General features: G+C 44.2%; 4 protein-coding genes and 1 pseudogene across 8 annotated transcripts; all 5 read right to left on the bottom strand.

The window, feature by feature from the left end:
• Window positions 1–75109: 75109 nt before the first annotated feature.
• On the bottom strand, window positions 75110–76044 carry LOC127304161 (uncharacterized). The gene has a single exon (XM_051334860.2). The coding sequence runs from the start codon at window positions 75779–75781 to the stop codon at window positions 75110–75112; it is 672 nt and encodes a 223-aa protein (XP_051190820.1). The 5' UTR covers window positions 75782–76044.
• A 12142-nt stretch (window positions 76045–88186) lies between these two features.
• On the bottom strand, window positions 88187–95230 carry LOC127302146 (uncharacterized). 5 transcript variants are annotated; one of them, XM_071820339.1, is made up of 5 exons: window positions 93467–95230; window positions 93291–93362; window positions 93078–93126; window positions 91743–92477; window positions 88187–91197 (listed from the first exon to the last, which is right to left on the bottom strand). In XM_071820339.1, exon 1 carries the CDS (start codon window positions 95031–95033, stop codon window positions 94377–94379), a length of 657 nt encoding a protein of 218 aa, XP_071676440.1. In that variant the 5' UTR covers window positions 95034–95230; the 3' UTR covers window positions 88187–91197; window positions 91743–92477; window positions 93078–93126; window positions 93291–93362; window positions 93467–94376. The 5 variants fall into 5 exon arrangements, with proteins under 5 accessions (XP_071676440.1, XP_071676441.1, XP_071676439.1 ...); XM_071820340.1 differs by having other exon boundaries at window positions 88187–91825; window positions 91943–92477; XM_071820338.1 differs by having other exon boundaries at window positions 88187–92060; window positions 92221–92477.
• Window positions 95231–127705: 32475 nt separating this feature from the next.
• On the bottom strand, window positions 127706–128553 carry LOC127304160 (uncharacterized; annotated as a pseudogene).
• Window positions 128491–129521, bottom strand: LOC127302147 (uncharacterized). The gene has a single exon (XM_051332545.2). The coding sequence runs from the start codon at window positions 129361–129363 to the stop codon at window positions 128710–128712; it is 654 nt and encodes a 217-aa protein (XP_051188505.1). The 5' UTR covers window positions 129364–129521; the 3' UTR covers window positions 128491–128709.
• A 2271-nt stretch (window positions 129522–131792) lies between these two features.
• On the bottom strand, window positions 131793–132796 carry LOC127302148 (uncharacterized). The gene has a single exon (XM_051332546.2). It carries the CDS (start codon window positions 132699–132701, stop codon window positions 132051–132053), a length of 651 nt encoding a protein of 216 aa, XP_051188506.1. The 5' UTR covers window positions 132702–132796; the 3' UTR covers window positions 131793–132050.
• Between the last annotated feature and the right edge of the window lie 11383 nt (window positions 132797–144179).

Here is a 144179-nt window from a genome sequence, read left to right as displayed (position 1 = left end):
ACGGGAGCAACGAGGGGATGATCAAGACTAACCCTTGAAGATTTCCAAAGCCTATAAGAGTAGGCTCTTATTGCTGCGGTAGACGATCACTTGCCGCTTGCAAAAGCGCGTAGAAGATCTTGATCACGGTGCCACAATCGGGCAGCACCTCCGTACTCGGTCACACGTTCGGTGTTGATGAAGACGACGTCCTTCTCCCCGTTCCAGCGGGCAGCGGAAGTAGTAGCTCCTCCTTGAATCCGGCAGCACGACAGCGTGGTGGCGGTGGAGATCTCCGGCGGAGCTTCGCTAAGCATGCAGGAGAAGAGGAGGAGAGAGGGGACGGCTAGGGTTTGGGAGAGGGGGTGGCCGGCCACCTATGGGTCTGGCCAAGCTATGGGCTTGTGGTGGTCAGCCCCATCTCCTATGCCCCTCATTATATAGGTGGAAGCCCCAAGTGTTGGACTACAAGTCTTCGAATAAGACCCGAACCAAAAACCTTCCATGTGTAGGGAAACCTACCCAAGGTGGGAATCCCACTTGGGGTGGGATTCCCCCTTCCATGAGGGGGTTTGGCCGGCCACCCTTGGGGAGTCCACCTTGGACTCCTCCCCTTTAGGGTTGGCTGGCCATGCAAGGTGGAGTCCCTCCGGGACTCTTGTTGGGGGGATGACCCCCGGTATGCCAAAGGCATGCCAAACCGGATGGTTTGAGCCATCAAGATACCGGTTTAATATTCTTACCGGAGCACGAAGATAAGAGTTTGGCTAAGTAAATGTAATATCCCAGGTTTAGAGGCAATAAAATGAGAGAACACCAAAGTGTGCATTGCATTCATGTATAGAAAATCCGGGGAAATTTCGCACTTCAAATAAAACTTACCACAGTAACTGAAGTTTCACTTGACTTGCTGGAATTGAAGTAGATCATCAAGTCAAGCGCTATAAACTTCACTGTAATCTTTGCTAAAACCTTATTTTGGGTAGAGATGATTTGATCTATGTGCTAGATCAAATAGAATTAGTTTTACAACAAACAACAACTTAAGTAAGGATCAACTACAAGATCTTATATAAAAAGATATCAACATGACATTTCTTACAACAACACATGAATAATTATTCAATCCTAATTCAAGGAACACAATTAATTAAGAAACTATTCTATACTTATCTTATACATGTTTTCTACTAAATAAATGTTCCTACCATGAGTCACATGGTATATCTTTTCCACTACAATGTTTGAATCCATGTCAAGAACATTCATATTCATTCTTCATTAAACCTTGACCATTCCAACCTTGTTTCTCAACTCATATCATTAAATCTAGAGAAAGGAGAGAATCATTCATGTGCTTATTCTATCCATTGAATAAAACCTAGATTACTATTTAAACCTTATCCAATTGAAGTATTTGTTGATACTAACCAATGATACAAGAAATATAAGTCAAGTACTAAACCCTATTTGACCTAGCTAAAACTTAATAGTAAGTAAGAACTTATTCTTCTAGTAATTATAGAGAGGCAAGTGTTGTGATCATTACAAGTTGGTAATGATCATAAACCCTAGAGGAACCCTAAAGAGCTCAACTTAAGGAGGTATACTCAAGTATATGGACTTATACTTGATCTTGGAGAGAGAACCATAATTCACCAAGGAACTGTTATGAGGCCAATACCTTGATCATTACAAATTGGGTGATGATCATAAATCCTAAGAATCCAAGTGAGTGTGAAGAGAGAAGGATTAAAGAAGAGAGAGTAGTGAGAATTAAGTGGATCATGTCTACTGCATGATCTTACCTTATAAATTGAGATGGTAAGTTAAACCTCTACAAGTGATTCATAGATGTCATTCTTCACATGAAATGATAAGTAAATCATTAGTAGTTCACCAGACCAATACTCATGCCTTGTATAGAGTAGTAATGCTATTGTATTTAAACCTTGCATATTCAAACACTTAAGACAAATCTAGCATTGCCTTGATACATTAATTCTACCTAAGTGAGGAGGATAACCCTAGCCACTAAAATATGATCAAAGCTTATACCATATCCTAAACCTAGTTGTGTATCACATTGGTGATCATAACTAAAACCCTAGGCCATATTTGAATTCCAATACAAGTATTACTTTGGATTATAAGTAGAACCCTGCCATACCTCATGCCTACTTAATACCTCAAATGGTGAAGTATTTCCAAAACCCTAAACCTTTTCATGTAGTATCCACCCCACATAAAATATTGTTTCCTAACTTGTGTATCATGTATCACAAATGATAACCCAAGCCATATATACCTTTAGACTAGATTCCATTTGGTGAGTAGAGTGAAACCAATAACACATTCCACTTTGATTTCCAACCACCTTGTTTAGTTGCCCCAAATGGAATATTGTGTCATAATTAAACCAACACCTTAACAAGTGAGTTAACCATAATGAGCTTTGGATCCATTTTAAATGATTCAAGTTAGAAATTTGCTAACCAAGATTAACAAACATAAAATGTTCAACCATTTTCTTAAACCCTAAGAAATAATCCTTCACATAAAATGATGAATTCATCTCATTCTCATTATCATTTAATTTAAACTCTAGACATAAGGAGAATTATATGTGAACAATTCATATTATTAAGTACTAGCTCAACCTAATCATGGGTTCATTATGCACAGGTTATGAATTCTCAAACCACTTAAATAGATCTGGTTTCTAAATTAAAAAGGGAATTAAAATGAATAACTAAACCATTTCTACTTTTACTTAAGCCTCACAAGATATTAATTAAATCCTAAACTAAATATTTGTTTAAACAACAAGATTATACAGTAAGCATTGTTATCAAGTTATATTGACATTCAAACGTTTTAGAACCTGCAAAACAAAACAGAATTCAAATTTGAATTCAAATATCAAAACAGAAAATAAAAACAGAAAATAGAAAGTTTGAAATGAGAAAAGGAGGGAAACTTACCTGGACCGTCGCAGCCCAGCACCTCTCCGGTCGAAGCCTAACAACAAGCCCACCAGTAACCCAGCCCACGAACGAAACGACCCAAACCACTTACCGTTTCGATGCTTTAAAGATCGTGCGAGAGGGAATCGTCTTTGTTCTCTTCCCCGGCGTCGACAGCGCAGAGGTGAGCTCAGGCCACGTCCTCGACGACGATAAGGACGCCCTGGACGCCGCAGAAGCTTCTAGAACTCCACCCTATATCTCTCGCGTCCGTCTTATCCCTTCCGCATCAAGATTCACGCCCGAATGCAGCTCACCGTCGCCATCGCATCTCGGCCAGTACCGCCGGCGAGCCGACGAACCAGACCCTCTCTTGCCCTATAAATATTCCTAGAGCACCGCCAGGAAACCCTAGCACCTTGCCGCCCATCCATTTCTTCCCAGAACCTCTCTATCTCTCGCATTCTTCCACGTACTGTCGCCGGCGTCGAGGACGAACCCGACGGTACAAGCCACCCCGGAGCTTGCCGTGAGGTCTGGGAGAAGCGCCGGACACCGTAGGACACCGTAGAGCATCTGGGAGGAGGGAATCGTACTGGATCTTCCTCAAGCCGGCTAGTTTCGTCGATCCCTTCCGCAGCACATCGCCGGCAATGGTGAAATTGAGCTCGTCTCCGACCACCAACGTCGTCGCCGACCACACCTTGAGCTTCACGGTGAGATTCCGCATCTTTAGAGCCCACTTTCGTTTCCAGGCATCAACCGTAGCCGTATTTCGATGTCTCGCCGGAGTAAACCGCCGCGGAAGGAGTTCGCCGTCGCTGCTCCGGTAATCCCCTGAGTAGGGCGACCACGCCATCTTGTTCAGTGAATCAAGGCGAGTCGGAAACCTTCAGTAGCCCGTCCTGGGGAGCATTAAAACGGCGGCGCCACCCTCGCCTGGTCGCCGGCGTCAAGCCGACGACGAGAGGGGCGTGTTCACCGCCACGTCAGAACCTTTGACTGGTCCTCTGCCCGCGTGGCAGTTGACTAGTCAAAGGACCCCACCAGTCAGTGTCTCAGACTAGAAACGAACCGGTACGTTTAGTATTTCGTTTAAATTTCAAATTCCAGAAAATCACTGAAACTTTGTAAAATCACAGAAAAATCATTTCAACTCAGAAAAATATGAATAATATATCAAAATGCTCACAAAAATAAACTCTATTCAAATAAAATATAAAACAAAAATGTGTGTCAAAATAAAAATTCACTTATTTTTAATTTGGTTAATTAGGCCTTTTCAGTTATTTAAAATACAAATTGAATTCAATAATTAGTGAAATTTAAAAATTAAATTTTAACTATTCAGTGACTAAGTAAAATGTTAAGATTAATTTTATTTATCATATTTGCATTAACTTAATTATTAGTGGTAATTCATAAACTCTAATTTACAAATTACCATTTACCATTTTCTTTAAATAGTAATAACTCAAGAAAATATTAAAAGCCAATACTATTTTGGTAGCCCAACAATTGTTTACTTAAACATTTTAAGTCAACAAGTTAAATACTTTAAACCTAATAAGAATTATTAAACCCTGATTCTTAATTAAACTTAAATAAGAATTACTCTAATTATTAAATCTTGTAAAAATTAATAAAATGTTAAACCATTACTAATTGTGATTTAAAGTATTTAGTAACCACAACTCTATTACCACTCATCATTTTAGGAGTTGTACCATAATTTAGAAACCCTAGTTTTAATTTAAGTAAGACATTGATCTCATTATTTCATGTGTTCATCCATAATAGTTGCAAACCTAAAACCCTAAGGATTTAAACCATGTGATCATTACACTTTAGTAGTAACTCTAAAACCCTAGTTACTTATCACATATGATCATGTGAATTTCAACTTTATTTGTAGAACCTTGATAAGTAACCAATGAATGCATAATCAGGATCCATCAACCTAAAACCAATTCACATGAGCTTGTCATTTCATGTTCCTATTCTTAATTAAAACCTATATGATTCACTAGTATCACCTAGGTATTAACCCTAACTTATTAATTGAATTAGTAGCATTGAACACTATTCTATATACCACACCATTAGGATCAACTTCAATCATCAAACCCTAGTTGAACCATAATGATAAACCCTAATACCAATCTTGTGTAGTAATGCACATCACATATTCCTATTCCACTCAACCCTAATTAGGAAATGATAAGCCACTTAGCTTAGAAACCATTAGAGACTATGTAGTAAAGCAATTGTGAAACCATAGTAAACCCTAATAGCTAATTTATAGGACCATCTTAAATAACCATCCTTTGATATGATACCATAATCAACCATAGTAATACACCTGCCAATACTTGTTGTATATAGAACCAACTCAACTTAAGAACCCAACTAGTCCCTATTAGAAAACTAAATGAATTCAATAGTAAACTCTAGAAAGCCATAGCTCCTATGCATAGTAGTTCATATTCTTATTTTAACCTGTTCTTCAAAAGTTATTCTTTTGAAGTACAAATGTTAATCAAACCATATAAGCCATAGTTCTTATTTGAAATACTCATTAATTCTTAATTAACATGTTCTTCAAAAGTTATTCTTTTGAAGTATAATATAAATAATCATCAACCATGTTCTGTAGAAATTAAAATTGACAACTGTTCTTTGCATATTATTCCATCACTATTCTTATGTGTATGATTGTTATGATGCCTTACATCACTTGGTTATGATGCTAATATAACCAAACCCTAATAAGAACCTTGTTTGAGAACCATTCTAAAAATGCAACCAACCCTAAAGAAATCTTTACAACTCATACATCCTAAATCATTGAGGTTAGGTTACGCTCGGGACGATTGCATCTCATACTATGCATTATAGCATCTTTGCCAGTTCTTTAAACATTGTCCTTACCAGACAATGATGGTATTTCAGAATTTGGAGTTATCACGTATCGAAGCTTTTGCCTGCATAATCTTGCAGTCAAGAAAGGCAAGTTCATCGCTTGCTCATGTCATTTGATTATTTGTATCAAACTATATACAAAGTACTATACTTATCACTCATGCATTGAAAAGCAAAGTATTATTTTACAATTATGAATATGACTATGTGGTGGGCAATGGAACCATGGTATGTGTTGATATGGTGGAGGTTCCATTGCATGGGTTATATCACCCTAGGATTAATTACCAATGCCGTCCAGTGATTCTAGCGCCGTACAAATCGCGTTGACCATAAGATCTATAATGGCTCTAGGGAAGTCAGCTGTATCTTTTCCCTTCTGCACGCCAACGGATTGGTAGAGCCGGTGGGGTGTTGGAGGCACTGCCGCAATAGGTTGGGATATCCTTTTAAATCCCCATCCATTAGTGATGATAAGCTCTACCATCTATGAAGGATTGTCCGGAGTACACCGTGAGTAAAGCCGTATTATCGGGGGAAGTCTACTGGGGGTGTACGGTTGGACAAAAGGGTGGGTTTGCAGTCACGGAGAAGGCGGTGTGGACTTGGATCTTACACCTGGCCTCACACCAAAGGAAGTGTGGACGGGAAAGTATACGCCTGGTTGGCAACAAGGATAAGGTCTCTTATGGGAAAAGTAACGCACCTCTGCAGAGGATACTGAATTGTGACTGTCACTCCCTGTTCCGGAAAGGGAACTGCGAACGCGGCAGGAAAGGAACTCCACGAAGTTCTGTTCAACCTGTGAAGACTGACTGGCATAGTTTTCAGAATAAAATAAACCTTTTGAAGAAATGTTTATGAAAACTTGCATTGGCCTATGACTTTCTGGTCTATGGCTGTAGCTAGTGCATGATACATCTATTTCCTAATATGAACTTGCTGAGTACGCTCGTACTCATTCTATCCCATTTGAACCCCCTTCTTAGATCAAGGCACCGAAGGAGAAACTACCGTGGAACTCGAAGACAAGGGAGTCAACTGCAACAAGATGAAGAATCCAATCAAAGAAGTCAATGGAGTCAACTTTTGCATCAGCTATAATGGAAACCTAGGCTAGTAATAGAAGGGAACCTTTCCCTAATCCTAGCACCTAAGTAGCTAGATTTCTATAGCAAGCCAAGTAGCTCTTAAACTTGAGTTAGCAATAAGATAAACTACGAGTTGTTCTTCTGGAGCTTTATTTGAAGTTTTACCTCACTGTAAAGTAGGAGGCTGTGTTGATCTTATGTAAACAGTTCGTGTGTACTTCTATAGACATACCTTGGACTCGCATATGTTTCTGTTGTACCACTCTGAGGGATGTAATATGAGTGGAACGGTGTTTCACTTGTGTTATGTCAACGACTTGTGTACTACACCATGCAGTGGTACGCTGGGTCACCACAGCTGGTATCAGAGCAAATGCTTTGAGCCTAGGATTAAAACCCTTTAAAGGAGACCTTTAGGTTTGGTAGTGTCTATAGGAAGTGATTTAGCTAAGTCAACTATACTAAACCAACTATTCTTTTGACTTGAGATGGGTATTCACTTGAGAATAATCCTGACACACTTGAGTCAATCTTTCTTATCTATCTTTCTTAAGTTAAGTTAGTTAGTTATATGGCTTCATTCCAATTAATTAGAACACCATTGAACCTTAAGATAATGGGTGGTAGTAGACCACAGTTGGTATACAATATATGGTAGTCCAAAGAGAGGATACAACCATAAGGAAGATATCCTATTTGAAGAAGTATACCAATGCAAGTTATAGTTAAGTAAGAGTCATTTAAAATGTCAAATGATTGATGTTCAGTAAGGGAGATAAGTTATATAAGGTAGTAAATGTCTATGATGAGTCAATCATAGGAGGTAAGGAAGAGTGATATGAGTTATACAACTCTATTTTTCATGGTAAAACTAGGTACTCATATATGATTCACTTGGGAATCATGGTATGATGGAGTAGAACATCATAAGTACGATAACAAAAGGATGATAAGGAGTAGGATTTAAGGAATAGTTCGAAAGCTTAGGCCTTAAAATCCTAATAACTGTACCAAATATGTTAGAACCATAGTCCTTAATTTAAACAAGGCTTATTTAGAGCCTATCACATAGAGAAATCCTAGAGTTATAGGTGGTATATTCTAAACAATCATGTGTTTAGAGTAGACATGTTAGAACTAATTGTATTATAGGAAGTAGTCTTCAATAGCACATATATCTGGTATACTATTTTGTTAGTACTTCCAAAGAAAACTAGGTTAACTTCAACTATCCCAAGCCATATTGTTCAAGTTTGTCTCATTGCAAATGCCCAATTAAGATAAATGTTGAGACAAATAGTAGAAATTCACGTATTGTGCTAAGTATCACAACCTAAACCTATCTTATGTGGTGTTTTATACTGCACATCTGATCCTGATGTTTAGGGATGTCTTACCCAACTACTATATTCAGGCATATAAGGATGTGTATTATAAGCACAACGCTGGATCTTCTTGGATTTTATTGGATTTTCATTGGTTGACTAGATCCATACATGAAGTTTGACTTTGATATGCAAATGCATGTTGCAATATCAAGCTCTTACTTGATGTTATAGGTCTAGAGGGTAAAGGTATTCGTGTGAGGAAGTGACAAATTATGACGATTTTTGGAAGACAAGATGAAGGTTCACTAGAAGAAGTAAGTGAAGTTGTGTGAAGCAACCACAACAATCGGAAGGAAGGACCAATCAAAACTCACTTTTATCCTTAATCAAGGAGTACTTCAACATGGAAGTATCATGGAAGTGAGAAAAATAGTGAATATGGAGCAGTAGAAGTGGAGTCATATTCATTATGGAAGAAGGGAATGCAAGTGAAGTCACTTATAATACTATTTTCATAGTGTCAACAAGTGATTTTATTGCAAAACAACCATGGAAGAAGGAAAATAGACAAGTGAAGTCGCAGCTAGCATCATATGACCGCAGCTGATATAGGATAACCATGAAGAGAAAGAATGTAAAGTGAGGTATATCTTATCTAAAACTATTAAAGTAGCCACAGCTCGTAGGTAGATATTGCCTAAAACCATAACATAGCTACAGCTGGTATCCAATAAGCCACATCTAGTACTAGGTAGTCTGCAGCTGGTACCAGATAGCCCACAGCCTGAACATTTATTTACCCTAAAAGAAAGAGGGATTCCGCAGCTAGTATTTCGCAGCTGGTATCTCGTGGTTGGTAAATATTTAGTCGGAGGATTCATAATGGATACCCACAACTGTGTGGATACACCGCAAGGAATTCTTCGTGAGGCTTTAGAAAGGTACAAACTATAAACCAGACTTAAACCAACTACCTAACCTTGGAGTTTAATGATTAGAAGAAAGGAAGTCTGAAGATCATTAGTAAACTCCAAGGGGGAGAGGAAGGCTGAAGGAGAAGTATTAAGATATTATTTGTAGTATGATAGATGGAGAAAAAGGTCTGAACTGAAAGGAAGTCCGATCTTATTTTTATAAGGTTGTTGGGAACTACCCATATAAAAGTACTCCCAGGAGGTTGTCAGACCAGAAGCCGAGGGTCATATCTCGAGGAAGTAAGGGTTAGACCTTAACTTGAGTGGGTAATTGTAATTACTCAAAACCAAGAGAACTCAAGTAAGTTTAAGATGATGAAGTTGGATGAAGAAAATGTCGGAGGACAATCCAAGCTTAAGAAGATACTATACGAAGAAGTTTGACCATACTAAAACATAATCCTAGTAGAAAGATTCCTTTCATGGAACCTAAAGAAACCAAAGGGAAGATAACTAGTATAAACTAGAAGCCATGATTGGATGGACTAAATGAGTCTAATCCATTCGTAGGAATAAACCACCAGGACCATGTCTATTGTAAATACCTTACGAAGTACCATTAATTTCGTTATGGTAGTAAGGGAAAACAATACCCTGCTTTAAATGAATCTTTTAGAATTAAGGTTTGGACATCGCGGATGGTACACCACAGTGCCATATTACATCGCAGCTGGATTACCGCAGCTGGTAGAACCAAGATTTGAGTACCCAAATAGGAAGATGTCACCACAACCATTAGTAAAAGCTATTAACACAATAAGATGTCCTAATCCAAGAATCTTTGAAGAATAAGACTAGAAGTTTCGAATGTTAGAAGGAAATCCTAGAATTAAAGTAAGTATCAGTGCCAGACATCAGAAGACTACAGGAAGGATCTGGATAAGAGATATATCCAATTATATTTAGTGTGATCACCATGGAGTTGAAGGATGGTGATCTGTTCAAGACATTTCAACATTCCGAAACATGAGAGCGTTCGAACTTCGGGACGAAGTTCAGTCTAAGGGGGAGAGGCTGTAATATCCCAGGTTTAGAGGCAATAAAATGAGAGAACACCAAAGTGTGCATTGCATTCATGCATAGAAAATCCGGGGAAATTTCGCACTTCAAATAAAACTTACCACAGTAATTGAAGTTTCACTTGACTTGCTGGAATTGAAGTAGATCATCAAGTCAAGCGCTATAAACTTCACTGTAATCTTTGCTAAAACCTTATTTTGGGTAGAGATGATTTGATCTATGTGCTAGATCAAATAGAATTAGTTTTACAACAAACAACAACTTAAGTAAGGATCAACTACAAGATCTTATATAAAAAGATATCAACATGACATTTCTTACAACAACACATGAATAATTATTCAATCCTAATTCAAGGAACACAATTAATTAAGAAACTATTCTATACTTATCTTATACATGTTTTCTACTAAATAAATGTTCCTACCATGAGTCACATGGTATATCTTTTCCACTACAATGTTTGAATCCATGTCAAGAACATTCATATTCATTCTTCATTAAACCTTGACCATTCCAACCTTGTTTCTCAACTCATATCATTAAATCTAGAGAAAGGAGAGTATCATTCATGTGCTTATTCTATCCATTGAATAAAACCTAGATTACTATTTAAACCTTATCCAATTGAAGTATTTGTTGATACTAACTAATGATACAAGAAATATAAGTCAAGTACTAAACCCTATTTGACCTAGCTAAAACTTAATAGTAAGTAAGAACTTATTCTTCTAGTAATTATAGAGAGGCAAGTGTTGTGATCATTACAAGTTGGTAATGATCATAAACCCTAGAGGAACCCTAAAGAGCTCAACTTAAGGAGGTATACTCAAGTATATGGACTTATACTTGATCTTGGAGAGAGAACCATAATTCACCAAGGAACTGTTATGAGGCCAATACCTTGATCATTACAAATTGGGTGATGATCATAAATCCTAAGAATCCAAGTGAGTGTGAAGAGAGAAGGATTAAAGAAGAGAGAGTAGTGAGAATTAAGTGGATCATGTCTACTGCATGATCTTACCTTATAAATTGAGATGGTAAGTTAAACCTCTACAAGTGATTCATAGATGTCATTCTTCACATGAAATGATAAGTAAATCATTAGTAGTTCACCAGACCAATACTCATGCCTTGTATAGAGTAGTAATGCTATTGTATTTAAACCTTGCATATTCAAACACTTAAGACAAATCTAGCATTGCCTTGATACATTAATTCTACCTAAGTGAGGAGGATAACCCTAGCCACTAAAATATGATCAAAGCTTATACCATATCCTAAACCTAGTTGTGTATCACATTGGTGATCATAACTAAAACCCTAGGCCATATTTGAATTCCAATCCAAGTATTACTTTGGATTATAAGTAGAACCCTGCCATACCTCATGCCTACTTAATACCTCAAATGGTGAAGTATTTCCAAAACCCTAAACCTTTTCATGTAGTATCCACCCCACATAAAATATTGTTTCCTAACTTGTGTATCATGTATCACAAATGATAACCCAAGCCATATATACCTTTAGACTAGATTCCATTTGGTGAGTAGAGTGAAACCAATAACCAATTCCACTTTGATTTCCAACCACCTTGTTTAGTTGCCCCAAATGGAATATTGTGTCATAATTAAACCAACACCTTAACAAGTGAGTTAACCATAATGAGCTTTGGATCCATTTTAAATGATTCAAGTTAGAAATTTGCTAACCAAGATTAACAAACATAAAATGTTCAACCATTTTCTTAAACCCTAAGAAATAATCCTTCACATAAAATGATGAATTCATCTCATTCTCATTATCATTTAATTTAAACTCTAGACATAAGGAGAATTATATGTGAACAATTCATATTATTAAGTACTAGCTCAACCTAATCATGGGTTCATTATGCACAGGTTATGAATTCTCAAACCACTTAAATAGATCTGGTTTCTAAATTAAAAAGGGAATTAAAATGAATAACTAAACCATTTCTATTTTTACTTAAGCCTCACAAGATATTAATTAAATCCTAAACTAAATATTTGTTTAAACAACAAGATTATACAGTAAGCATTGTTATCAAGTTATATTGACATTCAAATGTTTTAGAACCTGCAAAACAAAACAGAATTCAAATTTGAATTCAAATATCAAAACAGAAAATAAAAACAGAAAATAGAAAGTTTGAAATGAGAAAAGGAGGGAAACTTACCTGGACCGTCGCAGCCCAGCACCTCTCCGGTCGAAGCCTAACAACAAGCCCACCAGTAACCCAGCCCACGAACGAAACGACCCAAACCACTTACCGTTTCGATGCTTTAAAGATCGTGTGAGAGGGAATCGTCTTTGTTCTCTTCCCCGGCGTCGACAGCGCAGCGGTGAGCTCAGGCCACGTCCTCGACGACGATAAGGACGCCCTGGACGCCGCAGAAGCTTCTAGAACTCCACCCTATATCTCTCGCGTCCGTCTTATCCCTTCCGCATCAAGATTCACGCCCGAATGCAGCTCACCGTCGCCATCGCATCTCGGCCAGTACCGCCGGCGAGCCGACGAACCAGACCCTCTCTTGCCCTATAAATATTCCTAGAGCACCGCCAGGAAACCCTAGCACCTTGCCGCCCATCCATTTCTTCCCAGAACCTCTCTATCTCTCGCATTCTTCCACGTACTGTCGCCGGCGTCGAGGACGAACCCGACGGTACAAGCCACCCCGGAGCTTGCCGTGAGGTCTGGGAGAAGCGCCGGACACCGTAGAGCATCTGGGAGGAGGGAATCGTACTGGATCTTCCTCAAGCCGGCTAGTTTCGTCGATCCCTTCCGTAGCACATCGCCGGCAATGGCGAAATTGAGCTCTTCTCCGACCACCAACGTCGTCGCCGACCACACCTTGAGCTTCACGGTGAGATTCCGCATCTTTAGAGCCCACTTTCGTTTCCAGGCATCAACCGTAGCCGTATTTCGATGTCTCGCCGGAGTAAACCGCCGTGGAAGGAGTTCGCCGTCGCTGCTCCGGTAATCCCCTGAGTAGGGCGACCACGCCATCTTGTTCAGTGAATCAAGGCGAGTCGGAAACCTTCATAGCCCGTCCTGGGGAGCATTAAAACGGCGGCGCCACCCTCGCCTGGTCGCCGGCGTCAAGCCGACGGCGAGAGGGGCGTGTTCACCGCCACGTCAGAACCTTTGACTGGTCCTCTGCCCGCGTGGCAGTTGACTAGTCAAAGGACCCCACCAGTCAGTGTCTCAGACTAGAAACGAACCGGTACGTTTAGTATTTCGTTTAAATTTCAAATTCCAGAAAATCTCTGAAACTTTGTAAAATCATAGAAAAATCATTTCAACTCAGAAAAATATGAATAATATATCAAAATGCTCACAAAAATAAACTCTATTCGAATAAAATATAAAACAAAAATGTGTGTCAAAATAAAAATTCACTTATTTTTAATTTGGTTAATTAGGCCTTTTCAATTATTTAAAATACAAATTGAATTCAATAATTAGTGAAATTTAAAAATTAAATTTTAACTATTCAGTAACTAAGTAAAATGTTAAGATTAATTTTATTTATCATATTTGCATTAACTTAATTATTAGTGGTAATTCATAAACTCTAATTTAGAAATTACCATTTACCATTTTCTTTAAATAGTAATAACTCAAGAAAATATTAAAATCCAATACTATTTTGGTAGCCCAACAATTGTTTACTTAAACATTTTAAGTCAACAAGTTAAATACTTTAAACCTAATAAGAATTATTAAACCCTGATTCTTAATTAAACTTAAATAAGAATTACTCTAATTATTAAATCTTGTAAAAATTAATAAAATGTTAAACCATTACTAATTGTGATTTAAAGTAATTAGTAACCACAACTCTATTACCACTCATCATTTTAGGAGTTGTACCATAATTTAGAAACCCTAGTTTTAATTTAAGTAAGACATTGATCTCATTATTTCATGTGTTCATCCATAATAGTTGCAAACCTAAAACCCTAAGGATTTAAACCATGTGATCATTACACTTTAGTAGTAACTCTAAAACCCTAGTTACTTATCACATATGATCATGTGAATTTCAACTTTATTTGTAGAACCTTGATAAGTAACCAATGAATGCATAATCAGGATCCATCAACCTAAAACCAATTCACATGAGCTTGTCATTTCATGTTCCTATTCTTAATTAAAACCTATATGATTCACTAGTATCACCTAGGTATTAACCCTAACTTATTAATTGAATTAGTAGCTGTTGCGGTCAAAACCCACCGGCGGGCAGCGACGGGCAACACAGTAGAGCCGGGAACAACTTAGGGCTGCGGCTGGCCCTGGTCCCTCCGAGCGACGGCCCGCAAAGCCTCTGGTACACACGTCCGATGCTGGTGCAAGGGCGTGCCACCTGACCTATACCTGGTCAGGAAGGTGATGGAGATGCCTCGCTTAGTTTCCTGCATGGCATACACGTAAACATTAAATACGAGCCTCGATCGGCTCTCAGGTTGTCCTGTGAATCAGCTCAAGGAGCCGATCCACCCATGATTCGTACGAGGTGCACGAATATATGGTGGTCCTGCTTGATCAAGATAAAGCTAAAGCGATCTACGACGATTTAGGGTTTTCACCGCATAATCGGATCATCCTACTCACGATTGGGCCTCGCGGCCACGCACGGTGATCGTAAGCCGATCCTAGATAGGGCCTAAAAACCAACACGAGGTCGATCCCCGGAACATCCTGTCTAGGACTAGCAAACGACACCCTACGTGCCGCTGGATCCTCCAACCCTTTGTAAGGCCTAACTATTGCAGATATTAAACTAATCCTTGTAGAACAAGGAGCAACCGTAACGGATCGGATCTACTAAATTATGATCAAGCGGGGTGCCGCCCCTACACCTAAGGTAGGTGTAAGGGCGGCTAGATGCGTAAGGGTTGCACTACGACAGCATATGATACGAAGAACCATGCTAACCCTAACACATCTAAGATAACTACGTTGCTCGCCATAAAAAAGGCTTCAGTACGAGCAACGTTTGAACAACATAAGCTTGTGCTGCCTAGATCGCCAGATGCGATCTAGGCAGCATGATACTTACCGGTAGAAACCCTCAAGACGAAGGAGTTGGCGATGCGCCAGGATTGATTTGTGGTTGAACGTTGGTTGTTGTTTATTCCATAAACCCTAGATACATATTTATAGTCCAGGGGACTTTCTAACGTGGGAATAATCCCCACCGTGCACGAGACAAACTCTACCTAAACGATACGTATCCTACTATATTACAGATACACGGGCCAACTAGCCCAAACTTTGCATAACAGGCCGATTCACGTATTTCTTCCATGTATATTCCTCAAATCCATCTTGATCGCGGCCCACCTCTGACTCGGTCAAATTCTGGTGATAACACATGCCCCCCTGGTTTTGGAATTGGTAATTCCAAAATCACTCTGGTTTTTCTTCGTCGGGTCATGTCGTGGCAGAACCGCCGCAGTATCCTTCATCATGATGCCTTGCCTTCTCAACTTCTCTGCGTGACCTGGCAGTTTTTTTTTCTTTTAGGCACCACTTCCTCGGAAACTGCTGTGGCATTGAATTTCCACTATATCCCCTTTTATTTAACCGCTCCGAACAGTTTACTTCCGCATCCCCTTCGCATTAGCACTCCAAAAGCCCTCCTGCGCCACCATGTCTTCTTCCTCCTCTGCCTCATCGGATCTTTCCACCCAGTCCTCTTCCTCTCGCGAGCCGACGCCGGAGCCGAACCCGGCGGAGGTCCACGCAGCCAATACCCGCCGCGCCATCGAGGCCGGGGAGGAGTCTAGCCATGACTTCTCCATCTGGTCGGAGGACGACAAGTCCCTGACCGACGGGGAAAGCGACCTCCACTTCCTCACCAATGGGGAAACGGAGGAGGAGAGCGATGACGACCGCTTCTCCTGCGACGACTTCACCTCTCCCGAGGAGGAGGAGGAGGAGAAGGAGGAGGATGACACCCCCTCCGACGAGCCGCCGGCCAAGCGCTTCTGCCCCTGGCCGGGGAACCTCAGCGACTTCGACAGCGACGACGACGACACCGATGAGGAGGACGAGGACAACAAAGGCCCGATCGGCGGCCGCTGGAGCAGCGACGACGAGCCCGCCGGGAGTAGCGCCGACAGCGGTGACGACGGCGACGACGAGGGCAGCGACGGCCCGTAGATAGGACCTTTAGTATAGGACCAGTAGCAGTAGATGGGGCAATGTATCCCCTAGTACTTCCTTTTGAGAGCAATCAGCTCTTTATGTAAGAAATCTTGCCTATCAATGAAGAACTTCTCCCAATCTGATTTTGCCGATTTCCTTTGAGCTTAATTTAGCCGATTTCCTCTCATACTGATCTTGCCGATTTGTCCTCTTAGCCAATACGTAATGAGCCGATAGCAACGCACCGGTCCTTTTAAAATTCACCCTTCCATTCTTCAACTGATGATTTTGAGATCTGGTGGATAATGTAGAGTCTTCAGGAAAGCCTTTGAATTCTTCCAACCAAACCTAATGGTCTTCTTCAAACACCCACCATTTTGTGAAGAAGGTTGTGACGAAAGATTAGCCGATGGTACCCCAATCGGCTCCTAAACAGAGCATTTACCAGGCCTGCTGCCCCCCGAGCCTTACTCGAGGCGAGAATGTCAGTGAGGACGCACCAAAGCCGATCACCTTTCTTCCTTCGAAAGCCGATATACCTCTTCTGTCAACACTGCTGAACTAGCACCAAGGGCTGCAAATCCTCGACAAGAAAGTTCAGGAACCCGAATCGGCTCGAAGCAGCTGAAGAAGCTCTCATTGTTCTTCTCCCTCGAAGAAGCAGAAGGTGGTGAAGATCCGGTAGACCTTGTATAATTGCACTAGAGTCGATGGCTGCGCATCGGCTTCGTTTCTTAGTTCTAAAGTCGATGCCCTTGCATCGGCTGTAAAAAAATTTTTTTACTGGCCGATTTTTCCTATCGGCCCCAATATTTTACTGCACACATGTTCTCCTGTGCATGTTCACATATTCATCGTGTTCAGGTGCCCCCCGAGCCGAATCTGCCAGGTGACTGCAGATATCGGCTTTGTGGTTAGCCAAGGCACAGTATTTGCACGTCGGCTCCGCTAGGGTTCGTGGTGACTCTCATCCGCCGACGTGACCGCTGCCGTTGAACGCAAGCAGAACCTGTGGTGAAAATAATTTTGGCCGATTGCTGAAAATTGGCCTCCAAATTGATCGAAACGCTCAATGAAGGTCTTGTAATTTTCCCTCATAGATTTTTTGGGGCCGATCACAAGGATCAGCCTCGCCACGTTTGCTCATTGGTCTGCTCCAGTCACATGGTCAGGCCAGTGGATAAAACCAGCCTAACCCTGCCCTTCGTCACGTCGATGCGCTCGCAGTCGTCCAAATTGATACCTGAGAGTGGCTCTTGGCCTGCTGCTGCCAACTCGACTGCTTCCTTTTCAGTTACACGAACCGAATAACATCGGTTCCTAAGATTCCTGAAGCGCTGGATGTATTCTGTCACAGTTTCTCCACGCTTCTGACGTATTTGTGCTAGATCGGCAAGGCCAGACTCGGAAGCCTCTGAGTGGTACTGTGTATGGAACTGTTCTTCCAACTGCTTCCAAGTCCGGATCGAGTCTGGCGGCAACGAGGTGTACCACCCGAAAGCCGATCCCGTGAGGGACTGCGAGAAGAGCCTCACGCGTAGTGGATCCGACACTGAGGCCGTTCCTAGCTGTGCCAAATATCGGCTCACATGCTCGATGGAGCTGGAACCATCTGATCCACTGAATTTGGAGAAATCAGGGAGCCGATATTTAGGTGGTAGCGGGATCAACTCGTACTCGTCGGGGTACGGCTTGGAATAGCCGATTGCCCTCCTTTTCGGCACCATGCCAAACTGGTCTCTCAGTATAGTACTGATCTGATCCGCTGTGCTGGCTGCAGGAGTTGAACTCTGAAGATTCGCCGGGGTGGCGTACTTAGCCAGCCATGCTTGCTTTTCCAGCTCTGAGCCAACTGCAGGAGCTGAGCTCTGGAGGTTCGTCGGGGTGGCATATTTAGTTAGCCACGTCTGCTTCTCAAGATCTGTTGCTGACGTTCCTCCTGCTTTCCCAGAAGTCCCTGATGTCGCGGCCTGGTTTGTGAGCGCCCAGTTACCGCAGTCTGGCACGTATGTGCACATGTACCCGTGAGGGATCTCCTTAGGCGCCTCCTGCAAGAACTGGCAGTCACTAGGGTCACCACCGATCTTGTAGACGACGAATGCCGGTGAGTTCGGCACTTCTGATGCTGCCCACGCAAATGGCAGCGGTGGACGGGACTGGAGTGGCAATTCTCCTTGATGTGTCCCGAGAGCTGGTCCTGACGGCGAGTACTGGTGCCTCATGATCTCCTGGATCACGCGAAGAGCGACACGCTCCAACGTGTTTACCAGGTTCTCAGAGTGGCGGTGTAGCGAGTGAGCCACCAAGTAGTTGATCTCCTGCCGCAGGGACCTGGTGCGTTCTTCTGACGGGGCAGAGAGGTCTATCCCATCGAGTGCACCATCAGGCATGAACCCCTTCCACCTGATGCCATGTGAACGGGTCCTGTGAAAAGAGCCGATGAGGTCGGCCTCGAGGATTGCTTTGACCTCGTCATACTTCTTCTTGAGCTCGTCGGTCAGATCCTCGTACGTGACTAGAGTGCCGTCCGCCATCTCAGATGTAGATGGCGATGTGGTTGATGAAGAAGCTTGTCCCACCGGGCGTGCCAGAATGTGTTGCGGTCAAAACCCACCGGCGGGCAGCGACGGGCAACACAGTAGAGCCGGGAACAACTTAGGGCTGCGGCTGGCCCTGGTCCCTCCGAGCGACGGCCCGCAAAGCCTCTGGTACACACGTCCGATGCTGGTGCAAGGGCGTGCCACCTGACCTATACCTGGTCAGGAAGGTGATGGAGATGCCTCGCTTAGTTTCCTGCATGGCATACACGTAAACATTAAATACGAGCCTCGATCGGCTCTCAGGTTGTCCTGTGAATCGGCTCAAGGAGCCGATCCACCCATGATTCGTACGAGGTGCACGAATATATGGTGGTCCTGCTTGATCAAGATAAAGCTAAAGCGATCTACGACGATTTAGGGTTTTCACCGCATAATCGGATCATCCTACTCACGATTGGGCCTCGCGGCCACGCACGGTGATCGTAAGCCGATCCTAGATAGGGCCTAAAAACCAACACGAGGTCGATCCCCGGAACATCCTGTCTAGGACTAGCAAACGACACCCTACGTGCCGCTGGATCCTCCAACCCTTTGTAAGGCCTAACTATTGCAGATATTAAACTAATCCTTGTAGAACAAGGAGCAACCGTAACGGATCGGATCTACTAAATTATGATCAAGCGGGGTGCCGCCCCTACACCTAAGATAGGTGTAAGGGCGGCTAGATGCGTAAGGGTTGCACTACGACAGCATATGATACGAAGAACCATGCTAACCCTAACACATCTAAGATAACTACGTTGCTCGCCATCAAAAAGGCTTCAGTACGAGCAACGTTTGAACAACATAAGCTTGTGCTGCCTAGATCGCTAGATGCGATCTAGGCAGCATGATGCTTACCGGTAGAAACCCTCAAGACGAAGGAGTTGGCGATGCGCCAGGATTGATTTGTGGTTGAACGTTGGTTGTTATTTATTCCATAAACCCTAGATACATATTTATAGTCCAGGGGACTTTCTAACGTGGAAATAATCCCCACCGTGCACGAGACAAACTCTACCTAAACGATACGTATCCTACTATATTACAGATACACGGGCCAACTAGCCCAAACTTTGCATAACAGGCCGATTCACGTATTTCTTCCATGTATATTCTTCAAATCCATCTTGATCGCGGCCCACCTCTGACTCGGTCAAATTCTGGTGATAACAATAGCATTGAACACTATTCTATATACCACACCATTAGGATCAACTTCAATCATCAAACCCTAGTTGAACCATAATAATAAACCCTAATACCAATCTTGTGTAGTAATGCACATCACATATTCCTATTCCACTCAACCCTAATTAGGAAATGATAAGCCACTTAGCTTAGAAACCATTAGAGACTATGTAGTAAAGCAATTGTGAAACCATAGTAAACCCTAATAGCTAATTTATAGGACCATCTTAAATAACCATCCTTTGATATGATACCATAATCAACCATAGTAATACACCTGCCAATACTTGTTGTATATAGAACCAACTCAACTTAAGAACCCAACTAGTCCCTATTAGAAAACTAAATGAATTCAATAGTAAACTCTAGAAAGCCATAGCTCCTATGCATAGTAGTTCATATTCTTATTTTAACCTGTTCTTCAAAAGTTATTCTTTTGAAGTACAAATGTTAATCAAACCATATAAGCCATAGTTCTTATTTGAAATACTCATTAATTCTTAATTAACATGTTCTTCAAAAGTTATTCTTTTGAAGTATAATATAAATAATCATCAACCATGTTCTGTAGAACTTAAAATTGACAACTGTTCTTTGCATATTATTCCATCACTATTCTTATGTGTATGATTGTTATGATGCCTTACATCACTTGGTTATGATGCTAATATAACCAAACCCTAATAAGAACCTTGTTTGAGAACCATTCTAAAAATGCAACCAACCCTAAAGAAATCTTTACAACTCATACATCCTAAATCATTGAGGTTAGGTTACGCTCGGGACGATTGCATCTCATACTATGCATTATAGCATCTTTGCCAGTTCTTTAAACATTGTCCTTACCGGACAATGATGGTATTTCAGAATTTGGAGTTATCACGTATCGAAGCTTTTGCCTGCATAATCTTGCAGTCAAGAAAGGCAAGTTCATCGCTTGCTCATGTCATTTGATCATTTGTATCAAACTATATGCAAAGTACTATACTTATCACTCATGCATTGAAAAGCAAAGTATTATTTTACAATTATGAATATGACTATGTGGTGGGCAATGGAACCATGGTATGTGTTGATATGGTGGAGGTTCCATTGCATGGGTTATATCACCCTAGGATTAATTACCAATGCCGTCCAGTGATTCTAGCGTCGTACAAATCGCGTTGACCATAAGATCTATAATGGCTCTGGGGAAGTCAGCTGTATCTTTTCCCTTCTGCACGCCAACGGATTGGTAGAGCCGGTGGGGTGTTGGAGGCACTGCCGCAATAGGTTGGGATATCCTTTTAAATCCCCATCCATTAGTGATGATAAGCTCTACCATCTATGAAGGATTGTCCGGAGTACACCGTGAGTAAAGCCGTATTATCGGGGGAAGTCTACTGGGGGTGTACGGTTGGACAAAAGGGTGGGTTTGCAGTCGCGGAGAAGGCGGTGTGGACTTGGATCTTACACCTGGCCTCACACCAAAGGAAGTGTGGACGGGAAAGTATACGCTTGGTTGGCAACAAGGATAAGGTCTCTTATGGGAAAAGTAACGCACCTCTGCAGAGGATACTGAATTGTGACTGTCACTCCCTGTTCCGGGAAGGGAACTGCGAACGCGGCAGGAAAGGAACTCCACGAAGTTCTGTTCAACCTGTGAAGACTGACGGGCATAGTTTTCAGAATAAAATAAACCTTTTGAAGAAATGTTTATGAAAACTTGCATTGGCCTATGACTTTCTGGTCTATGGCTGTAGCTATTGCATGATACATCTATTTCCTAATATGAACTTGCTGAGTATGCTCGTACTCATTCTATCCCATTTGAACCCCCTTCTTAGATCAAGGCACCGAAGGAGAAACTACCGTGGAACTCGAAGACAAGGGAGTCAACTGCAACAAGATGAAGAATCCAATCAAAGAAGTCAATGGAGTCAACTTCTGCATCAGCTATAATGGAAACCTAGGCTAGTAATAGAAGGGAACCTTTCCCTAATCCTAGCACCTAAGTAGCTAGATTTCTATAGCAAGCCAAGTAGCTCTTAAACTTGAGTTAGCAATAAGATAAACTACGAGTTGTTCTTCTAGAGCTTTATTTGAAGTTTTACCTCACTGTAAAGTAGGAGGCTGTGTTGATCTTATGTAAACAGTTCGTGTGTACTTCTATAGACATACCTTGGACTCGCATATGTTTCTGTTGTACCACTCTGAGGGATGTAATATGAGTGGAACGGTGTTTCACTTGTGTTATGTCAACGACTTGTGTACTACACCATGCAGTGGTACGCTGGGTCACCACAGTAAAGCTAAGCCGGTATCCCCCAGAGGGGTATACCGGAACCGGATAAAGAAGATACCGGGCTACCGGAAGGAAGGGCATGTCGGCAGGACTGGTCAAAGATTCTCTTCAGAGCAAGAAGACAAGGATGAGCAAAGCAAAGTAACTTTAATCGGAGCCCTGGCGCCAAAGTAAGGGGTGACGCTGAAAGAAGCCGGAGGACGTCAGCGTCCCTGATTAAAGAAGACCCCGGCGTCATCCATGATTAAAGTAGCTTTGTAAAGTAGTTTGTCCAGTCAAAGATGCCATTAGGGTTTCTTGCTCTGTAAGCCACCCTCTCCCCTATATAAGGAGAGGGGGCATAGCCTCTTGCGGGCAGGTTACGTTGTGAGAGATTAGACGAGGAACCTTGTATCCAAGAACCTGTAACCATGTTAAGATCAATGAAGCTAGCGATCTAGAGTTGAGTTCTTCCTCTTGTCTCTCTTCTTGCATACCGGCCTTTGGTTGTGTTCTTGAGGAAAGCATCCGGAAGTTCATCCCATCTAGTCGCAAACCCTCCCCCGAATCCTCTAGCGCCCATTCGGCCCCAACTTAAGCCATCCCATGGCATCTGCTCGTTCGCCACGACGACAGTTGGCGCCCACCGTGGGGCATGAAGTGGCGCTTGCTGGAGTTCACATTCGGGCGGGCATCCTCGACGTCGCCGGCCAGCGTACGGTCTCCGCGTTGGTGCAGCGCATCTACGCCATGGACTTCATCAACGACAACGCGGGCTGCTTCGCCAACGGCGGCATCTTCCCCAAGAACGGCCGCATCATCGAGTTCGGCAGCCACCGCATCTACTTCGGCACCGTCCCTGTGCGCCAGTGCCTCTCGTCGGTACTGGTGGCGCCGGACCCGCCAAGATGGCTACATGCAGGCCGCGCTCCTGGCAGCGTGGAGGTGATGATGGCAGGCGCGGTCGACGCTGGCAAAGAAGCTGCTGAAGAAGGTGCTGGGCGTGCGGTTTCGACCCGTGCGGCCAAGCCACCGCTGGAACGCGGCGCAGGCGCTGCGGGAGCAACATCCGCGCCACCGGAGACACCACTCCAAGCAGCGATGAACGTCCTCGCCACCCCCATCGCGCATAACATCGACCCAGTAGCGGCTCAGGCGGAGCCAGAGGCGCAGCGCCAGAAGATACTCGAGAGCGGCAAGGACATCATCAGGGCGCAACGCGAGCTGAACCTAACTGTACGTGAGTATAACGCTGCCCATGGCTTTGCTTCTGTTAGCGCGCATGCCGCTAGGATAACGGAAAACCGGCTTAAGGCTCGCAATCTAGATCAGGATCTGCGCAAATAAGTTGATGCCGGCAAAAGTATCTCTGCATCTGTGAGCATTGTGGAAAAACCTAAGTACAGTAGTCCGGATAAAACTATGAAAGCTGCTAAAGCCGCGGTAGCACTGTGTGAATCGCTTTCCGGCGACGCTCTGGTAAAGCAACACGAGCGCGTCCGGGAATTGCTTGAGACTATCGAGCAGCAGCACGCTGAGCAGCTTGTTAAGCTAAACAAGGCTGTGGCCTCAAAATCCGCGCGTTCAACAAAGAATGCCGGTAGCAAGTCCCATGGGCAGGCTTCGTCCCCCCATCCGGACAGAAGAAGAGAAAAAGAGGTGAATGCGCAGCAGATGACTGTGTACGATCCGGTTCTTACCGGAAAACAACAAGCCGGGCAACCCGATGCCGGTAGAAAAAGCCAAGGGGCAAACAGGGGTTAAGCCAAAGAAGGCTATGCCGGAAACAATCATGCCGGTAGACAAGAAACCGGGCAAAACTATCGAGCTGCAAGGGCGGCGTACGATGAGGAGGAAATAGATCCCCCAAGGTACCGGCAGGCAAGGGCCGCGGTACCGGAATGTTATGATGAGGCTGATTCCACAAGGCCAGCAGCATACCGGAACCCGTTGGGAGAACGCTTGGGAGAAAGATACCTACCGGAACGGGATGCGAGGCACCGTCTGGATAGAGTATACTTGTCAGAAACGATCAAGGAGGAAGGTCCCCCGGGCCCAAAGTGCTTTGGCCCAAGGATCATGAAAGAAAAACCACCAGTTCGCAACTTCATGTTGCCCCGTGACACAAAAACATATGATGGCACCACAAAGCCGGAAGACTGGCTCGCGGATTACGTGACCGCGGTATACGTCGCAGGCGGCGGAGGAACCGTAGCAGGAGGAGGAAACCGGCGTTGGGCCATGAGAATCATCCCATCGTTCTTGGTTGGACCGGCAAGAATCTGGCTAAACAACTTGCCGGCAGGAAGTATAAATGGTTGGCTGGACTTTGAGGAAGCTTTTGTGAACAACTTCAGCAGCACCTATCAAAGGCCAAACAGGCTGCAGCAGCTCGCTCTGTGCATACAGCGCACAAATGAAACAGACCACGATTATCTGGCCCGATGGAATACTACAAGGAACTCCTGTGAAGGGGTGATAGAGGCACAAGCTATTTCTTGGTTTAGCAGTGGATGCAGAAGAGGTTCGCCGTTGTGGCAAAAGTTGCAGCGGAACATGCCGACAACGTTGGCAGAGATGATACGTGTGGCGGATAGCTATGCGTTGGGAGACCCAACGCAGCCGGCGGTACAACCTGAGCCGGAACAGCAGCGCCAAGAGCAACACCGGGATAACCGGAACAACAAAAGAAGGGAAGATTTTCCGGATCGAAGGTACAGTCCGCAGCAAGTTGCTGTTGTGTGCAAGAAAACTCTGAGGCCAGCGGCAGTCAGAGACAGAGAACCGGATCGCAGCCATGGGCGGGTCCTAAGAAACAGTGGGTAGAAAAGAAACCCTGGGGCCAGAAAAAGAACTGGCAAGAACCCGCGAAGTACACCATGGAAGCTGCCATGGACCAACCTTGCCGGTGGCACACACCGAATCCGGCACACCCATCAAACCATCTGACAAAAGATTGTACCTGGACCAAGTACTTGATGCAAAAGGGAACGGTAAAAGATGCGCAACCACCGCAAGACATGCCGCGGCAACAACAGCTGCCACCACCACCACCGCTTACCGGGGCAAACGCCTTACCGGTACAGCCAAACCTGCAGCAATACCAGCAGGTTAACCAGGTGGGAGAAGGCAATGGCCAACCACCTCCACCGGCACCTTTGGGCCGGAATGTTTACCATGATCCAGATATGTGCTGCGTTGTGTTCGTAACTGAGCCAACCGATAAACAAAGCCTGCATCGCCGTTCTATGGAAGTGAACGCAGTGATGCCGGCAGTACCAAAATACATGCTATGGTCCGATCAAGAGATCTCGTGGTCATTCAAGGATCACCCTAAGATCATGCCTAACCCGGGTGGCTATGCTCTTGTTTTGGACCCAATCATGCAAGGGCCAAACGCTCGAGTCAAGTTCAGCAAGGTGCTGATAGACAATGGGAGCAGCATAAACATCATGTACCGACACACCATGAACATGCTGGGCATAACAGAAAACATGCTTCAGCCAACGCGCACAACGTTCCACGGAATCGTTCCGGGCCTGTCCTGCGCACCGGTTGGAAAAGTCTGGGTGGATGTATCGTTTGGAGGACGTGACAACTGCCGGGTTGAAAACCTGGAGTTTGAGGTGGTGGACTTAGATAGTCCTTACCATGCTTTGCTGGGGAGACCGTCATTGGCTGCTTTCATGGCCTCAACCCACACGGCATATGTCAAGATGAAGATGCCGGCACCTCGTGGACCCTTGACTGTGGTGGGAAACTACAAAGTCTCGCTGGAAACAGCTTCCGCCGGATCAAACCTGGCAGAGTCGCTGGTGATCGCTGAAGAAAAAAGGAGGATGCAAACTGCGGTTGCGCTGGCTCAGTCCTCACAGCTGAGCTTAGCGGCAATGAGTGCAAACCTGGGCACACCGGCATTCAAGCCGACAAAAGAAACAAAGGACATTGTGCTGGACCCGGCTTACCCAGAGCGCGCCGTTCGTATTGGTGCCGGCATGAATGAAGCATAGGAAAGCGCGCTCGTCAGCTTCCTCCGTGAGAATCGGAATATCTTTGCCTGGTCCACTGATGACTTGGTAGGTGTTCCAAGGGAGCTAGCTGAGCATTCATTAAATGTCCGGAAAGATGCAAAGCCGGTAAGGCAGCCGCTGCGCCGGTTTGCTGAAGACAGGAGAAAGATCATTGGAGAAGAGGTGACAAAGTTACTGGTTGCCGGTTTCATTGTGGAAGTACTGCACACTGAGTGGCTAGCCAATCCGGTGCTGGTCGAGAAGAAAAAGGAAGAGAACATGGAAGTGATACGTCCAATTTGCATCACTATTTTATATCATAATTTGCTGTTATTCATTGATATATTTCATATTGGGACACAATACTTATGTTATTTCATCTATTTTGCATGTTTCATCATTATTGGAGGATCAAGCACCGGAGCTAGGATTCTGCGGGAAAAAGCACCGTCAGAACGCAATATTTCGGAAGATCAACTGTGGAAGGAAATTATACCAAAAATCCTATTTTTCAAGATGACGAAGGAAGCCAGAAGGAGGAGCCAGGAGGACCCAGGGTGGGCCCACACCCTAGGGCAGCGCGGCCCATGGCCTGGCCGCGCCGCCATGTGGTGTGGGGGGCCCACAGCCCCTTTCGCCTCCTTTTCTTCGCGAAACCCTTCGTCCCGAAGACCTAAGCCACAGAGGGTTCCTCACGGAGAGTTACAGCCGCCTCTGCGGGGCGGAGAACACCAGAGAGAAAAGAGCTCTCCGGTGGGCAGGAATCCGCCGGGGAAATTCCCTCCGGGAGGGGGAAATCGACGCCATCGTCACCGTCATCGAGCTGGACATCATCTCCATCACCATCATCATCATCTCCACCGTCATCACCGCCGTCTCCTCCGCAGCACCTCGTCACCGCCGTAGCAATTTGGGTTTGATCTTGATTGTTTGATAGGGGAAACTCTCCTGGTATCGATCTCTATTTGTTGTTGATGCTATTGAGTGAAACCATTGAACCAAGTTTATGTTCAGATTGTTATTCATCATCATATCACCTCTGATCATGTTCCATATGATGTCTCGTGAGTAGTTCGTTTAGTTCTTGAGGACATGGGTGAAGTCTAAATGTTAGTAGTGAACTATGGTTGAGTAATATTCAATGGTATGATATTTAAGTTGTGGTGTTATTCTTCTAGTGGTGTCATGTGAACGTCGACTACATGACACTTCACCATTTATGGGCCTAGGGGAATGCATCTTGTACTCGTTTGCCAATTGCGGGGTTGCCGGAGTGACAGAAACCTAAACCCCCGTTGGTATATCGATGCAGGAGGGATCGCAGGATCTCAGAGTTTAAGGCTGTGGTTAGATTTATTCTTAATTATTTTCTTGTAGTTGCGGATGCTTGCAAGGGGTATAATCACAAGTATGTATTAGTCCTAGGAAGGGCGGTACATTAGCATAGGTTCACCCACACAACACTTATCATAACAATGAAGATTATTTAGCCGTATGTAGCGAAAGCACTAGAATAAAATCCCGTGTGTCCTCGAGAACGCTTGGTCATTATAAGTAAACAAACCGGCTTGTCCTTTGTGCTAAAAAGGATTGGGCCACTCGCTGCAATTGTTACTCTCGCACTTTACTTACTCGTACTTTATTCAACTGTTACATCAAAACCCCCTGAATACTTGTCTGTGAGCATTTACAGTGAATCCTTCATCGAAACTGCTTGTCAACACCTTCTGCTCCTCGTTGGGTTCGACACTCTTACTTATCGAAGATACTACGATACACCCCCTATACTTGTGGGTCATCAAGACTATTTTCTGGCGCCGTTGCCGGGGAGTGAAGCGCTATTGGTAAGTGGAATTGGTAAGGAAAACCTTTACTGTTTGTGCTGATTTTATTTCTGCCTGCTGCTATAAGTCATTATGGACAGATCTTCTCTTCAATTTCTATTTGGGAAATCTACTACTACTGCAACGGTAGTGGATGAGGCGCCAGGTGAGGAAGTGATACCATATAAAATACCTATGAAAATTATTGAATGTGTTATGGATAACCGCTATGAAGGGGATGGAACTGTCCACCCTGGAGATCATTTATTGTTCTTGCATGAATTATGCGGTTTATTCAAGTGTGCAGGTATTGCTATGGATGAAGTAAGGAAGAAACTATTCTCTTTATCGCTGCAGTAAAGCGGCGCATTGGTATAAATTACTGGATAATGGGGATTCTCTTGAATGGAATGATATTGTGCCCCGGTTTTATTCTAAGTTCTATCCTCCAAGTGAAATTCATAAGGATCGGAATCGCATATATAATTTTTGGCCTCATGATGGAGAGAGTATTGCCCAAGCTTGGGGGAGATTGAAGTCTTTAATGCTCAAATGCCCCATTCATGAGCTTCCTGGTAATGTTATTATTGATAATTTCTATGCAAGACTTTCTTTTCAAGACAAGACCTTGCTGGATACTTCTTGTTCTGGATCATTTACACGCAACAAAGAAGAGTTTAAGAGGGACCTTCTTGATCGGATCCAAGAAAATACTGAAGGTTGGGAGAACGACAAGGATAGAGAATCAGGTATAATTTATGATTATAAATGCATTGAAGCTTTTATGGATACTGATAAATTTCGTAATATGAGTGCTACATATGGTCTTGATTCTCAAGTTGCTGCAAATCTTTATAAAGCTTTTGCCTCTCATTATGAATTGCCAAAGAAGAATTTTGATAAGTATCATGAACCTTATAAAGATAAAATTGATTCATCTATTAATAAATGCGTTGTAGTTGAAACTGCTGATCATGTTATTCCTGAAGCTTATATTGAAAAAACTCCTTTCCCTGCTAAAATGAAGGAGTACTCTGTTATAAATAGTGCGGTTCATAAAAGTGAAAAGAAACCTGTAGAACCTGAAGAACAAATAAAAGTTGAACCTGCTGTTGCAATAGTTAAAGATCTTGTGACTGAAAATGTGGAGGATGGTCATATTATTTTCTGTGAAGATGCTTCTAATATTGTTTCACATCCTAATAAATCCAAACAAGCTAGTGTTCCTATGCTATCTGTTAGAATTGGTGATCATTGCTATTATGGATTATGTGATATTGGTGCAAGTGTTAGTGCTATTCCTTATGAGCTTTACACGGAGATTATGCACGAAATTGATTCTTGTGAACTTGAAGATATTGATGTGGCTATTCAGCTGGCTAATAGAGAAACTATTTCTCCAATTGGTATTGTTCGAGATGTGGAAGTTTTATGCGGTAAGATTAAATATCCTGCTGACTTTTTGGTACTTGGTTCTGCTGCTAGTGATTATTGTCCTATTATTTTCGGTAGACCTTTTCTAAATACTTGTGGAGCTATTATAGATTGCAAGAAAGAGAAAATTTTGACTAAATTTGCTGGTGAATCTTATGAGTTTAATTTCTCTAAATTTACCAAAACTCCTTATAAAGCTGATTTGCCTAGTGATGATTTTAAAATGGAGCAATGTGCATCTATTGTTCTTGTTCCTAACAATCCTTTGCAGCAACATTTGGAGGATAGCGAGAGTGAAGTTTTTAGGAAAGAAAGAGATGAGCTTGAGGAAATTTTTCTTCGCCAACCTATTCTCAAGCATGATTTACCGGTGGAAGATTTGGGTACAACACCGCCACCAAAGGAAGATCCTGTTTTTGATTTAAAGCCTTTGCCTGATAATCTTAAATATGCTCATATTGATGATAAGAAAATATATCCTGTTATTATTAGTTCTAAGCTTTCAGAGATTGAGGAAGAAAGGTTATTGGAAATATTGAAGAAGCACCGAGGCGCTATTGGCTACACTCTTGATGAGTTGAAGGGGATTTCTCCGTCTATTTGCCAACATGCTATTAATATGGAAGATGATGCAAAGCCTGTTGTTGAACATCAGCGTCGTCTAATTCCGAAGATGAAGGAAGTGGTAAGGAATGAGGTATTAAGACTTCTTGAAGCTGGTATTATATATCCTATTGCTGATAGTAGATGGGTTAGTCCTGTGCATTGCGTTCCCAAGAAAGGAGGAATGACTGTTGTGCCTAATGATAATGATGAGCTCATCCCTCAAAGAGTAGTTGTAGGGTATAGAATGTGCATTGATTTTCGAAAAGTTAATAAAGTTACTAAGAAAGATCATTACCCTTTACCATTTATTGATGAAATGCTAGAAAGATTGTCTAAAAATACTCATTTTTGCTTTCTTGATGGTTATTCTGGATTTTCACAAATTGCTGTTAAAACTAAAGATCAAGAGAAAACCACTTTTACTTGTCCCTATGGAACTTATGCTTATAGGCGTATGCCTTTTGGTTTATGTAATGCTCCTGCTACTTTTCAAAGATGCATGTCTGCTATTTTTCATGGTTTTTGTGAGAGTATTGTAGAGGTATTCATGGATGATTTTTCCATCTATGGGAATTCTTTTGATAGTTGCTTGCGAAACCTTGATAAAGTTTTGCAGAGGTGTGAAGAAACTAACCTTGTTCTTAATTGGGAGAAATGCCACTTTATGGTTAATGAAGGAATTGTATTGGGACATAAAATTTCTGAGAGAGGTATAGAAGTTGATAGAGCTAAAGTTGAAGCAATTGAGAAGATGCCCTATCCTAGGGATGTTAAAGGTATTCGTAGTGTTCTTGGTCATGTTGGGTTTTATAGGAGATTTATTAAAGATTTCTCCAAGATTTCAAAGCCTCTTACTAATCTTCTTCAAAAAGATGTACCTTTTGTTTTTGATGATGATTGTAAGGAAGCTTTTGAAACTCTTAAGAAAGCCTTAACAACTGCTCCTATAGTTGAACCTCCTGATTGGAATTTACCATTTGAAATTATGTGTGATGCTAGTGATTTTGCTGTAGGCGCTGTTCTTGGACAGCGAGTAGATAAAAAACTGAATGTTATTCATTATGCTAGTAAAACTCTTGATGCTGCTCAAAGAAATTATGCTACAACTGAAAAAGAATTATTAGCTGTAGTCTTTGCTTGTGATAAATTTAGATCTTATATTGTTGATTCAAAAGTTACTATTCATACTGATCATGCTGCAATTAGATACCTTATGACTAAGAAAGATGCTAAGCCGAGGCTTATTAGATGTGTACTTCTTTTGCAAGAATTTGATTTACATATTGTAGATAGGAAAGGTGCTGATAATCCTATTGCTGATAATTTGTCTAGATTGGAAAATATTGCTTATGATCCTGTTCCTGTTAATGATAGTTTTCCAAATGAACAATTGGCTGTAATAAAGGTGAGCTCGCGAGACAGTCCTTGGTATGCTGATTATGCTAACTTTATTGTTTCCAAGTACTTGCCTCCAACCTTTTCAGCTCAGCAAAGGAGGAAATTCTTTTATGACTTGAGGCATTATTTCTGGGATGACCCACACTTATATAAAGAAGGAGTGGATGGTATTATGCGAAGATGTGTTCCCGAATATGAACAACAAGAGATATTGAGTAAATGTCATGGTAGTACTTATGGAGGACATCACGCCGGAGAAAGAACCGCGCAAAAGGTTCTACAATCAGGTTTTTATTGGCCAACTCTCTTCAAGGATGCGAGAAAGTTTATTTTATCTTGTGATGAATGCCAAAGGGTTGGTAATATCTCCAGACGTAATGAAATGCCTATGAATTATACTCTTGTTATTGAACCATTTGATTGTTGGGGATTTGACTTCATGGGACCTTTTCCCTCTTCAGAAGGTAACACTCATATACTTGTTGCTGTTGATTATGTTACTAAATGGGTGGAAGCCATACCTACAAAAAGTGCTGATGGTGAGACCTCTTTAAGAATGCTTTTAGATATTATTTTTCCTAGATTTGGAGTGCCTAGATATATTATGACTGATGGAGGTTCTCATTTTATTCATGGAGGTTTTAGAAAAACTCTTGCTAGGTATGGTATTAATCATAGAATTGCTTCCGCTTATCATCCTCAAACTAGTGGTCAAGTAGAATTATCAAATAGAGAGATTAAATCTATTTTGGGAAAGACCGTTAATAAAACTAGAAAAAATTGGGCTAGTAAATTGAAGGATGCACTATGGGCTTATAGAACTGCTTATAAAAATCCCATGGGAATGTCACCTTATAAAATGGTTTATGGGAAAGCTTGTCATCTACCTTTAGAACTAGAGCACAAAGCTTATTGGGCAGTTAGAGAATTAAATAAAGATCCTAAACTTGCCGGTGATAAGAGGTTGTTGCAATTAAGTTCTCTAGATGAATGGAGAAGTGAAGCTTATGAAAATGCTAAACTCTTTAAAGAGAAAGTTAAAAAATGGCATGATAAAAGGATTATCAAAAGAGAATTTAATATTGGGGATAAAGTCCTATTGTATCGGTCCCGTCTCAGACTCTTTGCAGGGAAATTACTCTCGAAATGGGAAGGACCATATGTTGTCGAGGAGGTGTATCGTTCAGGAGCAATTAAAATTAGCTCTCTCCAAGGCAATGCTACGCAAGTGGTGAATGGACAAAGACTCAAGCATTATATCTCAGGTGATTCCTATAATGTTGATGTTGATATTATTCAAGTAGAAACACCAGAGGCTTTCATCAAAAGGCAAATTGACAGTCCGCCAGAACCCGACTTTGAATAGGTAACAGTACTGGTAATAAAAAGTACGCAATTTACCTTCCGAACAATATTTTTGCTGTTTTTAGAAAATATGAAAAATTACGAGTTCGAAACGGAGTGGAAAGGACGCACGAGGGGGTGCCACCATAGGGCGGCGCGGCCTGACCTGGGCCCGCGCCGACCTATGGTTTGGCCGCCTCGTCGCCCCTTTCCGACTCTGGTTCGATCTGGTACTTTCCTTATGTCGCGAAATTTTTTGCTATATAATCCCCCGGACCCCTGGAGGTCCGTATATCGTTTTCTCGACGTGTTTTGTTTCGAGCTGTTTCTGCCAGGATCTGTTTTCGGTCTAGAAGCACCATGGTCTCCAAGAACAAGGGCAAGGAGTTTCCGGATGAAGATGATCGAGATCTTGGGTGGAAAGAGGAAGACAAGGACGTCAAGGAAGAGGATGAAGAAGAGGTGGAGGAAGATTCGCGCGCACACCCGCGTGCTACCATCGCAAGCATCAAGGTGGTGGACAACCCTTTTAGTGCAAACAAGAGCGCAAGAATTCGCACTGGAGGAGCGGTTCCACGTCATTACCTAGCTCCGAAAACATCTCTATCAGGCATTCACCATCCCTTCCACAATCTAATTTTCAATAATCAAATTGAAGGGACTCCAAAGGCAGCATTGCCTAGCCAGTGGGATATAGATCGTTCTAACACTGCAGGAGGGAAGGAGCCTGAGGCTGAAGAGTGGGGAAATAACTCCAAGAGCTGGGACTCGCCGTTGGACAGACTCCTTAACCGCGTCGAGCACAATTCAGAGATGATTCGCAATCTCATATACAGGATTGACGAGCTTCAGGAGCTTATTGAGAAGCTTGTCAGGAATTCATCACCACCATCGCCAAAGGAGTAATTCATCATCGGTATTGGCATCCCCTTGGTTTGTTCCAAGCTTGGGGGAGTGCCGCGGTATCACATTATCACTACCTTTTACTTTTATTGTCAAGTAGTGTCATATCATGAGTAGGGAAGTTATCATATAAGATGGGTTGCAGTTTGGAAGTATCTCTCCTTTAGTTGGTTATCTATGTATCCCTTGGTGTGAGTTATCGTTATGGAATATTAATGAGAAGTCTTATCATTTACATATTGCACATCTTATTTTAGTTTGCAATCTCTATTATATGATTTACCTTGTTGTTAGTATTGGTATCACTTTGGGAGCATTGAATAAATCTATTTGGTTTTGGCAAACTTAGCATTGGTCAATAGCAACAACACTTTGAGGTTTAAATAGAAAAGAGAAATACATGTAGTTGTTTCATTGTCTTTCTTTCTTGTTAGCTCATAGCTTATTATTCTGAAGTCAAGATTGTTTGTGCTTACAAGGAAGATGCATGATTGTTTCTATCACATGTATATTTGTTTGTTTCCCTCGACTCTTATGCTTGCTAATTAACCTTGCTAGCCAAAAACCTGTACTGAGAGGGAATACTTCTCGTGCATCCAAACCTTAACCCAAACCTATGCCATTTGTGTCCACCATACCTACCTACTATATGGTATTTTCTGCCATTCCAAGTAAATACTTCATGTGCTACCTTTAAACAATTCAAAACTTAGTATCTCTTATTTGTGTTAATGTTTTATAGCTCATGAGGAAGTATGTGGTGTTTTATCTTTCAATCTTGTTGGGCAACTTTCACCAATGGACTAGTGGCTTCATCCGCTTATCCAATAATTTTGCAAAAGAGCTGGCAATGGGATTCCCAGTCCCAAATTAATTAAACTAAATAGACACTCCTCCATGGTATGTGATTGATGGACGGCACCCGAAGGATTCGGTTAGCCATGGCTTGTGTAAGCAAAGGTTGGGGGGAGTGTCATCATCATAATAAAGCTAAAATAAAAAGGCACTCCTTCATGGTATGAGATTGTTGGCAGGCACCCGAGGATTCGGTTAGCCATGGTTTGTGAAAGAAAGGTTGGAAGGAGTGCCACACAAAATGAAAATAATATGGGAGCCGCTCTTTGAAGGTTTGTCTGGCAAGGGGGTTAGAGTACCCGCTACCAGTCGTTGACAACAACAAACACCTCTCAAAATGTTACTTTTATTATCTTTATATGATTGCAAAACTGAAAAAGCTCTAGCACATGATTTAATCCCTGCTTCCCTCTGCGAAGGGCCTATCTTTTACTTTATGTTGAGTCAGTAAACCTATTTCCCTCCATCTCAAGCAAGCATTTGAGTAGTTGTGATCAAACCATTATATTGTGATTTGCTTCATCATGTCTTTTATTCTTCCTTGTTTAGTACAAGTTTTATCTGAATGAATATAGCTTTGCAAGTTATCAATGATCATGAAGAGACCATTATGATTGAGTATGCAAGTTGTGCCATATAAACTTTAACATAAGAGCGCTGCTCAATGAGATAAATATAATCTGTTAATTGTTCTCTGACCAAGAACGAAGTTTGCCATCACCAACTATGATTTCTTATGCACCTTTATTTGTGATTACCTTATACTTGTTTCAAGTTGAGTTATATGAGGAAGTTGTTTACTATAATGTCTTGTGTGAATGAATATGATGCTTCTTGTCCGTATTTTATTTATCGACTTTTCACTCCATAAACATGTGGTCCTGTTTACTGAGTTCAGTCTCGCTTGGGGACAAGCGAAGTCTAAGCTTGGGGGGAGTTGATACGTCCAATTTGCATCACTATTTTATATCATAATTTGCTGTTATTCATTGATATATTTCATATTGGGACACAATACTTATGTTATTTCATCTATTTTGCATGTTTCATCATTATTGGAGGATCAAGCACCGGAGCCAGGATTCTGCGGGAAAAAGCACCGTCAGAACGCAATATTTCGGAAGATCAACTGTGGAAGGAAATTATACCAAAAATCCTATTTTTCAAGATGACGAAGGAAGCCAGAAGGAGGAGCCAGGAGGACCCAGGGTGGGCCCACACCCTAGGGCGGCGCGGCCCATGGCCTGGCCGCGCCGCCATGTGGTGTGGGGGGCCCACAGCCCCTTTCGCCTCCTTTTCTTCGCGAAACCCTTCGTCCCGAAGACCTAAGCCACAGAGGGTTCCTCACGGAGAGTTACAGCCGCCTCTGCGGGGCGGAGAACACCAGAGAGAACAGAGCTCTCCGGCGGGCAGGAATCCGCCGGGGAAATTCCCTCCGGGAGGGGGAAATCGACGCCATCGTCACCATCATCGAGCTGGACATCATCTCCATCACCATCATCATCATCTCCACCGTCATCACCGCCGTCTCCTCCGCAGCACCTCGTCACCGCCGTAGCAATTTGGGTTTGATCTTGATTGTTTGATAGGGGAGACTCTCCCGGTATCGATCTCTATTTGTTGTTGATGCTATTGAGTGAAACCATTGAACCAAGTTTATGTTCAGATTGTTATTCATCATCATATCACCTCTGATCATGTTCCATATGATGTCTCGTGAGTAGTTCGTTTAGTTCTTGAGGACATGGGTGAAGTCTAAATGTTAGTAGTGAACTATGGTTGAGTAATATTCAATGGTATGATATTTAAGTTGTGGTGTTATTCTTCTAGTGGTGTCATGTGAACGTCGACTACATGACACTTCACCATTTATGGGCCTAGGGGAATGCATCTTGTACTCGTTTGCCAATTGCGGGGTTGCCGGAGTGATAGAAACCTAAACCCCCGTTGGTATATCGATGCAGGAGGGATCGCAGGATCTCAGAGTTTAAGGCTGTGGTTAGATTTATTCTTAATTACTTTCTTGTAGTTGCGGATGCTTGCAAGGGGTATAATCACAAGTATGTATTAGTCCTAGGAAGGGCGGTACATTAGCATAGGTTCACCCACACAACACTTATCATAACAATGAAGATTATTTAGCCGTATGTAGCGAAAGCACTAGACTAAAATCCCGTGTGTCCTCGAGAACGCTTGGTCATTATAAGTAAACAAACCGGCTTGTCCTTTGTGCTAAAAAGGATTGGGCCACTCGCTGCAATTGTTACTCTCGCACTTTACTTACTCGTACTTTATTCAACTGTTACATCAAAACCCCCTGAATACTTGTCTGTGAGCATTTACAGTGAATCCTTCATCGAAACTGCTTGTCAACATCTTCTGCTCCTCGTTGGGTTCGACACTCTTACTTATCGAAGATACTACGATACACCCCCTATACTTGTGGGTCATCAGGAAGCAAAAGCTCCAAAGGTGTGGCGCATGTGCATCGACTACACCAACTTGAACAAAGCTTGCCCGAAAGACCCTTTCCCTTTACCTAGGATCGATCAAGTGATTGATTCCACTGCAGGATGTGAGCTGTTGTCTTTTTTGGATGCTTATTCCGGTTTCCACCAAATCCCCTTGAAAAAGGAAGATCAAATAAAAACTGCGTTCATTACCCCGCACGGGGCTTATTGCTATGTCACTATGCCTTTTGGTTTGCGCAACGTTGGTGCAACGTACCAGCGCTGTATGCAAAAATGCTTGTTTGACCAAATCGGAAAAAACATGCAAGTCTATGTGGACGATGTCGTGGTAAAAACCAAAGTGAAAGAAACCTTAATCGATGACCTCCGGCAAACGTTTGATAACTTGAGAAGATTCCGGATGAAGCTCAATCCGGCAAAATGTACCTTCGGTGTCCCTGCCGGCAATTTGCTTGGCTTTCTCATATCAAGCCGGGGCATTGAGGTAAATCTGGTAAAAATCCGGGCAATTGAAAGAATGACTATACCGCGTGATCTCAAGGACGTGCAAAAGTTCACCGGTAGCTTGGCATCGCTAAGCCGGTTCATAAGCAGGTTGGGAGAAAAAGCTCTGCCACTCTATGCTCTCATGAAAAAATCTGACACGTTCGTCTGGACCCCTCAGGCAGACGTGGCGTTTAAAGAGCTAAAAACGATGTTGGCTACAGCGCCTATACTGGCTTCACCTCTAGAAAGGGAGCCTATGCTATTATACATAGCAGCAACAAACCGGGTTGTGAGCGTAGTAGTTGTAGTTGAAAGAAAAGAGGAAGGAAAAACCGTCCAGAGGCCGGTATACTACCTGAGCGAGGTACTCTCCCTCTCAAAATAGAACTACCCTCATTTCCAAAAGATGACTTATGGCGTGTACATGGCCGCCACCAAGCTCAGACTACTTTGAAGAGCACCCCATGAAAGTGGTGAGTGAAGCACCCATTTCCGATATCATGTGTAACAAGGATGCTAGCGGAAGGATTGCAAAATGGGCAATCCAGATATCACCATATGTACCGATGCACGAAAGGAGAGATGCCATAAAATCACAGGCTTTGGCTGATTTCTTGGTGGATTGGGCGGAAATGCAATACAAGCCGCCGGATCAAAAGATAGAATACTGGAAAATGCACTTTGATGGATCCAAACTCAAAGAGGGTCTAGGTGCTGGTGTGGTGCTTACCTCGCCAAAGGGAGATCATCTCCGGTATGTTCTGCAAGTGCATTTCAGGGCATCAAACAATGTCGCTGAATATGAGGCCTTGATCCATGGGTTAAAGGTCGCAAAAGAAATCGGTGCACAACGGATCATTTGCTATGGAGATTCAGATCTGGTGGTGCAACAGTGTTCCGGAGATTGGGACGCAGAGGATGCTAACATGGCTTTGTACCGGTTTCACGTGCAAAAGATTGCCGGCTTCTGTGAGGGCTGTGAGTTTCATCATGTGCCACGGGCAGAAAATGAAGCCGCGGATGCTTTGTCCAAGCTGGGCTCATCTAGGCAGGAAATTCCTCCCGGAATAGCCTTGGCACACTTAAGAGAACCATCGATCAAACCAAGCCCGGAGTCGGAATCAATTTTCGTACCGGAATCACATGTGGTACCTATGGATATCGATGAAGGGAACCCGGGGACTGCACCGGTAAACTCGGGGACTGCGCCGACAAGCTCGGGGACTGCTGCAGCCATACCGGAAGAAACAATGCTGGTGGATAGCATGGAGATAGACGCACCGGTGTTTCTGGTTCGAGAGACACCGTCGTGGGTTAAACCTATTAAGGAATTCCTGATCAACGGCACCCTGCCGGATGACGAAAATGAATCAAGAAGGATCCAAAGAAGGTCCAAAGCATACACATTCATCAATGGCGAGGTGTACAAGAGAAGCGTTACCGGTGCCCTTCAAAGATGTGTGGAGCCGGAAGAAGGAAAAGAAATGCTTGAGGAAATTCACCAAGGAGAATGTGGGCACCACGCTTCATCAAGGGCGCTGGTAGCAAAAGTATTCCGGCACGGGTTCTACTGGCCCACTGCTTTGGAAAACGCTGAGGATTTGGTAAGAAAATGCAATGGGTGCCAGAGGTACGGCAAGCAAAATCATACCCCAGCGTCCGGTTTAAAGACAATACCGCTAACATGGCCATTTGCTGTCTGGTGCCTTGATATGGTTGGCCCATTCAAAACTGCAAGGAGCAGCATGACTCACATCTTAGTTATGGTGGATAAATTCACCAAGTGGCTAGAAGTGAAACCTATCGCAAAGTGTGATGGGCACACAGCGGTGAAGTTCTTAAAAGATGTCATTTTGCGGTATGGATACCCGCATAGCATTATCACTGACAATGGAACCAACTTTGCTCTAGGTGAGTTCAAAAGATTTTGCGAGGATAACAACATCCGGTTGGATTTGTGCTCGGTGGCACACCCGCAAGGTAATGGCCAAGTGGAAAGAATGAATGCTTTGGTACTTTCCGGTATCAAACCAAGGCTCATCGAAGCGGTAGAAAAGTCACCAGGGTGTTGGCTTGATGAGCTACCATCAGTGTTGTGGAGCATAAGAACGACTCCAAACCGGTCAACCGGATATACTCCATTTTTCATGGTATATGGAGCAGAAGCGGTCATACCAACCGACATCATCCATGACTCACCAAGGGTACAGCTCTATACTGAGCAAGAGGTCAAAGAGGCCAGAGAAAATGATGTCGACTTGCTAGAAGAAGCAAGACAGTTGGCATTGCAAGAACAACCATTTACCAGCAAAACCTCAGACGCTATCATAGCCGGAAGGTTAACCCGAGAGTATTCCGGGAAGGAGATCTGGTGCTACGCCTAGTGCAGCGCACTGAAGGCCGGCATAAGCTTTCACCACCATGGGAAGGTCCCTTCATTGTGAGCAAAGCTCTTCATAATGATGCCTATTACTTGATAGATGCACAGGAGTGGAAAAAAGGAAAGGCGGACAGGTCCGGAGAGGAGAGCAAGCGTCCATGGAACGTAGCTCTGTTGCGTCCTTTCTACTCTTGAAGTTGTGGAGTAAGAAGTTCCTTTTTGTACCTTATATGCTATGAATAAAAAGATGTCGGAACCTCGAATGAATCTCGGGGACTACCCCAACTTAAGTTGCGTGCAACATGTTTATTTTTTCAGTTCACCGGTTGCTTAGTGAACATTTTTTCTTTCCGGTTTAGTAGCGTGCTAAACCTACCGGAGTCTTCGACTCTGCTGCTGTCCGCAAACCGGCTTCATGGCAAGCAAGATAAACCGGTAGCAACTAAGCACGCGAACTGCGAAAAGAGAGAGTGGGAACAAGCAATCCGGAAAAGCTTAACTAACCCCGGTTAAACCGGTTTTTTGCAAAAATTTCGAAGTTATTTCTAAGTTCAAAAAAAATGCGTGTTTGGTAAAAGAACCTTGTGCTCATACGCCAAAAGAACGCCCAGAGAAGGCAAGCAGAGCCAAGGCAAAAGAACCAAGTGTGCATCGAATTGAATGCGGAAACAATTTTGAAATCTTTGCAGTGCAAGATAAAAGCAAAACGATAAGCAAATATGCTAAGGCAAACATAAGATAATTAACTACCGGTATAACATACCGGCATAAGCTGTCGTGCCACAACCAAAAGGAAACTTAAAGTTTTACATCATAAACCCCGGCATACCGGGGTAGAATTTAACGGGCATTGTTTTGAGTCGAACAGGACAAACGAACATATCACAGGCAAACACTTAACAGAAGATAATCAGGCAGCAGGGGCTTCCGGAGGAGCATCACCAGCATCAGGACCGTCCAGAGCCTCCTCATCAGCTTCATCCTCCTCCTCGTCGAGATAGTCCTTGACGTCAGGAGGGGGAGGGATGAAGGTGCGCACGTCGGCGTACTCCGCGATGTGCTACGCACGATCCTGCCGCTTAGCGGTGAGGACCGGGTCCAGATCGGTTTCGGCACCTTCGCGCACTCCGGTGAGGGCGTCCAGGTTAAGCTCCGGATACCAAGAGCAGGCTTCGCGGAGCGCACAGTCTGCCCCAGCGCGGGCGGAGGAGCACTGCCATTCCCGGATCCTCCTGCCGGCACCCTTGAGGCGGTCGCTGATCAGTGAGAAGGTGTCTGGCACCACTTCCCCAGGCCAGAGAGTCCTGAAGAGCTGGGTAGCTACATCAGGGATATCGGAAAGATTCTGATCGATGGCACGCATATGGGAGACCCGCGCGTTCAGCGCAACCAGATGGTCGTAGGGGTCCCATGGCGCACCAAGGTTCTCATAGGCCTGGGCGACACGGCGCTCTTCCACCCTCTTCATGGCGAAAGCCTGGGAATCCGGGAAGAGACCTACCCAAAGAAAGAAAAAGGCTAAGAAAATGCAACCGGAAGAAAAAAGCTTATAAGCAGAAATCGGAAAAGGGAAAAGGAAGAAACTTACGGAAGGCATGTGCATCAGTTTGGACGACCAGCCGATCATACTCCTTCTGCTCCGCCTCAAGCCGTGCGGCCTTCTCCTCGGCAGCTTTCCGCGCCTTGGCAAGCTCCTCCAGCTCAGCCTGCAACACCGCATTGGAGTTGCCGGCATCCTCCAGCGCTTCATGCAGCTTAGTCGCCGCATCGGCTTCAGCAGCCTTCAGCGCCTTGGCATGGTCAAGGCCAAGCTGGATGAGCTGACCCTTGAGCTCCTGGTAGCTGTTCTTCTGGGCGCTCAGCTCCTCCTGGTGCTACCGGATGAGCTGGTCCTTCTCCTCTGGAACCCGAAAAAGAGGATGTTAACAAAGTTATACTATTAAGGTGAAGAAGGAGCAAGCCAACCGGAAAACAGGAAGTCATACGTTGGGCGGTGGCGAGCTGCTCCTTGAGGGCTTCGATAGAAGCTTCCGGGATGACTGTTAAACAAAAATCATAAGCGTTAAGTGAAAGAAAGATTTCCGGTAAAAAGATGCCGGTGGTACAAAAACTTACCTTGGCACTTATCATGTGCCTCAGCAAGATCCCGGTGCTCCCATAGAAGCTCCTCAAAGAGGACCTTCCGAGCGTCAGCCGTGAGCTGTTCAAGAAAAAGAGATCAGGTAAAGTTTCACGCACTGGCAATGCTAGTTTCGCGCGTTTCTAGCTAAGTTTTGCGCTAAGAACAAAGTTCTTAACCCGAAACTCGGGGACTGGCAATACCGGTTTCGCGTGTTTTTAAGTTAAGTTTCGTGCTAAGAGCTACGCTCTCAACACAAAACTCGGGGACTGGCAATGCCGGTTTCGCGCGTTTTTAAGTTAAGTTTCGTGCTAAGAGCTAGGCTCTCAACACAAAACTCGGGGACTGGGAATGCTAGTTTCGCGCGTTTCTAGCTAAGTTTTGCGCTAAGAACAAAGTTCTTAACCCGAAACTCGGGGACTGGCAATGCCGGTTTCGCGCATTTTTAAGTTAAGTTTCGTGCTAAGAGCTACGCTCTCAACACAAAACTCGGGGACTGGGAAGATAGACAAGATTCAATAGAAAAAAGAGAAACCGGCATGAAATTAAAGAAGAAATAGAAAAAAATCCGGAAGCAAGGAAAACCGGTAAAAGTTGAAAAGAGTTGCTGGAAACGTACCATCAAGTTGTTCGTGGCGTCGTACCACGCTCTATCCAGCTCCTTTACGGCCCGCCGAAGCCGCATGAAATGCTCCTCGGAGGACCGGTCCCCAACAGGATCTGGCGTCGGCAGCCTGTCCTTGCCCATATCGCGGGTCGCCGGGGTCATGTCCGCGGCGTTCCACTTTTGGGCGTAGGGAAGCAGATGCCCCAGCTCCCGCCCCCCGCGCTGGAACTCGGTGATCCGGCCCAGCAGGCCGGTGGCCTTTTCGCTGGCAGCGCTGGCGGCGCGGGAGACGTGCAGCACCAAGGGCTGCTGACCGCCAGAGGGGGCGCTGGAGGCCGTCACCTTCCCCTTGATGAGCTTGGAGGCCTTGGGTGGCGGCGGAGTTGGAGTAGCACCGGCGGGCTCGGTGCGAGGAGCATCCGGCGGTGGAGTTGGAGTGGTTCTGGGAGAAGGGGGAGCGCTAGGCGCGTCACCCAGCTTGGAGCTTTCCGGCACGGAGGTTTCCGGCACGGAAGCGGTCTTCTTCTTCTTTTTCTTTTCAAGGACGGGAGGAACCAGAGGTTCCGCCCGCCCGACAGCTTCTTCCTCGGCGCCGATGTTGCTGGCGCCGGTATCTTGGTTTTCTGGAGGGGAGACAAAGTCCTCCTCCGTGCGGTGTTCTGGCGGTGTAGGGGCCGCACGCCCCGAACTTGTAGTGTCCCCCCAGAGGGGAGGCAGAGATGTTGCCGGCACCAGAGGGTGCCGGGCTTGAGTGAGGAGGAGGGGTTGAGGTCCTCGCGGAACCCTCAGAGCCCGCAGGCCTTGGGCCAAGCTTGAGCGCAGGGCTGAGAAAAAGAAAAAGAGACAGTTGGGAAAAAGAAACCGGAAAAAGAACTTGGTAAAGAGAAACAAGCAAGAAAACGAGAAGCTTACCCAGAGGCGGTCGGCATCTGCTTGCGCTTGTAGCGCCGCATGCCCACTTCCTTCTCCCCCAAAGGCTCCGTTCGGAAGCGCTTCGGGGGAGGGGCCTGGCTGGAACCGGCATCGGAGGCCGGAACCTTGTTCTTTTGGCCCTGGGCCATCAGCTTCTCCACGAATTCAGAGCCGGCCTCGGCTCGTAGGGGAGGCGCGTGCTCGTGGATCTGCAGGTTCGCGACAGTTAAGAGAACATCAACAAAGAAGCAATAGCAAAAAAGTATGAGAATTTTAAAATAAATCTACCTCGAGCAAGGTCAGGTCGTCCGAAGAACCGGTTGGTTCCGGCACGGACCTGCCGAGGCGCGAAGCTTCGGTCTTGCCCATCTTCAGATCCTGCCAACGGATGTAAGGATCCGGGTCGACAGAATCAAGCGCACGCTTCACGCAAGGGCCTCATCGCTCTGTGTGAATGGTTGGGAAGCGATCCTTGGCCTGGAACAAGAAAAAAGAAGGTTAATAACAGCAAAAAGTTACCGGTAAGCCGACCCGAGTGGCGTAATCTCTTACTTCTTGGGTCGGAGGGTTAGTAGTGCTGAGAGGAAGGAGGCCCCATTCCCAGTCAACCGGCATGGCAGTCTGGCAGATCTGCCTAGCCTTGCGGACGACGTCCTTCTTGGAGAGGGGGAGGCCGGTGATTTTGGTAGGATCACCGGGACCATACATCTCGCTCATCCTATGCTGCCGGCGCTTGAGAGGAAGCACCCGGCGCGAGATGAACGTGCGAATAATATCATCGGAGCAAATGTTGGTCTCCTTCATCAAGTTCGCCATGAAGCGTACCGCCCGGTTGGTTTCGATATGATCCGTCTTCGGGTTGTAGCTCCAGTTGGCTCTGCTGGGCGGCGCCGGATTAAAAGGCGGCAGATCGATGAGGTTCGCGGGGCCGTTGTTCTTCACGTAGAAGAATGTTCCTTGCCATAAGCGGCAGGACTCGAGGCCGGAGAATTTGAAGAAAGGGCTCCCTTGGCGGGAGCCGATGATGCAAGACCCGCACTGCACGGGGGGTTTGGGCTTAGGAATTTCCTTGCCCTGAACGAAATTGATCCGTAGAGCAAAGAAGCGGGCAAACGTCTCACGAGTGGGACGAATGCCAATGTAAGCCTCCATGAAGGTGGCAAAGCAGGAAAGATAAAAAATGGCGTTGCCAGGGAGGTGATGAGGTTGAAGTTCATAGAAATCTAAGAACTTTCGGAAAAATTCGGAGACAGGAAGGCCGAAGCCGCGCTCAAAGTGAGCAAGGAAAACAACACGTTCACCGGGCTGAAGCACCGGTTCAATCTCGTCGCCAGGAAGCCGGCAGGTTACCCCTTCCGGAATCCTTCGCGACCGGTAAAGCCAGTCGATCTCGTATTCAGTGACGTTGGAGCCCATCCAGGCTCCACGAGTGACAGCGGAAGGATTTACACCGGAATCTTGGCTAGAGCTACCGGATTCTTGGTGGCTACCGGAATCGGTATCCATCGGAACGGAATCGGCGGATCTATTGGAAGATTGGCTACGCCGGCTACCAGAAGAGGAAGCAGAGGAGGAGGCAGAGGAAGATTCCTCGCTAGACATCGGTTTAGAAGCAGAAAAACAGAAATCCCACAATTTGCCCCCGCGCGAAGATCTACGAGTAAGAGGAAAATCAAAAGGGAAATAAAAACACTATCGACCCAAGATCTAGAAAACGAACAAAGGGGAAGCAAACAGGGATTGGACCTAACCTGAGGCGGCGCAGTCGTTGCGGAAGAAGTTCGCCGGCGAAGCAGTGGGCCTGCGGTCGCCGAGGAATTCCGTCGACGGCGGAGCGGAGAAGGGCGCAAGGAAGCTTGAATGCAGCAGTCGCAACGGGAGCACTGCGACGAATCTCTGCACAGTGAGGTCCGGCGGAGAAGTGGCACGAGTTCGCCGGGCGGCAGAGCTCGAGCGAACAGCGGCGGACGGAGAACGGCGGAGGCGCAGAGAGCAAGAGGCACTGTGCGTGAAGAGTGGGGAATGCGAGAAGAGGAAGAAGAGGCGATGGTTCTACCTTATAAAGGAAGGGAGAAGGTGGGCCAAAAACCGCCGGGCCGCGGCGGTTCGCACCGCGGGCCGCGACGGTTCGCCCCACGGGCCGCCACGTGGCGCGGTGGTACACGTAAAGAAATAAAAAGACACATGGAGGCGCACACAGATCCGTAGTGGCGACTGGGATCCGCTGTGGGGCATTTAATACACGCGCGGGAGTCGAAGCGAAGTGACCCCTGACACTGGCGCAACAGTTAACAGTGCGCATGTCACTGACAGGCGCGGGGCCCGAGAAATTCTCGACTTCGCCGAGGAAAGAGTAAATGCTAAAGATACCGGACAAAAAGATGCCGGAGGATACCTTGCAAAGAGAGAAAAAATAAGTCCGGGCAAAGATGCCGGATCCAAGCCAAGCGCCGGAGAGATTAAACCGGTATCCTAAAAACATGAGAACCTGGCATGGTCTGTAGGATAGAATCCGTCAGACTATACCAGCTTCGGGGACTAATGTTGGGGGGATGACCCCCGGTATGCCAAAGGCATGCCAAACCGGATGGTTTGAGCCATCAAGATACCGGTTTAATATTCTTACCGGAGCACGAAGATAAGAGTTTGGCTAAGTAAAGCTAAGCCGGTATCCCCCAGAGGGGTATACCGGAACCGGATAAAGAAGATACCGGGCTACCGGAAGGAAGGGCATGTCGGCAGGACTGGTCAAAGATTCTCTTCAGAGCAAGAAGACAAGGATGAGCAAAGCAAAGTAACTTTAATTGGAGCCCTGGCGCCAAAGTAAGGGGTGACGCTGAAAGAAGCAGGAGGACGTCAGCGTCCTGATTAAAGAAGACCCCGGCGTCATCCATGATTAAAGTAGCTTTGTAAAGTAGTTTGTCCAGTCAAAGATGCCATTAGGGTTTCTTGCTCTGTAAGCCACCCTCTCCCCTATATAAGGAGAGGGGGCATAGCCTCTTGCGGGCAGGTTACGTTGTGAGAGATTAGACGAGGAACCTTGTATCCAAGAACCTGTAACCATGTTAAGATCAATGAAGCTAGCGATCTAGAGCAGAGTTCTTCCTCTTGTCTCTCTTCTTGCATACCGGCCTTTGGTTGTGTTCTTGAGGAAAGCATCCGGAAGTTCATCCCATCTAGTCGCAAACCCTCCCCCGAATCCTCTAGCGCCCATTCGGCCCCAACTTAAGCCATCCCATGGCATCTGCTCGTTCGCCACGACGACAACTCTTCTTTCCATGGTGATTTCTTCCGGACTTCTCTAGAACCTTCTAGAACCTGCCATAAATGCACCAGATCATTTCCAAACTTGGAATATGACTTCCTATATATGAATCTTATTCTCCGGACCATTCCGGAACTCCTCGTGATGTCCGGGATCTCATCCAGGACTCCGAACAAATATTCGAACTCCATTCCATATTCAAGTTCTACCATTTCAACATCAAACCTTAAGTGTGTCACCCTACGGTTCACGAACTATGCGGACATGGTTGAGTACTCACTCCGACCAATAACCAATAGCAGGATCTGGAGATCCATAATGGCTCCCACATATTCAACGATGACTTCAGTGATCGAATGAACCATTCACATACGATACCAATTCTCTTTGTCACGCGATATTTTACTTGTCCGAGGTTTGATCATCGGTATCACTCTATACCTTGTTCAACCTCGTCTCATGACAAGTACTCTTTACTCGTACCGTGGCATGTGGTCTCTTATGAACTTATTCATATGCTTGCAAGACATTAGACGACATTCCACCGAGAGGGCCCAGAGTATATCTATCCGTCATCGGGATGGACAAATCCCACTGTTGATCCATATGCTTCAACTCATACTTTCCAGATACTTAATCCCACCTTTATAACCACCCATTTACGCAGTGGCGTTTGGTGTAATCAAAGTACCTTTCCGGCATAAGTGATTTACATGATCTCATGGTCATAAGGACTAGGTAACTATGTATCGAAAGCTTATAGCAAATAACTTAATGACGTGATCTTATGCTACGCTTAATTGGGTGTGTCCATTACATCATTCATACAATGACATAACCTTGTTATTAATAACATCCAATGTTCATGATTATGAAACTAATCATCCATTAATCAACAAGCTAGTTAAGAGGCATACTAGGGACTCTTTGTTGTCTACATATCACACATGTACTAATGTTTCGGTTAATACAATTATAGCATGATATATAAACATTTATCATAAACATAAAGATATAAATAATAACCACTTTATTATTGCCTCTAGGGCATATCTCCTTCAGAAAATTGCTCTCTCATAACAAGATTCAGTAAAGCAGGTTTAATTTCAAAAAATTCTGCTGTAGTGGCAGGTGGAGCAATAGGTGTGCATAGGAAATCATTATTATTTGTGCTAGTGAAGTCACACAACTTAGTATTTTCAGGAGTACCCATTTTAGCAGTAGTAAATAAAGCAAACTAGATAAAATAAATGCAAGTAACTAATTTTTTTTGTGTTTTTAATATGGAGAACGCAAACAAGATAGTAAATAAAGTAAAACAAGTAACTAATTTTTTTGTATTTTTGATGTAAAGCAAACAAAGCAGTAAATAAAAATAAAGTAAAGCAAGACAAAAACAAAGTAAAGAGATTGGAAGTGGAAGACTCCCCTTGCAGCGTGTCTTGATCTCTCCGGCAACGGCGCCAGAAATTTAGCTTGATACGCATACAACACGCGTCCGTTGGGAACCCCAAGTGGAAGGTGTGATGCGTACAACAGTAAGTTTCCCTCAGTAAGAAACCAAGGTTTATCGAACCAGTAGGAGCCAAGAAGCACGTTGAAGGTTGATGGTGGCGGAGTGTAGTGCGGCGCAACACCAGGGATTCCGGCGCCAACGTGGAACCTGCACAACACAATCAAAGTACTTTGCCCCAACGTAACAGTGATGTTGTCAATCTCACCGGCTTACTGTAACAAAGGATTAGATGTATAGTGTGGATGATGATGTTTGCAAAGAACAGTAAAAACAAGTATTGCAGTAGATTGTATTCGATGTAAAGAATGGATCGGGGTCCACAGTTCACTAGTGGTGTCTCTCCAATAAGAAATAGCATGTTGGGTGAACAAATTACAGTTGGGAAATTGACAAATAAAGAGGGCATAACAATGCACATACATATCATGATGAGTAGTGTGAAATTCAATTGGGCATTACGACAAAGTACATAGACCGCTATCCAGCATGCATCTATGCCTAAAAAGTCCACCTTCGGGTTAGCATCCGCACCCCTTCCAGTATTAAGTTGCAAACAACAGACAATTGCATTAAGTATGGTTCGTAATGTAATCAACAAAAATATCCTTAGACAAAGCATTGATGTTTTATCTCTAGTGGCAACAGCACATCCACAACCTTAGGGGTTTCTGTCACTCCCCCCGATTTAATGGAGGCATGAATCCACTATCGAGCATAAATACTCCCTCTTGGAGTTACAAGTATCAACTTGGCCAGAGCCTCTACTAGCAACGGAGAGCATGCAACATCATAAACAACACATAGATGATAGATTGATAATCAACATAACATAGTATTCCATATTCATCGGATCCCAACAAACGCAACATGTAGCATTACAAATAGATGATCTTGATCATGTTAGGCAGCTCACAAGATCTAACAATGATAGCACAATGAGGAGAAGACAACCATCTAGCTACTGCTATGGACCCATAGTCCAGGGGTGAACTACTCACACATCACTCCGGAGGCGATCATGGCGATGAAGAGTCCTCCGGGAGATGATTCCCCTCTCCGGGAGGGTGCCGGAGGCGATCTCCTGAATCCCCCGAGATGGGATTGGCGGCGGCGGCGTCTCTGGAAGGTTTTCCGTATCGTGGCTCTCGGTACTGGGGTATTCTCGATGAAGGCTTTAAGTAGGCGGAAGGGCAGAGTCAGGGGGCTGACGTGGGCCCCACACGCTAGGGCGGCGCGGGCCCTAGCCTGGCCGCGCGGCCCTAGTGTGGCGGCGCCTCGTCGCCCAACTTCGTATCCCCCTCGGTCTTCTGGAAGCTTCGTGGAAAAATAAGACCCTGGGCGTTGATTTCGTCCAATTCCGAGAATATTTCCTTTGTAGGATTTCTGAAACCAAAAACAGCAGAAAACAGCAACTGCCTCTTCGGCATCTCGTCAATAGGTTAGTGCCGGAAAATGCATAAATATGTCATAAAGTATGTATAAAACATGTGAGTATCATCAATAAAGTAGCATGGAACATAAGAAATTATAGATACGTTTGAGACGTATCAGATGGTATGATGAGTACAGCAGCGAGTTTTCCCTTAGTAAGAAACCAAGGTTATCGAACCAGTAGGAGATGAAGATCACGTGAAGGTTGTTGGTGAAGGAGTGTAGTGCGGCGCAACACCAGGGATTCCGGTGCCAACGTGGAACCTGCACAACACGATCAAACTACTTTGCCCCAACTTAACAGTGAGGTTGTCAATCTCACCGGCTTGCTGAAAACAAAGGATTAAACGTATGGTGTGGAAAATGATGTTTGCTTGCAGAAAACAAAAGAGAACAATGATTGCAGTAGATTGTATTTCAAATGTAAAATAATGGACCGGGGTCCACAGTTCACTAGTGGTGTCTCTTCAATAAGATAAATAACATGTTGGGTAAACAAATTACAGTTGGGCAATTGACAAATAGAGAGGGCATAACAATGCACTTACATATCATGATAACTACTATGTGATTTACTTAGGGCATTACGAAAAAGAACATAGACCTCCATCCAGCATGCATCTATGCCTAAAAAGTCCACCTTCGGGTTAGCATCCGCACCCCTTCCAGTATTAAGTTGCAAACAACAGACAATTGCATTAAGTATGGTTCGTAATGTAATCAACAAAAATATCCTTAGACAAAGCATTGATGTTTTATCTCTAGTGGCAACAGCACATCCACAACCTTAGGGGTTTCTGTCACTCCCCCCGATTTAATGGAGGCATGAATCCACTATCGAGCATAAATACTCCCTCTTGGAGTTACAAGTATCAACTTGGCCAGAGCCTCTACTAGCAACGGAGAGCATGCAACATCATAAACAACACATAGATGATAGATTGATAATCAACATAACATAGTATTCCATATTCATCGGATCCCAACAAACGCAACATGTAGCATTACAAATAGATGATCTTGATCATGTTAGGCAGCTCACAAGATCTAACAATGATAGCACAATGAGGAGAAGACAACCATCTAGCTACTGCTATGGACCCATAGTCCAGGGGTGAACTACTCACACATCACTCCGGAGGCGATCATGGCGATGAAGAGTCCTCCGGGAGATGATTCCCCTCTCCGGGAGGGTGCCGGAGGCGATCTCCTGAATCCCCCGAGATGGGATTGGCGGCGGCGGCGTCTCTGGAAGGTTTTCCGTATCGTGGCTCTCGGTACTGGGGTATTCTCGATGAAGGCTTTAAGTAGGCGGAAGGGCAGAGTCAGGGGGCTGACGTGGGCCCCACACGCTAGGGCGGCGCGGGCCCTAGCCTGGCCGCGCGGCCCTAGTGTGGCGGCGCCTCGTCGCCCAACTTCGTATCCCCCTCGGTCTTCTGGAAGCTTCGTGGAAAAATAAGACCCTGGGCGTTGATTTCGTCCAATTCCGAGAATATTTCCTTTGTAGGATTTCTGAAACCAAAAACAGCAGAAAACAGCAACTGCCTCTTCGGCATCTCGTCAATAGGTTAGTGCCGGAAAATGCATAAATATGTCATAAAGTATGTATAAAACATGTGAGTATCATCAATAAAGTAGCATGGAACATAAGAAATTATAGATACGTTTGAGACGTATCAGATGGTATGATGAGTACAGCAGCGAGTTTTCCCTTAGTAAGAAACCAAGGTTATCGAACCAGTAGGAGATGAAGATCACGTGAAGGTTGTTGGTGAAGGAGTGTAGTGCGGCGCAACACCAGGGATTCCGGTGCCAACGTGGAACCTGCACAACACGATCAAACTACTTTGCCCCAACTTAACAGTGAGGTTGTCAATCTCACCGGCTTGCTGAAAACAAAGGATTAAACGTATGGTGTGGAAAATGATGTTTGCTTGTAGAAAACAAAAGAGAACAATGATTGCAGTAGATTGTATTTCAAATGTAAAATAATGGACCGGGGTCCACAGTTCACTAGTGGTGTCTCTTCAATAAGATAAATAACATGTTGGGTAAACAAATTACAGTTGGGCAATTGACAAATAGAGAGGGCATAACAATGCACTTACATATCATGATAACTACTATGTGATTTACTTAGGGCATTACGAAAAAGAACATAGACCTCCATCCAGCATGCATCTATGCCTAAAAAGTCCACCTTCGGGTAAGCATCCGCACCCCTTTCAATATTAAGTTGCAAGCAACAGACAATTGCATTAATTACTGTGCGTAATGTAAACAATACAAATATCCTTAGACAAAGCATTGATGTTTTATCCCTAGTGGCAACAACACATCCACAACCTTAGGGGTTGCTGTCACTCCCCCAGATTCAGTGGAGACATGAACCCACTATCTAGCATAAATACTCCTTCTTGGAGTCAAGAGTATCAACTTGGCCAGAGCCTCTACAAGCAACGGAGAGCATGCAAGATCATAAACAACACATATATGATAGATCTATAATCAACTTGACATAGTATTCCATATTCATCGGATCCCAACAAACACAACATGTAGCATTACAAATAGATGATCTTGATCATGATAGGCAGCTCACAAGATCTAAACATGATGGCACAATAGGAGAAGACAACCATCTAGCTACTGCTATGGACCCGTAGTCCAAGGATGAACTACTCACACATCAGTCCGGAGGCGGGCATGGTGATGTAGATCCCTCCGGTGATGATTCCCCTCTCCAGCAGGGTGCCGGAGGAGATCTTCTGAACCCCCCCCCCCCCCGAGTTAGGGTTGACGGCGGCGGCGTCTCTGGAACTGTTCTGGTATTTTGGCTCTCGGTACTAGGGTTTTTGTGGACGAAGGAATAAATAGGCGAAGGGGCAGCGTCGGGGGAGCCAGGGGGCTCCCTCCCCACGTCTCGGCGCGGCTGTGGGCCTCCCGTGCCGCCATATGGGGAGGGCCCCCTGCTGGCCTTCCTCAACTCTTATTCGGTCTTCTGGAACACTCCGTGGAAAATAGGGCCGTGGGCTTTTGTTTCGTCCAATTCCCAGAATATTTGTAAAACAACTTTTCTGAAATCAAAAACAGCAGAAAACAGGAACAGGCACTGTGGCATCTTGTTAATAGGTTAGTCCCAGAAAATGCATAAAAACATTATAAAGTGTGAATAAAACATGTAAGTATTGTCATAAAACTAGCATGGAACATAAGAAATTATAGATACGTTGGAGACGTATCAAGCATCCCCAAGCTTAGTTCCTACTCGCCCTCGAGTAGGTAAACGATAAAAAGAATAATTTCTGAAGTGACATGCTACCAACATAATCTTGATCAATACTATTGTAAATCATATGAGATGAATGAATTGACTCAAAGCAATGGTCTATAGTTGCTAACAAAAAGATAATGACTAAACAACTGAATCATATAGCAAAAACTTTTCATGAATAGTACTTTCAAGACAAGCATCAAAAAGTCTTGCATAAGAGTTAAATCATAAAGCAATAGATTCTTAATACAAGGTTTTGAAGCAACACAAAGGAAAATTTAAGTTTCAGCAATTGCTTTCAACTTTCAACATGCATATCTCATGGATAATTGTCAACACAAAGTAATATAATAAGTGCAATAAGCAAGCATGTAAGAATCAATGCACACATTTGACACAAGTGTTTGCTTCTAAGATAGAAAGAAGTAGGTAAACTGACTCAACATAAAGTAAAAGAAAGGCCCTTCGCAGAGGGAAGCAGGGATTAAATCATGTGCTAGAGCTTTTTAAGTTTTGAAATCATAAAGAGAGCATAAAAATAAAGTTTTGAGAGGTGTTTGTTGTTGTCAACGAATGGTAGTGGGTGATGACCCACAAGTATAGGGGATCGCAACAGTCTTCGAGGGAAGTAAAACCCAATTTATTGATTCGACACAAGGGGAGCCAAAGAATATTTGTAAGCCTTAACAACGGAGTTGTCAATTCAGCTGCACCTGGAAACAGACTTGCTCGCAAGAGTTTATCAGTAGTAACAGTTTTATAGCAGTAGCAGTAGTGAAATATCAGCAACAGTGTAACAAAAACATCAGTAGTGATTATAGTAAACAGCAGGATTAAAATACTGTAGGCACAGGGATGGATGAACGGGCGTTGCATGGATGAGATAAACTCATGTAACAATCAAAGCAGGGCATTTGCAGATAGTAATAAAATGGTATCCAAGTACTAATCAATCCATAGGCATGTGTTCCATATTTAGTCGTACGTGCTCGCAATGAGAAACTTGCACAACATCTTTTTTCCTACCAGCCGGTGGCAGCCGGGCCTCTAGGGAATCTACTGGAAATTAAGGTACTCCTTTTAATAGAGCACGGGAGCAAAGCATTAACACTCCGTGAACACATGTGATCCTCATATCACCGCTTCCCCTTCGGTTGTCCCAATTTCTGTCACTTTGGGGCCTCGGGTTCCGGACAACAATACGTGTATACAACTTGCAGGTAAGATCATAAAGCAATGAATATCATCATGAATTGATAACATGTTCAGATCTGAGATCATGGCACTCGGGCCCTAGTGACAAGCATTAAGCATAACAAGTTGCAACAATATCATAAAAGTACCAATTACGGACACTAGGCACTATGCCCTAACAATCTTATGCTATTACATGACCAATCTCATCCAATCCCTACCATCCCCTTCAGCCTACAGCGGGGGAATTAGTCACACATGGATGGGGGAAACATGGCTGGTCGATGGAGAGGCGTCGGTGGTGATGATGGCGATGATCTCCTCCAATTCCCCGTGCCGACGGAGTGCCAGAACGGAGTTTCTGGTCCCGAGAAGGAGTTTCGCGATGGTGGCGGTGTTCTCGATGTCTTCTGGCGATTTCATCTAACCCCCGTGCGTTTTTAGGTCGAAGCCTTTAAGTAGTCGAAGGGGAGGCACCTGGGGCTGCCCGAGGCGCCGCCACCATAGGGCGGCGCGGCCTAGGGGCCCACCGCGCCGCCTGGTGGGGTGGCCGCCTTGTGGCCCCCCTCCTTCTGGTCTTCTGGCTCCGTCCCTCTTCTATGAAAATAGGCCCATTGGAATTAATCCCGGGGATTTTCTTGAAAGTTGAGTTTCTGCACAAAAACGAGACACCAGAGCAATTCTGGTGAAAACAGCGTTAGTCCGTGTTAGTTGTATCCAAAATACACAAATTAGAGGCAAAACAATAGCAAAAGTGTTCGGGAAAGTAGATACGTTTTGGACGTATCAACTCCCCCCAAGCTTAGCTTATTGCTTGTCCTCAAGCAATTCAGTTAACAACTGACTGCGATTAAAGAACTTTCACGAACACATTTGTTCATATGATGTAAATATTCTCATGATATGAGCAAGTACTTAAGCAATTCATAATAAGATACATGCAAATAAAGTAATCTAATAGCTATGTCGATCATGGAAAAAGGTACCAACAAATTAATAATAAGCATCATGAATCATGTCTATCAGCACGATTGCAATGTTCATAAAAGGATATGATAAAGTGGTATCTCGCTTGCCCGTATTTGTACAACAAAACATAAATGCTCGGGCACCTTCGAAGTTCATGGAAAGATTGGAAGTAGATATTATCAAAGATAAAAGCATCAAAGTTATACCACAGTTAATCACATTTTTGGACAAGCATATTATACTAAGAATGACAGTTGTGCTCTCAAGAAAGTGCTCAAAGAAAAGATGGTGACTCAATGTAAAAGTAAAAGATTGACCCTTCACAGAGGGAAGCAGGGATTAACATGCGCTAGAGCTTTTTATTTTTAAAACAGGAGTACAATTATTTTGAGAGGTGTTTGTTGTTGTCAACGAATGGTAGTGGGAACTCCAACTACCTCGTCAACCAGACTTTCAAGAGCGGCTCCCATGAAGGACGTTATCTCTACCAGCAAGGTAGATCATCCCCCTTCTCTTTTGTTTACACACGTACTTTAGTTTTATTATGGATGACACTCCCCCAACCTTTGCTTACACAAGCCATGGCTAACCGAATCCTCGGGTGCCTTCCAACATTCACATACCATGGAGGAGTGTCTATTTGCAAATTAAGTTGCTTACTGATAAATCAGGGCAAAACATGTGAAGAGAATTATTGATGAAAGTTAATTAATTGGGGCTGGGAACCCCGTTGCCAGCTCTTTTTGCAAAATTATTGGATAAGCGGATGTGCCACAAGTCCATTATGAAAGTCTGTCAGGAGTAAATGACAAGGTCGAAAGATAAACACCACATACTTCCTCATGAGCTATAAAACTTCAACACAAATTGAGAAGTATTTTGAAGGTTTAAAGGTAGCACATGAAAATTTACTTGGAATGGTTTGAAATGCCATGCATAGGTATTTATGGTGGACACTCTGGAATAACTTGGTTTTCAGGGGTTTGGAAGAACGAGCAGCATTTCCGCTCTGTACAAGTGAAGGCTAGCAATAGACTGGAAAGCGACAATCAAGAGAGCAATAACTGTCGTAATCATGCTTGCGACAAAATAAATTAAAGGAGGCATAAAAGTGATACAAGAACTCTGAGGCAAAGTAAATCATCGAGGCTTAATTGACTTTTGTTCAGTCATATGCATGCGTGAGCATGTGCCAAGTCGATTCAAGTGAATTATTCAGAGGAGGATACCACAATGTCATACCTATTTATGAATAAAACAATGCAAGCAAATATTTATGACATGCTACTCATATTAATAAATTGGAGCTAAACATGAGAGATCATGAACTACTAGACTTTCTTAAATGACATATACCTCACATGAACCAACTAAGCATGCTCACATGTATGAGTATATGTACAAAAATGAAAACAACTAGAGTTCATACCAGCCTCTCACCACAGTCGAATTGTCGTAGATCGTCCTTATTGCCTTTCACTTGTGTAGCTTGAATAATATGGAATGAAAACCAAGCTCCAGCCACCGAAGAACGCTGAACTCCATAATGAACTTTACAAAACCAAAGAAGAACAACAAATATTTTCGGTGTTTTCGAATTGGAAACAAGAACAAAAGGAAACAAGCAAACAAAGCAAAATCTTTTTGGATTTTCTCATAGCAAACCAACGATAGCAAATAAAGCGAAATGAGATCAAGAAACCAAAATAAACAAATGGTGTAAAGAGAAACAACAGAAATATTTTTGGTCTTTTTGTGTTTTAGGAAATAAACAAAGCAAAAACAAGAAAATAAAAACTAAAAGAGTCACATAAACACAAAGCAGCAGAAATTCGTCAAACTTGACAGCAGTACAGTAATCGATTTTTAAGAAATTCTTCCGCTGCCCAGATCGAAAAGTGTTAAACTAATGAAAGTTAGATAACAACCTGGGGAATATGCACAAAAATTGGCTTCGCAAAATATCGTTCTGGCGGTTTTTGAGATTTTTTTTGGTATCAGTCCAGAATCTGTTTTCAATCAGCACTTCCCCAAATATCATCTCCCTCTTATTAGAAAACCACTTTAAGAAGCTAAACAAGTATGTACAAGTATCCATCAATTGTAATATGCAATGAATGAGTGATGCCGGTATACCTCCCCCCAAGCTTAGGCTTTTGGCCTAAGTGGAGATCAACCCCAGCGAGGGTCAGGGTTCCACGCCGGTGGATCATACATGGCGTGGTCATAATAAGGTCCCGGTGCAGAAGAAAAGGGTGAAGGCTCCTCATGCCCAAAATGTTGATGCGAAGAACTCGCTGCATCGGATGACAAGTCGAGGCGTTCCTCGGCCTCCTCCGTGCCGTCCCCTGCATGATGGCCATCCCCCTCTATGTATGCATTCAGTTCACCTTCCGTGACTGACCAATATTTCCTGGAATCAAGGTTAAACAAAACATGTGCAGGCAATCCTACTAGCCTTTCAGTTTTCTTAGTTGTTCTCCAAGTTTTCTTGTAAAATGTTATCTTGTAAGACAGGTTACTCAAATTAGACAAATCAGAAATAAAGTCATGTTTAATCATGGAGACAATGTCAAGTTTCTCCATGGAGAGCTGAATATCGCGATGGTGAGGTTCTACGCCATGCATAGCTAATAAACGAGAGGCGACGAGACCTCCACAAATTCCTCCCTTCTCACGGTTAGTAGCAAGTCTATAGGCTATCAAAGCATCCAAATTATAAGTCCTATCACCTTGCAATGCAGCAGCTAGAAAAGCCAAATCCTGGATAGATAACTTACTTGCATTTTTCTAGCAAGAACGCACTTGGTGATGAAATAAGCAAAGTAGCAAATAGCTGGGAGTTGAATGCTACTGATTTTACCACTATCATCTGAGAAGCTTCTCTCTTGACAAGTCATCTTGTATAGACTCAAGAGCTCCTGCGGCAGTCCCCTAATCTTCTCGCATGATCCCCATTGTGGCACTTTAATTGTTGCACAAAAATCATCAAAAGGCAAGTTGACAGTTTTATTATAAATTTTGTATCGAACCATGGGGTTTGTCTGGGACCAATTGAATTCAAAATCCTGCACCACTGACATGGTTAGTTTTGCATATTGGCAAGGTTCACCAACAACAAAACTTTCCAACCCTGCATTGGAAACAGATTTTGAACATCCCACAGGATTCTTGCACTCCTCATAAAATCAACGCATGGGTAGTAAGAGGGGTATACTCCCTCTTCGCGGTGAACTCTCATAACTTCTTGCACCTCCAATTCTTGTTGGTTTAGTTGGTGCCTATTCCACTCCATTTTCTGAAATTTTTCAACAAACATTATAAAAATTGATTTGGAGACATATAATTGAGGGAAACTACTATAGGAACTTGGTAGAGTACTAAACATGCATCAAAACTAATTTTTACAACTTAGAACAAGCATGCAAGCTCACTAAACATGTTACCTACAACAGCAAAATATTCAAGATAAACTCAACCAAACAAAATTCTATTTGGATAATCGGAGGAGTCACATACCGGAGAGCAAATGTGCCAAATTTCAGACAGAAATCTGGGCTGAGCAAAGAGATCAAGAAATCCTGAGCTCTTGAGCAAAAACGAGAGTGAGAGAAAGGTTGTACGAGTTTTTTCGGGAGAGAGAGTGAGATGGGAGGAAGAGATGAGTAAGTGGGGCAAGGAGGGGCCCACACCACAGGGTGGCGCGCCCCCCTCCTTGGCCGCGCCGGCACATGGGGGGCAGCCCTGGGGTGCCCCACTGGTTAGCCCCAGGTGCTCCCAGGTAGCTCTTCGAAAAATAAGACCAACGGTATAATTTTTGTAAATTTTTGAAAACTTTGAAAAATGCACATTTCTGGGTGTCAAAATTATTATTACTGGGCAGAAAAAGATTTTGAAATCTCTAAACAATTAAAGAACCTTGCAAAACATGAAGTGCTATAGCAAGTAGAACAAGTGGAGGAAGAAAAAAATGTTGTTTAGCTCCTCTATGCATATAAAATGTATTTGTTAATAAGGTTGATCAAGTCTTGCCACCAAATAAATTTTACATAACATAAGAAGAAATAAACCTCAAATCAATCATGTTACCTTGAATTGTATTGATATGGATCCAATCATAATATTTTGATATCCTTCTTTAGGCTCATATATAGGACAATCAATAACTCCCACTTTGATAGTTCTCACATTAGAAATTGTATTAACTCCACATACTTTATCAATCCTCTTGGGAAAATAAACAGTATGCTCCTTGTCATCAACATTGAAAGTAACTTTTCCTTTATTGCAATCAATAACAGCCCCTGCGGTGTTAAGAAAAGGTCTCCCAAGAATAATAGACATATTATCATCTTCAGGCATTTCCAACACAACAAAATCAGTTAATATTAAGCAATTATTAGTAACTTGAACATGAACATCCTCACATATACCAACAGGAATAGCAGTAGATTTATCAGCCATTTGCAAAGATATATCAGTTGGTATCAACTTATCTAAATAAAGTCTCTTATAAAGAGAAAAAGGCATAACACTAACACCTGCGCCCAAATCACATAGAGCAGTTCTAACATAATTATTCTTGATGGAACAAGGAATAGTCGGTATACCTGGGTCGCCCAGCTTCTTTGGAACTTTGCCATTGAAAGAGTAATTAGCAAGCATAGTGGAAATCTCCTCATTAGGAATTTTCCTTTTGTTAGAGACAATATCTTTCATATACTTTGAATAAGGAGGCAATTTAATAGAATCAGTCAAAGGGATTTGCAAGAACAAAGGTTTCATCCAATCACAAAATTTATTATAGTGTTCTTCTTCCTTTGATTTTAGTTTCTTAGCAGGAAAAGGCATTTGCTTTTGAACCCAAGGTTCTCTTTCATTACCATGTTTCTTAGCAATAAAATCTTCTTTAGTATACTTTTTATTTTTAGCATGCTTTTCAGGTTCATCTTCAACCTCTTCTTTATCAGAAGCATCATTCTTATCATTATCTTTATCATGTTCATTACGACTTTCAGTTTCAGCATCAGAAATAGAAATACTATTAGGATCATTAACAGGTTCAGAGGATTCTACAACAGTTTTATGTTTCTTCTTCTTTTTCTTAGAAGGAGCACTAGGTTCAATTCGTTGAGAATCTTGTTCAACTCTTTTGGGATGCCCCTCAGGATATAGAGGATCCTGAGTAGAAACACCGCCTCTAGTTGTTACTTCATAAGAATGTTTTTCTTTAGAATTATTTTTTAACAAGTCATTTTGCACTTTAGTGAGTTGATCAATTTGAGTTTGAACCATATGAAAATGTTTAACAAGCATCTTTACATCATTGGAGGTTCTCTCCACAATATCATGCAATTTACTAATAGCTTGAGAATTTTCCATTAAATGATTCTCTACTCTCATATTAAAATTTTCTTGCTTAACAATATAATTATCAAACTCATCTAAGCATTGTGCAGGAGGTTTTGAATACGGAATATCTTCCCTAGTAAAGCGTTGAAGAGAGTGTACCTCAATCATGGATGAAGGGGGAGTTATCTTACATAAATCTTCTATGGGAGGTAAATTCTTCACATCTTCAGATTTAATACCTTTCTCCTTAAGAGATTTCTTGGCTTCCCTCATATCTTCATCATTTAATTTAATCAAACCCCTCTTCTTCAATATTGGCGTCGGGGTTGGTTCAGGTGTAGTCCAATCATCGTGGTTCCGGCCTATTCTAGCCAATAACTCTTGAGCTTCGTCCGGAGTTCTTTTCCTGAAAACACAACCAGCACAACTATCTAAGTATGCCCTAGACTCAATGGTTAGTCCACTATAAAATATATCAAGTAAATCATGATTTTCCAAATCATGTCCAGGTCGAGCTCTGATAAGAGAGCAAAATCTCGCCCAAGCTTCAGGCAATTTCTCTCAATCTCCCTGGTCAAAATTATAAATTTTCTACAAAGCAGCATGTTGAGCACTAGCAGGAAAGTATTTCCGAAAGAAAACATCAAGCAAACCACTTGGGCTATCAATAGAATCAGGAGGCAAACTATTATACCAAGTTTTAGCATCATCCTTTAATGAGAAAGGAAAATGTTTAGCAACAAAATAAGCACGCTTCTTGATATCATCAGAAAACAAGCTACTCAAAGTTGAAAGTTCATTCATGTGTTCTACAGCAGTTTCTTTTTCAGTACCACAAAAAGGTGTTTTCTCAACAATAGATATATGAGATAGATCAAGAGAAAAATCATAGTCCTTATCCTTAATGTTTATAGGAGATGTGGCAAATTTAGGATCAGGAGACAGTTTATATCTAACAGTATGTTGTGCAAGAAGCTTTTTAATATTACTTGTACCAGTAGTAGCATTGCATTTATCAATGAAATCATCATCAAGTTCCACATAATCTTCATCAAGATCATCTGTAGAGTATTCAACGGACTCAGGTGAATTAACAGGTGTAACAATATTTTCATTAGGAGTTTCAATATTTTCAATTTGTCTAGACCTAGAAATTGTAGCATCTAGAAAAGATCCTAATGAATCACTATCATCAAGCACAGCAGAAGCATCATCAATATTATAAGAATTTTCAGATTCAGCAGAAGTACCAGCATGTGAAGCTTGTGGTGGTGAAACAAGTTGACTTATCACAGATGGTGAATCAAGAGCAGCAGAGGTACTCAGAGTTGTACCTTTTCTTGTAGTGGATGGTAATATGGCGACTTTAGTATCGCGAGGTTTACCCATGATGGAGAATTTGCGGCGAACAATATCAATCCAAGTGAACTTGCAAATAAAGCTATGCTCCCCGGCAACGGCGCCAGAAAATAGTTTTGATGACCCACAAGTATAGGGGATCGCAACAGTCTTTGAGGGAAGTAAAACCCAATTTATTGATTCGACAAAAGGGGAGACAAAGAATATTTGTAAGCCTTAACAGCGGAGTTGTCAATTCAGCTGCACCTGGAAACAGACTTGCTCGCAAGAGTTTATCAGTAGTAACAGTTTTATAACGATAGCGATAGTGAAATATCACGCGATGTAACAAAAACAGCAGTAGTAATTATAGTAAACAACAGGATTAAAATATTGTAGGCACAGGGATGGATGAACGGGTGTTGCATGGATGAGAGAAACTCATGTAACAATCAAAGCAGGGCATTTGCAGATAGTAATAAAACGGTATCCAAGTACTAATCAATCCATATGCATGTGTTCCATATTTAGTCGTACGTGCTCACAATGAGAAACTTGCACAACATCTTTTGTCCTACCAGCCGGTGGCAGCCGGGCCTCTAGGGAATCTACTGGAAATTAAGGTACTCCTTTTAATAGAGCACCAGAGCAAAGCATTAACACTCCATGAACACATGTGATCCTCATATCACCGCCTTCCCCTTCGGTTGTCCCAATTTCTGTCACTTTGGGGACTCGGGTTCCGGACAACAATACGTGTATACAACTTGCAGGTAAGATCATAAAGCAATGAATATCATCATGAATTGATAACATGTTCAGATCTGAGATCATGGCACTCGGGCCCTAGTGACAAGCATTAAGCATAACAAGTTGCAACAATATCATAAAAGTACCAATTACGGACACTAGGCACTAAGCCCTAACAATCTTATGCTATTACATGACCAATCTCATCCAATCCCTACCATCCCCTTCAGCCTACAGTGGGGGAATTACTCACACATGGATGGGGGAAACATGGCTGGTCGATGGAGAGGCGTCGGTGGTGATGATGGCGATAATCTCCTCCAATTCCCCGTCCCGGCGGAGTGCCAGAACGGAGTTTCTGGTCCCGAGACGGAGTTTCGTGATGGCGGCGGTGGTCTCGATGTCTTCTGGCGATTTCGTCTAACCCCCGTGCGTTTTTAGGTCGAAGCCTTTAAGTAGTCGAAGGGGAGGCACCTGGGGCTGCCCGAGGCGCTGCCACCATAGGGCGGCGCGGCCCAGGGTCCCACCGCGCCGCCTGGTGGGGTGGCCGCCTCGTGGCCCCCTCCTTCTGGTCTTCTGGCTCCGTCCCTCTTCTATGAAAATAGGCCCATTGGAATTAATCCCGGGGATTTTCCTGAAAGTTGAGTTTCTGCACAAAAACGAGACACCTGAGCAATTCTGCTGAAAACAGCGTTAGTCCGTGTTAGTTGTATCCATAATACACAAATTAGAGGCAAAACAATAGCAAAAGTGTGCGGGAAAGTAGATACGTTTTGGACGTATCAGTGGGCACTCTAACCCCCTTGTCAAACATACTTTCAAAGAGCGGCTCCCATGAAGGACGTTATATCTACCAGCAAGGTAGATCATCCATCTTCTCTTTTATTTACACATGTATTTTAGTTTTATTTATAGATGACACTCCTTCCAACCTTTTGCTTTCACAAGCCATGGCTAACCGAATCCTCGGGTGCCTTCCAACATTTCACATACCATGGAGGAGTGTCTATTGCAAAATTAAGTTGCTTACTGATAAATCAGGACAAAACATGTGAAGAGAATTATTAATGAAAGTTAATTAATTGGGGATGGGCACCCCGTTGCCAGCTCTTTTTGCAAAATTATTGGATAAGCGTATGTATATGCCACTAGTCCATTGGTGAAAGTCTGCCCAACAAGATTGAAAGATAAAATACCACATACTTCCTCATGAGCTATAAAACATTGACACAAATAAGGAGTAATAAATTTTTTAATTGTTTAAAGGTAGCACATGAAGTATTTACTTGGAATGGCAGAAAAATACCACATAGTAGGTAGTTATGGTGGACACAAATGGCATAGGTTTTGGCTCAAGGTTTTGGATGCACGAGAAGCATTCCCTCTCAGTACAAGACTTTGGCTAGCTTGTGGCCGCGAGGACGACTTGCACGAGAAGCGGAGCTACCGCAAGGCTGCCTACCATCAAGGTCAATGACCGTGGGATCTTTGGCGGTCTTGTTGCCAGTCAAGGTCGCCATGTACCCCTCGTACCCCTCCTGGAACTTGGGGCTGCCTTGGAGTTGCTTCCAACAATGAGGGAAGGCAAAGGTCTTTTCTCCATTGTTGCCTTTGTACCATTCCAAAGCTTGCCACACCTAGAGCAAAGCAAGACAACAATGATAAACATATGTGCAAACATTGGATGACTAAGTTGAGGTTAAGATTCATACCAAGTCCTTCACACCCATGCCACTAACGGGGATCCGCTTCACGTGGTCATACGCCGCCTGGAACTTGTTGCATTCCGTTTGAATTGCTCCCCACCTCTTTTGGAGCGATGTCTCGCTGCGGTCGCTCTCAAATGGCTCTTGTCCGTATTTGCGATGTTCATGGAAGTAATCATAGATCCGGCGCCAGAATGCGGTCCCCTTCTGCTCGGCACCCGTCAATGCATCTTGCCCGATGGCCAACCATCCATCGACGAGCACCTTGTCCTCCTTCTCCGTGTAGTTGCTTGTGCAGCTGCGGCTTGTGTGAGCTCCTGACCGAACAACGGCTCCTCCTCGATGTTAATGCTGCCGGGACAGGCAGTGCTGTCCTGCTGTGTGTCAATGGAGGTGGCTGGGGAGCCTGCTCGGTTGAAGCATTGGGCATGGTGGTCGGCATTGTCTGCGTGTAGGACCGAGGGGCCTGCACGATGAACGGTGCCTGCATCGGAGGCGACGCGCACTCGGCCGACAAATCGTCGAGCAGGTTGCGTGCTCCCGCAATCGCTGCTGATCCCATGTGCTTGGGGCCTTTGGAGTTCGCCGGCGCACGGTTCAGGTCAATGGAAGAAGGAGACGGCCCCGTGAAGGACTCGCCCACCTCCGGTGACCCATCCCGTGACGGGTACGCGTACCGCGCCGACTGTGCCCCCAATTCGTGCGCGCCGGGCGTGTACCCAAACGGGGCAGTCGGCTGGGATGTCGACCTTGGAGGAAGGGGTCGGGTCACGGACAAGGCCGAGCACCCCCCGAGGCCGTGCCGGCGCCCGGGAGGATCAAGTGCTGAGCGAGCGCTGCGTGACCGTAAAAGAGTATGGCATGCTCTTGCATGACGTGCTTCTTGCTCTCAATCTTCCTCTGCTCCGCGGTGAGGTCGGGCTTCGCCTTCTTCGTCGCCTGCCCGGGCTTCACGACCACCGGAGCGTCCAGTTCAGGAGCCTCCGACACGGGAGGAGCGGCAACGTCCGCGAGCTCTGCCTCGTCTCCAATGATGGCAGTGCTCGCGGTGGCGGCGGCAGTCGCTTCGTCGGCCATCTCTAGGTTTTGGGAGTGGAGTGGAGTGTTTCTGTTTTGGGAGACAGACAGGCGGGCCAGGGGCGGACAAGGGGAGGACGCGAGCGACCAGCATTCGGCGTCCGCGGCCACGCAAACTCGTCCCAGATTTGGACCGGGTTTGGGTCGTCCCGGCCGCCGCGGCCATCCGTTTTAGGGATGGGTCCGCGCGCTGGGCCTCGTTTTTGTCCGGTTCGATCCATCCGGACGCGCGGGCGCGGTTTGGGTCGCCCGATTGGAGATGCCCTAACGACTAGGATAATTTCCACGCCGAAACCAGCCCCGAGTCCGTTTTAAGGCGTCCATATCCGATTTTAAACAATACAGATGATAAAGGATATCTGATTTCAAAGTGGTGATCCGGATACGGTATAGGATATGGTATAGCAAATAGCATGCACATATGAATTATCCGAAATTTAATTCGGATAATCTGAAGCTTTTAAACTGGATAATCCGATTTTGAGCTAAAAGCCAACTCCAAACCCACAATGTTAGTAGTTATTGAGTTATTGAATTCACTTGGCAAACTGTTTAGCTCATAAATCTATCAATGTTTATGTTTTAGGGTAAATTATATCTATCCTTTTTGAACTACATGAAATTAAAACTTTAAATCCCTCTCAAGATTTGCAAGAATAATATCTATTTACCAATGAGAGCATATATCCGACTATTTGTGTTTCCGGCTCGATTCTGCCCTGTTACCGATTCGAATCCGCAATCCGGTATATCCGCGTTCGAATCTGAAACCGGTCAATATCCGTTCCGATCTGAATCTGAGAAAAATATATGGTAAATGATATGTAAAGCTATCCAAGTTATCATCAATTGTGATATTTCTACGTGGCTCGTCAACTTTTGTTGAGTTATGAGTATGACACTATGATTTCCAAATTTTGAGAATTGTTCTATACTCAACTGCTTATGTGATATCGATAAATGTAACACACTGTAAATAACGTGTGCACCATTTGTTTCACCGGTTAGGTACCCAATGGGTACTGGTACCATCGGGCCTGGGTATAGCTGAAGTTTACACAGCAGATATGGATATGGATCAAATTTGAACCACTATGGATGTGAGTATTGTTAAAGTTTACACCCGTTGGTATGGATATGGATCGAAATTTTTACCCACCAGCTATACAGGTATGGGTAGTATTACTCTACTTTATCTATACCTTACACGTTGCTCTTCTTTAAGTTTGAAACAAAATAATGCGAACTTAACGACGCATTAACCCATTCCACTTTCAGATTCCATGATTAAACATTCGATGTACACACATCAAAGAATAAGAAATTGCTGTACATGGATCCAACGATCAACTGAATAAACTATCTAAACTAACTAACTAATCGCACTGATCGAGTCGTTGAAATTGATTTCGATCTGGGCTTGCTCAAAAGTCATCGTCTTCTAGAATCTGAAGGTATAATAGCTGCCCCCCCATGGGGGCTTCACAGCGATCCTCACACGTGAGCCATTAGATCTTCCTTGCGACGAATCTCAACCGTTGATTCCTGGCTCAGTTCTGCTAGCTAACCCCATGCAACGGCCAATTGTTACCCGCCTCCGGCTGCCATGTGGGCCCCACCTTTGCCGGCCCCGCACGTCAGCGACCGTGGCTGGGATCTCCATCGGTGCGCATTGCCGGCGGGCAGAGATCTCCACCCCGCAGGGGTATTTTCGGAATTTCATCCTGACATGGTATAAAAGCGAGCCCCCAGGCAAAAAAAACCCTAGCCTCCTCCCGCACCTGCCCCGCGCCCGCCCCTGTCGCCCGCCGCCGCCTCCAGCCGCTGCCTCGCGGCCCCGGCCCGCCCTCGACCCTGCCCCTGCCCCGTTGTCGTCGCCGGCCGCCGCCTCGAGGCGCCTCCGACGGTGCGGCTAAGGGGCGGCGCGACCGGTTCCCGTAGGGATGGCGGCGCGGGCGACCTCCACAGGCCATTGAGTGCCGGGGAGCAGGGCCGCCGGCGAGGCACGTCGCGAGCGCGCGGGAAGCCGCGCCGCCGGTAGAGGTCTACAGGCTCCGCTCCCCAATCCACGCGCAGCCAGCCGCTCTCCAATCCCCGCAGCCGCCGCCCCCGTCCCTTCTCCTCCCCTTCCCTCGGCCTCACCTCCTCCACCTGCAACCCCCGTCGCCGGGGCGCCGCTGCCATGCACACACGCGTAGAGGATGCCGCCAGGCCCTCCACAAGCGCCGTGCGGCGGATCTAAGCGAGGAGGAGCGCCCACCTCCGATTTGTGGTCATAGGAGGCGTCCTCCATGGTGGTCGTGCGGGTGAGGCCGGAGCGTGGTCGTGGACGTCGTCCTCCTCTGCAGCAGCGATCCAGGCACAGGGACTTCCACCGAGGAGGCCGGGCCTCCGTGCTGACTCGTCGTCGTTCTCATCGTATGGTCATCCCGCCCTCCCCACTGCCCCATCCTCCTCCAGCTCTCTACCTTATTTTTTTCCTTGCATTTCCCTCTCTAATTGTTTCCTATTGTTTGTAGGAGGTAGATTTTTCACACGCTAATGTTTGGTTTAACCAAATGGATCTATATTGGTGCTCCACCATTCATTTGGCTCCATTGATTGTTGGCTTGCTGCTCACTGGAATATAATCAATCCATCATTTAACGAAAAATATGCAGAGTTCACTTTATGGATGATTCACCAACATTAGTATTTTTCCTCTGAATGCGGAGTGTTTTTAAAGCTGCTTCATAGATCCACGGTGATGATTGGTTTCCTTGCCAAGTGTTCTTAACCTCCATGTTCTGATTGAGTTGTTCATACAAATTTTGTTAACAATATTGCCTTTGGATGTGTAATTATCTTTGTTTGATTGGTCACTCTCTATTTTTAGTTTTACTGCTCGCTTTCCCATAAGAAAACTATGCAAGTTCCTTTTAAGTATAATGCCAGCATCGAGTCATGGTCATACTGATAATAATTATCAGTGATACATTTGCATCGGGTTACCTCTGTGAAAGAGGATTGTCTGTTGTATCACACTACTAAGCTTTTGCTCCATGCTTTTGGCTCATCGTGATAATTAGTAGATTTAATTAACTAAAAGACTGTATCTGCAACATTACCAATAATTGCTTTTATTGCAGATTTGGGGAAGCAGATTGCATGTTTGTTACTTTTCCATGCTCAGTTCATATGTTCGCACCATCTTGCAAAAGTTAGTCTGGTAGATTCTTGAATTAGTTTTTGATTCAGAAAATAGGAATTTATTGAAGCACCATATTTTTTTTCACTTGTGCTTCTCAGTTAACCTCCTTCTTCCCACCATTATTGCTTTGTTCTGCAGTGCACATCTCCTGCAAGCATAATGGAATAACTGAGGTGAAGCCTAAATTAAGTATGCTTAGGTCAGTGCATGCTTTTCATTCCATTCTGTAGCCGCAACTAGCGAAAGAGAATTTCTTTTAGCACCTGCAATTTTAATCTTGATAGGTTTCATCAACGATAGATTTGTTTATGATTACAGAGAGACAAGGTTTAAATGTCACTTGCACTAAGTTATATGGTTTATTGACTTGCAGATCTCCTTCTACATTGATTTGCGGAGGGGTTTTCACAAATAAACAAATGAGGGATAAAGGTGCCATGCTTCGTGTTTGGTGACAGCTCTCTCAACACAAAGTATTCCTTTATTAGAGTTGGGTTTCCTTGCCGGCGACCTCGTCGTCTCTAACCTGTCTAAGGTATACCATATCATCCCTGTCTCTTCTTTGATTTCTGTTGTACAATTCATAATTTATGCTTGGCTGCTGCAATTCAGCTTGCTTGGGTAGTGACTATTTTGTAGCTCTTCTATGAGTTTTGGGGTGTTTTTGCTGCAATTCAGCTTGCTTTGGTAACGGCAGGCTGCTCACTTAATAATGCACAGTTTTGATAAATTAAAACTGGTATATAGCATATTAACTGTTTCTAATATTGATGTATGGTGATATGATAGAAAAGATCAGAAATAGTTTTTGTTCACGTGAAGTTTTGCATCACGGATATTCCTATATAATTGACATGATGTTTAAATGAATAAAATGTAAATAGCTAGATTTTGAAGCAGAGCAGTTAAAATACTAGATACTGCCTTGGAGCAGCGCAACGGCACAAGAAGCAGATGGTGAGGTAGAAATTTATGCTCGCGCACCGCTGTGTCGTCATGCCACAACACTCTACCTCCTGCTTACTCCCTTGAAAAACCCACTCTATTTTGTGTCGTACTCCAATTTAGGTTTACAAGTAGGGTTTAGATATGCACGGTTTACCTATTCAGATTCAGACTCTTAGTTACCGCATTACTTGACTGGAGTTGATTCATACAGTATGTCCGGACTAGCACAACGATATAGCATAATTATCTCATTTTTCCATAGCACATGTGTTTGATAAGTCCCAAGGAATATAAAATTTAATTTTCGCTTGCAGCTATTTTCAGTCACAAGTTTTTAGAGGGAACAAGTTTACTCCCTCCCATCAAGTTTACATGATAGTACACTGTAGAACTATCTGTCAAAGGGAAATACAAAATTCCCTATTTGGCTCTTGCATGTGATGGTACTATGAAGACTTAGAAAATGACATTGCTCTATCGCATCCTTAAACAGGATAAGGCTTGCTATTGACATCTATAGGGAAGTGGTCCTTGGAAAAATGAATGATTTTGTAGACCCATTTCCATTTTTAGTTGGTTTTACATATACGCATGAAACCATGTTTTTGGCACAAATTACTACGCTATGATCCAGAGGTAAAGAAAGTGACTGAACTGGCTGCAGAAGTGTGTGCTGGACCTCAACTTGCTTGATTTACTTCGATTAATTTGATATTTTTTTATTCAGCTCTAATTGTGTGAAGTGGGATGAGGACAATCTGTATGAGTTTGAATCAAGCAAGCCAGTGAGACAGAAGATACCTGAGCCCAAGACATAGTATCACCCTATTATGATAGATGGTGATGGCATATACCCTGTTACTTTTATCTCATCATATCTGACCACTGTTAGTGCAAAAACTGAATATTTTTATCAATTGCTTGTTGTCTAGGGTCAGTATCACCAAAGCACCCGTTTGACAAGTGCCTAGATGAGACTGTTAATGTTGAAGCTATTCTAACTGTTTTAAATGGCGTGGCTTCTTCAAGTAAAAATGATTCTAAGGATGATGATTGGGCAACCTCAGATGATGATGCGGATTCCATGGAACATGATGATGGTTGGTAGCTTCTTGCTCAATTGCTATTATAATGTGGTTATTCTGTTTGCAGTAATTTTCAATCATATATTGCTATATTGTGTTTGAATCTATTTAAATGAGGGAAATTAATGTGACTTGCTTTTTAGTGGAAAAACTAAGTTGGTTTTATAGTGACTGCATGGATGATTAGTCTTAAAAGGTTATGCTACATGTTGATTCAAGATTATGATGAAAAATCAAGATTATATATAGTTGTTAGCCTGTGAGGTGTTATCTGCTTGATGGTTAGTTTCTGGAGTAAACCACCAATTACCAGTGTGCACTGTTCTACAAGTTGAGCTATGCAAATTAATGTTATGCTATCAACTAATGACAACTCATATAGCTTTTCTTAATTTCCTACCTTACAAAAAGCTTTCACAGCTCTTTTCTAAGAAAATAAATTTTATCTTATAACATGATTTGTCTGTTTATATTTGAGGCCCCTTGAGGAATCTTTTGTTTGGAAGAAAATTAACACTAAGACCAGTTAATACAGTAGTCTGTACCAATAATCAAAGTAAGAGAAGTAGTTGGAGGAGACAAAGAAACCCAGCGCCACCACCACCACCACCAGATTTGGCATTTTGACATCTGGAGCTACTAGGCAATGGTTCTTAGAATAAATTATTACCTCACTTGTGTATGTGTGTGTGTGATCTAATGTGTGGGTGAGATAATAGATAAATTTCTACGGGTGTTCAATATAGCATTTTGCAAAATATTTACCGGTGCGAAAGACTGGGAGTCGCGCGCCAAGGCGCATACCAAAATCCATATTGCAGTTGTATATATTCCCAAGGAGTTTTTGGTGCAAATTAGGATAGAGCTCTACCGTATACATTATTACAACTATGTTTGCCAAGATGTGTTGTAAATATAACAACATTTGCCTGTCGACAAAATATCACAGCGAATTAGAGGGAGAGGGTTTTAGATTAAAGATATGTAGGACTATTCAGTGCAGTTCTTAGTCGGGTTCTGACTAGATCATCTGTTCAGTTAACATCTGTACTCTCTTCATATCTTGATGTAATATGTATTCCCCTTTATGTCTTTTGGCATTGATTGTAGGCCTTAAAAAATAAGTGTTCATGCTTGATGCCCCTAAGAAATATCTGAAGTAATATTGTTTGGCTTACAGCTCACACCTAGACTATTGCTCCATTCCCTTCTTGTGGTATTTTGTTGCATCTAATCATTTTGTTATATCTATGCCTTAAATTACTTGCTCCGATAAGCCAGGGATAGGCAAATGTTTTGAGCTATTCCTACTGCTTTACTGAATAACTTTAATTGTTTCAGTACATATACTAATTCTTAGTATATTTAGAATCTTCTCATATATAATTAGCATACATTATGGTTCATTTTTTCCATGAAATTGGAGAGTACATACAGTGCCCTGTTTGAGGTACTAGCTACCAATAGGTGTCTCTTGTTGTACTCAAATTATCAATAAATGAGACATGCATGGTTTGTTTTGGGTTCACCTTTTTTCTCTTGCCTTTTGGTGATGTGACCCTAGGTGAACTGTTGCAAATTTTGATTTCTGAATTCAGTCCAAGAATCATCTTGCTTTTAACCAAGGTTTGGAACTACTAGCAGTTTGTGAAATCGTGCTTATTGAATCATTAATTCGGCAAACTAAAATACTGTTGCCAAATGGGTGCTTCAATTTTCTGCATATAGTTTTAGCATTTTCCTTTCCTTTCGCAGTTCTAGATGTAATCATGAGACTAAATGTTTATTTCCTTATTTATGATTGGAAACAGGGACCGCCTGTGCAACCATCATCAATCTTCTGTTCAAGATTCAGCTAGCCAACAGATATATCTCTAGAACTTTCTATCGTTTCTGCACCCTCACCTTCTGTCAGCTCCAGTGCATTTAATACATGCATGAGGTATACCCTCACCTTGTGTCAGCTCCAATACATTCATTGGTTGATAAGAACTGACCTAAAGAAGGAAACGGTTGTTATATCTAGAAGTGTAAGTCACTTTTACTTCCTTTGTCGGATGCTAAGTAGTATGCAAAGCATAGGCATGTTGTCCTTATGAGCAGCTAGCTACCTCTGATTTTTTGGCTTCATGTGTCCTTCGTTTAATGGCACTATGTACGATTTGATTCGACATTTGAGATGCAAATATTGGTACCAGATCATGCACACTTCACACGATATGTACAAATTTCGTTAAACTTCTTTATTTTTAGTATTTCGTAATGCATGACCTCGGGCATGTAATAAAGTGGCGGGTATGGCGACACATGGCGTTGAGATTAGGGCTCAGCCCCCCATCCTTTTGTCTGGGTTGTGTCCCTGACTTCACATCTGATTAGGTACCCTGAGAGATTGGTGGTGACAACCCATGAAAGCGATAGACTGATATAAGACACATGATATGTTATGTTCTTTTCCTCCTCTTCGTCAACTGATAATTTTTGAAATGGATAGTTATTCGCTTTTAATTTATTGCTTGCTTATTATCAATGTTTACAAATGGATACAAAATAAACACGGGTACCTGAAGCCTATTTGGAAGAGTGCTATTGTTTGTGCCTATTTTGTTCTACACTTACCGCTTACTCATAATAGATTTTTGGCATGGTTAATATATATAGTTGTTTGCAAGTGGGAAAGTCACTACTTTTTGCATTACAGTTACATCTTAGTAGTTTTTCCTACCTGCTTACTTAACCTTCAATTGGTTTTCATGGCTAAAACCAATTTCTATTCAGTACTGCTCCAATTCATCTTCATATAGTACTGAAACAAGAAGCAAATGAGTGATATGTGGTATTGAGGTATTGAGGTATTCCTTCTGCTTCAGGGACAAGCTAAGATGCCTCAAAGGTCATATGAGCTCCTCCAATTGGTTAGTTTTTATATTTTAACTGAAACAAAAAAAAATCCTGTAGACTGCTGTGATTTCTCTTTGATTTCGTTGCTGTCTTATTTGATGAGCTGGAGAAACAAATTCGTTGCTGATTTAAAATTTTCTCTTTGGTTTACCGAAACTATAGTTCGATTTTCGTTGCCATCTAACTTGATGAGATGGAGAAACCACAAACAGGTGCTTATGAAATATACGCCATCTAACTTTATGTATTTTAGTTTCATTGGTTCATGGTGTGGGCTGCTGCATGCTATTATTGCGAATGTTTCTCTAATAGATAGTGTTATTTCTTGGCTTTTCACCACCTCTGATCTATCCTTCCTCTATGCATTATACACTCTGTTTTGAAACAACTGGACCTAGATACGTTTTCACGGATTCGATCTTCACATGTTAGTTCATCTATGAAGAGTTACTTTATTCAATCTAAATATCCCCTCGCATTTTGTATAGCGATGGTACTGTTATCATTTGATCTGGAGAGCCTTGCTCCAGGAATCGCTGCCTCAGATTGAGCGAGTATGAAGATGTGCTTTAGTCAGCACCTAAGTTGAGTTTGAAGAGGCGAATTTTTTTTCACACTAAAGCTTTTGTATAGTCTACAAATATCACTTTGACAGGAAATGAGAAGCTTTATCACCTGGCAGGCCAAATAAATATCACTTTGGAATTTTGGTTCCCACCAAAGCAACCAAATATGAAGTTAAGATTAAGGAGAAAGCGAGACCAACAAAAACCTTTTTTGTGTAAAAATGCCAATTCTGTATAACCAAAATGAATAGTTGGTTGTATATAAGTTCTTCTACTCAAATAATGATTTTATATTGATTTTTGCCTCTGTTTTCTCTAAGCTTAATAGAAAGTTTATATATAACATAACGTTCATCTGTATGAAAGAGGGGGGCCGTGTGAAGGTGCTCCTCTAAATCTGGTAGAGCCCACTATCATAGTAAAAAAGCATAAGACATAGATCTTGGCCTTTTTAATATATTTTGGTTGCACGCTGCCACGAAGCTCCTCGGCCTTTTGCATCTATTTGTATATTTATGTGTTTGTTTTCTGCTACAACTTCTGACGTACGAAATGGTTCTACCTATGTATCTAACTATGTAATTTCTGACATGTTTGGTACTTGGTTTGCTGTGTAACGACACCGTTTTGTGAAACATGAGTGTATTATCATGTTGGTGGTTAATTTATCGTTGTTATATAGAATGTACATTGTCATGAATTTTACGGGGTCGTGCGCCAAGGCGCACATCTAAATCTAGTGGCGCTTAACCTCGGCACGTCGTCTGCCGCACGACGACGATGGCGGGCGCCGCGACTTCTGTAGCCCGATCTCTTCCTCGTCTTCCCAGCTGTCTCAGCACTGCCGCCGCGCACTGTCTTGCGAGCGCCACCATATTTGCCGTACGCGTGCTGACTCCATTCACCGTCTGCAAGTTCGGCGTGCTGGCCAGGGCTGACAAGGGGCGCCACTCGAGCCGTTTTCCGTTGCTTGCTCTTGTTGCCAACCACGTTCTTGAGGCGGGGAGGGGACGCGACGCCGCTGACGACGGCGAGCGCCGAGCTGGCCCTGATGGCGAGGGCCGCCATCTCGTACCTGCGGAGCGCGACGTGGAGCATGGACACGGGGAGCAGGAAGTAGAGCCATCCTGGCTGCAGCTCCTCCTCGTTCGCCAGCGCGCGCGGGGCCGCGTCGAAGCGGAGCTCGTCGGAGCTGCACAGGAAGACCGACTCGTTTCCGTTGCGCTCGTCGTTCCCCAGGGCCTCGCACGCCGTGACTGGCGCCGCATACTGCGTCATGGAGCCGTCCAGGCCAACCACCTTCGCCATGGCCGGTCTCCGCCCCGATGAGCCTGCCGGCGACGAGGCCGGGGAGTGCGAGATGCACGAGCCCATTTCTTCCCTCCCGACGACTTACTTGTGGGTGCGTCGTGAGCCTGTCGGAGCAAAGTGCGAAGTGGATTGCTTGGCTGATCGGCTGATGCGTTGGAACATCGTGTAGACGGAGCATGCGACTGCATCGGTTTTTATACGGGAACTAGCGCACGTTCGTAGGTGCTGTCCGTGTCAACGGAAGGGTACGTACTCGCTTCTAGAGACTGACAAGTTCGCCATCGGTTGATTGGGCAAGCAGATTAGGCGAGCCTCTGTGGCTTCTGGATGCGGTCGTCTTGGACTCTTGGTCAAGAGACGGTTGCATGGGTTATCAAAAACTAGTGTGGCTGGTTTGCATACTAGAAGTTTAAGGACGCGTTTGGTAGCCTGGGCTTGATTCGTGACTCATTGGTACACATATGCAAACATACTTGCGCGTTCAGAACGAGCCACGGGTCGAAATTGGGATGTTGTTTGGTAAGTCGGGCTGCATCGGCTGGGCCAACAAGAACTTTATGTTTGTTTGCCGGCAGCCAACCCCAAATCTCGATGGAGATGAGATAAGCCTGTTTGGTTTTAGACCTCATATGATGAGGTCTAAGACCCCGGGAGTGGCCCGATCCCGCAGCTTGACCCCGAAATCCAAGGGAAGAGGTGGGAGAGCACGAAGAACACGACGAACACGAGGAACTCCGAGACTCACGCACGCACACCAACCCGATATACCCGATACTTACCCCCGTGGCTCGATGGACCACGCCAATAGAATCTCCGAGGAAGAGGCACGCGGCAGAATTCCCGGAGAGAGATTGGGGTTGGAGAAGAAGAGTTTGATGAGGGAGAGAGAGTAGCTTGTACTAGAATCTCACTCAACAAGATCCAAATCAACAACCAAGGTGCCTTGATTACAGAGGGATGATAACCCTAGGGAGACTAAGCTCAAATGTAGGTTTGAGTTCAAAACAAGTCTAAGGGGTAAAGGAGGGGTCCAAGCTACTTATATAGGCACACATGGCCAGCAAGGGCGAACAGGTACGCGAATGGATAACTTAAGGCAGTTTGGTGGGTCATTCCCGTCAGACCCGGTTTGGATCCGGTCTGACCGGGCCTGTGACCGGGTGGTCCGGTCCTGGGTCCGGTTGACCGGGCGCCAACCGGGAATCTGCGAGGTTTCCGGTCTTCGTCCGGTACAAGGGAGCCGCGCCGGTTGGCGCCCGGTTGACCGGGCCTGGGACCGGGGCGTCCGGTTGTGCGTCCGGTCTGACCGGGTCCTGGACCGGCCAGCGTCCTTCTCTTCCTTGGAGCGCTTCGAGCGACGTCGGGTTCGGCTTCGTGATCATCTTCATGTCCAGCTGCTCCTCTCCTTCCCTTGGCCATGGCGTGTCCTCCTCTCCGGGGTCTTGATGCGCCTTGTACCTAATGACACATAACACATCGGCATGAGGTAGCATTCCGTCCAAAGGTGTACCAAGATCAAGGGTGGTGAGGAGCGCGTTCACCTCATCATGTAGAGCTTTAACTCGGGCTCGTGTCATTGGTCCACTTGGGGGACTTGTTGGTCTTGGTGTGGAGGTGACCGAAGGCCACCCCGCATCATCTCCCCCCCCCCCCTTGAGAAAGAGTCGTCCTCGACTTTTGTGCCTCCTCATCTTCATGATATGGCGATAAGTCCGCAACGTTGAATGTGTTGCTCACCAAGTACTTGGAGGTGTGTTACTTCTCTACAACGGGTAGCCTTACCGTGCTTGATACGTCTCTGACGTATCGATAATTTCTTATGTTCCATGCCACATTATTGATGTTATCTACATGTTTTATGCACACTTTATGTTATATTCGTGCATTTTCTGGAACTAACCTATTAACAAGATGCCGAAGTGCCAGTTGCTGTTTTCTGCTGTTTTTGGTTTCAGAAATCCTAGTAAGGAAATATTCTCGGAATTGGACGAAATCAACGCCTAGGGTCCTATTTTGCCACGAAGCTTCCAGAAGACCGAAGAGGAGACGAAGTGGGGCCACGAGGTGGCCACACCCTAGGGCGGCGCGGCCCAAGCCATGGCCGCGCCGACCTGTAGTGTGGGGCCCTCGTGTGGCCCCCTGACCTGCCCTTCCGCCTACAAATAGCCTTCGTCGCGAAACCCCCAGTACCGAGAGCCACGATACGGAAAACCTTCCAGAGACGCCGCCGCCGCCAATCCCATCTCGGGGGATTCAGGAGATCGCCTCCGGCACCCTGCCGGAGAGGGGAATCATCTCCCGGAGGACTCTACGCCGCCATGGTCGCCTCCGGAGTGATGTGTGAGTAGTCTACCCCTGGACTATGGGTCCATAGCAGTAGCTAGATGGTTGTCTTCTCCCCATTGTGCTTAATTGTCGGATCTTGTGAGCTGCCTAACATGATCAAGATCATCTATCTGTAATTCTATATGTTGTGTTTGTTGGGATCCGATGAATAGAGAATACTATGTTATGTTGATTATCAATTTATATCTATGTGTTGTTTATGATCTTGCATGCTCTCCGTTACTAGTAGATGCTCTGGCCAAGTAGATGCTTGTAACTCCAAGAGGGAGTATTTATGCTCGATAGTGGGTTCATGTCTCCGTGAATCCGGGGAAGTGACAGAAATCTCTAAGATTATGGATGTGCTGTTGCCACTAGGGATAAAACATTGGTGCTATGTTCGAGGATGTAGTTACTGATTACATTACGCGCAATACTTAATGCAATTGTCTGTTGTTAGCAACTTAATACTGGAGGGGGTTCGGATGATAACCTGAAGGTGGACTTTTTAGGCATAGATGCATGCTGGATAGCGGTCTATGTACTTTGTCGTAATGCCCAATTAAATCTCACAATACTCATCATAATATGTATGTGCATGGTCATGCCCTCTTTATTTGTCAATTGCCCAACTGTAATTTGTTCACCCAACATGTTGTTTATCTTATGGGAGAGACACCTCTAGTGAACTGTGGACCCCGGTCCAATTCTCTAAACTAAAATACAATCTACTGCAATACTGTTCTACTGTTTTCTGCAAACAATCATCATCCACACTATACATCTAATCCTTTGTTACAGCAAGCCGGTGAGATTGACAACCTCGCTGTTTCGTTGGGGCAAAGTACTTGGTTTGTGTTGTGCAGGTTCCACGTTGGCGCCGGAATCCCTGGTGTTGCGCCGCACTACATCTCGCCGCCATCAACCTTCAACGTGCTTCTTGGCTCCTACTGGTTCGATTAAACCTTGGTTTCATACTGAGGGAAAACTTGCCGCTGTACGCATCACACCTTCCTCTTGGGGTTCCCAACGGACGCGTGCTGTACGCGTATCAAGCACTTTTTCTGGCGCCGTTGCCGGGGAGATCAAGACACGCTGCAAGGGGAGTCTCCACATCCCAATCTCTTTACTTTGTTTTTGTCTTGCTTAGTTTTATTTACTACTTTGTTTGCTGCACTAAATCAAAATACAAAAAAATTAGTTGCTAGTTTTACTTTATTTGCTATCTTGTTTGCTATATCAAAAACACAAAAAAATTAGTTACTTGTTTTACTTTACTTAATATCATGCATGTTTTTATTTCACTAGTTAAGCATAATGGAAAACAACAAAAATATGAGAGATCTTTATGAACTTTATCTTGAATTAGGACATGATGTGTTTGAAGAGAGAATTAAAAAACCCATGGAACTTTATATGCATGCTAATGGGAATGTTATTACTATGGATGCTTTGAACACCATTGTTGCTAATGCTATGGAAAATTCTAAGCTTGGGGAAGCTGGCTCTGATGAGCATGATCTTTTTAGTCCCCCAAGCATTGAGAAGAAAATTTTCTTTTATGATTACAATATGCCTCCTATATATGATGATAGCCACTTTGTTGAATTTGCTCCCACTACAACTAATAAAATTGATTATGCTTATGAGGAGAGTAATAATTTTATGCATCAGACTCATGATAAGAATGCTTTATGTGATAGTTATATTGTTGAGTTTGTTCATGATGCTACTGGAAATTATTATGAGAGAGGAAAATATGGTTGTAGAAATTTTCATGTTACTAAAATACCTCTCTATATGCTGAAATTTTTGAAGTTACACTTGTTTTGTCTTCCTATGCTATTCACTTTGTTCTTCATTGACTTGTTTATTTACAAGATTCCTTTTCATAGGAAGCATGTTAGGTTTAAATTTGTTTTGAATTTGCCTCTTGATGCACTCTTTTGCTTTAAATACTATTTCTTGCGAGTGCATCATTAAAACAGCTGAGCCCATCTTAATGGCTATAAAGAAAGAACTCCTTGGGAGATAACCCATGTTTTTACTACAGTAATTTTGTTTTTATTTTGTGTCTTGGAAGTTGTTTACTACTGTAGCAACCTCTCCTTATCTTAGTTTAGTGTTTTATTGTGCCAAGTAAAGTCGTTGATAGTAAAGTTCATACTAGATTTGGATTACTGCGCAGAAACAGATTTCTTTGCTGTCACGAATCTGGGCAAAATTCTCTGTAGGTAACTCAGAAAATTATGCCAATTTACGTGAGTGATCCCCAGATATGTACGCAACTTTCATTCAATTTGAGCATTTTCATTTGAGCAAGTCTGGTGCCTCGATAAAATTTGTCAATACGAACTGTTCTGTTTTGACAGATTCTGCCTTTTATTTCGCATTGCCTGTTTTGTTATGTTCGATGGATATTTCGATTCCATTGACTTTCAGTAGCTTTGTGCAATGTCCAGAAGTGTTAAGAATGATTATGTCACCTCTGAACATGTATATTTTGATTGTGCACTAACCCTCTAATGAGTTGTTCTAAGTTTGGTGTGGAGGAAGTTTTCAAGGATCAAGAGAGGGAGATGATACAACATGATCAAGGAGAGTGAAAGCTCTAAGCTTGGGGATGCCCCGGTGGTTCACCCCTGCATATATCAAGAAGACTCAAGCATCTAAGCTTGGGGATGCCCAAGGCATCCCCTTCTTCATCGACAACATTATCAGGTTCCTCCCCTGAAACTATATTTTTATTCCATCACATCTTATGTGCTTTTCTTGGAGCGTCGGTTTGTTTTTGTTTTTGTTTTGTTTGAATAAAATGGATCCTAGCATTCACTTTGTGGGAGAGAGACACGCTCCACTGTAGCATATGGACAAGTATGTCCTTAGGCTTTACTCATAATATTCATGGCGAAGTTTCTTCTTCGTTAAATTGTTGTATGGTTGGAAACGGGAAATGTTGCATGTGGTAGTGAATAATAAAATACTTGTAGAACATTGAGCTTTGATAAATTGATTCTTTGCAAATGTTTTGAGATATTTAGATGGTAAGGCTTGCTGGATAAATGAGTTAAAATTAGTAGTGGATTGTTGTCTTTAAGCTTGTGCCGTACTACAAACTCTATTTAAATAGTTGAAGGCGTAGTTGGACTTGATAGCTTTCCATGTCTGAGAGTTCATCGTAATAACTAAGTTGTGCTGAAGGTCGAGGGAGCTAGCGGGGTACTTGTGCCACCGTGAACGGCCCTCCTTGGAGTAAATTTTAATCATGCTCTTAATGATGAACCTGCTAGTTGTTTGCAATAATCTTGTGAGTTCTTTTTGACTAATGTTAAGCTACGGTTTTTGGCACTTCCACCATCCAAATTTGCTAGCCTCTTCGGTACTGTGCATTGCCTTTTGCTCACATTGAGAATTATGCATACTTCGCCGGTACATCCAAACCCGTGGGAGAACTTTCTCTTGTTCTCCTACACATAAGCCCATACATCTCCTCAAAACAGCCACCATACCTACCTACCACAGCATTTCCATAGCTGTTCCGAGATATATTGTCATGCAACATCCATTTTACATTACATGCCATGTTGTCATTTATTATTTATATATTGCTTTGCATGATCATATACAGCTGATGTGTGGTTTACCCATGTTACGCTAGATCATTGCACATCCTGCTACACTGGCAGAGGCATACATTTTCATACATCATGTTTCATTCATTATGAGTTATTTGTACCAAAAAGTGTGTTGTCATATTAGGATGTTGCCCCTAAAAATGAAAAGAGCCGTGGAGGCCATCAAAAAGAAAAGAAAAAAGAGGAAAAAAGAAAAAAATGAAAAGAAAAAAAAAGAAAAAAAAAGAAAAAAGAAAAAAGAGAATAAAGAAAAAAGGGGGCAGCATTACTATCTTTTATCCACACTTGTGCTCATGTTTTAGCACCAGCATTATTCATAGTCATCATTTGTGCTCATGTTTAGCACCTACATTCATATGAGAGAGTTTTCATGTTTTACTAGTATAACTATGTGGGGAATTTACACTATAGAACTTGGGTTGTATATTCCAATGATGAGCCTCCTCAAAAGTGCTCTAGGTCTTCGTGAGCAACCAAGTTGGATGCACCCCCACTAGTTCCATTGGAGAGCTTTCATACACATATAGCTCTATGTGCATCCGTTGCATGGCAATCACTACTCCTTGCATAGCTTCGATCATAAGGCTTCCTCTTGTCTAATGGTCATTTACAGCTTTGCAAGCCTTTCTTCTATTTGGCCTTCCAAACCCCCATTAACGTTCTTTATGCCATAACATCCTGGTGCCAATACCAAATGCTTGCGCTCACCGGTTGAGTAGACTTCGAAACAGTTGATTCATGACGTTCATGTTTATGTTTACTTGACTGAATCCTTCTTATGTTGTGAAAATTTACTTGATGCTTGGAATGAAGGATAGAACTTCTATGCTGAATGCTTAATACATCTTTAATGAACTTTGTACGGTTGCATGTCTTTAAAGCAATAGTTCATGAAAACTTCTAGCTTGTCTAACTCTTGCATTATCATCTCTTATGTCAATATAGATACTTGCTTTGAATGATTTGATCTCAGCTCATATGCTTTACAAATAGTATGATCAAGGTTATGATGGCATGTCACTCCAGAAATTATCTTTGTTTATCGTTTACCTGCTCGGGACGAGCAGGAACTAAGCTTGGGGATGCTGATACGTCTCTGACGTATCGATAATTTCTTATGTTCCATGCCACATTATTGATGTTATCTACATGTTTTATGCACACTTTATGTCATATTCGTGCATTTTCTGGAACTAACCTATTAACAAGATGCCGAAGTGCCGATTCTTTGTTCTGCTGTTTTTGGTTTCAGAAATCCTAGTAAGGAAATATTCTCGGAATTGGACGAAATCAACGCCCAGGGTCCTATTTTGCCACGAAGCTTCCAGAAGACCGAAGAGGAGACGAAGTGGGGCCACGAGGTGGCCACACCCTAGGGCGGCGCGGCCCAAGCCCTGGCCGCGCCGACCTGTAGTGTGGGGCCCTCGTGTGGCCCCCTGACCTGCCCTTCCACCTACAAATAGCCTTCGTCGCGAAACCCCCAGTACCGAGAGCCACGATACGGAAAACCTTCCAAAGACGCCGCCGCCAATCCCATATCGGGGGATTCAGGAGATCGCCTCCGGCACCCTGCCGGAGAGGGGAATCATCTCCCGGAGGACTCTACGCCGCCATGGTCGCCTCCGGAGTGATGTGTGAGTAGTCTACCCCTGGACTATGGGTCCATAGCAGTAGCTAGATGGTTGTCTTCTCCCCATTGTGCTTAATTGTCGGATCTTGTGAGCTGCCTAACATGATCAAGATCATCTATCTGTAATTCTATATGTTGCGTTTGTTGGGATCCGATGAATAGAGAATACTATGTTATGTTGATTATCAATTTATATCTATGTGTTGTTTATGATCTTGCATGCTCTCCGTTACTAGTAGATGCTCTGGCCAAGTAGATGCTTGTAACTCCAAGAGGGAGTATTTATGCTCGATAGTGGGTTCATGTCTCCGTGAATCTGGGGAAGTGACAGAAATCTCTAAGATTATGGATGTGCTGTTGCCACTAGGGATGAAACATTGGTGCTATGTTCGAGGATGTAGTTACTGATTACATTACGCGCAATACTTAATGCAATTGTCTGTTGTTAGCAACTTAATACTGGAGGGGGTTCGGATGATAACCTGAAGGTGGGCATTTTAGGCATAGATGCATGCTGGATAGCGGTCTATGTACTTTGTCGTAATGCCCAATTAAATCTCACAATACTCATCATAATATGTATGTGCATGGTCATGCCCTCTTTATTTGTCAATTGCCCAACTGTAATTTGTTCACCCAACATGCTGTTTATCTTATGGGAGAGACACCTCTAGTGAACTGTGGACCCCGGTCCAATTCTCTAAACTGAAATACAATCTCTGTAACATCGTTTCTACCTGTTTTCTGCAAACAATCATCATCCACACTATACATCTAATCCTTTGTTACAGCAAGCCGGTGAGATTGACAACCTCGCTGTTTCGTTGGGGCAAAGTACTTGGTTTGTGTTGTGCAGGTTCCACGTTGGCGCCGGAATCCCTGGTGTTGCGCCGCACTACATCTCGCCGCCATCAACCTTCAACGTGCTTCTTGGCTCCTACTGGTTCGATTAAACCTTGGTTTCATACTGAGGGAAAACTTGCCGCTGTACGCATCACACCTTCCTCTTGGGGTTCCCAACGGACGCGTGTTGTACGCGTATCAGTGCTCTCACCTCCCATCACACATAAATCATAGTTCATGATAGTTCCAAACTTACGAAGCATAGCAGTTCAAGAAATCAGCGGGCAGCCCCCACGCCACCCGCCGGTAACCTGTAAGCAGCTGCCGCACCAAACCCCACCAACAGCAAGGCCAACAACGGGAAATGAGACGGCAGATGAAGGTCGATTCTCAGCCGGAACCGGCCCAACCACGCATCGAAGAGGATCGGGGAGGCGGCACGGGAGACACCCAGATTGAGATCTAGGGAATCCACCAGCACCACCCGCCGGCCCTGCACCTTCACCTCCAGTCATGTGGCCGCCGGGAGAGGATCTCCGCCACCACCCCGATCAGAGGCGCCGCCCTGGGCGCTGCTTGACAACGAGCCGGCCAAACCCGCCCCAGCGGCCATGGTGGCCATCCTCGGGGACCTCCACCCCAAAACTACCCTTGGCAGCTGGGACCGCCGCCGTGGCAAGGGCCGACGGCAGCGGTGATGAGAGTATCAGGTGCGGCGAGGGCTCTGGTGGCTGTGTGATGGGGAGGCCCCCGGTGTCGGCCTAGGGTCATCACTAAATAGATGGCGTATGAAATTAGATAGAATGTTAATGCTTTCAAACTTTGACCAAGAATATATACTAAAATATGAAAATCTGTAATACTACCAAACTGGTATCAATATATTCATTATAAGATACAATTTTACATTATACTTACTCCCTCCGTCCATTAATAGATGTCCAGTGGTTCTTTTAAATTTAGATGTATCTATATACTAAAGTGTCTCTAGATACATTTGAATTTAGATAAACTTTTGACATCAAAAGATGGACATAGGTAGTATTTAATATTGTGCTAGTTGTTATTTTTTCAATATAATTGACTAAAGTTTTAAAACATTGATTTTTTAATTAAGTTTATACGCCACTCCTATGCCACACAGGGAGTATCTTGGAAAACAGAGTTCGAAACACAACCGAGGAATGTGCACTTAACGGTGCATTAGCACGTCGCACTGCACTTTCAATTTTTCCATGATCCCACATTCGATGTACATAGCGGCACTATACACGTATACTAGATTTAGATGTGCGCCTTGGCGCACGACCCCGTGGAAATCGTGCCGATATTTAGTTTGCATAATGATGATGAAAATTAACTTTTAATATGATAATATATTTGTTAGGCTTTACAAAGTAACTTCTATGAACTATAGTATCTTATAGTAATTTGATGCGTCCTTAAAATAAAAACATGCACCAAGTCGATGGGGCACCGAGGAGTTTGTCTTTTCAACAAAAATCCCTTATGGAGGGAAGGAATAATATCTCCAACATATAAGCAAAAGGCCAAAATTCAGTGGTCAAGTTTACTTTGTTTCAAGCTTAATAAAAAAATCACATGTCTTTGCAATATCAAATAAAGAACCATACTAAACATAGTTCTCCTGTTACACGGGAGATTATATTAGAGAATAATACATTTTTCTCTTCTAATTAATTTCAACACAATCAATGAATGGAAAATTAACCACATAGTATATCAAGCACTAACACCTATAGATAACCTAAGAAATAAACAATCAAACACTTTAAAGAACAAATATTAGCTTTACCGTTAATTGGTCACATCGAGAAGAAAACGTAGCTTAATTCTTATCTACTGACTTCAGGATTCCATGGCCGAGGAACATTGGGCATGTATATCAGCTAGAAGGAGAGGAGACGAGCAGGGTGTGGGACACCAGCAACCATATGCGACGGCAACAGGGAGCAGGCAAGCTGCTACAGCGTCTCCTCTCTAAAGTATTGAAGTTATACCTCAGTCTGCAATGTCTCTGCTAGAGAATCAAGTGCAAATGAGCAAATTATCGTAAATTCTGATGTAAAGCCGTTGTATTTTGACATGGTCGTGTGAATTGGCTGCTGTAATTTGTGAATGTCACGAGACAAAAAAAATTGAATACATCGCATGTTTGCTGAGTACATCGTCTCGCCTCTGAATTTGGCAAGCTATTTTCCTGTATTAAAAGTGAGAGCAGTAGAGCATGAGTGCTTGAGTATTTTACATATTTGCTTTCAGAAACGAGTACGATGCATGGTACAAAACAGAGTTGACATTTTGATAGACACTGTTTTGGGCTTTATGCATCTTGCAAAGACATTATTCTGGGCTTCAGGCATCTTCCAAAGACCTGGAACAAAACAAAATGCATATCTTATTTAATTGTTTAGCAAGAGAGACATGTCAGAGTAAATTATTTAATGCAATTTTAAAGAATTGTAAAAGAATGTCAATTGTTCACTGCCGACTGAGCCGCCCATAATTTGGAATGGAGGATATGGGAAGGCCTTGTGAAATAAATGTCCATGCTGGATCTGTAACAATGGCAACCAAATTGCCATCACAAAGTTCACCACAACATTCGTTGGTTGCTTGTATAGACTGGTATCGCAAAGGAACATTATACCTAGATTCAGATAAATGCTCATGCGAGAAAAAAATGGAAAAGGGAATGTACATTCATAGACCACAGATGAGAGACATGCCTAGGTCCTACCGAGGACAACCCCAATAGAAGCAAATGTTCTGAGAGGTCAAGAAGAAAAAATGAAGAAATCTTCTCCTAGCCTAAATTACGCACCAACAACAATGGCATGTATATGAGCGTATTTCATGATTTGACAGTAGCACCACCATACCTGATGCTCAAATACACAATGCTAAGCTATTTGAGTATCCAGAAGATACAAAAGAAATCATCACTCTGATTGTTAGTATGATTTAATTGTCAGACTTGAGAAATAATGACTGAACACACATTGCTTGATCACCTTTGATCTGAACCACCATCCTTTGATCCTGGTATTGGGAAATTCTCTTCAGAAGCCACTAATGCACAAACCAAAATCAGATACTACTACAGTACATATAATTATAGCTGATCTGAAATAAAACAATTTATAACTAATATAACCGGTAAGATGCTCTTTGGGTCTAAATAAAAATCATGGAGACTTTGAACATCAATGTAGTGATAAAATATATGAACATTAGGTCATACCTTCTACGAATTGCACGATATCAAACATCAGGCTAGCAAGCCTGTGTACATGCTTGATTGTGTACGACGTTTCATTAGTCTCCTAGCTTAAATGAAAGTTGGCATTTGTATAAAATTCAAGTTGCTGCTTAACATGGAGCATCCTGATGGGCGAAGTGGCAAAAGCAAGTGGTAAAAACTATTATATTTTGTATATTTTCTTATTAAGGCCAACAGATAAGAATTAACACAACTCTATTTTTTTGGTAATACAAAAGCTCCAAAATTTCTAAACAACCTAGCAAGCACATGAATCTATGCTATACATAATGTTTCTTATACAGGACGACCATAAAGATGCAAGTCTAAGTTTCTTGCCCAATGCACTTTTAAATGTTAGGTAGCTTCTACTGATACATGCACCAAAATGTAGAAACAAAGAAAAGACATTCAGTTGTAGGTTTCAGAAATCACACTTGCTAACTCAAAATACAAAAAATCAAAGAGAAATAAAGGGAAGAGAAGATTAATAGTACCAGTTGGTCAATGGCAATGACATATACATTATGTCTTGATCATTGTTCTTATAGACTCGTGAAACACACACAATATTATTCCATTGAGATCCCCAAGATGACAGATCTCTTTCACCAAGGCTTTTTGCGTTGCTGCTCTGTTATATTTGTTTTCTTTTACCAGATGCTCAGTTATATTTCTAGCAACATAGTATCTTGAATAAGCACTGGTAGACACGGACAACTGTAAAACTTTCAAAGAGTGCATGGATTAGGTGTGAATAGACAAATCGGAATGACTACCGCAAGAAGGATTAACTTAAATCAATGCGAAGAACACAGGGGCGAAAAAATAACTTGCAGAACTATGTACGAATTTCCCTAGGAAAGCACATCCTCTAGTACCAATCCTTTTCCGTCTAAATCTCCTGTCGCAACAAAGCATAAAGCCAAATGTTAAAGTCTGCAACTCAGTTAAATATCAATAAATCTGTATAACCAAAAAATCAATAAACTATGGAACTATCTCAAAACTGAAAGGAAACCAAGGAGAAAAGTCCCGACATCCTATTTTGTTATTGGTTCGAAAGATATCAAAAATTGAAGCATTCGCAAAGTTTACATTGGTAATAACAAACCCAAAGTACTTGCTGAAAGGAATAGAATATGCTGCTACTCCAGAAATAGAGAACAACAGACGTACTTCAAGACGATGCGTTCATCCCCTTTCTTGAAAAAATCTACATTTTCTTGTATAAAACATAAGATGTAGAGGTGCGCCTTGGCGCACGATTCCGTAAAATTTGCACAGAGTTACAATTTGTAAAACAAAGATGAATTAGATAGGAGAAGGCACGGCTATGGTGTAGATGGCCAAGTGTTCTTAGCGCCGGCTTTGTCCTTAAGAGCGCTCAGTCTACACGCCACCACATATGGGTATGCATACACCATGACCTGATGGGATGATAGGCCAGAGCACGTAACAGGAATTTGGCTAGCTAAACTTATGTACTTATATACTTATAATGCCGGAATCTCCCCTCCCACTAATTGGAAAGCTAACTAAACTTATATATACTTAATGCCAACATAGGATTTAGACGCACAAGAATGATGCAATCTTGTCTTTGAATCAACCCACGGTCCCTGCCAGTAATCCTAAGCTGTGTCAAAAAAGTCCTTACAATCTGTATGCAGCTGACAGGCATACATGAAACAGAAAATGCAAGTGTTCCTAAGCTGAATTACTAAGAAAGCCTTGAGGATCATTTGCTGTAATAGATTTCGTTGGAGAGACAAAATTAAATCATACATAAGCAACTTGAAAGATGCAATATTCTAGGAAGGTGATAATTTGTTTATTAGCCCCAAATTCCCCATTACCTTAGTACCTCTTCCTGCACACTAATTACGATGCATCCATGCACATAAAAATAAAAAGATAACTTGTAGAGTGGAGAATTCAAACACTGCAATATTAGGAAGACTGGTGGCCTCTTAATAACTGTAGAAATCAAACTGTGACGTTAGAGAAAAGCCGTTACAAAGTGACACCAATTTCATCCATATTTAACAAGCATATCAAACTGTATATGATACATGATCATGCTGCCAAACTATATAATCTAGGGCATAGCCAATCTAATGAACATATAATAGCTTGGAGAGAATATACAAAATGAGCTAGATTGATTGCAAACGGTTGCAGCACTCGCAAACAGAAATCATTTAGCAGAACATGATTTCCAAAACATCCCTTTTAGATGCTAAAGCTTACCTGCAATACAGTCGAATCCCAAATCTACCAGAGAAACAACTGAGCCTTTAGGCAGCAACCTTCAACAGGACCACGACCTGCAACAAAGAGGTGACTAACACACAAACCATCTGAAGTAAAATGGCAAAGAAGTGAAAATCGAAGAGATAAACAAAACAATTGCCACACATTAACCATAAGAACAAATTAAAAAAGAATAGATTTAGGAGCCTTGCTTTGACCACACACAAAGAAGAGAATTGAAGAAGGCGCCGAGAGTATCTGCTTGTCAAAGTAATGCTTGTCCAAGCAGGCGTCTATATGTTTAAGCCTAAACACCACATATCTTAAAATTTGCGAAGAAACCTATTGCAAACCGTATCAACAGGTTGTGCTAGTTTAGATACGTAAACACCCAATTTAATTGATTTACTAATTCTATATCCATGAGATCTAACAGACCACCAGTTTGCCAACACGCTATATAAATCATGCATAGAACCACTCATAAGCAAGCAGCAAATAAACATACGAATAGAATGTCAAGAAATATATTACACACATCAATGGAAATTTAAGTTTAGAGCAAAACACATTGCTTTTCCATACATTAGGTTTAGATACATTAGAAAATTCAGGATAGTTCCTTCACTACGTTATGTCCAAACCATCACAAATGTCGCTTTATGAATACTGAACTTTTCAGGAACAGGTGGAGTATATAGAACTATGCTCTACAGTCTGAAAGAGAAACCTGGAGAATTGGAGTATTATGATAAAACTTAGAAGCATATATGGATGCCAAGATGCAAATACAGTGTATGCACCATCAGCTAGACGACTTGTTCTGTCGACATTTTTGTAGATCAGAAGTCTAACCTTCAGCGATTGATGCAATAAATAGCAAATAATTTTAATTTTAATAAGCTCAAATATGAATACTTCTATCAGTTGGGTACAATGGCACAGCCTGATTTCTCTCTGGGTCCACCTAGGATTATACACGATCTCTCTCTATGACTCGTTGCATATCATTTGCTGCAAGAGAAAACTTAACTTAAAAGAGATGATATTCTGAATCTTACTCCAACTTTTTTTGGTAACTATTCCTTGGAACAAACAATTTTTTCTTGCCAACAATCACATAGTATGTTTTACACATTTACTTTCATGGTACCAAGTGAAAATCCAGCAACCTCATAGCAAATAAACTGCTTGAAAAGCACGATACACATCAGTGCATTTCTAGAAGAGAAATGAAATTATGTTTTTACAGCAATATGTTTTACTTATTAGGTTAGCAGATCAGTAACATCGTTATAAGGGCATATGCATAACGTCCTTGTTCATGCAATAAATGCATCATCAATGTAAAGAAACGCTGGAAAAAATAACAGAAATTAAAGCAACAACCACTGACCTGCAGCAAGATGAGCATTGTACTCCGAAGTGCAGATATACGAAGGATCAGCAATACTCTTGCAGTAAAAACGAAAAGGCCAATAGCAATATTATTCTGAGGCTTCAAACACTATAACAAAGACATAGAGGGAATTAGTCAATTTCATTCGGAAGTAGCACTCACTGTTGACAAACCTGAACTAAATTTGAATTGAAGATATTAATAATAGGACGAACAGATTGACAAACACACAATAGTTCTGTAAATTATTAAATTTATGAACAGTGGAATAAGGAGAGGACGGTACAAAGAAATTCTAACTTACAACCAGACTGTATAGAAACAGTACTATCGGTGACAGCTTACGAACACCATATTAGTGTCTTAGTCCAGCAGTAAAACATTGATGATACATGTGTAGGAAAATACCATAGATCAGCAGCTCTAGACTAAATAATAACATGTCAAATGTCAAATTCCTTCCCTGGACAAAATTTTCAGGCTTGAAAACCCAAGTGAACCTCCCAAACCTTACTTTTCAGCTACATACAAAATGCATAATAGTACTCTACATCTACAAATGGTAATCAACTTTGATCCCACCTAGGCTTATGCGGAGGAAACTCCTTCAAGAATAGAGACAAAAATACATAGTGAGTACCGCATAAACGAACCTTTAAATATCTGTTGGCAATGTAAACAACCATATTTGAAGGGTGGCAGCGTGAAAGTGAATCATATTACAATGTAGAATGACCTACACAGAAGTAAGAAGAGGTGACAGTGGTACCTAATCTCTGTAACTGATCCATATGTATTTCATTTTGTCACCAGACTGCATATGAGAATTACTCACACAAAAAACTGTCCTAACCTGATATGAATTGCATAGTAGAAAGACATTCAGTTTCAAAAATATTTGAGGCACTCCAATCATTCCGGGTGAAGGCTATCGTGGATGCGTAGCCAGGGCTCCGTGAGGGGCCACAACACTATCATATCAACATGGATAAGAAAATGGTGATAAGTAATCCAGTAACCTTACATGGTAGAACAATGTCAGACAACTCCAGAGAAAATGTTAATTACGGAATGCATAACCAGAAGCCTTGTATGCTTAGATATAAGCAAACAATCAATGTGAGCATGTACCTGAAAATTATTTAATCTCTGATTACACCCATGATTCCCAATTTGGAGTAATGAGAAGCACACACAGTTTATCAGTTTTGTATCAAAAGATAAACCCCCTTATTTATCTAGACGCGAAGAGAGGCAATTTAAGCATGAACGAGCTGCTTTTCAACTCCGATGAAGATCCATCAACCGGTGAGTGAGAGAAACATTCCACTCAAAAGAAGAACTCAGATCTCATCAATAAAACCGGTGCCTTCCATATAATGAAATACCTGATGCAAAACAACAGAATTATTAAAATGATATATAGCAGATTAGAAGAACATTTTATGTATATTGGTGAATAAAACCATGAACCTTTACTTGAATCGGACCTTTAAGGTTAAATAGAGTATACCCATGCCAAGTACCAAAAAATCCATCATCATGATCCTTTAATGGAAATCTCGCATTGCATTTTAAGAGTAAAATATCTAATTACTGGGAAGTGCATATACTATTGGGCAATTATGATTTTAAGAGAAGTAAATATTTGTGGACATCACGAAAAGAACATCTGAGACTATAGACAATATGAGATGCTTTGCATATCTAATAGTGTACCAACTATCTCTAGATAGTGCAAGACGTTTTTCCCGAGGCCATGGATAATAACATGAATATAGACCTCCAGAACCCATTGCATCTTCTTAAGCACAAATCTGTTCTGAAACACATATCTAGACCAGCCAAATCTTTTCAGAAACACACATTCATATTACTTAAGAACCCACAAGCAAGACCAATCAAATTAGCAATCTTTGCACTTGATCAAGGGGCATATTCCACCAACTTTGGTGATCATATGATCCAAAGAACACCAAATCACTTACCCAGAAGTATGATGCAACACTCTAACACGTTCATAAATTCTATTATAACCTGCATATCAAGAAATCCATCTCCAAACATCAAAATCTTGCAAAAAAGGTACAAAGAACATATATGACAGCAACTAAAGCAATACCATATCATGTATTCCATGCATTAGTCCACATATCTGATCCAACAGTAATTTATATGGATTTCTTTATGTTCTAGCATACCTAGAAAAATACCAAATTTGAACCAGGTTGCTCTTGGGCTTGTTCTTGCTCACCAGCCCAGTCCTCAAGTCCCTGTCGATTTCCATAGGAAAAGCAACCAATTAAACACAACAATCTAGGTAATATCTAAGAAAAATTCATCATTAGAACCTAAATAAAAGGCAACACATTATTACCAAGAAAACCACCTCAGTAGTCCTACTTCCTAAGCTGCTGCATCAAGATGGGGATCCCGTGAGAGAGAGAGAAGAGGAGGCAGGGGAAAGTGAGAGGAGGGCAAACCTGCAGGTCCCTTCAAATAAGAGGTGAAGGAGGGTATTTTCCTACGATGGTGGTCATCGTCCTTGGCAACGGTGAAAGGCGGAGGGAGCTCCTCCACCACCGCCGCCGAGGTACTCTAGGCCGTCTCTCCGCCACCGGCTGCGCAATGCCGAGCTCGGCCTCCACGTCCCCCCGCGACCTATCGCCCTCCGCCCTGGCTGCCTCCTGCGTGCCCGTCGCCGGATCCTCCCTGAGCGCCCTGTCCGCGCAACCTCCTCCCGCGCCGCACCTCATCTCCCTCCGCCCCGGCCATCCGCTCGAGCCCGGCCGCGCGCTGGTCCGCCGGGCGACGCCCCTATGCCACCCATGCCATGGAGAAGGAGAGACGCGCGGCAGCGGGGACGAGAAGAGGAGAGCGCCGGCGTGGACGAGGAGAGAAGTGTGGCGGCGGCGATTGGAGGGCACGAGGGGAGAGGAGAAGGCCAGAGGCGAGACTGGATAGGGTTTGGCTGGTCGTGGCTGCCTTTTCCTCTCTTCTCCTGATATTTCTCTCTTCCTTTTACGGATCCAATCACAACACGGCACGTGGCCCAATCAGTGAGGCGGAGCGGGACGAGTGCCCTTTCCTCGCGCGACTGGTGGCCTGTCGTGGATGGCCTGGGAAGGCTCCATGAGCTTGCGGCAATTATACCTTTAGATGCTCCTCTGAATGGGGATCCAACGGTCGACTGAAACAACTACTCTTACTATTATCTGAAGTACCCGTCTTCTAGAATGGTCGCAATGATCGAGTCGTTAAAATCGACTTGGATCGACCGGGGCTGCTCAAAAGTCGTCATCTTCTAGAATGGCACTTAACCTCGGCACGTCTGCCGCACCATGACGATGACGAGCGCCGCTACTTCTGTAACCCGCTCTCTTCCTCCTTTTCCCTGCCGTCTCATCGCCGCCGCCGCGCACCGTCTTGCGCGCGGCTCCATGTTTGCCATAGGCGTGCTGGCTCCATTCACCATCTGCTAGTTCGGCGTGCTCGTCGGAGGCGACGACGGGTGCCACTCGAGCCGTTTTCCGTTGCTTGACCTTGGTGCCAGCCATGCTCTTGCTCCTCGGAGGGGACGCGGCACCGCTGACGACGGCGAGCGCGGAGCTGGCCCTGACGGCGAGGGCGGCCATGTCGTTCCCGGTGAGCGCGAGGCGAAGCATGGACATGGGGAGCACGAGGTAGAGCCACCCAGGCTGCAGCGCCTCCTCGTCCGCTAGCGCGCGCGGGGGCGCGTCGAGGCGGAGCTCGTCGGAGCTGCATAGGAAGACCGGCGCGCCACGGCGGCGCTCGTCGTCGCCCAGGGCCTCCCGCGCCGTGATGGGCGCCGCGTACTGCGCCATGGAGCCGTCCATGTCCACAACCTTCACGGTGGGCACTCTCCGCACTGATGATCCTGCGGACGGCGCCGACGCCGGCGAGCGCGAGACGCACGAACCCATTTCTTCCCTCGAGAGGACGTGTTCGGTTGGTTGGTTGATCTGGTGATCCGTTGATGCGGCCGACAGACGGAGCTTTGTGATGCAGCTTTTTATAGGGGAGACATTGGAAGCAGAGTGGAAATAGCGAATGCTTATGCGATGACGCAGGCCAGTTCGTCACGCGCTGCTGCTGTCAGTGTCAACGAGCTAACTACTTGGAGTGCAAGGTGCAAGGTGATCGCTTGAAGGGCAAGTCGTGGGAGGCTGCGCAAGGTTTGTGCTGAGAAAGTCCACGTTGTACGTGCCCCTGGAGTGGATAGGAAGTTGTATTCGCTTCTAGAAACGGGCAGCCCGGCCGTGCGTCCGAGTGGGACAAGGAATATCAGCATGTTCGGAAGAAAATACAGGCAGTGATCGCTGCCTGTCAGTGTCATGGCCAAAGCGCACGCATCTGTCCCGTTGATCACTGCCTGTCAGTGTCATGGCCAAAGCGCACGCATCTGTCCCGTCGTCCAATCTTGCACCAGCTGATTACTACGTTTAATTTGGGCCCAACTACTTAAGTAGTTTTGCTAATTATCACTTGGCTTGTGTTTCTATAGACCCAGGTCTCAAAACAGTGCAAACTTCCCACGAGACATCGTGGGTATCGTTTAATCTCATTCATTATATCCCTAATCATGAATGGTTATTATTTAATCTCAGTCGTTCTTGTGTTTTTAATTAGGAAAAATGTTTCACCTTTGGAGGTCTATGGAAGCACAACCTTATCTGTTTATTTCAATTTGCTTAATTTTCAGTTAGACTTCTAAACTGCTTATTGCGACCTATACATGATTCGCAATATGAGTTGTAGCTTAGAATTTTCTGATAATTTCACATGGGGTTGTCATTAGGGGAATGTGCCGAATCGTCCAATTCCTTCGTGATCTGTTCAAGTTATGAGTTGCAATATGTGCAACTAAGAAAATTACCTAAGACTTATGTTACATTTTTTTTACCACATACCATTACATTACTTTATGGTGTGTGCAATTCAATAAAGTCACTTACTAAGAATTAAGTTAATTGCACGTTGTCGCACACCCTGAAGCCTAAACTTTTGGACCTAGGTGATGGAAAAACCTATTTTATTGAACCGACAATTAGATGACAACCTGAGGGTTTTAAAGATTGATACTCAAAATACGATTTCTGCTGTGCACATCTTCTGAAATTTTTGTGGATTAAAAATACACTACTCATATGCACCTCGACATTGGGGCATGCGTTGGGCCATTTGTTGGAAGTTTTTGCCAGTTGCCAATACTCAGCCGGGGGGCATAATTTTCGGGTGAGTGGGTGGCACGAAGATGAGAATGCACAGTTTCATTTGGAAGATTTGGCTTCCTTGAAATGCCATTCTCGTCTCTTATTATTCTAGACTAGATAACATAGTTTAAATAAGGATGGTAATTTTACTCATGGGTAAAGGTACCTGTGGGTACCTTACATGTATGGAAAGGATATATATAAGCACATTTTTATACACATGTGTAGTATCCACACTCTACCAGTTAAGTTAATAGATATGCCACTGTACCCATGGGTTTACTCATAGCCTACCCGTTTATGTTGACATGTGGTTGTATGTAGCATAGCAGCCCAGTAGTACAAGGGTTGATAGCGGTCAAAAGATGTTTGTTATTTGTTAATTGTCAGATGTTATTTTGTGAAGTGTGGTGTGAGAATGTTAAGCTACCTTAAATTTATATCAACTGTCAATTTTTTATGTGGCTCGTTAACTTTTGTTGAGTTATGAGTATGAAATTGTGATTTTTAAATTTTGAGAATTGTTATATAGTCAGTTGCTTGTTATTGAGTTGAGGAAGTTCATTTTTTCTGTAAAATGTGATATCGATGAATGTAAATTGCAAATAACGTGTGCACCATTTATTCTACATGTTAGGTACTCCATGGATACCGGTACCATCGCGTATATGTTTAGGTAAAATTTATATCCACTGATAGCCTGATATGGATATGGATCGAAATTTATACACACTAGCTATACATGTATGGATATAGTTAAACTACCTACTATATGGATATGGATCAAAATGTGTACCTACTATATATAAGGTATGGGTATAGTATTACTCTACTTTATCCATACCCTAGCCATGTGCTCCTTTGATCTGTAGGACTTGTATAAAAATTGTGTAGGATTTAGATCCTATAGAATTTTTTTCTTCACTAGTTGTTTGATTCATATGAATATATCTCATAGAAACTAATCCTATATGAATCTTATAGTGCAAATCCTATAGGAAAAAATATTAGGTCATACCTCATAAAAAATTCCTTTGGTACAATAAAAAGAACCCAGCTTGCCATAAGATTCACCTAGTCATGAAATTTCAATCTCACTCTGGGCGTTCGGGAAATCCCGAAATTTTGAGACAGGAAATTTGGGAAAAACATATTCCGGGTTCCATAAAATGACACCCGAAAATGCATCACAATATTCGATTCCCGATAATTCGGGTACTCGACAATTCGGGTAAGGATCAGGAATTCCTGAATAACCCAAAATTACACACTGACCAAAGAAATGAACATCAAGAACTAGTGTTGGAGCTGCAGTCCTTCAATCGACGCGGTGGAGGTGTCACTTGCCGTTGGGGCGGTGTGGATGGAAGGCAGAGGCGTTCCGTCCAGCATCAAGGACGACAAGGAGGCATCGACGAGAAGAGGACGACGGGGAGGTGTCGACGAGGAGTTGACGGCAGGCAACAGTGGCGAGCGGCCAGAGTGTCTAGCTGCAGCAAGCGTTAGTCGGCACGGGTAGTCGTGGCGAGCGGCGGCGGCGGCGGGCGCGGTGGTGGCGAGCAGCGACGGTGAGTCTCAATGGGGGTCTGGGAGACGGGGCGTGGGGAAAGTGGAGAGGTTGTGTGGTAGTCTAGCTTGCACGTATTTCCACTTGGGTTGGCTTCAAGCTGTCGCCACGTCTAGGCTTTCTGAATCCAAAATGTTGATGGGCTTCTTCGGATATTCTGGTGCCAACACTAGTAGGAAAAGGCTCATCAGTGGCACATCAAAAATCAATTCTGTGGCGCACGGGCGGTGCGCCACAAAAATAGGATTTCTGTGGCGCACCTACCATAGAATTAAGTTGTTCTGTGACGCATATGGACGTGCTGCGCCACAGAAAAAGGTGCGCCACTAAATTCTATTTTGGTGCGCCACAGAACAATGTACAGGTATACTCGATTTTGTGCTCTCTGGTGTATTATACATGTTTTATACAGGTTTTGTACACATTATACATGTATAATATAGACAGATAGACAGATATAATATTGACACATATAACATAGCAACATTATACATCATCATCACAGTACTTATAGCCCGATCGAGTTACATATATAGTGGCAAGTGTCAAATGTTTTGCATACAACTCTTAATTCATACAAATTTCACAATTTCGAGATACAAAGTAGTCTTCATCTGGTTCCTCCTTTGCTCCCTCCTCTCTACCCACCAGGCTCGCTTGCATTGGGGTCTTCATCCAGTTCCTACTATGATTAAAATGGAAGAAAGTGAGACCAACAAGTCCGATGCACAAGAGAAATGGAATAAATGCCTCATACATTGTTGGTCAACACAAATATTAACATTCAGGGATGGTGTAAGTGAGACCAAGTCCGATGCACAAGAGATTGATATTTGTGCTATCTTACCAGGCTCACTTACGCCACCCCCAAGTGTACGGTGACCAAACATTTTAATCATCGTCATTTTGAAAATACCAAAGCAAATGAAATGACAAAATGGAATAAGTGCCTCATACATTGTTGGTCAACACAAATATTAACATTCAGGGATGGCGTAAGTGAGACCAAGTCCGATGCACAAGAGATTGATATTTGTGCTATCTTACCAGGCTCACTTACGCCACCCCCAAGTGTACGGTGACCAAACATTTTAATCATCGACATTTTGAAAATACCAAAGCAAATGGAATGACAAAATGGAATAAGTGCCTCATACATTGTTGGTCAACACAAATATTAACATTCAGGGATGGCGTAAGTGAGACCAAGTCCGATGCACAAGAGATTGATATTTGTGCTATCTTACCAGGCTCACTTACGCCACCCCCAAGTGTACGGTGACCAAAAATTTTAATCATCGGCATTTTGAAAATACCAAAGCAAATGGAATGACAAAATGGAATAAGTGCCTCATACATTGTTGGTCAACACAAATACTATGGTCAGAAACCATAGTTGCAGTATACACCGCAGTATACTTTGCAGAAGGGCCCCCTTTGCCCGACGCGTTCCGTGAACGGGTCCTTGACGACACAACAGCGCCGATCTGCCTCTCCGGCGCAGAACCACGGCAGTCCCAGCCGCCTCCCTTGTGGCCACAAGGGAGGCGGCTGGGACTGCCGTGGTTCTGCGCCGGAGAGGCAGATCGGCGCTGTTGTCTCGTCAAGGACCCGTTCACGGAACGGCGGCCGGGGAAAGGGGGACCCGTCTACAAAGTATATTGCAGCGTATAGGTGACCAAACATTCTAATCATCAGCACTAAAATGGAAGAAAGAGCCAATGCAATTAAGAAGTAGCTAGTATGAACTAAATGGAATGCCTCATACTTTGTTGGTCGAAACAAATATTAACATCCAGGGATGGAGTAAGTGAGGCCAGGTAGGATGCACAAGATATTGATATTTGTGCCATCACACCAAGCCTCACTTGCTCCACCCCCGAGTGTACGAGTGATCGACCAACCATCTAATCATCGACAAGTACAAAAACACCAACAAACCAGCAACCATGGTGACATAAGTCAAGATGCTCAAACACACATAGCATGCATGGAGCAGATGCTCCAAAGGGATTATTCATCACTTGGTATATAGACCAAGTGATGCTGGCAAAAGAGAGACCAATCAAGAACCAGTAAATCCAGTAAGTGATAGATATGCCTAAACAAGCAACAACACATAGGATATCCCAGCTAACCAGATGAGACAAGTCTTGGTACCCAACTTAATCACCTAGCACCACCTAGCCTTTTAAAACCATCAGAAACAGTCCATTTTCTTCAAAGGATACCACAGTGGCATTCATTTACATGATCCCCTACTGTGGATATCTCTATTTTCATCAAAGCCAACAAGAAATAAGGGATTACCATAAGAGATTACTCATCACTTGGTAGTAATTAACCAAGTGATGCTGGCTAGAGTCCTTAAAAGAAATCCATCATAAGCATGGTCAAATACACATATATAGCATGGGGCAGATGCTCCAAAGGGATTATATATTCATCACTTGGTAATTTGGAGAGCAAACAAGCAGTAGCCATATCACTCAATCCAATAATATAGTAATTTGGATCATAAGGCATCAATTAAGGAGGCAATTAACCAGGGACAAAGGGAAACATTTGATGATCCAGTAAGTGCATGACACTTTGAGCTGCCAAGAATAAAGGCCAACAGTGGATAAACATCTGCAAGCAGGTCACACACACATGCAAACACATGTGTTGGCAGTAACTAAACAGCAGAAGAACACCACCAGATATTCATGGGTACTTAGGATCAGTAGGGAATTGATAAAGTACAGTGAGGAGCAAGCATACCATCAGAAACTGTCCATTTGAGAGAAATAACATTGGGGTAATGTTAAAATGTTTGTCTCCATATTTGGGAGACATTTTTAATATTGGAGTCTAGCTAATGGAAATCAAGAACTAGTCTTGATCTCCAAATGGTGATTAGAGGGAACTTATTCATCTTAAGCAACATTAGGGACAAATGGGATCATGCAAGGGACTTGGGTCATTTGGATCATAAGGCATCAATTAAGGAGGCAACCAGGGACAAAGGGAAACATTTGATGATCCATTATCATAGGCAACAAAGCAGCAACTTTTCCCCCTCTAATCTAGCTAGAGTCCTTAAAAGAAATCCATCATAAGCATGGTCAAATACACATATATAGCATGGGGCAGATGCTCCAAAGGGATTATATATTCATCACTTGGTAATTTGGAGAGCAAACAAGCAGTAGCCATATCACTCAATCCAATAATATAGTAATTTGGATCATAAGACATCAATTAAGGACGCAATTAACCAGGGACAAAGGGAAACATTTGATGATCCAGTAAGTGCATGACACTTTGAGCTACCAAGAATAAAGGCCAACAGTGGATAAACATCTGCAAGAAGCTCACACACACATGCAAACACATGTGTTGACAGTAACTAAACAACAGAAGAACACCACCAGATATTCATGGGTACTTAGGATCAGTAGGGAATTGATAAAGTACAGTGAGGAGCAAGCATACCATCAGAAATTGTCCATTTGAGAGAAATAACATTGGGGTAATGTTAAAATGTTTGTCTCCATATTTGGGAGACATTTTTAATATTGGAGTCTAGCTAATGGAAATCAAGAACTAGTCTTGATCTCCAAATGGTGATTAGAGGGAATTTATTCATCTTAAGCAATGATACGTCTCCGACGTATCGATAATTTCTTATGTTCCATGCCACATTATTGATGATATCTACATGTTTTATGCATACTTTATGTCATATTTATGCATTTTCCGGCACTAACCTATTAACGAGATGCCGAAGAGCCAGTTGCTGTTTTCTGCTGTTTTTGGTTTCAGAAATCCTAGTAAGGAAATATTCTCGGAATTGGACGAAATCAACGCCCAGGGGCCTATTTTGCCACGAAGCTTCCAGAAGACCGAAGAGAAGACGAAGTGGGGCCACGAGCTGGCGACACACTAGGGCGGTGCGGCCCAGCAATTGGCCGTGCCGACCTACTGTGTGGGGCCCTCGTGTGGCCCCCTGACCTGCCCTTTCGCCTACAAATAGCCTTCGTCGCGAAACCCCCAGTACCGAGAGACACGATACGGAAAACCTTCCAGAGACGCCGCCGCCGCCAATCCCATCTCGGGGGATTCAGGAGATCGCCTCCGGCACCCTGCCGGAGAGGGAATTCATCTCCCGGAGGACTCTACACCGCCATGGTCGCCTCCGGAGTGATGAGTGAGTAGTTCACCCCTGGACTATGGATCCATAGCAGTAGCTAGATGGTTGTCTTCTCCTCATTATGCTTCATTGTCGGATCTTGTGTGCTGCCTAACATGATCAAGATCATCTATCGGTAATGCTATATGTTGTGTTTGTTGGGATCCGATGGATAGAGAATACTATGTTATGTTGATTATCAATTTATATCTATGTGTTGTTTATGATCTTGCATGCTCTCCGTTATTAGTAGAGGCTCTGGCCAAGTTTTTACTCTTAACTCCAAGAGGGAGTATTTATGCTCGATAGTGGGTTCATGTCTCCGTGAATCTGGGGGAGTGACAGAAACCCCTAACACCCCGTTTGGATGTAAGGTATTGGAGCATAGAATTTGAATTGGAATTGTGCTTCCCGGATTCGCCTGTTTGGTTGTCTTTGGAATTTAAGACTAGAATTGGCAGCCTAATTCCATGGAATCAAACTACAACTGAAAGACGCTTTCTCCAATACGGAGCCTCATCCCTCTGTATTGGGTGGAATTGGCTCTCCTTCCCGTCAACAATAAAGTGACAGAGACTACCGTAGGTTCACGTGGCCATTGCCACCGGATGTTTGCCGCCGACCAGTGATGCGACGCCGGAGGTTCGCCGCTGACCAGTGACGCGACGCCGGTGGTTCGCCGCCGACCGCCGCCGCCGGAGGTTCGCCGCCGACCACCTCCACCGTAGGTTCGCCGCCAACCACCGCCACCGGAGGTTCGCCGCCGATGATAGCCGCCATCAAGGATCCTTTGATCATGGGCAGAAGCAACCAATCCATGGCTAGTGGCTCCCCCAGCGCCGGAACATCCATCAATCGATCGGGAAACTGGCCAGGCGTTGATGGGTACTAGTTGACTGTATTCATGAAGCTCGCTGTCTGGCCGATCGCTGATGGGGTGCTACACCATGGGCACCATTGGTTGGGAGGTGGGAGCCACGATGGGAGGAAGATCAGAGATGGGGGTTGTATGGTGATCACAGTGGACGGGAGCAGATTGGTCAATGACTCAATTCTAATGGCATGTACATCCAAACGTAAATTTGGTATTGCCATCTTATCAGATTCCAAGTAGTAATATTTTGCACAACCAAACGTTAGAATCTGTATTTAGACCCATTTCAATACGGAGTCTGATTTGGTATTGGACCCAATTCAATTCCAAGGCCCTGATACCTTACATCCAAACGAAGCGTAAGGTTATGGATGTGCTGTTGCCACTAGGGATAAAACATTGATGCTATGTCCGAGGATGTAGGTTGTGTTGTGCAGGTTCCATGTTGGCGCCGGAATCCCTGGTGTTGCGCCGCACTACATCTCGCCGCCATCAACCTTCAACGTGCTTCTTGGCTCCTACTGGTTCGATAAACCTTGGTTTCATACTGAGGGAAAACTTGCCGCTGTACGCATCACACCTTCCTCTTGGGGTTCCCAACGGACGCGTGCTGTACGCGTATCAAGCAGATTTTCTGGCGCCGTTGCCGGGGAGATCAAGACACGCTGCAAAGGGAGTCTCCACATCGCAATCTCTTTACTTTGTTTTTGTCTTGCTTTATTTTATTTACTACTTTGTTTGCTGCACTAAATCAAAACACAAAAAAATTAGTTGCTAGTTTTACTTTATTTACTATCTTGTTTGCTATATTAAAAACACACAAAAAATTAGTTACTTGCATTTACTTTATCTAGTTTGCTTTATTTACTATTGCCAAAATGGGTACTCCTGAAAATACTAAGTTGTGTGACTTCACAACCACAAATAATAATGATTTCTTATGCACACCTATTGCTCCAACTGCTACTACAGCAGAATTCTTTGAAATTAAACCTGCTTTACTGAATCTTGTTATGCGAGAGCAATTTTCTGGTGTTAGTTCTGATGATGCTGCTGCCCATCTCAATAATTTCGTTGAATTGTGTGAAATGCAAAAGTATAAAGATGTAGATGGTGACATTATAAAATTAAAATTGTTTCCTTTCTCATTAAGAGGAAGAGCTAAAGATTGGTTGCTATCTCTGCCTAAGAATAGTATTGATTCATGAACTAAATGCAAGGATGCTTTTATTGGTAGATATTATCCCCCTGCTAAAATTATATCTTTGAGGAGTAGCATAATGAATTTTAAACAATTGGATAATGAGCATGTTGCACAAGCTTGGGAAAGAATGAAATCTTTGGTTAAAAACTGCCCAACCCATGGACTGACTACTTGGATGATCATCCAAACCTTTTATGCAGGACTGAATTTTTCTTCACGGAACCTATTAGATTCAGCTGCTGGAGGTACCTTTATGTCCATCACTCTTGGTGAAGCAACAAAGCTTCTTGATAACATGATGATTAATTACTCTGAATGGCACACGGAAAGAGCTCCACAAGGTAAGAAGGTAAATTCAATCGAAGAAACCTCTTCCTTGAGTGATAAGATTGATGCTATTATGTCTATGCTTGTGAATGATAGGACAAATATTGATCCTAATAATGTTCCGTTAGCTTCATTGGTTGCTCAACAAGAACATGTTGATGTAAACTACATTAAAAATAATAATTTCAACAACAATGCTTACCGGAACAATTCTAGTAACAACTATAGGCCATATCCTTATAATAATGGCAACGGTTATGGTAATTCTGATGGGAATTCTTACAACAATAATAGGAACACACCCCCTGGACTTGAAGCTACGCTTAAAGAATTTATTAGTACACAAACAGCTTTTAACAAATCTGTTGAAGAAAAGCTTGGGAAAATTGATATACTTGCTTCTAAAGTCGATAGTCTTGCTGCTGATGTTGATCTTTTGAAATCGAAAGTTATGCCTCATGAAAATCATAATAATAAAATTGTTACTACAACAAATGCCATCCAAGTTAGAATTAATGAGAATATAAGATTGATGGCTGAATTGCGTGCTAGGTGGGAAAAAGAAGAAAATGATAAAGAAGATAATATAGCTGAAGTCTGGACTATTACCACCACTAGCAATGCTAATGCTCCACATGTTGCTGCACCTCCTACTAATAATGGTAAAAGAATTGGTGTTAGCAATGTTTCCACTTCAAATGCAAAGTGCGAAAAACTGCCTGAAACTGCTAAAACTGCTGAAACTGCCTGTGATAAAACTGCTGAAATTTTTTCCAACATTGGGGATGATGATCCCATTGCTTTAGATTATAATGGTTTGGATTTTGATGATTGTCACATCTCTGAAGTTATAAATTTCTTACAAAAACTTGCTAAGAGTCCTAATGCTAGTGCTATAAACTTGGCTTTCACGAAACATATTACAAATGCTCTCATAAAAGCTAGAGAAGAGAAACTAGAACGCGAAGCTTCTATTCCTAGGAAGGAAGAGGATGGTTGGGAGCCCATCATTAAGATGAAGGTCAATGACTTTGATTGTAATGCTTTATGTGATCTTGGTGCAAGTATTTCTGTTATGCCTAAGAAAATTTATAATATGCTTGACTTGCCACCATTGAAAAATTGTTATTTGGATGTTAATCTTGCTGATCATTCTACAAAGAAACCTTTGGGGAGAGTTGATAATGTTCGCATTACCATTAACAATAACCTTGTATCCGTTGATTTTGTTGTCTTGGATATTGAATGCAATGCATCTTGTCCCATTATACCGGGAAGACATTTTCTTCGAACTATTGGTGCTATCATTGATATGAAGGAAGGTAATATTAAATATCAATTTCCTCTCAAGAAAGGTATGGAACACTTCCCTAGAAAGAGAATGAAGTTACCCTTTGATTCTATTATTAGAACAAATTATGATGTTGACACTTCGTCTCTTGATAATACTTGATATACACTTTCTGCGCCTAGCTGAAAGGCGTTAAAGAAAAGCGCTTATGGGAGACAACCCATGTTTTTACTACAGTACCTTTATTTTATATTTGAGTCTTGGAAGTTGTTACTACTGTAGCAACCTCTCCTTATCTTAGTTTTGTGCATTGTTGTTCCAAGTAAAGTCGTTGATAGTAAGGTTCATACTAGATTGGATTACTGCGTAAAAACAGATTTCTTTGCTGTCACGAATCTGGGCCTAATTCTCTGTAGGTAACTCAGAAAATTATGCCACTTTACGTGAGTGATCCTCAGATATGTACGCAACTTTCATTCAATTTGAGAATTTTCATTTGAGCAAGTCTGGTGCCTCAATAAAATTCGTCTTTACGAACTGTTCTGTTTTGACAGATTCTGCCTTTTATTTTGCATTGCCTGTTTTGCTATGCTTGATGGATTTTTCGATTCCATTGACTTTCAGTAGCTTTGTGCAATGTCCAGAAGTGTTAAGAATGATTATGTCACCTCTGAACATGTAAATTTTGATTGTGCACTAACCCTCTAATAAGTTGTTTTGAGTTTGGTGTGGAGGAAGTTTTCAAGGATCAAGAGAGGGAGATGATACAATATGATCAAGGAGAGTGAACGCTCTAAGCTTGGGGATGCCCCGGTGGTTCACCCCTGCATATATCAAGAAGACTCAAGCGTCTAAGCTTGGGGATGCCCAAGACATCCCCTTCTTCATCGACAACATTATCAGGTTCCTCTAGTGAAACTATATTTTTATTCCATCACATCTTATGTACTTTGCTTGGAGCGTCGGTTTGTTTTTGTTTTTGTTTTTATTTGAATAAAATGGATCCTAGCATTCATTGTGTGGGAGAGAGACACGCTCCGCTGTTGCATATGGACAAGGATGTCCTTAGGCTTTACTCATAGTATTCATGGCGAAAGTTTCTTCTTCGTTAAATTGTTATATGGTTGGAATTGGAAAATCATACATGTAGTAATTGCTATAATGTCTTGGATAATGTGATACTTGGCAATTGTTGTGCTCATGTTTAAGCTCTTGCATCATATACTTTGCACCTATTAATGAAGAAATACATAGAGCTTGCTAAAATTTGGTTTGCATAATTGGTCTCTCTAAAGTCTAGATAATTTCTAGTATTGAGTTTGAACAACAAGGAAGACGGTGTAGAGTCTTATAATGTTTACAATATGTCTTTTATGTGAGTTTTGCTGCACCGGTTCATCCTTGTGTTTGTTTCAAATAGCCATGCTAGCCTAAACCTCGTATCGAGAGGGAATACTTCTCATGCATCCAAAATCCTTGAGCCAACCACTATGCCATTTGTGTCCACCATACCTACCTACTACATGGTATTTCTCCGCCATTCCAAAGTAAATTGCTTGAGTGCTACCTTTAAATTTCCATTCTTCATCTTTACAATATATAGCTCATGGGACAAATAGCCTAAAAACTATTGTGGTATTGAATATGTACTTATGCACTTTATCTCTTATTAAGTTGCTTGTTGTGCGATAACCATGTTCCTGGGGACGCCATCAACTACTCTTTGTTGAATATCATGTGAGTTGCTATGCATGTCCGTCTTGTCTGAAGTAAGGGCGATTTACCACTTATTTAATGGTTAGAGCATGCATATTGTTAGAGAAGAACATTGGGCCGCTAACTAAAGCCATGAATCATGGTGGAAGTTTCAGTTTTGGACATATATCCTCAATCTCATATGAGAACATTAATTGTTGCTACATGCTTATGCATTAAAGAGGAGTCCATTATCTGTTGTCTATGTTGTCCCGGTATGGATGTCTAAGTTGAGAATAATCAATAGCGAGAAATCCAATGCGAGCTTTCTCCTTAGACCTTTGTACATGCGGCATAGAGGTACCCCTTTGTGACACTTGGTTGAAACATGTGCATTGCGATGATAATCCCGGTAATCCAAGCTAATTAGGACAAGGTGCGGGCACTATTAGTATACTATATATGCATGAGGCTTGTAACTTGTAAGATATAATTTACATAACACATATGCTTTATTACTACCGTTGACAAAATTGTTTCTTGTTTTCAAAACCAAAGCTCTAGCACAAATATAGCAATCGATGCTTTTCTCTTTGAAGGACCTTTCTTTTACTTTTATGTTGAGTCAGTTCACCTATTTCTCTCCACCTCAAGAAGCAAACACTTGTGTGAACTGTGCATTGATTCCTACATACTTGCATATTGCACTTGTTATATTACTTTACATTGACAAATATCCATGAGATATACATGTTATAAGTTGAAAGCAACCGCTGAAACTTCATATTCCTTTGTGTTGCTTCAATGCCTTTACTTTGAATTATTGCTTTATGAGTTAACTCTTATGCAAGACTTATTGATGCTTGTCTTGAAGTACTATTCATGAAAAGTCTTTGCTATATGATTCATTTGTTTACTCATGTCATTTACATTGTCTTGATCGCTGCATTCATTACATATGCTTACAATAGTATGATCAAGGTTATGATGGCATGTCACTCCAGAAATTATCTTTGTTATCGTTTACCTGCTCGGGACGAGCAGGAACTAAGCTTGGGGATGCTGATACGTCTCCGACGTATCGATAATTTCTTATGTTCCATGCCACATTATTGATGATATCTACATGTTTTATGCATACTTTATGTCATATTTATGCATTTTCCGGCACTAACCTATTAACGAGATGCCGAAGAGCCAGTTGCTGTTCTCTGCTGTTTTTGGTTTCAGAAATCCTAGTAAGGAAATATTCTCGGAATTGGACGAAATCAATGCCCAGGGGCCTATTTTGCCACGAAGCTTCCAGAAGACCGAAGAGAAGACGAAGTGGGGCCACGAGCTGGCGACACACTAGGGCGGCGCGGCCCAGCCCTTGGCCGCGCCGACCTACTGTGTGGGGCCCTCGTGTGGCCCCCTGACCTGCCCTTCCGCCTACAAATAGCCTTCGTCGCGAAACCCCCAGTACCGAGAGCCACGATACGGAAAAGCTTCCAGAGACGCCGCCGCCGCCAATCCCATCTCGGGGGATTCAGGAGATCGCCTCCGGCACCCTGCCGGAGAGGGGATTCATCTCCCGGAGGACTCTACACCGCCATGGTCGCCTCCGGAGTGATGAGTGAGTAGTTCACCCCTGGACTATGGGTCCATAGCAGTAGCTAGATGGTTGTCTTCTCCTCATTATGCTTCATTGTCGGATCTTGTGAGCTGCCTAACATGATCAAGATCATCTATCTGTAATGCTATATGTTGTGTTTGTTGGGATCCGATGGATAGAGAATACTATGTTATGTTGATTATCAATTTATATCTATGTGTTGTTTATGATCTTGCATGCCCTCCGTTATTAGTAGAGGCTCTGGCCAAGTTTTTACTCTTAACTCCAAGAGGGAGTATTTATGCTCGATAGTGGGTTCATGTCTCGTGAATGCTGGGAGTGCCAGAAACCCCTAAGGTTATGGATGTGCTGTTGCCACTAGGGATAAAACATTGATGCTATGTCCGAGGATGTAGATATTGATTACATTACGCACCATACTTAATGCAATTGTCTGTTGTTTGCAACTTAATACTGGAAGGGGTTCGGATGATAACCTGAAGGTGGACTTTTTAGGCATAGATGCATGCTGGATAGCGGTCTATGTACTTTGTCGTAATGCCCAATTAAATCTCACAATACTCATCATATCATGTATGTGCATGGTCATGCCCTCTCTATTTGTCAATTGCCCAACTGTAATTTGTTCACCCAACATGCTATTTATCTTATGGGAGAGACACCACTAGTGAACTGTGGACCCCGGTCCATTCTTTACATCGAATACAATCTACTGCAATACTTGTTCTTACTGTTTTCTGCAAACAATCATCATCCACACTATACATCTAATCCTTTGTTACAGCAAGCCGGTGAGATTGACAACCTCACTGTTTCGTTGGGGCAAAGTACTTTGGTTGTGTTGTGCAGGTTCCACGTTGGCGCCGGAATCCCTGGTGTTGCGCCGCACTACATCTCGCTACCATCAACCTTCAACGTGCTTCTTGGCTCCTACTGGTTCGATAAACCTTGGTTTCATACTGAGGGAAAACTTGCCGCTGTACTGTAATGTCCCAGGTTTAGAGACGATCGAGGGGTAGATTTTAGAAAGGGATGTGCATTGCATGGCAAATTCTGGGGAAATTTCGCGCTTTTAAACAAAAACTGAATCGAAGGGGGACAAGTTTCTCTCTCGACACCTTACAGGGTTAGGGTTTCGAGAGTGCGACAAACTTGCATCTCACTTAACTAGTTTAGGGTTTTGAGAAGAGAGGGGAGAGTTTGCATCAAACTTAAGTTGCATGATTGAATTCTAAATTAAGTGACATGGTTGAATTCAAACCAAAGTTGAATTTGAATTTCAAATTCAAACAATAAATAATTACCCTAAATAATGAATTGTGAGGAAATTCATTAAGTAAATTATAAATAATAAACAATATGAGCAATTAAAATAAAGTAAAGCTCATTAGGGAAAACTTTGAGCTTTATTGATCATCACACAATTTACATTGTCATTACAATATTCATAAGAGAAATAAATGAATAATACAACACATTACAAGAATTGCTCAATTAAGAAAAAGAAGATTACAATCAGTGACCTATCCTAAATTACAAGTCTAGTTTCATAAGATGCTTGGATCTGATGATCTTCATCTTCACTTGGTTATACTTTTGATTCCCTGCACACAACAAAGCAAGACATGAATTATGCCAAGTGGCATTGCCACTTGGCAGGTTAGAAGAATAATGGAAATGAGAGGATATGGTTCAGCTCTGCCGAGCTGATCTTCTCACATCCAAGTGCAAAGCATCAGGTACACACACACACACACAGGCAGCTTACAGTGCATGTGTGCATGCTAAACAGCACACCAGCACTGGGAGGAGTCACCAAATGAAATCACCACTGCTGTCGACCAGAGAGAGCAAGGGAGAGGCATATATAACCTTTTTTGAGCCAAACCCTAGCTGTTCACCGGCAGCAACTCCACAAGGGTAAGCACACCAAGAACAGCAAGAACAGGTGAACAGCTAGAGCTGTTTCACCTATCCCATAATCACCAGAATCAAACCAAGCAGCAAGCTTGCAAGGAGGAGCAGGGCAAGCCAAGAAATCAGCACAGAAGCAAAACCTCTACACCAACACACTATTTCTAGGAGCTGGAGTGAGGTATACACATCAACATGAACAAACCAAATGGTTTTGTTCATAAATTGCACAGGCATGATCTCAAGCACACCACAAGGGTAGAAACCCTATATGTGAGTCATCATATGGCTACTGGCCAAATTGGTGCAAGTGAACAAGAGGGAAACAAATAGGAAAGCACCCTGGGAACATTGGCTATGCCAAACCAGTGACATAATCAAAGAAATCCAACAAGGGATGATCCTATCTAGCTAGTCAGCTTCACTTAGCACCTATAGCCACTACACCATCAGACAGATAGACTATCAAGTGTCTATTCATGTTTATCAACATCAAAGGAAACTGGAAAAACCACAAGGATTCTTCCAGTGAGATATTTCCCAAATCACAGCAAGCCAACACAGGTAGGAGCAACCATTTCTAAGCAGACAGAGCCTGTTAGGGTCACAACAGCTACCTATCCACATAGGAAATTCACCAAAGCATCACATCATTATCCAGTAGAATTCAGTATGAGCTAGGGTACCCAACCAGTGGTTGGCATCCCTCTAGCTACATCAAATTCATCCATATGATCATTACTGATAATCAGTTCACATCATTTATCTATCTAGTAAAGCAAGGAATTACAGATAAATGAAAAAGTTAAGTAACCAAAGCACCAACATCTTGCCAGTGAACCAATGGCTCACTGCAAGCATCAGATGATGCTTGAGTAAGCATTAACACACACCAGCACAAGTATAAGTGTCACACAGACACCAGGTGAAGCACCAGTAAGGCACAGGCAACAAGAAAGTGATGATCATTTGATCATCAGGGCCTGCTAAAGCATGCCAAGGCAGGCTAGAATCAACCACCAGTATCACACATGAATTCTATGAATTAAACAGCCAAAGATCATCAACAATTAGATCACAGATTAGCACATAAACCATTTTTATGATTGTATCCAGAAGCATATCATCAAGGAATTGATGTATATGGACAACAATTAAGCCAAGCCAAACCTACTGTGAGCCAGAACTCAATAATCATCACACAAATAACACTGACTCTTGCTAAACAGCAAGAATCAACCACAGTAATGAACCAGGGGAGCTAAGGCTTGTTACAGCATAAGCAAGCAAGCAACAGCAATGGCTAGTGATGCTCGGATGAACATCTAGCCGAATAATAACATGTATAACCAAGGGTGAGCAGAAACATGAATCAAAGGAAGCACACGCCACAGCACGATTCACACAAGCACATAGACTAGAGCAAGCATGGCAGTAGCAGTAGCGCAGCAGCATGCCTAGCCCAGCACAACGCAGCAGCTAGCACAGCACCAGGGCTGGCAAAGAACAAGTCCACAGAAGCGTAGTAGCAGCAGCACATCGTCAAGGCAAGCATCTCCACAGGGAGAAGTCGGCCAGTGGCCGAGCTAGACGAAGAAGAGGAGAAGAGAAGAAGGTAGAACAGGTAACAGAGGAGGAAAGAGGAGGAGAAACTTACAGCGAAACGAGATGAGCACGACCGCGGCGGCACGGCGGCACACGCCGGGCGACGGCGGCGCCAGGCCAAGCCAAGCCTGGTCACCACATCACCGCAACGCCGGCATCTCCACGGCATCACCACGGCGCCAGGGACGCCGATGAACGACGGACCTTCACGGATCCGTGCGGCCGAGGCGCAGGCGCGTTGGGGGAGAGTCGAGGTGGACACGAGCGTTAGATCGACGCGGACCACCATGTCCGCCGTCGAGAGGCGGTCCAGATCCGCACCAGTTCGTCGCCGATGATGGCCGAAGGCGACCGGAGCAAGGCGGCGACGGCGGAGGCGATTTTGATGTCGCGGGAGCCCGAAAGGGGATTAGGGTTACGGGGAGGAGGACGACGAAGCGACTGGGTCGGTTGGACCGAGCCCACTGGGCTGGTCCAACCTAACCAGCTCGGCCGCCTGACAGGTGGGTCCGAGGGGTATTTTGGACATTTCCAAAATACCCATTTAAATGAAAATTTCCAAGAATTTTATAAAATAAGATACAGCTCTAAAAAATAATTAAAAATATGAAAATTGATCAACATAAAATTCTCTACCTGAATAAAATATCAAAAAGAATTTTTGAAGACAACTAAGAATAAGACCTCATTTGATGATTTAAATAATCATTTAAATCACACATATAATTTTCTATAATGAAAATAAGTCCATTAATGTATTTGGACTTTAAAAACACCTTGACAACATTTCAAGGTTGTATTTTACTTTAAATCAAGTATCCTCAAATTATTCTTAGTATTAACCTCTTACATGAAATAATAACGACATCGGAAGGGGGGAACAAACCCTAAAACTGGAATCATGCATAACTGCTTCTTTAACCATTGCCCTTATCGGACAATGATGCTATTTTTCAGAGACAGAGGACAAGGGTCAGTCCACACCTTCCAACTGCAAAACTTTGCAGTGTTCAGGCAAGTTCATCACTTGCTCATGTCATTTGAGTATTTTTATCAAATTACTTGCAAAGTATTATGGTTATCACTATTGCACAAAAATCAAAACCACTACTTTCATAACTATGAATATGACTAAGTGGTGGGCAATGGAACCATGGATTGTGTTGATATGGTGGAGGTTCCATTGCACGGGTTTATATCCATCTAGGATTAAACAACAAATGTCGTCAGTGATTCTTGTGCCGTAATATCCGTGTTAACCATAAGATCTGGAGTGGGACGGAGTAGTCAAAAGTGTTTCCACCTCTCGTTCATCAACGGATGCGCTTACCGTAGCAGTTGTATCTTGCGGAGCAACTTGTGGGTGGGGAACCCATTCTAAGTCCCCACGGTTATGCAGTGCATACCGTAGCGGTTGCGGCTTGCGGAACAACTTGTGGGTGGGGAACCCATTCTAAGTCCCCACGGTATTGCGGTCTATGATGGGTTGCAGCTACCGGCGAAGGAGTTTGGTTCGATCCCAGACTGTCGTCGTGGTCGGGGTCCACCCTGAAATTACGGGAATAATGGGACCGGCGTGGACCCAGGGTCGGGGCATGCAACAAAGGGTGGGTGTTCGAGGTAGCGGAGGAACATGATTGGCTAGACCTTATACCGGGCCTCACACCAAAGGAAGTGTGGACGGGAAAGCTGCCCGGTTGGCACCAAGGTTAAGATCTCTTATGGGTAAAGCAACACACCTCTGCAGAGTGTAAAGAACTGTGACCTGTCACTCCCTGTTCCGGGATGAGGAACTGCGAACACGGCCGGAAAGGAGCTCCATGAAGTTCTAGTAAACCGGTGAAGGCTGACGGACATAGCTCTTTGAAATAAAAGCAATCTCTTGAAGAAATGTTTATCAAAACTTGCATTGGTATTAGACTTTCTGGTCTAATATCGTAGCTAGTGCATTAAACACCTCTTATCTATAATGAACTTGTTGAGTACGCTCGTACTCATCCCACTCTTAAATCCCATGCTTAGATTGTCTGAATCATCTGGAAGAGGACTGCAACAACAATGAAGAAGCCGAGATCATCGGCTATGATGAACCTGACCTCTCAGGAGGAGTTGAAGGCGTAGACTACCTTATAGTCTACGGATCCGGGGAGGCTTCCGGAGGAGAACAAGCCTAGAGATATCTGATAAGTAGTAGTAACCGAGCAGCCCGAACTCTTAGTATTTAGCTGCTCGAGGAAATAAATGTTTAGCTTAATGAGACTCTTATATTGTAAGTTAAGTTGGGTTCGCCTCGAACCCAGGGGTATTCCTCTTAGGACCCAAGAGGAGCTCCAAGATGACATGTGTATGATGGTTGTAATAATAAATGAATGAGTTATGGACCTGCTATGTTCTGCTGTACTACTCTGAGGGATGTAATATTTGCGGAATGGTACTTCGTGAATGTTATATCAACGACTGGCATACTACAACATGCAGTGGTATGCAGGGTCACCACAGTTGGTACCAGAGCAAAAGCTTTGACCTTAGGTTGGAACCTAGTAAATGGGACCAAACGTTAGGAGTCAAATAGGACTAGTAAAGAATTCTCTAAAAATATGGTGTATATTCAATTGAGAATACAACAATCATATATTTTAGTGCGATAATTCTTTATTATCTCTATTATGATGCATTAGTACTAATCTTATAATCTTTCTATTTCTACAGCCAACATGGCAAGTTCACGACTGGGAAGAAACGTGAAAGTAATGGATTCCACACTAAGTGAATACCAAGGAGGACTTGCAGACATCTTACGAGCCATGTTACTTGAATTTGGGTGCGATCCCCAGATTCCAGTAAAGAAATACATGTTCTATGATGGTCCGGTATTGGCCAAGTGCAGGGTAGGACTGCGACTTCCCGAATCTTTGGGAATGAGCGTAGTCATGCCAGCAGGGGAAGCTAGGACAACCAACACAGCCTACCATATAGCTGTTATGAGAGCCATAACCGACATACGGGAACATAAGACGAAAGAGCTTATGGATTCCGAGTTCTCCCATATTCCTCATAATCAGGAGGAAGAAGATCCCATGCTCAACCACTACAAATATGCCAAACGCAAACCCATAGCAGCGGCAAAATATATGGATAATAGCCGCAACTTCATATCATTACTCTTTCAGTTGAACCATCATCTGATAGGAGCAATTGATACGATGCTAGAGGAATTTACTGAACCCAAGGAGGAGAGTAGGGGGAAAGAACCTATGGAGAATGTGGTGCACACACCAGTTTACTCAGCTGGTGACTACATCAGTATTGATCCACTTGAGCATGAACCTACACCTGTTACACCTGGGAACTATCTGGGTAGTTCCTATGGGGGATACGAGGGCGGAGAGGAATCCGGAAACAACCATCGTTCCGAGACTCCTATCGAGAATTCCACGGGTTGGCGTTGGGGATCTGATACTGGAACCCATAGTACTTCTGTGTATTATGATGGGGATATGAATGATGATGCCACAACCCAGAACCAGAGTTATCCCAGTAATGAAGGAGTTGATGGAGGGTATCCGACACAGGTTGAGTCGGGTATGAGTTTTGGTAATACCTATGGTGGAGCTACAGGGGAGTACACCCGATGGGTGGACTATGATGCACTCAACGATCAGTTTGTGAACACTGATTTCTCCCTAGGATCATCATCGGATTCGGATTACAACCCAACGGGGAGACCTTATGTTCCGGGGTCTATCAGGAGGACGACACGTTCGACCGGATGGAAGCCTGGGATGTACCGGGAGTGAAGATCGACTAGAGTCCACCAAGGGAGGCGAGGCTATAATACACAAGTACCACGTGTATTATAGTATGTAAAATTTGTATAAATTTGTACATATACTTTAATAAGTGAGTTTGCATACTCACATCGACTTGAGTATTGTAATAAGACCACTTAAGTATGTATATACAGGATATATGTTTTGTATGATTTGGATTTGCTTCTTGATTTCCATTGCGTGACTAGTTCTGTGCACAAAGTTGAGCTCAGAAAACTTGCGCATGGAGTAATTATGAGTATCATCTTGTGTTGCAGAACTAGGGGGTTATGTCGGGAACGCTAGGAGACGAGACCGAAGCACAGCGCATGGAGCGCGAAGCAAAACAAAAGGAAGAGGCTGAGGGTGCAGCCAGAGATCAGTTTCCACCACCACCACCACCCATGACGCAGCAAAATTTTATCCAGTACATGCAGCTGGTAGAGGAGCGACAGCGTGTAACACTGGAGCAGCAGAACAAATTCTTTCAGGATTTGTTGCAGCAAAACAGGGTGGAGAGACCTGAGAACCCGGGAGTCACATTAGCAGACTTCCAGAACACTAAGCCTATATCTTTCGCATAAGCGCCCGAGCCAATGGACGCGGAAGATTGGCTGATGGATACTAAGCGAAAGCTCAACACCGTTGGATGTAACGACCAAGAGAAGGTTCGTTATGCTACCCATCTGCTGTGTGGACCTGCCGCATCATGGTGGGACAATATTGTAGCCGTTTATCCGGCTGGAAAGATATTTACCTGGGAGGAATTTGCAAGGAAGTTCAGGGAATCCAATGTCCCTGAAAGTATTGTGGAGCTGAAGCGTCGAGAATTTGAAAGTCTCGAGCAGAAGGACAAGGCAATCCTGACCTATGTCAGGGAGTTCTCTAAACTGTCCCGGTACGCTGTTGAAGAAGTCAACACCGAGGACAAGAAGAAAAAGAGATTTCTGAGGGGGTTAAGTCCCCAGTTCAATGTTCAGCTCCGTATGATGAGAGCGACGGAGTTTCAAGAGTTGGTGGATGCAGCCATCACTCTGGAAGATGATTTCAAGCAATTGCAGGAGGAGAAGCGGAAAAAGGCCAAGTTTGAGCCTAAGAGGTTTGTTAGTAACAAGCCTAATACCAGCTTGAGTTTCAAGCCCAGATTCAACAACAACAACAACAACAACAACAACAACTACTACGGTAGTAGGAAGAACCAAGCATTTCAGACTGCTAACCAAATAGTTTGTCGCATCTGCGGGTTTAAAGGACATACTTCAAAGGACTGTCGCAAACCCAGAATCATCTGCTTCGGGTGTCGACAGGAGGGGCACATGATGAAAGACTGCCCTAATAAGAAGAATGGAGGAGGTCAATCTGGAGGAGGTGGAGGTCGAGGAGGAAATACCGGAGGCAACTGGAAGAATAAGAAGCCCTTCGGCAAGCTGAACTGTACCAGTCTGGAGGAGGTGGTCAACTCTGACCAGGCGGTGATAGGTACGCTCCAGATACTCACTCATCCTGGCAAAGTACTTTTTGATACTGGTGCAACTACATCATTCATTTCTCAACAATTCATCACCAAACATGGGATTAGTTGCACTAAGTTAGATACACCCATAACCATACTTTCTGCGGGGGGAACGATAGTAGTAACCCATGCCAAACAAAAACAAGTCATTATGATCAATAAGTGCGCGTTTGACGCGGACCTGTTCATTTTACCGATAAAGGACATTGATGTCATTCTTGGTATGAACTGGTTAGAAGCTAATGGAGCATTGATCGACTGTGTAAATAAGACGGTGTCTTTGAAAAGCCCCGATGGAAGTAGAATGATCTACCAAGGCGACAAACATACACAGATTGAAGTTGAGCTACAGCTGAACAGCATGAAGGAGGTGAAGTTAGAAGATATACCTGTAGTAAATGAATTCCAGGATGTGTTTCCTGCGGAATTACCTGGTATGCCACCAGATAGGGAGATAGAATTCACTATCGACCTAATTCCAGGAACAGCTCCGATTGCTAAGGCACCATATAAGATGGGGCCCAAGGAATTGAAAGAACTTAAGGAGCAACTGGATGACTTGGAACAAAAGGGATTCATTCAAGAGAGTGTTTCACCATGGGGATCACCTGTGATCTTCGTGGATAAAAGAGATGGAGGAAGAAGGATGTGCGGAGACTACAGGAATCTGAACAACGTCACAATCAAGAACAAGTACCCACTTCCAAGAATACAAGATCTATTTGATCAAGTAAGAGGCGCAGGAGTCTTTTCCAAGATTGATCTAAGATCCGGTTATCACCAGATAAAGATCAAGAAGGAAGACGTTCCGAAAACTGCCTTTGTCTCAAGGTATGGACACCATGAATACCTGGTAGTACCTTTTGGATTGACCAATGCCCCAGCAATATTCATGAATCTCATGAATAAGATATTCATGCCATATCTAGACAAGTTTGTCATCGTATTTATCGATGATATCTTGATATATTCTAAGAACAAGGCCGAACATGCTGAACATTTGAGGTTAGTGTTGCAAACACTAAGGGAACATCAACTCTATGCCAAATTTAGCAAATGTGAATTTTGGCTAGATCAAGTGGAATTCCTTGGTCATGTTATTAGTAAAGATGGAATAGCTGTTAACCTGAGTAAGGTAGCAGCAGTTCTAGAATGGGAAGCACCCAAGACTGTCAAGGAAATCCGAGGATTCCTAGGAATGGCAGGATATTATCGGAGATTCATTGAAGGATTCTCTAAGATAGCAGGACCTATGACAAAGCTGTTAAGGAAGAACACACCATTCGTGTGGTCAGAGGAGTGTGAGAAGAGTTTTCAAACTCTGAAGGAGAAACTCACCACGGCACCGGTGTTAGCGGTTCCGGAAGTTGGCAAGGATTACACCGTGTACTGTGACGCATCCAAGCATGGATTGGGTTGCGTACTCATGCAAGATCGGAAAGTGATATCTTATGGATCGAGGCAACTCAGACCTCATGAAGTGAATTATCCAACCCATGACTTGGAATTAGCAGCAGTCGTATTTGCACTCAAAACTTGGAGACATTTTCTCTATGGAGCTAAGTGTGAGCTCTATACAGACCATAAAAGCCTCAAATATTTCTTCACTCAGAAGGAACTCAACATGAGGCAGAAAAGATGGCTAGAATTGATCAAGGATTATGATCTGACAATCAATTACACACCAGGGAAGGCTAATGTTGTAGCAGATGCCCTGAGTAGGAAGAGCACCGGAGGAGTGGAACAAGAAATATCACCGGAGTTGAGGAAGGAAATAAGTCAAGCCCAAATACAACTTTGGGAGAAGGAAGCTCATGAAGGACTATCAGCTTTACAAGTAGCCGATGAGCTAAATGTCAACCTAAAGAATGAGATAATGATGGGTCAGCTGGATGATCCATTCATCATGGAAGAAATGAGAAGAATAGATGAGGGAAGACCATCAGAATTTCACCGCGGAGAATCGGGATCATTATGGTTCCAGAAGAGAATTTGCGTTCCGGATATTGCTGAAATTAAGGAAGTAATACTCCGGGAAGCTCATCAAACACCATATTCCATACATCCGGGAAGTACAAAGATGTACATGGATCTAAAGGAACTATTCTGGTGGAATAATATGAAGAGAGAGATAGCACAATATGTGGCGGAATGCCATACCTGCCAGAGAGTGAAGGCTGAACACCAGAGTCCGGCAGGGAAGTTACAACCTTTACCTATTCCAGAGTGGAAATGGGAGGAAATAGGGATGGATTTCATCACCGGACTACCCATGACCAATAAAAAGAAGGACATGATATGGGTAATCGTGGACCGGTTGACGAAGAGCGCCCACTTCTTAGCAGTAAACCAGCAGGATAAAGGAGAGAAACTCATCGATCTTTACATCAAAGAGATCGTGAGTAAGCATGGAGTGCCTAAGAAGATCGTGTCGGATCGAGGATCCGTGTTCACATCAGCATTCTGGAAGCAACTACACGAAGCTTTAGGATCCAAGTTGGACTATAGTACCGCTTATCATCCCCAGACAGGTGGACAAACCGAGAGAACTAACCAGATCCTAGAGGATATGCTTAGGGCTTGTGCCCTAGACTTCGGAGGATCATGGGAGGAGCACTTACCACTAGCAGAGTTTTCATACAATAATAGCTATCAAAGCAGCATCAAGATGGCACCATTTGAAGCTCTGTATGGAAGAAAGTGTAGATCACCGATATGTTGGTATGAAGCCGGAGCAAGCAAAGAGTTCAACCCTGATTATGTCAAAGAAAAACAACAAATCATTGACATTATCAGAGATAGGCTCAAGATAGCCCAAAGTCGGCAAAAGAGTTATGCCGATCAGAAGAGGAGAACATGGGAGCCACGAGTTGGAGACATGGTATATCTTAAGGTAAGCCCGATGAAAGGACTCCAGAGGTTTGGAGTAAAAGGAAAGCTCAGTCCTAGATATATAGGACCTTTCAAGATACTGAGTCAGAACCGAGGTTTAGCCTTTGAATTGGATCTACCTGGAAGGCTAGCTCAAGTTCACAATGTTTTCCATGTGTCACAACTTCAGAAATGCTTAAAGACCCCAGATGAACCAGTATCACATGAAGAGCTCGAGTTACAACCAGACTTGACTTACATCGAGAAGCCAGCCAAGATTCTTGAGGAGAGCTGGAAACAACTCAGAAATAAAGCTATCAAGTACTGCAAGATACAATGGAAGCATCACCCCGAGAGGGAAGCCACCTGGGAAAAAGAAGAAGACCTGAGGAAAACATACCCCGAGCTGTTCAGGTATTACAACCACAACTTCGGGACGAAGTTTTCTTTAAGGGGGAAAGGCTGTAATGTCCCAGGTTTAGAGACGATCGAGGGGTAGATTTTAGAAAGGGATGTGCATTGCATGGCAAATTCTGGGGAAATTTCGCGCTTTTAAACAAAAACTGAATCGAAGGGGGACAAGTTTCTCTCTCGACACCTTACAGGGTTAGGGTTTCGAGAGTGCGACAAACTTGCATCTCACTTAACTAGTTTAGGGTTTTGAGAAGAGAGGGGAGAGTTTGCATCAAACTTAAGTTGCATGATTGAATTCTAAATTAAGTGACATGGTTGAATTCAAACCAAAGTTGAATTTGAATTTCAAATTCAAACAATAAATAATTACCCTAAATAATGAATTGTGAGGAAATTCATTAAGTAAATTATAAATAATAAACAATATGAGCAATTAAAATAAAGTAAAGCTCATTAGGGAAAACTTTGAGCTTTATTGATCATCACACAATTTACATTGTCATTACAATATTCATAAGAGAAATAAATGAATAATACAACACATTACAAGAATTGCTCAATTAAGAAAAAGAAGATTACAATCAGTGACCTATCCTAAATTACAAGTCTAGTTTCATAAGATGCTTGGATCTGATGATCTTCATCTTCACTTGGTTATACTTTTGATTCCCTGCACACAACAAAGCAAGACATGAATTATGCCAAGTGGCATTGCCACTTGGCAGGTTAGAAGAATAATGGAAGCTCTGCCGAGCTGATCTTCTCACATCCAAGTGCAAAGCATCAGGTACACACACACACACAGGCAGCTTACAGTGCATGTGTGCATGCTAAACAGCACACCAGCACTGGGAGGAGTCACCAAATGAAATCACCACTGCTGTCGACCAGAGAGAGCAAGGGAGAGGCATATATAACCTTTTTTGAGCCAAACCCTAGCTGTTCACCGGCAGCAACTCCACAAGGGTAAGCACACCAAGAACAGCAAGAACAGGTGAACAGCTAGAGCTGTTTCACCTATCCCATAATCACCAGAATCAAACCAAGCAGCAAGGTTGCAAGGAGGAGCAGGGCAAGCCAAGAAATCAGCACAGAAGCAAAACCTCTACACCAACACACTATTTCTAGGAGCTGGAGTGAGGTATACACATCAACATGAACAAACCAAATGGTTTTGTTCATAAATTGCACAGGCATGATCTCAAGCACACCACAAGGGTAGAAACCCTATATGTGAGTCATCATATGGCTACTGGCCAAATTGGTGCAAGTGAACAAGAGGGAAACAAATAGGAAAGCACCCTGGGAACATTGGCTATGCCAAACCAGTGACATAATCAAAGAAATCCAACAAGGGATGATCCTATCTAGCTAGTCAGCTTCACTTAGCACCTATAGCCACTACACCATCAGACAGATAGACTATCAAGTGTCTATTCATGTTTATCAACATCAAAGGAAACTGGAAAAACCACAAGGATTCTTCCAGTGAGATATTTCCCAAATCACAGCAAGCCAACATAGGTAGGAGCAACCATTTCTAAGCAGACAGAGCCTGTTAGGGTCACAACAGCTACCTATCCACATAGGAAATTCACCAAAGCATCACATCATTATCCAGTAGGATTCAGTATGAGCTAGGGTACCCAACCAGTGGTTGGCATCCCTCTAGCTACATCAAATTCATCCATATGATCATTACTGATAATCAGTTCACATCATTTATCTATCTAGTAAAGCAAGGAATTACAGATAAATGAAACAGTTAAGTAACCAAAGCACCAACATCTTGCCAGTGAACCAATGGCTCACTGCAAGCATCAGATGATGCTTGAGTAAGCATTAACACACACCAGCACAAGTATAAGTGTCACACAGACACCAGGTGAAGCACCAGTAAGGCACAGGCAACAAGCAAGTGATGATCATTTGATCATCAGGGCCTGCTAAAGCATGCCAAGGCAGGCTAGAATCAACCACCAGTATCACACATGAATTCTATGAATTAAACAGCCACAGATCATCAACAATTAGATCACAGATTAGCACATAAACCATTTTTATGATTGTATCCAGAAGCATATCATCAAGGAATTGATGTATATGGACAACAATTAAGCCAAGCCAAACCTACTGTGAGCCAGAACTCAATAATCATCACACAAATAACACTGACTCTTGCTAAACAGCAAGAATCAACCACAGTAATGAACCAGGGGAGCTAAGGCTTGTTACAGCATAAGCAAGCAAGCAACAGCAATGGCTAGTGATGCTCAGATGAACATCTAGCCGAATAATAACATGTATAACCAAGGGTGAGCAGAGACATGAATCAAAGGAAGCACACGCCACAGCACGATTCACACAAGCACATAGACTAGAGCAAGCATGGCGATGTGATGGCGCAGTAAGATGCCTAGCCCAGCACAACACAGCAGCTAGCACAGCACCAGGGCTGGCAAAGCACAAGTCCACAGAAGCGTAGTAGCAGCAGCACATCATCAAGGCAAGCATCTCCACAGGGAGAAGTTGGCCAGTGGCCGAGCTAGACGAAGAAGAGGAGAAGAGAAGAAGGTAGAACAGGTAACAGAGGAGGAAAGAGGAGGAGAAACTTACAGGCGAAGCAGATGAGCACGACCGCGGCGGCACGGCGGCACACGCCGGGCGACGGCGGCGCCAGGCCAAGCCAAGCCTGGTCACCACATCACCGCAACGCCGGCATCTCCACGACATCACCACGGCGCCAGGGACGCCGATGAACGGCGGACCTTCACGGATCCGTGCGGCCGAGGCGCAGGCGCGTTGGGGGAGAGTCGAGGTGGACACGAGCGTCAGATCGACGCGGACCACCATGTCCGCCGTCGAGAGGCGGTCCAGATCCGCACCAGTTCGTCGCCGATGATGGCCGAAGGCGGCCGGAGCAAGGCGGCGACGGCGGAGGCGATTTTGGTGTCGCGGGAGCCCGAAAGGGGATTAGGGTTACGGGGAGGAGGACGACGAAGCGACTGGGTCGGTTGGACCGAGCCCACTGGGCTGGTCCAACCTAACCGGCTCGGCCGCCTGACAGGTGGGTCCGAGGGGTATTTTGGACATTTCCAAAATACCCATTTAAATGAAAATTTCCAAGAATTTTATAAAATAAGATACAGCTCTAAAAAAATAATTAAAAATATGAAAATTGATCAACATAAAATTCTCTACCTGAATAAAATATCAAAAAGAATTTTTGAAGACAACTAAGAATAAGACCTCATTTGATGATTTAAATAATCATTTAAATCACACATATAATTTTCTATAATGAAAATAAGTCCATTAATGTATTTGGACTTTAAAAACACCTTGACAACATTTCAAGGTTGTATTTTACTTTAAATCAAGTATCCTCAAATTATTCTTAGTATTAACCTCTTACATGAAATAATAACGACATCGGAAGGGGGAACAAACCCTAAAACTGGAATCATGCATAACTGCTTCTTTAACCATTGCCCTTATCGGACAATGATGCTATTTTTCAGAGACAGAGGACAAGGGTCAGTCCACACCTTCCAACTGCAAAACTTTGCAGTGTTCAGGCAACTTCATCACTTGCTCATGTCATTTGAGTATTTTTATCAAATTACTTGCAAAGTATTATGGTTATCACTATTGCACAAAAATCAAAACCACTACTTTCATAACTATGAATATGACTAAGTGGTGGGCAATGGAACCATGGATTGTGTTGATATGGTGGAGGTTCCATTGCACGGGTTTATATCCATCTAGGATTAAACAACAAATGTCGCCAGTGATTCTTGTGCTGTAATATCCGTGTTAACCATAAGATCTGGAGTGGGACGGAGTAGTCAAAAGTGTTTCCACCTCTCGTTCATCAACGGATGCGCTTACCGTAGCAGTTGTATCTTGCGGAGCAACTTGTGGGTGGGGAACCCATTCTAAGTCCCCACGGTTATGCAGTGCATACCGTAGCGGTTGCGGCTTGCGGAACAACTTGTGGGTGGGGAACCCATTCTAAGTCCCCACGGTATTGCGGTCTATGATGGGTTGCAGCTACCGGCGAAGGAGTTTGGTTCGATCCCAGGCATCGTCGTCGTGGTCGGGGTCCACCCTGAAATTACGGGAATAATGGGACCGGCGTGGACCCAGGGTCGGGGCATGCAACAAAGGGTGGGTGTTCGAGGTAGCGGAGGAACATGATTGGCTAGACCTTATACCGGGCCTCACACCAAAGGAAGTGTGGACGGGAAAGCTGCCCGGTTGGCACCAAGGTTAAGATCTCTTATGGGTAAAGCAACACACCTCTGCAGAGTGTAAAGAACTGTGACCTGTCACTCCCTGTTCCGGGATGAGGAACTGCGAACACGGCCGGAAAGGAGCTCCATGAAGTTCTAGTAAACCGGTGAAGGCTGACGGACATAGCTCTTTGAAATAAAAGCAATCTCTTGAAGAAATGTTTATCAAAACTTGCATTGGTATTAGACTTTCTGGTCTAATATCGTAGCTAGTGCATTAAACACCTCTTATCTATAATGAACTTGTTGAGTACGCTCGTACTCATCCCACTCTTAAATCCCATGCTTAGATTGTCTGAATCGTCTGGAAGAGGACTGCAACAACAATGAAGAAGCCGAGATCATCGGCTATGATGAACCTGACCTCTCAGGAGGAGTTGAAGGCGTAGACTACCTTATAGTCTACGGATCCGGGGAGGCTTCCGGAGGAGAACAAGCCTAGAGATATCTGATAAGTAGTAGTAACCGAGCAGCCCGAACTCTTAGTATTTAGCTGCTCGAGGAAATAAATGTTTAGCTTAATGAGACTCTTATATTGTAAGTTAAGTTGGGTTCGCCTCGAACCCAGGGGTATTCCTCTTAGGACCCAAGAGGAGCTCCAAGATGACATGTGTATGATGGTTGTAATAATAAATGAATGAGTTATGGACCTGCTATGTTCTGCTGTACTACTCTGAGGGATGTAATATTTGCGGAATGGTACTTCGTGAATATTATATCAACGACTGGCATACTACAACATGCAGTGGTATGCAGGGTCACCACATGTACGCATCACACCTTCCTCTTGGGGTTCCCAACGGACGCGTGCTGTACACGTATCAAGCAACATTAGGGACAAATGGGATCATGCAAGGGACTTGGGTCATTTGGATCATAAGGCATCAATTAAGGAGGCAACCAGGGACAAAGGGAAACATTTGATGATCCATTATCATAGGCAACAAAGCAGCAACTTTCCCCCTCTAATCTAGCTAGAGTCCTTAAAAGAAATCCATCATAAGCATGGTCAAATACACATATATAGGATGGGGCAGATGCTCCAAAGGGATTATATATATTCATCACTTGGTAATTTGGAGAGCAAACAAGCAGTAGCCATATCACTCAATCCAATAATATAGTAAATTGGAGAGCAAACAAGCAGTAGCCGCACGGGAGAGGAAGAGGGAGGGGAGGGGAGGCGCTAGAGATGGAGCTCACCGACGATGCTGTTGGAGGAGGGGCCGGGTAGAGGAAGAGGGAGGGGCCGGGTAGGGGTGGAGGAGGAGGTTGACGATGATGGGAGGGGTGGAGGAGGAGGAAGACGCGGCGGATCCTCCTCCTTGACGCGCCGCCGGCCCCTCCTCCTCCATGCGGCGGCCCCTCCTCCTCCACGCCGCAGCGGCTTGTGCTGCTGGTGGCGGGGATGGGTGGAGCGTGGCAGCATGCGGCCCTCGCGGAGGAAGGAGGCGGCGGCAACGACGACGGCCACGCTCACCATGGAAGGCGGCGGCGCGCGAGGGAGAGAAAGAGGGGTGGAGGAGGAAGAAGTACGGCCGGCGGCGCGCGAGGGAGAGGAAGAGGGGTGGAGGAGGAAGAAGTACGGGCGGGGGGAGGGGGTACGGTTGGATATAGAAGGCGCTATTTCTGTGGCGCACCAGCACGAGTGCGCCACAGAATCAACTACTTCTGTGGCGCACCAGAGACAGTGCGCCACGGAAACACTTATTTCTGTGGCGCAGCAGGCCACGTGCGCCACAGAAATACCTACACTAATAGTTGGTGGTGGCAGGATGTGGGCCCCACGTACTTTCTGTGGCGCACGGCTCAGTAGTGCGCCACAAAAATAGCTTATTTTTGTGGCGCATTCTGTCTCGTGCGCCACAGAAAGATTTTCTGTGGCGCAGTTCTGCTGGTGCGCCACAGAACTAAGCTCCACCTATAAGCATTTCCCTACTAGTGCAAGACTACAATCCCGAAATTTCTGAAAAAAATTCGGGAATTCCAAACACCTTTCCGAATAGATGCTCGGGTTTTTTGGGTTCGGCATATACGGGTTTGGGATCGGAAATTCGGGTTCGGAATTCGGGATTTATGTCCGGAGTGATCTCAATCCTATGATTTTTCTTTTTGAGTGGAATCCTATGATTTTTCTATTTCTATGTTTTTTCCTATCTATGAATCAAAAGAGCCCAAGTTCCAAACAAAGTAATGTGAACTTAACGGCCCATTAACCCATCCCATTGCACTTTCATTTTCCATGGTCAAACATTCGATGTACACGCATGAAACAATCAAAATATGCTGCACATGATACTATGCACGGATCCGCTCGACCGCTCCTCTTAATGTGGATCCAATGATCGACTGAATAAACTATCTAAACTGGCTAACTATTTGCAATGATCGAATCGTTGAAATTGACTTCGATATGGGGCTGCTCAAAAGTCATCCTCTTCTAGAATGGCCGTTAACCTCGGCACGTCTGCCACACGACGACGATGACGAGCGCCGCGACTTCTGTAACCCGCTCTCTTCATCGTCTTCCCCGCCGTCTCATCGCCGCCGCCGCCGCGCACAGTCTTGCGCGCGCCACCGTATTTGCCGTACGCGCGCTGGCTCCATTCACCGTCTTCTAGTTCGGCGTGCTCATCGGTGGAGACGATGGGCGCCACTCGAGCCGTTTTCCGTTGCTTGCGCTTGGTGCCAGCCACGTTCTTGCGCCTCGGAGGGGACGTCACGCCGCTGGCGACGGAGAGCGCGGAGCTGGCCCTGAGGGCGAGGGCCGCCATCTCCTGCCCGGAGAGCGCCAGGCGGAGCATGGATACGGGGAGCACGAAGTAGAGCCATCCTGGCTGCAGTTCCTCCTCGTCCGCCAGCGCGCGCGGGGCGCGTCCAAGCGGAGCTCGTCGGATATGGATGAAAATTTATACTCACGTGTGTGGGTATAGTATTTACTTATATCCTACCCATTTGCCCTCCTTAAGTTCGAAACAAAATAATCTAAACTTAGCGGCGCATTAACTCATCCCATTGCACTTTCATTTTCCTTGATTAAACATTCGATGTACGCACATCAAAGAATCAAAATATGCTGTACATGGTACTATACACGGATCTCCTCCTCTGAAGGTGGATCCAACGATCGACTGAATAAATAAACTCTACGTATCTAAACTAGCTAAATAATCGCAATGATCGAGTCGTTGAAATTGACTTTGCTAGGGGGCTGCTCAAAAGTCATCTTCTTCTAGAATGGCGCTTAACCTCGGCACGTCGTCTGCCGCACGACGACGATGGCGAGCGCTGCGGCTTTTGTAGCCCGATCTCTTTCTCGTCTTCCCAGCTGGCTGAGCACCGCCGCCGCGCACTGTCTTGCCAGCGCCACCATATTTGCTGTACGCGTGCTCACTCCATTCACGGTCTGCTAGTTCGGCCTGCTCGCCGGGGGAGACGAGTGGCGCCACTCGAGCCATTTTTCGTTGCTTGCGCTTGGTGCCAGCCGCGTTCTTGCGCCTCGGAGGGGACGCGACGCCGCTGACGATTGCGAGCGCGGAGCTGGCCCTGAGGGCGAGGGCCGCCATCTCCTGCCCAGAGAGCGCCAGGGGGAGCATGGACAGAGGGAGCACGAAGTAGAGCCATCCTGGCTGCAGGTTCTCCTCGTCCGGCAGCGCGCGCGGGGGCGCGTCCAAGCGGAGCTCGTCGGAGCTGCACAGGAAGAGCGACTCGTTTCCGTTGCGCTCAGCGTTCCCCAGGGCCTCGCGCGCCGTGACTGGCGCCGCGTACTGCGTCATGGAGCCGTCCAGGCCGACCACCTTCGCCGTGGCCGCTCTTCGCCCAGATGAGCCCGCTGCCGACGCCTGGGAGCGCGAGACGCACAAGCCCATTTCTTCCCTCGCGACGACGTGCTTGTGCGTGTAATATGCGCCGCCGTGAGCCTGTCGAAGCAAAGGGCGAAGTGGATTGGTTGATTGATCTGCTGATCCGTTGGTACCTCGGGCTACCGGAGAGCCTGCGACTGCCTCGGCTTTTTATACGGGGAACATGGGAAGCAGCTTGGAAATATGGCATGTTTGCGCGGTGACGCAGGCCGGTTCGTCATCCGATGATTGGGCTCGTGGGGTTGCCAGTGTTAACGGAGATGACTACTTGCATTGCAAGCTGATCGCGTGATTGTCAAGTTGTGGGAGGTTTCGCAGATTAGGCTGAGAAAGTTCTGCTCAAAATACGTATTCGCTTCTAGAGACCGACAAGCCGGCCGTGCGTACGAGTGGGACAACTGGACAAGAGTATCAGCGAGTTTCTGAACAGAATATGGGACAGTGAGCAATTGTAAAGCCGTTTCCGTGTGATAACGGCGGCCTTTTCATCAATCGTCCGTCGTCACGGCGCGCGACAGCTGACTGTGATGTTTTCTTGGATATAAATAACTTGTTCATGCACGCATGCCCGCAAGAATCAAAGTTCAGAAGGGGCAATTAGGACAGTAACGTCATTTTATTCTGGTGCCTAACTTACTTGATAGCAGCGACACACGTTGTAAGTTCCTTTGTGTATAATATTGATAAACTTAAATAGTAGTAGGATGTTGCAAAAAATGTGCCTAGTCATAATGGGGCATAGAGTACGTAGTGTCAAGTAACACTACTCTATATTACTAGTACTATTAGGCTGTTCATAGTGAAGAGTAACTTAGTCTAATAACATATGTCATGTTACTAGTCTAAGTTACTATCTCCATAGTGGTAACTTAGATGTGGTTTCATGCAATGTGTGATTAATTATGTTGTAGACTTATATTGCTTTGGGATGTGTGATGTTGTGGTAACATAGCTAGTTACCACCTCACTCCCTTTCTTCTTTTATTGCCATATCATGTCACCAAAATACCTTGAGACGTGTGATGTTACCACATATGTTACCCCCACTATGAGCAGTCTTATTGTGCATAGTAACATAGAGATAGTACTCATTTTATTTAAAAATAATAATGTTATGGTAATATAACTAGTTACAAGTTACCACAATTATGTCTCTTTTTATTTAATTACATGTCATGATATTGCATGTAGTGTTATGTAACGTTGAGGGAGCATGTATATTATCTATTAAATGCATGTTTGTTTGCTCATATATATTATTTGGATAATTGTTTAGTTTACTTTTAATATTATTATTACTCCTCTAACCAATATTGGAGTGCATATGTTCGGAAATTTGTTAAATGGGCTATGTAAGAAAGCACATATACATATGCGTGTGTGTGCCCTTTAGTTCGAGACATATAAAATTGTCGAAACCGACATTTTCTTTTGTTGGAAATGCTCTCCCTAATTTTGGAGGAGCGGCGAGTGCCTATGGCTTTCGGATGAAGTCGTCTAGGTTCGGAGATGGTTGCATGGTTATCCATAACTACTGTGTGGCTGGTTTGTAGTAGAAGGCTAAATGATGCTTAGGGCGTTTTTGTTCATCATATTTTTCTGGTTGATTTACATGTACAACTTGTGTGATCCATAAGAGGTAACGCTGAATTAACTTAAACTTTGGAATAAAATGGTTACATACCACAATTGATGCAGGAGCTAGGTTTTGTCCACTTTTTTAAAGGAAAACTTCACCGTAGCCTAATAAATGTGCTTAACTTATATTTTTGCAACAATTAACAAAACAATGATTGAACACAGAATTTGTGACAACTAATATGGAACATAGTAGTAATATTAAGAGCAAGTATAATAAGTCCTAGTCAGTTGGCTACAATTTTAAAAAGCAAGTACAATAACTCAAAACAACAACAAAAAAATGGTACGGAGTATATTATTGCTTAGTTGGAGAAGAGAGAAGGAGAGAGTGGGCTCTTATGCAAGAGTCGCCTCTAGCACGTGCTTCTAGCCACTTTGTGAGAGTGAAAGGTGGGCCGCACATTAATTAAGTACTACATTTTTATAGCTCACTATTGTATATGTTGACTCTAAGTTGGCTATAGATGACATGTCACTTGGCTTATAGCCAGCAGCTGGCTACACTACTGAAATTGCTCTAACCTAATTATAGAAAGTGCAATTTTTCAACCGGAACTTTTCCCATCAAGTCGCAATTTTTCGAAGCTACTCGTGGGCATCTCGAACGTCGGGGCATGTCGTTTATTCGAAAGTTTTGCCTAGTGGCCAATACGCAGCAGTCAGGCACATTTGTCAGGTGAGGGGGATGGCACGAAGATGAGAATATACACTACCATTTGGAAGATTTGGTTCTCTCCAAATGTCAGCTTTCTCAAGTCCAACTATCCGGGAAAACAGAGTTTGAAACAGAAATGAGGAATGTGAACATAACGGTGCATTATCCCGTCGCATTGCACTTTCATTTTGCCATTTATCCGACATTCGATATACACAGATCAAAGAATCGAAGCATCCTGAACATGGTAGCACTGTACAGCATGACCGAGCGATATACACGGATCACCTACTCTGAAGCGGGATTCAACAGTCGACTGAAACAACTGTCTAAAGTCTAAACTAGCTAACTACTCGCAACGATCGAGTCGTTGTAATTGACATCGATCGGGGCTTGCTCAAAAGTCACCGTCTTCTAGAATGGCGCTTAACCTCTGCACGTCTGTCGCGCGATGAAGATGACGAGCGCCGCGGCTTCTGTAGCCTGCTCTCTTCCTCGTCTTCCCCGCTGTTTCATCGGCGCCGCCGCGCACCGTCTTTTGCGCTGCACCGTATTTGCCGTATGCGTGCGGACTCGATCCACTGTCTGCTAGGTCGGCGTCCTCGTCGTTGTTCGGGGCAACAATGAGCGGCGCCACCCGCGCCGTCTTTCGTGTCTTGCCGTTGGCTCCTGGCACGATCTTGCGGCGCGGAGGGGACGCGACGCCACTGACGACGGCGAGCGCGGAGCTGGCCCTGACGGCGAGGGCGGCCATCTCTTGTCCGGAGAGCGCCAGGCGGAGCATGGAGACGGGGAGCACGAAATAGAGCCAGCCGGGCTGCAGCGCCTCCTCGTCCGCCAGCGCGCGCGGGGGCGCGTCGAAGCGGAGCTCGTCGGAGCTGCACAGGAAGACCGACGCGCCTTTGCGATGCTTGTCATCCACCAGTACGTCGCGCGCCGTGACGGGCGCCGCGTACTGCGTCATGGAGCAGTCCAGGCCGACCACCTTCGCAGTGGCCACCGCCCGCCCAGACCCCGACGCCGGCGAGCGCGAGACGCAGGAGCCCATGTCTTCCCTCGCGACGACGTGTTCGTATGCTGCTGTGCCGTGTGAGCTCAAGTGGGGAGTGGAATGGTTGGTTGATCAGCTGATCCGTTGTTACCGCTCGCAGACAGAGCGTGCGTCTGATGCAGCCATTTTATAGGGGCAACGGCGAGTGGAAAATAGAGCGCTTGTTCACGCAATGACGCAGGCCAGTTCGTCATCCACGCACTCGTGCTGTCAGTGTCAAAGGGGAGTGCATACTTGTATTGCAAGCTGGTCTCACTTGAGGCCGTTGGCGAGTGCTGAGAAAGTCCAGGTTCTACGTATTCGCGAGTTTCTGAACAGAATAGGGGACAGTGACAGCGACCAGTGAGCACTTGTTAAGCCGTTTCCGTGGTAACGGCGGCTTTTTCATCAATTGTCCGTCGTCACGGCTCGCGACAGTTGACTGTGATGTTTTCTTGGATATAAATAACTTGTTCATGCACGCATACCCACAAGAATCAAAGTTCAGAAGGGGGTAATTGGGACAGCAAGTTATTTTATTCTGGTGCCCAACTTACTTGATACTCCCTCTGTGCAAGAATCAAACTTCAGGGGTAGTAGCGACGCACGTTCCAGGTTCCTTTGTGTATAACCTTGCTGAACTTAAATACACTACGGGAGGGACGGCATGTGCCGACGGCCTTGGCCGTCGGCACAGAGGCCCTCGTCGACCGGCGACGGAGCTGACCGTCGGCGCACGTCGGCCGTCGGCACACTGCTGGCTACACCGACGGTCACCGTCGGCGCAAACCGGACCGTCGGCACAGGAAGTTGGCGCCCGAAGGTCACCGTCGGCACAGCGACGACCGTCGGTACACGCGCTGACAGGCGGGCCCAGCCGTTAGACTGTCACGGCGCCGTCTACACTGTGCCGACGGTAGCCCACGGCGCAACGGCGGCCGTCGGCACAGGGACTGATAATGAGTGGATGTACAGTGGCCGTGTTAGTTCGACTCAAGTGACAGATGAATGGAAATGGAAGACCGATTTCTCCTGGTGCTTCTGCCGGACCTCGGCATGGTTCTACTTCCGGTGGCTCTCGTCGTGGTTCTACCTCCCCGAGCACCATCGAAGTACAGCGGCCTCGCTTCACCACCGAGGAGCTAGATCAGTACTACCCTCCGGGTGGTAGTACACCACCATATATAGTTGCTACATTGTACTAGCTACATGACACATGCTATATGTGTAGAATGATCTATGTAGGATGATTATATGTACTGTATTGCTTGTGTGCTATATTTGTACTAAATTTGGGATTTGGTGCCATATTTGTGCTATATCTGTGATATATGAGCTATATGTGTGCAATTCATATATTTCCTGCTATTTTATATGCAATTGTTGTGCAAATGGAGCAAAATCAGGAAATTTAAGAAAAACTGGGCAGCAGCTGTGCCGACGGTGTCACCGTCGGCACAGGGCCTCTGTTGTGCCAAATGGCAGGCTCTATGCCGACGGTGACACCGTCGGCATAGCTGCTGCCGGTTCGCGCCAATTTTTCCAGTTTGAACGGCGATGCGTTGGCGCCAGTTTTAGGAAAAAAACAGAAGAGTATGTGCAGACGGTTACACCGTCGGCACAGAGGGTCTGTTAACGGCGAGCTGGGTCACGGCGAGCCGGCTGCGCCGACGGTGGTACGGCTGATGGCCACCGTCCAGCCGTCGGCGTACGAGTGTGCCGACGGTGACGTCCTGTGCCGATGGTGAGCGCGTCGCCCTCGACGCGATCTGTGCCGACGTGAAGACGCCGACGGTGACCGTCAGCAGAGACGGTGCCGACGGTGGTTTATCCTGTGCCGACGATGATTGCAAAAAAAAAGTGCCTTATGTGATGCTGAGGAGCCTATCTATTATCTATTTGGAATGTATGTTTGTTTGCTCATATTATTTGGAGAATTTTTTAGTTTACCTCTTATATTATTATGGAAAATGATTGGATTCCCCCTGGGGCTCACGACGCCTGCAGCCTCCTGATTCCTGACCGTGCGATGGCTCCATCGCGTGGAAGCACGTGAACCGCCTCCTGCTCACTCAGCCCAACCTTATCGTAACCACGCGCTGCTAAACTCGTCCACCGAGCGCCGCCGCCACTGCTCCTCTCGCTCGCCGAGCCCCGCCGCCGCTCCTGTCCCCCGCCAAGCCCGACGCCTCTCCTCTCCCCCGCCAAGCCCCGCCGTCTCTCCTCTCCCCGCCGAGAGCATCCGCCGCCATGGGGCCTCTCACGTTTTCTGCAGACCATGGAGCCAAGGCGGAGGAAGCCGGAGGAGGAGGCCAGCAAGGGAGCCTCCCTGCACAAGCTCGAGCTCCAGCGCGGGTGGCTGCTCCGCCGTCGGGGAGGGGATCACAGCGCGGAGGCTGGTCGACCAGCGGCACGCCCGCAGGGACCGTGGGGATATCCTCCTGGTGGGGATTGGAGGATGTTGGCGGCGCGACCGTGACAGGCTTGGCCCCCGGCGCGACAGCGACGGTTAGGACGATGGCGGACATAGAGCTGTTATCACCAGAATTTGACCGAGTCAGAGGTGGGCCGCGATCAAGATTGGGCTTGAAGAATATACATAGAAGAAATACGTGAACCGGCCTTATACACGAAGATTGGGCAGTTTGCCCTTGTATCTGTAAATATAGTAGGATACGTGTCGGTTAGATAAAACTTGACTCGTGCACGGTTGGGATTATTCCCACGTTAGAAAGTCTACGGACTATAAATATGTATCTAGGGTTATCGAGATAAACAACAATCACGTTCACCACAAACCAATCTAGGCGCATCGCCAACTCCCTTGTCTCGAGGGTTTCTTCCGGGTAAGCATCATGCTGCCTAGATCGCATCTTGCGATCTAGGCAGTACATGTTTATTCGCTGTTCATGCGTTGCTTGTGCTGAAGCCTTGTTGATGGCGAGCAACATAGTTATCTTAGACGTGTTAGGGTTAGCATTGTTCATCATATCATATGCTGTCGTCGTGCAACCCTTAGGCGTCTAGCCGCTCTTACACCTATCTTAGGTGTAAGGGCGGCACCCCGCTTGATCATTATTTAGTAGATCCGATCCGTTATGATTGCTCCTTGTTCTTCAAGGATTAGTTTAATATCTGCATAGTTAGGCCTTACAAACGGGTTGAAGGATCCAGTGGCGCGTAGGGTGTAGTTTGCTAGCCCTAGACAGGATGTTCCGGGGATCAACTTCGTGTTGGTTTTTAGGCCTTGTCTAGGGTCGGTTTACGATCACCGTGCGTGGCCGCCAGGCTCAATCACGAGTAGGATGTTCCGATTATGTGGTGAAAACCCTAAATCGTAGTAGGTCGTTTTAGCTTTATTTTGATCAAGCAGGACCACCATATATTCGTACACCTCGTACGGATCATGGGTGGATCGGCTCTTTGAGCCGATTCACAGGACAACCTGAGAGCCGATCGAGGCTCGTATTTAATGTTTACGTGCATGCCATGTAGGAAACTAAGCGAGGCACATCCATCACCTTCCTGACCAGGTATAGGTCAGGTGGCACGCCCTTGCACCAGCATCGGACGTGCGTGCCGAGTCTTTGCGGGCCGTCGCTCGGAGGGACCAGGGCCAGCCGCAGCCCTAGGTTGTTCCCGGCTCTTCGTGTTGCCAGCCGTAGCTCGCCGGTGGGTTTCGGACGCCAACACATTCTGGCACGCCCGGTGGGTTATCTTTGAGAAGCCACGTGAAAGAAGTTACAGACACCTGAAGGCCCTGTACTTACGAGGTTATATCAATGGGCAGCCTGTCAATAGGATGCTGGTGGACACCGGAGCGGCAGTCAACATCATGCCATACTCCATGCTACGTCGGTTGGGACGCTCTAGCTCGGATCTGATCAAGACCAACGTGACACTGAGTGATTTCAACGGCCAAGCATCTGATGCACAAGGTGTTCTGAACGTGGATCTGACCGTAGGAAGGAAAACCATCCCTACGACGTTCTTCATTGTCGATAGCAAGAGCACTTACGCTGTCCTGCTAGGGAGAGATTGGATCCACGCTAACTGTTGCATTCCATCTACGATGCACCAATGCTTAATACAGTGGGATGGAGATGAAGTAGAAGTCGTCCATGCAGACGATACAGCCGAGGTTTCAACGGCTGGCATGAACGTTTGGGAGACGGAAGGCCAAGAGTCACTCTCAGGCATCACTTTGGACGACTGCGAGTACATCGACGTGTCAAAAAACGGGGTGAGGCTGGTCTTATCCACTGGCTTGACCGTGTAACAGGAGCAAAGTCTATGAAGGTACATGGGCAGGCCGATCCTTGTGATCGGCCCCCAAAAAATGAAAAGTAATGATCTTGTCTCAAGCATGTCACGTAGTCATAGTGAAGCACGAACATTGCAAAACCTTCATTGAGCGATTTAATCAACATGGAGGCCGATTCCAGCAATCGGCCAAAATTATCCTCACCATACGTTACAGCGTGTTCAACATCGATCGAACGGGCAACGGATTTACGTCGGCTGATGAGCTGGAAGAAGTCAACATTGGTCCTAACAGAGCCGACGTTCAAATAGAGTGCCTTGGATAACTGCAGAGCCGATATCTGCAGTAACCTGATAGATTCGGCTCGGGGGGCACATAATCGGAGGAACATGTGAGATACATGGGCAGTGAAATTTGAGTGGCCGATAGAAAAATCGGCCAGTAAAATAAAATTTTCTCATGATGAACAGCCGATGCACAGCCATCGACTCTAGTACAAATTACACAGGATCTACCAGCCGCGTGTTCAAGACGCGTTTTTTCGACCAAGTCGGTCTTCAGTTCAGCCCCGAGGCCTTCTGCTTCCTCGAGGGAGTGAACGATGAGAGCTTCCTCAGCTTCAATGAGCTGTTGCCCGAACCTTCTCTTCGAGGACCTCCAACCCTTTGTGCAAGGTCGCCAGTTCAACAGTGCTGTTAGAGGTCATCAGTTGCAGAGGAAGAGGTTAGCCGATAAGAACGACAAGGGATCAGCATGCAACATGAGCCGAGGAGAGGATGGAGCTGCCCTGCCCTTTTTTGGTGAGAGTTTGGGAAACGGCAGGTTCAGGGGCTGACCTTTTATTGAAGCCGACGGTGGCAAGTCTGGCTGGCTCTGCGTGGTGACTGTCTCAGAATTGCCTGAGTTCGAGGCCCTTCGACTGAACTGTGCGTCCTCGCCGCTGTGCTCGCCTTAACTGAGGCTCGGGGGGCAGCTGATCTGGTAGACCCTCTGTTTTTAGAGCCGATTGGAGTGTTGTCGGCTGGCTCTGCATCATAACCTTCTTCAGAAGCGGTGAATTGTTGCAGGAGAAGACCACCAGAGCTGTTGAAAGGAATCTGAAAGGGGATCCATCATGATTGACAGGCTCTGGGCCATCTTGTTGCTGCAAAGAAATAGAGCAGGGTTATAAAGCATCACTGGAAACTATCGCGGGGAGATTTGCGAGCAGGTGGCACCTGTTCTGCAGAGTATCAGCTTCAGCGTCAAGTTGTTTCAGCAACGGTCCTAGGGCTCTCCTGAAGGCATGGGTCTCCCACAGTTATACACCAGCTCTCAGAGTCGTCAGTCGAAGAGTTGAAGGATAGATTGCGAGGGACCGATGCGTTACCATCGCCTCATTGGGCATTGATTAAGTTGACAATCGGCAAAGGCAGTATGAGGGGAAATCGGCTAAATTAGCATAAAAGAAAAAAATTTGATTGGGAACACTTCTTCATTAATAAAGGAGGGTTTTTTACAATGAAGAGCCGATTGCTCAAGAAAGGGGGAACAAAAGAAGAGCCGATTGCTCGAGTACTACTGATCCTACTCTACTAATCCTCGCCGCCCTCGTCGTCGGCATCGTAGCTGCCGCCGGCGCTGCTTCCGGAGAACTCCTCGTCGCTGCTGCCCCAGCCCTCGGCCGGAGCTTCTTCCTCCTCGTCATCATCATCATCTTCACTGTCCGCCCAAGCGCGGAAGCGCTTCGCCGGCGGGTACCCAGCGGAGGAGGAGGAGTCGTCTTCCTCCTCTTCTTCCTTGTCTTCCTCTTCCTCCTCCTTATCGGAGGAAGTGGGGTTCCCCCAGGAGTGGAGGTCATCCTCGCTCTCGCTCTCCAGTTCCCCTTCAATGAGGAACTGGAGGTCGCCCTCCCCATCAGTCAGGGGCAAGTCGCCATCTGATCCGACGAGGGCTTCTGGTGGGCCATCGGCACGAAGTCGAAGTCCCACTCAGCTCGACATCGGCTCGCTCGAGGAAGAAGATTGGAAAGAGAGGCCGGAGGAGACGGAGGAAGAAGAAGACATTGCGACAGGAAGAGGGTTTTTTCGGTGCCGATAGCTAGAACAGAGGAGGGGGATGAAGAGGCGAATCGGTCAGCACAGTTAAATAAGGGGGAGCCTAGTGGAGATTGAATGACATTACGGTGTCCGAGGGGGTGATGCTAAAGCTATCAAATCTTGCAGAGAAGTTGAGAAGGCAAGGCATCATGATGAAGAATACTGCGACAGTTTTGCTCTGCCACGACATGACCCGACGAAGAAAAGACAGAGTGATTTTGGAATTATCAATTCCAAAACCAGGGGGGCATGTGTTATCACCAGAATTTGACCGAGTCAGAGGTGGGCCGCGATCAAGATTGGGCTTGAAGAATATACATAGAAGAAATACGTGAACCGGCCTTATACACGAAGATTGGGCAGTTTGCCCTTGTATGTGTAAATATAGTAGGATACGTGTCGGTTAGATAAAACTTGACTCGTGCACGGTTGGGATTATTCCCACGTTAGAAAGTCTACGGACTATAAATATGTATCTAGGGTTATCGAGATAAACAACAATCACGTTCACCACAAACCAATCTAGGCGCATCGCCAACTCCCTTGTCTCGAGGGTTTCTTCCGGGTAAGCATCATGCTGCCTAGATCGCATCTTGCGATCTAGGCAGTACATGTTTATTCGCTGTTCATGCGTTGCTCGTGCTGAAGCCTTGTTGATGGCGAGCAACGTAGTTATCTTAGACGTGTTAGGGTTAGCATTGTTCATCGTATCATATGCTGTCGTCGTGCAACCCTTAGGCGTCTAGCCGCTCTTACACCTATCGGCACCCCGCTTGATCATTATTTAGTAGATCCGATCCGTTATGATTGCTCCTTGTTCTTCAAGGATTAGTTTAATATCTGCATAGTTAGGCCTTACAAACGGGTTGAAGGATCCAGTGGCGCGTAGGGTGTAGTTTGCTAGCCCTAGACAGGATGTTCCGGGGATCAACTTCGTGTTGGTTTTTAGGCCTTGTCTAGGGTCGGTTTACGATCACCGTGCGTGGCCGCCGGGCTCAATCACGAGTAGGATGTTCCGATTATGTGGTGAAAACCCTAAATCGTAGTAGGTCGTTTTAGCTTTATTTTGATCAAGCAGGACCACTATATATTCGTACACCTCGTACGGATCATGGGTGGATCGGCTCTTTGAGCCGATTCACATGACAACCTGAGAGCCGATCGAGGCTCGTATTTAATGTTTACGTGTATGCCATGCAGGAAACTAAGCGAGGCACATCCATCACCTTACTGACCAGGTATAGGTCAGGTGGCACGCCCTTGCACCAGCATCGGACGTGCGTGCCGAGTCTTTGCGGGCCATCGCTCGGAGGGACCAGGGCCAGCCGCAGCCCTAGGTTGTTCCCGGCTCTTCGTGTTGCCAGCCGTAGCCCGCCGGTGGGTTTCGGACGCCAACAAGAGCGAAGTGGCCGAGCTGGAGGGTGAGGTGGGGTAGCTACCCGGCGTCCGCAGCCGAGCGGAGGAGGCCGGCCAGGGAGCCTCCCGCACGAGCTCGATGCCGTGCCCCAGCCAGGCGCTACTGCACGCTGCCGCGTGGTGCGGCCATGGCGCTGCACGCCGCGAGTTCGTTCGTCTCTGCGTCGACATCGTCATGGCGCAGCTCCAGCCAGCCCGACTCCCTCTTAATGCCGACGACAAGCGCCCACCATGGCTGCATGAGTTTGCTGTCTTGGGCCTCCATTGTTGCTACCGGCAAAGGCAGGGTTTGCTACCTACGGCCTTCGGTGTTGCTACCACCGTTGAGCGCCGTTTCAGCGCGTCGATGGCGGAAGTGCTGCCTGCGGTGCGCGTGGTTTGCTATCTTAGGTGTTCGACGTTGCTACCGGCGGTTCTGGGTGTTGCTACCTTAGGTACACGGAGTTGCTGCAACCTTTTTGGCGACGCTGCTGCAGGCGAGGTCTCCTTCATTGTCTCTGCAGGCTGAAGCTACTAGTTTGCTACCAGCGTTACGCATTTTTGATGTCTCAGTTGATCTCTTAGAGAATTTACAGCATATGAATAAAAAAAATTGCTACAATTTATTTGCGGTTTTGCTACATCTTTGTAATATGTTTGCTACGTGGTCTCCGGCGAGGTCTCCGGCGAGCCCAGCCTTTTTATTTTCTTTTCTGAACGAACCGTTTTTTTGCTTCAGTCATTTGCTGCCGGGGGTGATTTTTTGCTGCCGGAGATGTTTTTTTGCTACATGCAAATCTGACCGTCAAAATGGTTGATCCGACGGCTGGGGACCCGGGGGCTGGGAAATCAGATCCCCCGGGGGACGCCCAGCAGTTTCCTATTATTATTACTGCTCTAAGCAATATTAAGCATATGTTGGGAAATTAATTACATGGGCTATAAAAGATATATACATACACGTGTGGGTGTGTGTCCTTTAGTTGTCGAAACGACGTTGTCTTCAGCAAGGTTGGAAATGCTCATTTCTTTCTTATGGCTACGTATTGGATCAGCACGTGATCCTACCTAGTTTTGGAGAAGCAGCGAGTGTCTATGGTTTTGGATGGAGTTGTCTGGATCCATTGACGGTTGCATGGGTTATCCATAACATAACTAGCGTGTGGCTGGTTTGCATACCTAAATAAATGCCTAATGACGCGTAGGAGGTTTCTGTCCCTCATCTTTTGCTGGCTGATTTACATGTGCAACTAGTGTAGTCCATCAAAAGTAATGTTGAATTTAAACTTTGTAATAAAATGGTTGCGTACAACGATTGATGAAGGGGCAGGGTTTTGTCCGCTTTTTGAATGGAAAACTTCACCGTAGTCTGAGAATTGGCTTAACTTATATTTTTGCAAGAATTAACAAAAAAAAAGATTGAATACTTGGTGGATGAGCCTACAAATAATTAAGAAGAGTACTCCCCGTTTCATATTAGTTTTTGCTAATTTAAATGTATCTAGACACATTATATGTGTAGATAAATTTAAATTGTGACTACTAATATGGAACATAGATGGTAATATTAACCCAATTATAGAAAGTGCAAATTTTCAACCAGAACTTTTCCATCATGTCGCAATTTTTCAAAGTAAAATACACTACTCTTAGGCATCTCAACGTCGGTGCATGTCATCTTTTTGATAAAAAAACATATATTTATATCGCGAAGATACTAACTCTATATCCAGCGTCTGTAACAACTTATTATACTAATGCGGAAAACCAAAACTGATCATGGGTGCATATGCACCTGGTATGTATAAAACATATTTCAAAAAGTTAAAAAATTTAGGAAAAAAATTTAGCATGTAGAGGGACATGTTCTATGTGTACACATAAAGTTTCACGTAAAACCAACAATTTTTGTACCATGTGTAAAAAAGACAAATAATGCCTCGAGAAATAGACTATTTTAACACCAAAAATTTGTCTTTTTAGTACAGGGCACAAAACATATCGGTTTTTGCTGAAACAACTTTGTGAACATGTAACATGTCAAGGTATACACGAGGCATTTTTGTTTTTATTTTTTTAACATTTGGAAATATGTTTAATATGCATTTCAAATAAAGGGTGCATATACACCCGGGTGCAGAAACACCCTGTCCGCCATTACGGATGCACATAACCTAATAGAGAAGAACAAATATGCTAAACGCTAACTCGACTTGCAACTTTCCTTTCCACAAGAAGTGCCAGTATTGAAGCAAAGGAGCCGGGACTGTGTAGTGTTCGGGCAGCCAGAGAATCTCGCAATAAAAAAGAAGTCCCGCTAGAGTGATCTATTCCTTGTAGTATCGGTACTAACATCACAAAGATAAGACCACTAAATCTATCTTCTCCAAAAACGACGTTTAATAAAAGGAAACAGTGCACATGAGTTGCCGTCGCTCGATCATGGATTTTATGTTTTCATCCTAGAGAAAGTCCTCGCTGCCAAAACAATGCATTCAATAAGGCCATTGCCAGACACAACAACCAAGGTCAGACCTTGAATTTTCATCATGAAAGATAAGACTTTGAACTTCTCCTGTATTGTCTACCCCATTTACGATGTCTTGCTACAAGTCACTAATCACCAAGCCAATTACTCATCACCACAAGGAATCAACCCACCATTGCTAGATCACGGATCTCGGCTTTCATGGCATCTCCGCCAGCTGACTTCACCATAGAGCGAGAAAACGTGCCCCATGATGGCAACAACCGGCATAGACTCGCAACACTCCCTCTGAAATCAAATGATCAGAAAAACACAGGTGCGCTCGACCGACTTGAAGAGATTTGGTGCCCAAGAGGCAATAATAAAGAAATATTTATTATCACCAATCCATGTTCATGATAATATTTATATGCCATGCTTATTGTATTATCCAGAAACATAATACATGTGTGTGGAATATGAACACAATGTGTCCCTAGTATGACTCTATACTAGTTCGTGAAATGAGTGTTGGTTATTGGTTTTCATAGCCATGAACATAGTGTTATTATTAGCGGGGTCATATTATTAAGGAGAATAAGATGATGGACTTGACCTAATCAAAGCATAAGAATTAATCGCGTTACATAGTTCTAATTGTGAAGCTTTCCCGTTGACCATGAGATTATACAACTCCCGGTTATTGGAAGAATGCATAGCTTGTTGCAAACGTCACTGATACGTCTCCGACGTATCGATAATTTCTTATGTTCCATGCCACATTATTGATGATATCTACATGTTTTATGCATACTTTATGTCATATTTATGCATTTTCCGGCACTAACCTATTAACGAGATGCCGAAGAGCCAGTTGCTGTTTTCTGCTGTTTTTGGTTTCAGAAATCCTAGTAAGGAAATATTCTCGGAATTGGACGAAATCAACGCCCAGGGGCCTATTTTGCCAAGAAGCTTCCAGAAGACCGAAGAGAAGACGAAGTGGGGCCACGAGGCGGCGCCACACTAGGGCGGCGCGGCCCAGGTGCTGGCCGCGCGGCCCTAGCGTGTGGGCCCCTCGTGACTCACCCGACTCTGCCCTTCCGCCTACAAATAGTCTTCGTCGCGAAACCCCCAGTACCGATAGCTACGATACGGAAAACCTTCCAGAGACGCCGCCGCCGCCAATCCCATCTCGGGGGATTCAGGAGATCGCCTCCGGCACCCTGCCGGAGAGGGGATTCATCTCCCGGAGGACTCTACACCGCCATGGTCGCCTCCGGAGTGATGAGTGA

The sequence above is a fragment of the Lolium perenne genome, chromosome 5 (assembly GCF_019359855.2).
Source record: "Lolium perenne isolate Kyuss_39 chromosome 5, Kyuss_2.0, whole genome shotgun sequence".
NCBI classification, from domain to species: Eukaryota; Viridiplantae; Streptophyta; class Magnoliopsida; order Poales; family Poaceae; genus Lolium; species Lolium perenne.
Note: the sequence above shows the minus strand (reverse complement) of the source record. Positions and strands in the feature narration are given on the sequence as shown.

Coding starts and splice junctions, on each gene's coding strand:
- LOC127304161 (XM_051334860.2), bottom strand. CDS start 75,781: ATGGGCTCGTGCATCTCGCACTCCCCGGCCTCGTCGCCGGCAGGCTCA.
- LOC127302146 (XM_071820337.1), bottom strand. CDS start 95,033: ATGGGTTCGTGCGTCTCGCGCTCGCCGGCGTCGGCGCCGTCCGCAGGA.
- LOC127302147 (XM_051332545.2), bottom strand. CDS start 129,363: ATGGGCTTGTGCGTCTCGCGCTCCCAGGCGTCGGCAGCGGGCTCATCT.
- LOC127302148 (XM_051332546.2), bottom strand. CDS start 132,701: ATGGGCTCCTGCGTCTCGCGCTCGCCGGCGTCGGGGTCTGGGCGGGCG.